This window comes from Nomascus leucogenys, chromosome 7b (genome assembly GCF_006542625.1).
Source record: "Nomascus leucogenys isolate Asia chromosome 7b, Asia_NLE_v1, whole genome shotgun sequence".
In the NCBI taxonomy this organism is placed as follows: Eukaryota; Metazoa; Chordata; class Mammalia; order Primates; family Hylobatidae; genus Nomascus; species Nomascus leucogenys.
In genome coordinates, this window is record NC_044387.1 from 107,467,130 (window position 1) to 107,611,308 (window position 144,179).

At 40.1% G+C, this 144,179-nt stretch overlaps 2 long non-coding RNA genes across 5 annotated transcripts; both read left to right on the top strand.

Annotated features, from left to right (window-relative positions):
* Positions 1 to 29,206: 29,206 nt before the first annotated feature.
* LOC115836099 lies at positions 29,207 to 71,663 on the top strand. The gene is made up of 7 exons (XR_004031097.1): positions 29,207 to 29,481; positions 54,649 to 54,824; positions 57,108 to 57,215; positions 58,162 to 58,201; positions 59,169 to 59,220; positions 60,519 to 60,703; positions 70,246 to 71,663. It is a non-coding gene; the product is annotated as an uncharacterized LOC115836099 (long non-coding RNA).
* Positions 71,664 to 71,712: 49 nt separating this feature from the next.
* Positions 71,713 to 102,363, top strand: LOC115836100. Of its 4 annotated transcripts, XR_004031101.1 has the most exons (5): positions 88,161 to 88,348; positions 93,658 to 93,791; positions 96,805 to 96,898; positions 97,147 to 97,723; positions 101,801 to 102,363. It is a non-coding gene; the product is annotated as an uncharacterized LOC115836100 (long non-coding RNA). The 4 variants fall into 4 exon arrangements; XR_004031099.1 differs by lacking the exons at positions 88,161 to 88,348; positions 101,801 to 102,363 and adding an exon at positions 71,713 to 71,750 and having other exon boundaries at positions 97,147 to 97,801; XR_004031098.1 differs by lacking the exon at positions 101,801 to 102,363 and having other exon boundaries at positions 97,147 to 97,801.
* Positions 102,364 to 144,179: the final 41,816 nt, after the last annotated feature.

A 144,179-nucleotide genomic window follows, 5' to 3' on the forward strand; every position in this document is an offset into this window, starting at 1 on the left:
AAAACAACAACAACAAACATGATCATGTGGTTTCACATACTATTTATTTACAATTCCAAAAGCATCATAAATACATCCTATATTTCATGGTTCAGTGGAGTTCAGGAAAAGCAAGTATTTGTCTGAGAAAGCAACTTGAATCAAAGAAGCTGGTGGGTAGTTCTGAAGAAAGGGAAATTAACATCTCCCCCAAATGCAAATGCTTTCCATGCACCTGTACTACGGAACTGTGGTGTGGAGATATGGAATATGCAAAGTCATTCTACACAACGCGATGATGGGGCCATTCTTCATTTATTCACTCATCTGGAAGACTTTGAGAAATAGGGCTACACTTAAGCATCTTAGACATATTTCTAGAATTTTGGAGTTTGCTAAAAACCTAGAAATATTAGGCACCGGATTGGTTTGACTTGCTGTGACGTACAAGGCACTTAGGTTTGTTATGTTTGATACAAGAAAGGCTTTATGAGACTGTTCAACAGAAAATCTTGAATTTTTTACTGAATACCCATTAAGTTGCATAAGACAAATACAGATTGACAAACACAAAGCACATATGTGATATTTATTTTTCTGAATATAATGGAAGAAAACATGGTTTTTAGTCTAGTTATCATGAGACTTTTGTTACAGAAAATAAACAAATTCACCCAGCTCTTTGTGCATTTATGGCACTGTTGCTTCTCAGACACCAAATGAAAATTTAACTTCCTGTGTCCTTCTTTTTAGATTAAATTCAGCTGTGTTTTCTTTTGGAAATGGGATGGAAGTGAAAACAAAATGTTGTTCCACCATATATCAAGATGAGGGCTGATAGTCTGTCCAGAGTTTAAGTAAGTAGAATTGATTTGCTGAAATGCTGAAATGGTTGCAACTTTACACATTTTTGAAATTTTCTTTCTGTGAGATGGAGGCAGAGATCTAGACTATGCTTGCTCTCTGGGGCTTCTGTGTATCACCGGGTGAAAATGGTCTTTCCTCATCTGGAATTCCCCTTCCCTTCCCACCATTATGTAACCAGCCCCAGCATCTCCACATGGCAAACCCTTCTCAATGCCCCTGCACACAGAATTTGTCCTTTGCTCCTTGGTCTCTGTGTGTGCCCCATGCTTCTGCTGTGGCCTGTGCCACACTGTACTTTGTAACATGTCCATCTTGATAATGTGCTCTAGGTTCATCTGCGGGACTGAACCTTGTCTTTGATCATTAGCGCACCTTGTGGAAACTAATTTGCAGGCAACAATGTTGAACTATTCGTCTCTATTCTAATTCTCATTCCTTTGTGGAGAGAATAGAACGGAATAACTTTTTCTGTGGTTGTGAAAACCTGAGAATTCAACTGGAATCGAGTTCTCTTGTAAAATGTGAGTTTGAGGGAAGAAACGGTGTGCAGCTTGTATGTGATGATATCCCCAGACAACCGTGCGTCCATTATGTATCATGTGCTAGTCTGTTTTGCATTGCTATAAAGGAATACCTGAGCCTGGGCAATTTACAAAGAAAAGAGGTGTGTTTGGCTCAAGGTCTTGCAGGTTATACAAGAAGCATGGTGCCAGCATCTGCTCAGCTTCTGGTGAGGCCTCAGGAAGCTTTAACTCATGGTGGAAGGTGAAGGGGAGCAAGAGAGAGAACCAGAGGGATGAGGAGGTGCCAGCCTCTTTTAAACAACCAGATCTTGTCAGAACTAATGGAGTGAGAACTCACGCCCCCATGACCCAAACACCTCCCACCAGGCCCCACCTCCAACACCCGGAATCACAGTTCAACCTGAGATTTGGAGGGGACAAACATCCAAACTATATCACATCAGTAAGTATTTATTAACTAATTTAAGAAAAAAAAAACAAACCAAACAAAAGATTGATATCTTTATCATATATCTTGCATCACCCTGTAAAAGCCACCAAATTTGCCATTTAAAAAACCCACAATTTTTAGCCATTTTCTGATTTATACTTTCTTTTAAGCTTGTGAACATGGCCCCAAGAACGAGTTCACCTTTCTTTCAATGTCTTTCCCTTTTTGTATTGGAAAGAAAAGGAAAGCAAAATGTATGCATGTGCATGTACGTGTGTGTGTGTGTGTGTGTGTGTGTGTGTGTAAGAGAGTATAGTTTATCAGAAAGGAAAAGCTCACCTTCCTTGATTACCCTGAGTTTGCTGCAAGCTGCTGATGGCAGCTAAACTGACATTTGTCTCATTGAAGCAGAAGAGCCGATGTGTTGCACTGGAGTCCTCTTGCAGGTCTTCGTTCAGAAGGCTGCACTCTGCGTCACAGTGTCCTAGGCTTGCTGCAGCCCTTCCAGCTGGTGAGCTGCTTTGTTTCTTCCTGTTTAAATACTTCCTTGGTGCAGCCTGAGGGTTGGAAGCCTGGGAGTGGGAGAGAGTTTGTTCTTGAATTTATGAGCTGTGAGTGCGGGGAACTTAAGTGCAGCAGCTCTCCAGTCGACATTACAGATATGGGTAAAATAGTAATCCTTCCTATCATCCCACAGCCCATAAAACGAATACCTTTTAATGGTGTGGGCATAATTATCGGACGTATTAAGTTAATTGGACAGACACTGATGCAAGGTCTTAGTAGTATTTGACTGGCTTGGTACATTTCCTTAACATTCATAGATTGTATTTCAGATGACTGTTGCTGAGAGAACTCCCAAATATATTCTTGGTAAATGTGATTTCTTTCTTTATTTCTTTCTTTTTTAAAAGCTCATCATCTCCACTGAGCCTTAACAATTTACATTAAAAATGCCATTTGGAGCCTCCCCGTCATTTTCCCTTTAGCCTTACTGAAAAATGCTTGCTTTTTTACAAGGTTGCAACACTTAGAATCAGGACCAAGGGTTATGGCTACTAAATTCCAAGTTTCTTTTATGTACTTGCTTCAAAGCAGGCTTATATTTTCTTGGTATCTTTTACTAGCATATCAGTCACCAATAAAATGAAAGAGAATAATCCTGACTAAATTCATAGCCATTTTTTACAGCATATCTGATCATGCCCTTTATAGACAGAGAGTAATATGCATTAAAATAATCTCTTGAAAGTCTTTTTTCAAAAAAAATTTGTTTTGGTCTTTATCTTTCCTTTCTAAGTGTCTGGACCATGTATAATAGGAAGCATAAATTCCCTTTCCAGTGACTGTTATGTTCATGCTGCTCATTTTATTTTATTCATTCTGTTTTATGGATTTTGCAAAGCTGACTTTTGGTTAACCTTACGCCCCCGAGGCTAAACTTTTGATTTAAAATTATTTGAAGCTCTCGGCTCCCTGGGTTGTGGAGTGCATATAGATCCATCTATGGCTTTAGGTGACTCAGAGCTAGGAAGAACGGTTAACAGAGTCAATGCCAGCAACCAACTGTTGGCCTCACAGGTGCAAAGGAGGCAGCACTAGGTGACTGGGGGTTACAGTCGCCCCTGGAGCTCAGTGAGGGTGCCAGAGGATTCCTCCTCCAACGTCAACGATGATACAGATGTGGATGCAATAGCATGGAGCCCATTTCAAACACCTTAGCATTTGGCTAAGCCATTCAACAAAGGCTTCACATCAAGCCAAGCCTTTCTCTGTCCTCCCCACACTGGTCTGGGCAGCAGCTTCATGCACTAGGGCAGTACACCCCTGTAAACTCTTCATTCTCTCACCCTTCTCGGTGCTTGTTGCTTTCATTTCCCTCTATCCATGAGGCTTCTTTGTGCTTGCCTTCCAGACTTTGCAACCTTAGTTGGACATTTATTGCAACTGTCACCAACATTATAGACTTCCTTATCTCTTAACCTTTGACGGTGATCATCATGCCACTTCAGGAAGAATACCCCACTTCGCTTCCCCATCCATCTTCTCTGCTACTGCACCAAGCTTAAGAGACTTGAAAAAGTTCTAGACCTAGGATGCCTTGGACCTGTCTCTTTTCTCTTCCTCAGTAATACACAATCCTGCTTCATTGCAAAGACTGACATTAGCTCTGAAAACTCAGTTCTCCCAACTTGCCCTGAAATGTGTATCTCTAGGCTTTAGCTTTGTTCTGATCGCTATCCCCTTTACTAAATAAATTGATGCTCTTTTTATCAATGTGTACATTCATGTCCACCCTCCCTTTTGTGTATAGGTAGAAGGAGCCCACTATTTGATGTCAGAACGTTTGATTTGGGACCTGGCTCAATTTCCTGCCAATTGTGTGACATAAATTATTGAAAGGCAAATAATATTATCGGTATTACATGTGTTCTCATAATATTTTTGTAAGTTTTTTCTACCTTTTTATTCTCCCTACCAGTGCTCTAGGTCAAGTTTATTCATGGAAATACCAGCCATGTCTTCTTAAAATCCTGCTTTGATAAATCGCTCTCCCCAAATTAAACTCCTAGGTGTAATGTTTCAAGTAATAACAAACTACTTAGGGAATTTATACTTCCTATTATACACGATCCAGACACTTAGAAAGGAAAGATACAAACAGCTTAAAGAAAAGATACAGTTTAATTACAAACAGCTTACAGTTACTTATTCAAATATGTATTTTCAGATCTTCACTTTTCCTCTAAATTCTCTGCTCCCTTCAGACCAAATATCTTCTGAAGCCACCAAAAAACTGTCAAAACTTCCCACTCCCACCACCAACCACCTTCTCCTTGCTTCTTTTATTCCAATATATTATTCACAGCCCATGATTTCTAACTAGGTAATATTGACCACCAATTTCATTTAACATCTACTTGACACAATCATACTACTTAGCGTATTGCCTCATTCCTGGTCTAGAAGTCTGAATTGTCTTATTATTATGTTGATTACTTTGTAACCCCCTAGTTACTGCTTAAAAATGCATGCCTAAGGAAGCCTTCATTCTCTTTGCCTTGGTTTGCTGATACATAAAATGAAGAATGGCGTGTTTTTCTACTCATAGGTCTTCATGGGATTTTACAGGTTAATTAAAGCATTCTGAAAGCTTCTTGAATAAAGATTAATAAAGACACATATTTAAATATTTGGTGGCCAGTTTCATTTTTCTCATTGTTACTCTTATTCATATTAAGCTATTCTTATATTTTCTCAGCTTTATAAAACAATTCTAGCCAGGCGCGGTGGCTCACGCCAGTAATCCAAGCTCTTAGTGAAGCCGAGGTGGGCAGATCACTAGGTCAGGAGATCGAGACCATCCTGGCTAACACGGTGAAACCCCGTCTCTACTAAAAATACAAAAAATTAGCCGGGCGTGGTGGCGGGCGCCTGTAGTCCCAGCTACTCGGGAGGCTGAGGCAGGAGAATGGGGTGAACCCGGGAGGCGGAGCTTGCAGTGAGCCGAGATCGAGCCACTGCACTCCAGCCTGGGTGACAGAGCGAGACTCCGTCTCAAAAAAAAAAATAAAAAATTCTTAAATGACAGGTCGAATTGTGACAAGTGGCCATTGTAGTACAGATGGAGTAAAAGAAACCCATGCATGATACGTGATTCTTTCCTACACGACTGTTTACGTGCGTTTCTTCAATATAGGACGGAAGCAAGGAAAAAGAAAAGGAGAAAAGGAAGCAAAGGAAAGAAATTCTACAAAGCAAATGTTTAAGAATCTGCTAACACATTTTAATGGAGCTCATTAACTCAAACGTTGACTCAACGTAGAAGATTTCACAATAGGACCGTATATGCCTCCAGAAATATATATTTTTTTAATTTAGAGATCTAATTGTACCTTTAATACTGGAAGTGAGTGGAAATAGTGTTGCCAGTCGTTTTAAAGTGGCCTGGAGAGGACAAGTAACTTGCAGCCAAGTTACAACATCCAGTTTTTAAAATTTAAGTTTTTTTCATACAAGGTGAAGATCTTTTTTTTTATTATTATACTTTAAGTTCTAGGGTACATGTGCACAATGTGCAGGTTTGTTACATATGTATACATGTGCCATGTTGGTGTGCTGCACCCATTAAATCGTCATTTACATTAGGTATATCTCCTAATGCTGTCCCTCTCCCCGTCCCCACCCCACAACAGGCCCCGGTGTGTGATGTTCCCCTTTCTGTGTCCAAGTGTTCTCATTGTTCAATTCCCACCTATGAGTGAGAACATGCGGTGTTTAGTTTTTTGTCCCTGTGATAGTTTGCCGAGAATGATGGTTTCCAGCTTCATCCATGTCCCTACAAAGGACGTGAACTCATCAGTTTTTATGGCTGCATAGTACTCCATGGCATATATGTGCCACATTTTCTTAATCCAGTCTATCATTGTTGGACATTTGGGTTGGTTCCAAGTCTTTGCTATTGTGAATAGTGCTGCAATAAACATACGTGTGCATGTGTCTTTATAGCAGCATGATTTATATTCCTTTGGGTATATACCCAGTAATGGGATGGCTGGGTCAAATGGTATTTCTAGTTCTAGATCCTTGAGGAATCACCACACTGTCTTCCACAATGGTTGAACTAGTTTACAGTTCCACCAACAGTGTAAAAGTGTTCCTATTTCTCCACAGCCTCTCCAGCCCCTGTTGTTTCTTGACTTTTTAATGATCACCATCCTAACTGGTGTGAGATGGTATCTCATTGTGGTTTTGATTTGCATTTCTCTGATGGCCAGTGATGTTGAACATTTTTTCAAGTGTCTGTTGGCTGCATAAATGTCTTCTTTTGAGAAGTGTGTGTTCATATCCTTTGCCCACTTTTTGATGGAGTTGTTTCATTTCTTCTTGTAAATTAGTTTAAGTTCTTTACAGATTCTGGATATTAGCCCTTTGTCAGATGGGTAGATTGCCAAAATTTTCTCCCATTCTGTAGGTTGCCTGTTCACTCTGATGATAGTTGCAGAAGCTCTTTAATTTAATTAGATCCCATTTGTCTATTTTGGCTTTTGTTGCCATTGCTTTTGGTGTTTTAGTCATGAAGTCCTTTCCTATGCCTAGGTCCTGAATGGTATTGCCTAGGTTTTCTTCTGGGGCTTTTATGGTTTTAAGTCTAACATGTAAGTCTTTAATCCATCTTGAATTAATTTTTGTATAAGGTGTAAGGAAGGGATCCAGTTTCAGCTTTCTACATATGGCTAGCCAGTTTTCCCAGCACCACTTATTAAATAGGGAATCCTTTCCCCATTTCTGTTTTTGTCAGGTTTGTCAAAGATCAGATGGTTGTAGACGTGTGGTATTATTTCTGAGGGCTCTGTTCTGCTACTTTGGTCTGTATCTCTGTTTTGGTACCAGTACCATGCTGTTTTGGTTACTGTAGTCTTGTAGTGTAGTTTGAAGTGAGGTAGCATAATGCCTCCAGCTTTGTTCTTTTGGCTTAGGACTGATTTGGCAATGCGGGCTCTTTTTTGGTTCCATATGAACTTTAAAGTAGTTTTTTCCAATTCTGTGAAGAAAGTCATTGGTAGCTTGTTGGGGATGGCATTGAATCTATCAGTTAACAAGGTGAAGATCTTTTCTGTGTCTGCCAATAAGTTTTCTTCATCTAGTGACTGTAAAGGAGTTTGACAGTTCTCATAAATTGAAAAGTTATTGGGAGATACAAAGTTACAAATAAATTTCAAATTGAAAGCCCATCAATAGGATTATGTTTGTTTAAATACAAACAGCTTCAGCTTTCCAAGACTCTCTACTCTAGCTCTTGTGTTAACTGTGCTAATGGCTGGTAGTCTGTGACTTCTTCATCTCTTTGGTCCTCTGGTTCCTTCTGGAGGTAAAGTTCTATGATTCTATTCATAGCAGTTCTTAGCCTGATTAGGTTACCAACATGGATAAGAATCTGATAAAAGTTATAAACTGTATTTTCAGTGAAAAGCACAATTTCCTAAAACATATGTGTGTGTACGATATGATTTGGCTGTGTCCGCACCCAAATCTCCTCTTTAATTGCAACTCCTACAATTTCCATGTGTCCCTGGGAGGAACCTGATGGGAAGTAATTGAATCATGGGGGTGGATCTTTTCTTTGCTGTTCTTGTGATAGTGAATAAATCTCATGAGATCTGATGGCTTTAAAAATGAGAGTTTGCCTGCACAAGCTCTCTCTTTGCCTGCCACCATTCACATAAGATGTGACTTGCTCCTCCTTGCTTTCCACTATGGTTGTGAGGCATCCCCAGCCATGTGGAACTGTTAAGTCCAATAAACCTCTTTCATTTGTAAATTTCCCAGTCTTGGCTATGTCTTTATTAGCAGTGTGAAAACAGACTAATACAGTAAATTGGTACCAGTAGAGTAGGCGTTGCTGAAAAGATACCCGAAAATGTGGAAGCAACTTTGGAATTAGGTAACAGGCAGAGGTTGGAACAGTTTGGAGGGCTCAGAAGAAGACAGGAAAATGTGGAAGAGTTTGGAACTCCCTAGAGACTTGTTGAATGGCTTTGACCAGGATGCTGATAATAATATGGACAATGAAATCTAGGCTGGGGAGGTCTCAGATGGAGATGAGGAACTTTTTGGGAACTGGAGCAAAGGTGACACTTGTTATATTTTAGCAAAGAGACTGGCAGCATTTTGCCCTAGCCCTAGAGATTTGTGGAACTTTGAACTTGAGAGTATCTGGCAGAAGGAATTTCTAAGCAGCAAAGCATGTAAGAGATGACTTGGGTGCTGTTAAAAGCATTCAGTTTTATAAGGGAAGCAGAGCATAAAAGTTTGGAAAATTTGCAGCTTGACAATGCGATAGAAAAGAAAATTCCATTCTCTGAGGAGAAATTCAAGCCATCTGCAGAAATTTGGGTAAGTAACCAGGAGCCAAATGTTAATCACCAAGACAATGGGGAAAATGTCTCCAGGGTATGTCAGAGGTCTTCATGGCAGCCCCTTCCATCACACCCTTGAAGACCTAGGAGGAAAAAGTGGTTTCCTGGGCCAGGACCAAGGTCTCGATGCTGTGTGCAGCCTAGGGACTTGGTGCCCTGCATCCCAGCCACTCCAGCCATGGCTGAGAGGGGCCAACGTAGAGCTTGTGCTGTGACTTCAGAGGGTGGAAGCCCCAAGCCTTGGCAGTTTCCACATGGTGTTGAGCCTGCAAGTGCACAGAAGTTAAGAATTGGGGTTTGGAAACCTCTGCCTAGATTTCAGAAGATGTATGGAAATGCCTGGATGTCTAGGCAGACGTTTGCTGCAGGGGCAGGGCCCTCGTGGAGAACCTCTGCTAGGACAATGCAGAAGGGAAATGTGGGGTTGGAGCCCCACATAGAGTCCCTACTGGGGCACCACCTAGTGGAGCTGTGAGAAGACGGCCACCATCCTCTGGACCCCAGAATGGTAGATCCACTGACAGCTTGCACTGTGCACCCGGAAAGGCTGCAGACTTTCAATGCCAGCCCATGAAAGCAGCCAGGAGGGAGGCTATCCCCTGCAAAGCCACGGGGTGGAGCTTCCCAAGACTACATGAACCCACCTCTTGCATCAGCGTGACCTGGGTGTGAGACATAGAGTCAAAGGAAATCATTTTGGAGCTTTCTGATTTGACTGCCCTGCTGGATTTTTGACTTGCAGGGGCCTGTAGCTCCATTGTTTTGGCCAATTTCTCCCATTTGGAATGGCTGTTATTTACCCAATGCCTGTACCCCCATTGTATCTAGGAAGTAACTAACTTGCTTTTGATTTTACAGGCTCATAGGTGAAACGGACTTGCCTTCGCTCAGATGAGACTTTGGACTGTGGACTATTGAGTTAATGCTGAAATGAGTTATGACTTTGGGGGACTATTGGGAAGGCATGATGGGTTTTGAAATGTGAGGACATGAGATTTGGGAGGGGTTGGGCGGAATGATATGATTTGTCTGTGTCCCCACCCAAATCTCATCTTGAATTGGAACTCCCACAATTCCCATGTGTCGTGGGAGGAACCCGGTGGGAGGTGATTGAATCATGGGGGCTGGTCTTTCCTGTGCTGTTCTCATGATAGTGAATAAGTCTCACGAGATCTGATGACTTTAAAAATGGGAGTTTGCCTGCACAAGCTCTCTCTTTGCCTGCTGCCATCCATGTATGATGTGGTTTGCCTTCTGCCATGATTGTGAGGCATCCCCAGCCACGTGGAACTGTGAGTCCAATAAACCTCTTTTGTTTGTAAATTACCCAGTTGCAGATATTCTTTATCAGCAGCATGAAAACAGACTAATGCAACTAATAATATATAATATATTATATATAATTATATTTACATTATTATATTATATAAAATTATATTTTCCATAATTTTATTTCATTATGTACATTACATATATATTTACATTGTATATCTATTTTCTTTTAAGCTGCCCAGTGTCAAACTCATTGCATGAGTTTTTGGGACAATCAATCCTCAGCACCAGCATGGAATGCAGAATCTGCAGAGGCCCATTTGCAGTCTGTGACCTGCACAGATAGAATGCTGGCATGTGGCCTCATCCTGCTTAGTCCCAGGTCTTGAAACCAGAGTTAGTGTTGCAAAGAAGTTGGCACAGCTTAGCATTTATTCTGCAGGCATGAGCTGGAACAGCATTCAAGGCTCCAGGCCAGCAACAGCTGTTTCCAGAGGTGAAATGCTGTGTCCGCTAGTAGAGGAGTCTTAACCAGGTTTGCCTGCAGTGTCATTTTCATTATTGTTTTGAATCATTGGCCTCCCTTGGTTTTATAACTGATTTCTGGGATATATGATATATTTCCAGTAAACTCAGTGAACTATCCAATGTATTATTAAATTCCTTTCTCACATGAATTCACCAGAATTAGTTTTTGCTGTTTGCAAATAAGAACTCTAACACACATAAAGTTAAGAAAAAAATTCCGCCTATAACTTCAGTGTTTCAGTGTTTTGATGAGCCCCTTAAGCCTGCCACAGATTCTGTTTCCCTCTCTCAATCTGATGGGGTTGGTGGTTTTCCGGGCTGTGAGGGTGAGAGAGTATCTGCAAGGCCCGGGTAAGGACACCTACTCTAAAAAGGCGTGAACCCGTTGGGCACGGTGGCTCACACCTGTAATCCCAGCAATTTGGGAGGCCAAGGTGGGCAGATCACTTGAGGTCAGGAGTTTGAGACCAGCCTGGCCAACATGGTGAAACCCTGTCTCTACTAAAAATACAAAAATTAGCTGAGTGCAGTGGCGGGCACCTGTAATCCCAGCTACTTGGGAGGCTGAGGCAGGAGAATCGCTTGAACTCAGGAGGTGGATCTTGCAGTGAGCCAAAATCACGCCACTGCACTCCAGCCTGGGTGACAGAGAGAGAGACTCTGTTTCAAAAAAAAAAAAAGGTGTTAACCTAATTAGTTGTTTAAAATCTAGGAGTGCAAAGCCTCGATTTTCTCGTTGTATTAATACAAGGTAAAAGTCATGAGCTGGTGCATATCAATTCTAGAAAGTGAAATTAAAAAGGATAAATTTTTAATCTCAATTATTTTTTCAAATTTATTTGTTTCTGTTTTTTTTTAAATTATTATTTTTAAGATGGGGGTCTCACTCTCTATCACCCAGCTGGAGTGCAGAGGCGTTATCTCGGCTTACTGCAGCCTCGACCTCCTGGGCTCAAGCCATTCTTCCACCCTAGCCTCCCAGGTAGCCGGGACTGCAGGTGCACACCACCATAGCTGGTTAATTTTTGTATTTTTAATAGAGCTGGGGTTTCACCATGTTGCCTAGGCTGGTCTCAAACTTCTGAGCTCAAGCAGTCTGCCTGCCTCAGCCTCCCAAAATGCTGGGATGACAAGCAGGGGCCACTGCACTCAGCCCAATTATTTACTTTAAAATTTGCTCTTTTCCTCTCATTTTTCAACTAATGAACAGGGCAAATCTGTCTCCACTACAAAGCTAGTCTAGCAGGGTCCCTGAGAAACTCCCCTTCTGTCGTCTGCAAGGGCTTGCATATGAGCTTTCAATTCATCTGAAATAGCAATTCCCCTCCTGTGAGTGTTTTCATAAAGACTTTCAGAGCAGAAATACAGAGTGCTTTACCATGTTAGTGTTTCCACCTAGTATCTGCCACAAAGACAAGTTATAAAAATCAGCTTCAGAATGTTTATGAAGTAACAGAGGGCCTCCAGTTGAGTGTCTACATTAGCAAATAACACACCTCCTACATATATGAATGGCCAGTTACACGCCGACATTGAATAGATTTTGTTAAAATATCAATGACTGACCCTTAGGCTAAGACGATGAATGGCCAACCAGTGAAATAGTGTATGTGTATATGTGCGTGCATGTGTGTGTGTGTGTGCGTGTGTGTGCGTGTGTGCGCGTGTGTGTGCGTGTGTGCACGTGTGTGCACGTGTGTGTGCGCGCGTGTGTGTGCACGTGTGTGTGTGCGCGTGTGTGTGCGTGTGTGCGTGTGTGTGAGAGAGAAAACTTTTTTCCTCCAAGGTCAAGGTCTTTTTTCAAGGTCACAAAGTTCTAGTAGAACTTATAACACCCTTCAGAGGCAATCATTATTACTAAAATTTTAAACAGAAAGAAACTACAAGCAATGGGAACAAGAAGAAGTGAGAAGGGCAGGTTACATGCTTTCAGAAAATGCAGATAAAGGGAAGACAAATCCCAGTTTTCTTGAAGCTCATTTTTATTTTTTTATTTTTTTGACAAAGGGTCTTTCCCGGTTGCCCAGGCTGGATTGAGATGGCATCTCTCCCTGTTGCCCAGGCTGGAGAGCAGTGGCACAATCTTGACTTACTGCAACATCTGCCTCCCAGGCTCAGGTGATCCTCCGACCTCAGCCTCTCAAGTAGCTGGGATTACAGGCATGCACCACCACACCTGGCTAATTTTTGCATTTTTCTGTAGAAGCAGAGTCTTCCTGTGTTGCCCAAGCCGTTGAACTCCTTTTATGCTTTCTCTTCTTTTGATTATGTAATCTCTATAGACAGTTCAAATAAAGTTCGAAAGTAGGTTTTTCTTTTCTTCTTTAGAAGCCAATTTCCTTTGAAACATGGAGACAAAATGCTATGTTGTTTATTTATTAAGATCTATTGTTTTCCCTCATCTTTTGTAGTAGCTAACCACAGTATCACCTCTCCCGTATTTACTGTACTCTTTGCGTGTAGCCAGCAAAGTAACATCAGCAGAGGCAGTGAGAGGATGCTTCTTATGTGAGCCTTAGAATTATTTATTCTGGATAGAATTTGTTTTTAACGTTTATGGAAGTCTCCAAAGTAGAATCTATTCCCCAGGTAGGCATTAGGTACAGCAGAAAAGACACTTCCACTCAGGCGGGTGCTGAAAGATAATCTCCGTGACAAAGTGATTCTCCATGAGAATTGAGTCTTTAGTTTCTCTGCTGTCAGGGGAGTTGTTGATGGCCATTTACACTTTTTGTATAATGAGGACACCTGTTTGCTAATAATTGAACTGAGGATATCACAACACAGGGTGTTTAAAAATAAGATGGGAATACAATTGCTGATTACATATACACATGAATAGGTGTTTGCTGTTGGTAGCTTAATGGGCCATGGCTACCTATTTCCTAAGTAGCTAAATCGAGTTACAGATTTTGAGTATTTGTTGCATTTCATTTTAATAAGCAGTTATTATAGTTGAATAATTACTTCATCGCAGGTGTAATAGGTATCACAGGGGTGACATCAGTGAAAGTGCTTTATCACTGCTTTTCCTGTGCCACGGGGTAATAATCAAAGACAGAGCTTAAAAGAAATAAAAAGTTCTCTTAGTGAAGCAAATTGAGATTTCACTTTCAGTGCGACCCAGTATGCTTGATTGCTACATGAATAAACTGGTGTAAGCTGGAAACCATACCTCTATGGAAGTGAATTGTGTTGAACGAGGGACTAAAGGGAAGAACATCACCTGAATCTGGGGACTCTGTCGCTCCTGGAGGAGTGCAGCATTGGGATATGTTTTTCCTCTAGCTGGTTGGCATACCGTATAGAGAGGCTGGCATATACCATACAGAGAGGCTGGCATACCATATAGAGAGGTTGGAATATACCATATAGAGAGGCTGGCATACCATATAGAGAGGCTGGCATATACCATATAGAAAGGCTGGCATACTGTATAGAGAGGCTGGCATACCATATAGAGAGGTTGGCATATACTGCATAGAGAGGTTGGCATACTGTATAGAGAGGCTGGCATACCGTATAGAGAGGTTGGCATATACCATATGGAGAGGCTGGCATACTGTATAGAGAGGCTGGCATACCATATAGAGAGGTTGGCATACCATATAGAGAGGTTGGCATATACTGCATAGAGAGGTTGGCATACTGTATAGAGAGGTTGGCATACCATATAGAGAGGTTGGCATATACCATATAGAGAGGTTGGCATACCATATAGAGAGGTTGGCATACCGTATAGAGAGGTTGGCATATACCATATAGAGAGGTTGGCATACCGTATAGAGAGGCTGGCATACCATATAGAGAGGTTGGCATATACCGTATAGAGAGGTTGGCATATACCATATAGAGAGGTTGGTATATACCATATAGAGAGGTTGGCATATACCGTATAGAGAGGTTGGCATACCGTATAGAGAGGTTGGCTTATCGTGTAGAGAGGTTGGCATATACTGTATAGAGAGGTTGGCATATACTGTATAGAGAGTTTGGCATACTGTATAGACAGATGGGCATACCATATAGAGAGGTTGGCATATACTGCATAGAGAGGTTGGCATACTGTATACAGAGGTTGGCATAACATATAGAGAGGTTGGCATATATTGTATAGAGAGGTTGGCATACCATATAGAGAGGTTGGCATATACTGTATAGAGAGGTTGGCATACCATATAGAGAGGTTGGCATATACTGCATAGAGAGGTTGGCATACTGTATAGAGAGGTTGGCATACCGTATAGAGAGGTTGGCATACTGTATAGAGAAGGCAAATGCTTTGTTCCACCTGAATTTGTGACTGTGGTGCAGAGGATTTCATGGCTAAAAATAGAAAACTTCTCCCATTACTACAGGTCTAAATGGAGGTAATATTTTAAAGACTAAAATCGATGTTGATAATTATAGCAGTTTATGTTATATCAAAACATCAAAACTAAAAGTAACCAAATAATCGAAGGACCTAACACCCAAATTACCAACCGCCTTTGATCTATATATATTATATATAATATATGATCTATATATAAAATATATATTATATTTTTTCTTAGAAGCAATTGGCAGAATCATGGAATATTACAAACATTAAAACTTATAGAGGGCTTTAAGAATCACTTTATTTATCCTCCTATTTTTGTAATTAAAAAATAAGGCCAGAGTGTTGTATTGACTTGCCCAGTTTCCATAGTTAATACTGAGGGATAACACTTCCTTAAAGTATAATAGTGATATTTGCACATAACAATCTTTCTACTTCTCTCCTTAAAACTTTCTATTTAACTTCAGTTCACTCTGAAAAAAATGAATTTCGGCTTGCTCTCAATTTTACCTCTTTATTTACCAAAATATAGGGTATCTGTATCACTATGTCAGGTAAAAATCTAAATTTTTGAAATTCATCTACCACTAGTGTATATATTCTGACCTTCATTACTTGCAGGTAAAAATGTGATCGTGCTAACACCGACAACCAAATCTACTTATCTCCAAATCTCCAGGCAGTAACTCAGGGCAGATCCTTTCCCAGGTAATCTTAGGAATCCCCAAAGTGGCAATGACTTCCTCAGGAATACAGCTCTTAATTTTCTTTCTTTCCCTCAAATTCTTCTTGGAGGTCTGCTGCCCCTAAGCCCTAAGCTGCTGCTTTAAGCTGCTCTTGTTGTATCAGATGGTGAAGTAGAGAGGCTACCTGTGGCTTCTCCCTGTGGTTACTTGGGTCCCAGCACAGTGCTTCTTAAGCTCAGAGTCTCAAAGCATTTTCATGAGCTTTTACTGAATCCTTGAGATGCAGTATGTCAGATACCATCTAATACCTCCCATTTTTCTACTCAACCTTTTACCCCTTCCTAGTCCCCAAAAGCCTCTTCGTTTTTCAAAAAATAATAAAAGGCAGATGGATAGTTGCAGAGGAGGGGTGTTGTTCATTTGCCACTTTGGAAAAAGCATTCATGTTCCATCTTTGCCCAGCCAAGATAACCTTTTAGGAATATTTTGACATGCATTTTACTTTCTGGGAACTGGCACCAAAGATCGGTCATCATTACTCTAATTAATGGCTTCTATTCGTAAGGGTGATGAGGATTTGTATGGATTGGCCAAAATAGTTAGTCACTGTTAAGAAATGCTTTGTCTGTTCAGCTAAAACCCTATGTCTGAAGCCACACAGGAACGGATAGTCTGTGGTTCTAATGCCTCATTTTCTATGAATTCCAAATGGACCTCAAGCCTTTTTCTGGGCCAGTGACACGGAAAATGATAGTTGGCAGTCGATGGTCATTAAAAAACATTCTTGGAATGCTGTTACAGCAGTGTGCAGCCGTTACTGTCATGTTGAGAGTGAAAAAGGTAGAATCATGGGATTTCAAAAATCGAAGGGAACTTAGAAATAATTTTGTTCAACTCCCTTGTCTTATAGATAAAAGTAGTCATGTAACTATCTGTCATTTTATACCCAATTTAAAAGCTTGTGATATCCTTCTACAAAATGAAAACATACAATCAAACCAGGCACTCTTGCTTGCCAAGGTTCTGCATTTGGGCCTCACATGCCATTTTACCATTGCACTGGCGAATGCAGCAGTAATTCCTAGCCACGATGGACAAAAATCCCAGGTGCATTTTTGACTCTAGTCATGAAATCATTGACACAACCTCAAAAATAATTAACATTTTCGTAGACAATTCCACAAAATACTTTCACCATAGGGAATATTTTTCAGTAAAAGATGACAGTTAGGTAGATATAGCAGCTTCCCAAATAGTGGGATTCTTAGAGCATGGATAAAATCAGTTGAAGGCTGAAAAAATATCTTGAATGGGCAAGGAAGAGGGAATCCAATGTAGGAAAGTTTACTTTATATTTCCATGGATAAATGCAATAACACTTACGTTTCTGAAAATTCTATCAGCATGCCAACTTCATTTCCAGTCCAAAGGATTGCCTTATTGCCCTGAATCATGTTCAGCCAGTCTTGGATCCTCATGGTTCCCAGTGGATCTCCAGCTCCTTACTGTTCCTGAGAGCCATCTGTTGTGTGTAGGTTTCCACTGGACCTGGCATATATATTACATGTGAGTTCATCTTGAGGCGGGATTATGCCTAATAAACCCCTGGAATTCTGTACCACCCCACGCATGGTTACTAATTTTATCTTTCTCTGGTATGTTTAGCTGAAGCTGGCATATTGTTCTTTTTTTTTTTTTCTAATCAATTAAAATTTTAAAAATGGTGATCAAAGCACTGGTAGTCAGTGAAAGCCTAGAAAGTAAGAGCTCCTTCCTCAGGGGTTGAAAAATCTCCATCTAAACAAATAAAGTGGTCATATGGTTTGAAAATATTTATAGAGGGGCCGGGCATGGTGGCTCACGCCTGTAATCCCAGAACTTCGGGAGGCCAAGGCTGGCAGATTGCTTGAGGCCAGGAGTTCGAGACCAGCCTGGCCAAAATGGTGAACCCCCATCTTTACTAAAAATACAAAAATTAGCCAAGTGTGGTGGCACATGCTTGTAGTCTCAGCTACTCTGGAGGCTGAGGCACTAGTATAGCTTGAACTCGGGAGATGGTGGTTGCAGTGAGCCGAGGTTGCCCCTGCACTCCAGCCTGGGTGACAGAGCAAGACTCTGTCTCAAAAAAAATGTGTATATATATATATATTATTATATTTTTTTTTATATATATATATATATATATATATATATTGCTGGGCATGGTGACTCACGCCTGTAATGCCAGCACTTTGGGAGGCCAAGGTGGGTGGTTCACTTGAGGTCAGGATTTGGAGACCAGCCTGACCAATATGGTGAAACCCATCTCCACTAAAAAATACAAAATTAGCTGGGCGTGGTGGTGCATGCCTGTAATCCCAGCTACTCTGGAGGCTGAGGCAGGAGAATTGCTTGAACTTGGGAGGTGGTGAACTGAGTGAACTGAGATTATGCCATTGCACTCCAGCCTGGGCAACAAGAGCAAAACTCTGTCTCAAAAAAAAAAAGAAATTATGTAATACCTTTCCCATGAGTCAAATTCAAATGATGGCAATCCACTGGCGTGATTGTAATGACACAGTTTAATCAAAGGCCATCAGAGTACAATTGGCTAGAACCAAACTGATCATAGTTCACTGAAGAATGTTGTGGTGCCTGTGTTCATTGTCTTCTGAAGTTGACTTTTGAAATCAAAACAGTGTTCTCCTGGACATATTTAATAATGCATTCAAGCAGGCATTTTGCCAAATCCCTTTGAGACCATATTAAATGGAAATATATTTTAAGCATTCATTTTGATGAATGGAGCATAGGTAATGACCTTGTTCAATCCACAGGGTCTAGTATACAATGAAAACATTGACCAACAGATAATTTATTACAGTGCAGTGGAATTAATTTTTGGTACATTGAATATTTATTTTCCTCAGTGTGTTTTAAATTTCAATTTTAGAAAATTTTTGTCTGATTGTGAAATTCATACATGTTCAGTGTAGAAAATTAGGAGAATATACAAGAAAAGATAAGGGAAAAATCGAAAGAAAATCCAATTCTCAAAAATACCCACTATTTTTATTTTGGTATAAATATGCATACAATTAATATTTTATCACTCTTGTCAATCATTTCAAAGATGTTATTGAAAGATATTTCTACAATGTTATTTGTAGTTGAATAATCTAAATGACCATCAACAGGACTTTGATGTACTGCCATGAAAAGAGGTTGACAAGAATCTGTCAACGGAAAAAGGCAAGAACTAGAAAACTGTTATAATAAAGCCTCATTTTTTTGTATCAAAAATTTTAGAAGTCATATAGAAAAGTGTTTATGTATTAACAGTGTTTACCTCTGAAGAAGCTGATAAACAGAGCAGGTTTTTTTTTATAACCAGTATTCATTTTGTAATAAATAAGTAAACAACTCTAGCTTATGCTTGCTTTGTTAGAACACAGCAATCCATGGCATATGCAGATTGGGTCCTGGTCCTGTGACTATTAAGAATTATTTACAGATTTAATTTTCCCATTTAAAGATAATTGTGAATCAATGCAAAGATTCCAAGAGAAAAAAAGATGCAGCTAAATTATTAACAGGTAAAACACTGTATCTGAGTGGAAAGGTAAAGGAGTGTAGATTATTTGTTGAAAGTAGGACATTTGGGAACAATCTAACAACAAATATGTATTGATTGGCTACTCTGTATAATGCCCCACTTGGATGGTACTGAACAGAAATCCTAGATCCACAGAAAATTGGAAAAGGTGCCTATAATTAGGTGTCAGGATTTGCCGCTGATCTGGAAGGCCGACCTCTGAATATATACAGAGAAGAGTAACTGGTCTATATGTGAGCTGAGGTGATATTTAAAACATGGAACGCCCTGGACAGCACAGGTGTGGACCAATCAGAAGGGATACTGGCTGTGGTCCTGGGGTAGAATCCTGGAGGGTCTATTTATACCAGGCTTAACTTTTTGGTTGCTACACAGGGGTGAGCAGGGGGTCACAGGGCAAAGGCCTGGGTTGGGGGCAGCTCAGTGCGCTATACTCTAAATCCTGATAAGAATTCTAGGAGGTAGGTGCAACTCTTCAGGATGAGTGTTTGTAGTACTTGTTGCTACTATTATTTACATCTTCTAGAACACAGGTCCCCAACCCCCGGGCCATGAACCAGTGTAGGAACCAGGCAGCACGCAGGAAGTGATTGGCAGACGAGCAAGCAAAGCTTCATCTGTATAACAGCCGCTCCCCATCCTTCGCATTGTGCCTGGGCTCTGCCTCTCATCAGAGCAGCAGCAGCATCAGATTCTCAGAGGAGCACAAAACCTATTGTGAACTGCGTATGTGAGGGATCTAAGTTGCATGCTCCTTATGAGAATCTAATGCCTGATGATCTGTCACTGTCTCCCCGCAACACCCGTCCATGGAAACATTGTGTTCCATGAAACTGATTCCTGGTGCCAAAAAGGTTGTGGATTGCTGTTCTAGAAAATATCATGAGAGTTTACTTACGAAACGTGTTAAATTAAAAGACTATATATTAAATGAAAACATTTGTAGATTTCAGTCATTTAAATTGCTGTTTTCTCCTTAGGCTTTTTGCCCCTCTCTATCTCCCGGTCATGTCAGTACCTTTGTACCTGTTCTTTCACATCAAATGGAATGGCTGAGTTAGATATCTTTCATTTCAGCCCTCTTGACACCATAACGATGTCCTTTTTTCTGAAGCTACTATTATTTCCAGAAGTTGGTATTTCCTTAGATGATAAAATAGCAATAGTAACTTCAACGACATGGTAAATTTAGAGTTGTCCTCTGGGGCTAGAGATGAATTTTGTTATTGTAACTTTTAACTTTAAGAACACCTGAACAGTTTTAGTTAATTTAAACCACCAAAAATTCAATTAACAATAGATATTTTTTAAGTAAGTTATAGACCATGGTGGGCCCTTCCTAGTAACATCTTACTTTATATGTAACAATTCACTTGAGATGCAGCATTTCATCTACTTATTGCAACAATCTTTTGAAGAACGCGACATCATTCAAATTTTGTAAAGAAGGAAATAGAGGGTTAGAGAAATCAAACTGCTTGTCTTAAAGTACACAGCTATAAGCAGCATCATCAGAGCCAAAATTCTGTGATTTTTTTTGGCCATAAATCTAATGTTTTTTCTGCTACTTTCCATTGCCCTGTTTTTGTTTTCTTATGTTTTAGTGTTGACTGCAAATAACAGTTATAGCTAGTTTGGTTTTAAGGGACACAATGTTTGAAAGGCCTTTATCAATTTTTAAAATACTTTGTCTTTCAGAATGTAATAAAAAAACTCCCAATTACATAAATGTTGATTAGCTAGGTTCTAAAACATTGAATCATAGTCTCGAATGGCAAAAATGAATTAACACAGTTTAATTCCCCTATTTTACATCTCATTTTCATCAAGAAACTTGAAATGTGTGATGTGGTTCAAATTCCTTGATGCATTTAACAGCCCACTGGGTTTTGTGTATCCAGCAACTGCCACCACCCTCAACCTACAGAAGCAGATGCCTTATGAATTATAAATCTGTGCATAATGGAAGTCAATGGCCACATGTTCATTTGGATTTTGATAATTCAGGGCTAATCTGCTACAGGTAGAGTGGGATAGATCCCCCTTACATGGCAAAATAGGAAAAAAAGTAGACAAACAGAATTAATAATGAAGGGTTGAATTAGCATCTACTAATGTCATTAATGCTTTGTCATTCTTACCTGGATTTCCTTTAGGTAAAGGCAAGGATTTATCCATTTTATTTCTACTAACAGTAAGATATAGTCTCTTTTGCAGTATCATGTGTATCTAAAGAATCTAAAATGTCGATTATAACATAAAATGTTTTGGACTGTAGATGTCCTTACTTGATGTTTGTGCTGGGCTAGATAATACACCTCCAAAGATGGCCACGTTCTAACCCCAGAAACTTGTGAACCTTACCCTATGTGTCAAAAGAGACCTTGCTGATATCTCACTATGGGAAGATGACCTGATAGTCCTGGTGGGCTCTAAGCGTCATCGCAAGACCCTTGTGAGAGGGAGGCGGGAGGAGAAGTGACCACAGAAGAGGGCGACGTGGTGACAGAGAGACAGGCTACGCCGCCGGCTTTGAAGACGGAGAAGGGGACACCTGCCAAAGAGTACAGCAGCTTCTACAGGTGGGAGAAGGCAGGAAAACAGTTCTCCAGAGCCTCGGAAGGAACCCGTCCTGCTGACACTTTGCCTTCAGCCTTTTGAGACTGATTTTGGATTTCTGACCTCCAGAACATTAAGACAGTAAATTAGCACTGTTTTAAGCAATGGAATTTGTGGCAATTTACTACAGCAGCAATAGGAAACGAACACAAGCAGTGGTGAAGCCCGTTCTGGACTTAGCTCTCCTTTCCCCTGATAAAACCTCTATGCTGTGTGCCTCTTTGAGATTTCCCCATGGTGTCTTTGTTTCTGGACATTGCAGTCCCATAATTCTGAGAGGTAATCATAGGAAGGCTTGTGAATAAGAACCAGGCTTTGGTCCTGGGCCTTGATGAAAATCTTTCTCAATTATAACAACATCGAGATACTACCATACACCCATCAGAATGATGAAAGTCCAGAGCATTGATGCCACCAATTGCTGGCAAAGGTGTGAAGCAACAGGAACTGTCATTCGTTGCTGGTGGGAATGCAGAATGGAACAGCCGCTTTGGAAGACAGTTTGGCAGCCTCTTCTAAAGCAAAACATGCTTTTACCATAAGGGCCAGAAATCGCTTTCCTTGGTATTCACCCAAATGAGTTGAAAATACACGTCCACACAAAAATCTGCACGTACATGCTTATAGCAGCTTTATTGATAATTGCCCAAACTTGGAAGCAACAAAGATGTCCAGTAGGTGAATGCATCAATAAACTGTGGTACATCCAGACAATGGAATATTTTAAAAGTGCTAAAAAGAAATGAGCCATCAAACCATGAGAAGACACAGAAGAACCTTAAATGCATATTACTAAGTAAATAAAAGAATCCAATCTGAAAAGGGTACATACTGTACAACTGAACTCTATGACACTCTGGAAAAGACACAACTTGGGGACAATGAAAAGATAATGGTTGCCAGGGTTTGTGGGGAGGGAGGGAGGAATGAGCAGAAAACAGGATTTTTAGGACAGTGTAACTATTTCGTAGGATAGTACAGTGGTGCACGTGTTGTTATATATTTGTCAAAACCCTTAGAATGTGCAACACTGAGAGAAAACCCTAATGGAACATGTGAAATCTGGGTGATGGTGATATGACATTGCAGGTGCATCAGTTGTAACAAATGTCCCACTCGAATGATGGATGTTGAGAGTGGGGTGGCTGTGTGTGCAAGGGCGGGTGGGGGCTTCTGGGAAATCTCTGTATGTTCTGCTCAATTTTGCTGTGAGCTTAAAACTTCTCTTTATAAAGAAGAGTGTATTTACCAGTAAACATATATATATGAGATATATATATCTATATATATTTAACTTAGAGCCTCTGGTAGGGGACAGCAACCAAGGATCCATGTGTCTGGTTGGCTCTAGGAGGCCTGACCTTCAGAGTTAGACTTGGGGGTTCCCCTGGGAATACACAGTGGGCAGCCACCTTTCCAAAGATGGGATGACCAGGCCAGGTTTTGGTACCTCTTCTCTCCCCCTCACCCTGCTTCACAGGATGAGGGAATGGACAGATGAACAGATAAACCAAGAAGAGACACCACATTCTCTGGCGGAGGAGCCCTACAAAATGCAGTAAATTACTGGGATCATATGAATGATGAAGCCCAGAAATTGCCCAGGGAAGGAAGTTAGAAGACTTAAGAGTCCTTTGGCCCAATTTTAACAGACAAGGTAAAAAGAATAGTTGGTGTAACATCTGAAGTTTGGAAACACATGCTTTGTTTACACCCTGCAGCATCCTCAGGCCTATCAAAATGAGAGGATGCCCACTGCGAACCAGCCGCTCTCTTGGCAAGCCGGCTGGCCACAAAGAGGCTCAGTCGTAATCGGGTGGAAACATACACTCTCCCCTTTTTATTGGTGGCTTGAGACTTGGTGAGTTGGTCTATAAATCTAAACTGCAAGCACAGAGCCTATGTTTGGGATCATGATCTGTTTGCCACAGGCACACTGGTCCTCGCTCGATTTACCAGCTGCTCTGCCTCCGCCCTTTGAATCATAACCTATTTGAAGGGTTCTGGGGGTGACTTTGCTGTGCCTCAATGATTTATAGAAATTTCAAGATTCAAGGTTTTCACCTTTGATGCACAGTTCTCCTTTTCCTTGGAAAATGGACTGGGAACAAACTAAACTGACATAGTATCCAAGCATTATTCATTTTTGAACCTTTTAAACATGTGCCCAGTCAGTTCATCATGCTTTAGGATGCGTTCTTTCTTAATAGGCTCCTTGGCTCTTTGTTCAAATCAACCTTGGAGAGGCTTTCTCCTCAGTTCCGTGCATCTTCCTTCATTGAAACAAAGTGTTTACATCCTACCTGGTTGAATTTTTTTTCAGGACGACCCTCAGCCCAATGGCTATAGACTTCTCTTGGGCTCTGACATCAGTTTACCAGGTTTGACTAGAAATACACATGTTCCAGCCATGGGCACAGAGAGGACATAATTTATGATCAAGTTAGAGTTTTATTGCATATATAAGAAAGACAAATGCACAAAAAGGACTGGAAGCAGCGGCTCCTGCCATGAGCGCTGAATTTGATTTATAATTAACGCAGCTCAAGGGCATGGGGTGCTGTGGGATCCTGAGAAGAAGGGCTCTGAAGTGCAAGGGGGACTCTTCTATGTAATCTGTACTCACGCTGTTTTTTCACTCAGTGCCCTGCTTCTTAGCACTGGCTGAATCTCCATCTCCTATCACACATCTCCTGCTCCTTGGTGGAGAGAGGGGGTGAGCAGGTGAGAGAAAGCGCAGGAGAAGGGGAATGAAGGTGGAAGGACAAGACTGACATCTCGGGAAAGTCCCTTTTATAATATCAAGTGCAGGCAATTCAGCTTGTACCCACAGTACAGATACCAGGAACCCAAGTGGATATGCCAGGGATACCCTCTCTGTGGATCTTTGGGTCCTGGGGTTTTGGAATTATTGCCAGTGATTATCAGTCAATATGTGCCATGAACTTTGTTATCATTTATAGATTGAATAAATGATATATGTCATTTATTTGTGCTACGGCTTTTAACATATAACAAAATAGAAATTTATTTTTAAATGCTAATAAGTTCATGTGAATGTATTATTCTTCTGTTTTTTCATCTGTCCTTAATATACCATAATAAAAGTAATAATAGTACCATCATGTGAACATCTGGAAGAAAAGAAGATTTTTTGTTTCTCAAATTTCGTAAAAATAGGAGTAGATAAATTCTGACATCTTAGAAGGACCAAATGTTTTGTTGGATAAGTGGTACTATAACTTTCCCAAATACAATAGATATTTTATCCACACAATATACACTTTCATTGGATGGATTTGGTTTATTCACAAACATGTGCAACTAGGAATTAGCCTATTTTATTTCTTTGAAAGTTAGTTGTCAATCATGTTAAAAATTAAAACATAAACATGCCTTTCCTTTTAGAAAAACAGTATATATGTATAGTATACAATATAGTATACAAGTAAATTATCTACATATACATAAATATATATGTATATGCAAAAGAGAGAGATAAATTTCACAATTCTACCACTCAAGATAATTGCTATCAATATCTAGGTGTGTATCCTTCTAGAACTTTTAAAATAGACACGTTTATAAATATTATTTACAAAACCCACTATCTCATTTTAGGCTGTGTTTATAACCTGTTGTCTTTTCCATTTACCAACTTACGATTATTGTCTTTCCATGGGAAGACGTGTTGTTGAAGCTTGGAATTCCCTACTAACTCATTTTCAAAGGAATCTGTGATTGAGGTAAATCCAGTTTTCTAGAGAGAAAGAGGAGATGTCTTTCAAAGTCATGCCTGAGAAGTATGATCAGCGAATGTTACTGCACAGATTTTTTTCCATCACAGCTTCCTCCCATCTAAATAATTATGATTTCTTCCCTTATGCCACTTGTTCTTCCATGCTTTTTATTCATTGTCTGTGATTAAAGCCTCTTTAATTAGGAGCTAGAGAATTCACTCTCTAATTGAGGACTCATTTAAAATTCATGGGCCTGGACTTATGATTCTGGTCTTTCACTGCTTGGGTCCATGTACTAGGGTGCCTATAGCAATACACGGCTTCCTATTTCTAAGGTTCTTTCAATTCTATTTTAAAAAGACCCTAAGGAGTACATAGACATCAAATAGCACTCTAGTATTTGGGAGATTTTAGTTTAAATGAGATAGAAGCATGCAAACTAAATTTTTGTTAATAAAAACATAAGCTTGCAAATTATATATTCTGTAATATTTCCTTGGGCTATATAACCACGGGAAGGGCAAACTATATCTTTATAGAATAAATTGTAGACTGGAAGAGTAATGAAAAAAACTGAGAGGAGTGTAACAAAATAATTAAAGGCTTAGAAAATAATATCCATGGAGCAACTAACAGAATCGTATTCATCGCCTTTGGTGAAATGGCTGTCAGTGATTACAAACCATGATTACAATGGAAGACATGTTCTATACTGGGGAGTGACAAGCTGTTAACCGAAGCAGACAAATCACAAAACAAGACCTAAAAGCCTTAAAAGAAATACTTATCTAATATCCCTAAATGGGGATTTCCTTTTTTTCTTTTCTTTTTTTGAGACGGAGTCTTGCTCTGTCACCCAGGCTGGAGTGCAGTGGCACGATCTCGGCTCACTGCAAGCTCCGCCTCCCAGGTTCATGCCATTCTCCTGCCTCAGCCTCCCAAGTGTCTGGGATTACAGGTGCACAGCACCACACCCGGCTAATTTTTTGTATTTTTAGTAGAGACAGGGTTTCACCATGTTAGCCAGGATGGTCTCGATCTCCTGACCTCGTGATCCGCCCACCTCGGCCTCCCAAAGTGCTGGGATTACAGGCGTGAGCCACCGCACCAGGCCTAAATGGGGATTTTCAAAAAGCCAAAGTCATTTATGAGAAAGGCAGTGAATCTGAATGAAAAATACATTGGAAGTCAGAAGGTCTGAGTTCTCTGTGGACACTGCCACTGCCTCACTTGTGATCCTTCATGCATCCTGTTGCCTCCGTGGATGAGCATTTACTCATCTTTATAGTGAAATAGCGGACTAAGAGATCACCACTACTCCATCAGCATGACATGCATCGTCATGGTGAGATGCTTCCTACCCAGTATGGCAGGGTCTCTGCCAGTTGCTTTCTCCAGCGTATTTCTTTCTATTCCTTCTTAGAAACAAGTCCTGATACTTTCAGCTGGGCATTTATCCTGGAATAAAAGACAACACTTCTGAGCTTTCTTGTGGCATAGTGTGGTCATGTAGCTATGGTCTGGTAAGTGAGATGGAAGCAGACAAGTTGCATAGGACTCTTCGGAAGGTGACTTAAAGGGAGCTTACTCAGCTTCAGGGGTGCCTTTTTGTCTTACTTTTTCTCTGTTAGGCCCAAAAGTCAGGTGTCCTGGCTTAAGCTGCTGAAGCCACCTTGGACCATGAGTGACCTTGAGAATGGACGCTACTGTCTAGATGTTGGGACAAAGACAATGGCCTGGGTCTCCCTGATGACACCGCAGAGTCACTGTATGTGTCCTGGAGTACCTGCTGTCTGCTTCTTTTTCATGAGAGATAAGTACATTTTTATCTTCTTTAGGCCACTGGTATTTTTTTTTCCTGTTAAACACAGCTATATCCAATCCTAACTGGTTCAACCTATAAAATGTGATTATTTCTTGTTTTAAGATAACTATAGCTACCAATTATTTTGCACATAGTAGCTGCCAGACACTGTACTAAGTGTTTTATGGGTGTCATCTTATCTAATTTGCACAACAAGAATACTTACAAGGTAGGTATTATTATCTATAATTTACAAATGAGAAAATGGAGGCTTAGAAAGCTTACATAGTATCCACAGGGTCAGACTGAAAAAAGCAGGGTTCTAAACCAGGTTGGGTTGACCCCAAAACTTGTTCTAATCTTAATCACTGTTATCAGTGTAATGCAGTTATTATCCTCTGTGGGTAAAAGATGCTATTCCTGATTCACTCATGGCAATATGAAATATACAAGGAGCACAGCGTTGGCTAATATTTCTAGAGACTCTTACAGAATTGTCAAGATGTAGACAACTTTATGTCCAATGTGCTCCCTGAACAAGACTGATAACAAAGACCCGGCTTGCCTTCTGTATCACAGATGGTAACTATCCCCACACCTTACCTAGGTTGAGTAAGCTGGTAAGAGATTTATAAGACATGAGAGATTTATAAGAGATTTGCAAACAAAAACAACACTAATTGCAAAACTGATGGTGGGGATTAAATAGGAGGATATATGTAAAATGCATAGAAGAAAATCAGGTACACAGTAAATGCTTAATAAATGGTACCTGATGGCACTATTTAAGGGATCCACAGTGAGATTGTGAAAATTTTCAGGAGTCAGAAATATTAGGTTCAACCACAACCTCTGCAACTTGCTAGTTATGTGAACATTGTTCAGTCATTTAACTTTTTGGCTTCTAATTTTCTGAGGAATACATTATGTATATAACAGAATTGTAATTGGAGATAAGGCCTTTCCAGTCCCTATCCCAGTGCCTGACGCATTTTAGAATCCCAGCCCATGAAATTCTTGTCACTATTATTCTCACAGAATTCTAATGAACATACTACCAACAGTGATTTTCTCCTTGGCCCATTAACCACACGGAAGGGAGTATTCACTGTGGGGTGCCTCTGCAGCTGAGGGCCCCTGGCGCGTGGTTTCATCAGAGGCACACAGCTGCGTGAGTCACTGCGGTGGGCAGTGTGCTGGGCTGCCCTGCGGGTTCTGCCAGAGTGCTGTGGAATTCCAGTTTGTCTTCTCCAGTTTTAGTCTCTGCACATGTGTTGGTCTCCTTTCTGCCCCTACAGTGTGGCCAAGGCCATTCCAGCCTCAGGAGGGCAAGAGGAGGCCTATTGGATGCGTCCTGAAAACACATGCCATCACTGTGGGCGAGATCTACCAGGACAGATGCCATTCTGCAAAGGGGGTACTTCCCACGAGAATCCATCCACGTTTTTCTCTTATTCTTTCTCTTGGAAGATTTTCACTCTTTTCACAACCTTGTTTCATAGAAATCGAACAATAAAACAGCACAGAAGGAAAACAAGGGTCTTCTTATATAAATACCATTTATTTAATTCTGGCACTCATGATTTATTTATATCAGAAAGTCATCTTAAATTTTTAGGAGTTCACAACATTCAAAGCCTCACGCAAAGTTCTAAACTAGTAGAGACGTCTCTGCATCTCCCACTACTTTCTTCTCCATGTCAAGTTTCACTTTAGGTTAGAACAGTCATATATACGGGTTGATGGGTGCAGCAAACCACCATGGCACATGTATAACTATATAACAAACCTGCACATTCTGCACATGTATCCCAGAACTTAAAGTAAAATAAAAATAAAAAAAAATCACAACATTGGAAAGCAAAAAAAAAAAAAAAGCCATATATAAACTTTTTCATCTTAAAATCCCCCATTTTACTCCTAACTGTCAAGGAAAAACATGGTTCTAAACTCCTCCTTCTAGGCTCCTAGTGGTAAAGCAATTTGCAGGGTAACCGTGGAAGAAAGGTGCCCACCCTCTCTAAGCTGACATGGCCCCGCTCCCTCCCTCAGTCTGTGGCCTCAGGAGGGGACTGCTTTGCCTGTGAGTGGGAGGGAGCTACCGTGTGAGTAGATCCCAACAGACCATCTGCAGTCATTTTCCCAGGTGGCAGGAGAAACACAGAGCCAGACGTTACACTGCTTTTCAAAGAGGTAAGCCCTTTCTTTTTTTTTAACTGCTATTTAAAACTCCAAACAGAAATGAAGCTGTGGATGCATGCAAGAAAGAAGTCTAAGCAAAAATAACTCTTCAAAAAGGAAGCAGGTTTTTTGGAGAGGGTGTGTGTGTGTGTGGCGGGGCGGGGGTGAGTCCCTAAACTGTGGTTTTGAAATTAAGGTCCATGTTCTGTGATAATAAGCTATGTATCAATGAGAAAGGCTGAGATTATGACAACAGAAAAAGGAGTAAAGGATTTGGCAGTTTAATCGCCTTTCTATTCTTTTTTATATCTGCGTCTTCTTTGAAGGCAAATATCAAGTTCTGTTTGGCTTTTGTGGAAAGTCATTTCTGAAGGCCTGCCTTACTTGACTGTTTCTCCCTCTGTGGCTCTTCTGTTACCAACGTCCTAGATTTGTCTCTGCTGCCCTGGCGAGGATGGCAGCACAAACAGCGGTGGTGTCAGCAGTGACTGAGGCAGCGCCAAGACTCCAGGGCCCTTCAGGTTCAAGCTGTGCCCCTCACGAAGTTCAGCACCTGCCAGCACTTCCAAGTGTGTGATTGTCACGCTTCTCTGATTACTCCTTTGGGCTCCCATAGCAATTTGTACATTACTGTGGAATTGATCAAATTGCTTTATAACTAGCTGTTTATGTGTCTTTAATCTGTGCCATTTTGGATGGCAGGAGATGCTCTTTCGGTAATTTTTTTGTCTGCACTGACTGGAATACTGCTTGGTACATAGTAGGTATTCAACAGTTTTTAATCGGAGGAATGAAAGCTCTAAACCACGGCAATCATTTGTAGACAAAGACTCTTAGAGTGTAATCTGATTTAACATCTGATTTTTGGAAAATAGTTACTGAGAGCATTCCGACAATAATAGAGTGCAATACCCTGCCTTTAATAAGGGATATTTTACTCCTTTAGTGTGACATATAGGTGTTTGTTAGGCCCAGAGATTAACTTCCTTTATGACATGGCTGAGCTGGCCCAGCGGTCCATGTCAGGATGTGGTGTCCTGGTTTACTCTAGATTCATAGCAAATCATTTTTCCGCTATGAAACCTCTTTCAGATGATCTTTGGAGCCTGTATCATATGTGCAGGGTCAAAAAACGGGCTGGATACAGTGTTCCACTTCCAGGGAGCATCTCTAGTTTGAGCCCAGACCACCAACCCCCAGCAAAGCCCTAATCCATACAGTTAAATCCTTGGTAGTGACTTTCTCAGTTTCCACCTCTGGATCTTTAAGGAAGCAGCACTTCCTGAATGTGGCATTGCTTTGTGAAGACAGTGACTGAGTACGTTAGGGGTGCTCCTTGCTACTGCTGGTGAGCCGGGCACCCAGAGAGAGTCTACCACTTGCTGCATGAGCCCGGCCTGTGCTTTGTCCACCAAGCTGGTCTAAGCGGACTCACAGAAGGCATAGGTGTTGTGGAAGCTCTGATGGCTGCCCCATCTCTCCTTTAGGACAGAAGCACTTACTCCACCAGCTTCTTGGAATGTTGGCAGCTGAAGGGGTGGCAAGCCTTTGCTGTAATTACGCCACAATTCAACTCCTTTGTCTACCCAATCCCACTTCCTTCAGTTCTCCATGGGTATTGATCTGGAGAGAAACTCTCAAACTTTCTTCTTGCAAATTTAACCTCAGCTCCGTTTCTTGGAGAACCCCACCTAAGACAGGTGGCAACTCTAACCCTCCTGCATACCTAAACTTACTGATAGATTTAGGGAATAAAAAAGGGAGACAGAGAATGAAGCTGATATCATCTAGAGTCATGACAACTAGTTCTGCAGACTCATGTTCATCCGGGGCACTGACTCTCCCAGTTAGCAGGAGGACTCTAACACCAGCTTTTGCCCAAATCCTAGCCTCTTATAAGCTACAATCATTTAGTCACGACCACAGCGAACTTCCCGGACTGAGGTCTATAAAGCATTCATAAAAATTCAGATCTTCAGGAATCACAACAGGATAGTAAAAAGGCAAAACTTTTACCTTTAAGGAAACTCAGATTTAAATTCTTGCTCTTGCAATTATGAGATAATAACACCAGGTTGCTTATTTTGTCATCCCAATGTTCAGTGTCGTCTGTGAATGATAACAAAAGTCACCTCAAATAACTCTTTTGAGGTTTAAAATTATGCAAAACTTAAAATACAATCCGTGATATATAAGAACACACTGGATTTTTTAAATTAAGAGATTCTAAGGTGGGGTGCTGTGGCTCACGCCTGTAATCCCAGCACTTTGGGAGGCCAAGGCGGGTGGATCACCTGAGGTGAGGAGTTTAAGACCAGCCTGGCCAACATGGAGAAACCCCATCTCTACTAAAAACACACAAATTAGCCAGGCACAGTGGCATGTGCCTATAATCCCAGCTACACGGGAGGCTGAGGCAGGAGAATAGCTTGAATCCGGGAGGCAGAGGTTGCAGTGAGCTGAGATCACACCACTGCACTCCAGCCTGGGCGACAGAGCCAGACTCTGTCTCAGAAAAAAAAAAAAAAAAGAGATTCGAACTCCTGGTTTACTACTTAGCCCTTGTTTGAAGACTGTGCAACAGACTTAATAACCCCCATTTCAAATTATTTAATTTTCAGAATTTTTTATGGTAGAAAACTCTTCATTCTAGCTTACCAAATGCCTTCCGTAATAGCTTCTGCTCCTTTCTGCTTCATGGCTATCCACGCTTTCTATGATGTTCTACTAACTCACTGAATATTTTTTTAAATTTAGAGTTATGAAGACTTATTCCAATCCTTGGTGAATTAACCAAACTCTGAAGAGACTATTTTCATCTCTGTTCAATGGGTTCTGTCTGATCTAGGAAAAAAAAAAAAAAGTTTTCTGATGGAACTCATCAAGACTAGCCTTTATCCCCGGCTTCCCTGGCTCCGAATGTTGTGTTGCTTTTAAAGCAGTCAAACACACGAAAGCCAGACTTTTCTCAGAGCTCTAGAACTTCCTTCGTGGTTCTCAGGGCCGTCCCGGGGCTTCCTTCGTGGTTCTCAAGACCGTCCTGGGCACACGGTTTCTGTGTTCGGACACCCAGTGCCTGAACTCAGCATCTGACGCAGTTCCTGGGTTTCCAAGTGAGCAAATGCTTTCTCTTTGCTCTTGGGCAGGAGTCGGTTGAGGTCACAGCCTTCTCCGCTCCCGTCAGGACCGCATTCCCAGGTTTTCTCCATTTCTCTTTAAAGGAAAGTCGTCCAAGCTGCTTCCTGACCCGGAGTGTTAAGCAGCGGCAGACACTGGCCCTCTCTGGGGTCGCCGTGCGGAACGGCGTCTTCCTCCCCTGCACGATGACAGCGCAGACTTGCTTGCCCCCATTCCCAGCAGGCACCTTTTCGCTTTTAAAGGTCCCACAGAGATGACTTATAAGGCATTGGAAGAGTAATATGTGTGCCAGGACCTTTCAGGTGAAGTGGCAAATATGAGGGCGACCTTCGGCAGAACTCTGCAGTTTTTATTTGTTTACATAAACGAATACAATATCTATATTAGCTCCTGCATAGCGCGGGGAAAGGTGAGGGAAGAGGAGGCGAGAGGTGGCGGCTATGGAAACGGAGCGAGAGCTTCCTGGGAGGCTGCAGGCGGGCGGGCTGCCACGCACGGCTCAGGCCTCTCGGCCGTTCTCTGTTCTTGCACTTAGCTGTGCATGGAGTACGCATCTTTTCTCACTGCCAGTGGGCATGTAGAAAGCTGGCTTAGTCTCCATCCTAGGACCCCATCTCAATTTGTGTGTGTGTGTGTGTGTGTGTCACAAACTAAAGTGGGGAAAACATTTGTTGGAGTTCGTTTTTCTCACAAGGTCAGTGTGTACCCATTACCCACGGGGAGAAGGACAATTTGAGCACACGATCACATTGAATGAGAAGACGAAAGACGTGGCTGGGCGCGATGGCTCATGCCTGTAATCCCAGCACTTTGGGAGGCTGAGGCAGGAGGATCACAAGGTCAAGAGATGGAGACCATCCTGGCCAACATGATGAAACCCCGTCTCTACTAAAAGCACAAAAATTATCTGGGTATGGTGGCGCGAGCCTGTAGTCCCAGCTACTGGGGAGGCTGAGGTAGGAGAATCACTTGAACCTGGAAGGCGGAGGGTGCCGTGAGCCAAGATAGCTCCACTGCACTCCAGCCTGGGCTACAGAGCCAGACTCCATTTCTGGAAAAAAAAAAAAAAAAAAAAAAAAAAGAAAAACGAAAACAAAAGACATAATGTCATAATGATGATGGACCATTCCAGTAATTAAAATTATTTTAGAAAAGCATTTATTTCTTTTAAATTAAAATATGCCCAGAAGCTTATATTTTATATGTATATTCAAATAACTTTTTGGTTATTCAGTCTTCTTTATTTTAAAACACTTGTGAGCTGACTTTTCTATTTATACTGGAGGATGTTCTATATCCCAGAACAATAATTGCGAATGCCATATAAATACTTTAAAATTACAAGAGTATCTCTCACTAGCTAACCTGCAGTTCCTTTAGTGCAATAGCTGGGGAAAAGAGGAGGATTCTAGGGAAAACAGTTCTTGGTTTTAACTTCTTTATGTTCTGCAGCTTTATTATCATTGAAATTCTCCAAATTAAAATGCAAAAGCTCCGCTCCTCGGCTGGGCTGCTTACTTAACCTTAATAAAATACAAGGGCCTGTTGCATTCATCAGAAGCACACCAGACACAGCGCATAAATTTTATCTTCCACTTCGTCCTTTGTATTTCAGAATGATAATAATAATAAAAAAAATCTTGGGTTTGGCAGGACAATCATGTTCTCTTTGTTTCTATCATGTTTCTGTGTAAAATAGATTTCTCAGACAGACTAAATGCCTTAAGGGGTAAAAATTCCTATGATCCTGTTCTCTGGAAATCTTTAAAAATAGAATAAACTTTCCTTTGTCTGGGTGTGGTTTAAGCACAGGCCATGTTTGGCAGAAGGATTGTTTAACTGACCTGCTGATGTTGCTTTAAGCTGCATGATCACTTAGATGAATTTTCCCTTAATCCTTGCCAGATTTAATTTATCACAACAATACTTGTTTCATAGATGTAGTGAAACAAAAGTCGGGTGCAATCTTCTTTTTCTTTGTAAAGTAATACAACAGTTTATTTCTCAGATTGGAGAAAGTAAAATTAAATCCGGAACACGTATGATGTGTTTTCCTTCCTCAGATGTCTCCTGAAGGGTAGTGAAATGTGATAAATAGCATACCGTTTAAGACAGTATCTTTTCAGACAACTGGACCAAATCAGCAAAACAGAACCATGTGTTCCATCAGGACCGCCTTCACGTTGTGCCTGTGCATCTGAGGCTGGGCGTCTGGACAGAGGGAGGAGACTGACCACGCGGAAGTGTGCTGGTGGGCGCTGGTGGGACAGCCAGTGGGATGGGGTGGAGAAGTGGTTTCACAGGTGTGCTTACCCCGTGTCAGTACGGCCCCCATCGTGCATGCGTCATTCTATCCTCTTCCCAGACATGCCGTCCAGTCCCCCTGCCTGGAGTGATGTGTTATGAAAGTCTTCACTTTCCTAAGAAGCCCCAAAGAAAAGCATAAGGTTGTCATTCAGCACATCAGTCACTAGAACGCACACACCCATGCACACACAGAGAGAAGGCGTAACAATGGGTCAGGTTTTTAAAACCAGATTTCATGTATAGTTAAATTCAAAATCGTATTTTCAGGCATTCACCAATTCTTTTTTCTCTTAAGAGAGACTCCAAAGTTTCTTTTTAACAGTTAAGCTTTATTGGGGTATTGTTCATTTACCTGAAAATACACTCGTTATTGGCGTCTAAATCAATGCTTTTTAGTGAATTTATAGAATTATATAACCATCACTACCATCCAATTTTATAATGTTTCCATCACTCCAGGAAGTTCCCTGGGCCCATTTGCAGTCAATTTCCTCTCCTATCCTCAGTCCCAGGCAAGCACTAACTGCTTTCTGCTCTATACTTTCTCTAAACATTTTACATAAAAATCAAATCATACAGTATAAGGTGTTTGTGAATGTATTGTTTCCTTAGCATAATGGTTTGAGGTTCATCTGTGTTGAAGCGTGTGTCAGTGGTTTGTGCCTTTTTATTGCCTAGTAGTATTCCAATATATGAGTATATAGTTTTTTTCCCAAAATAATTTTCTGGTTGATAGACATTTGGCTTGTTTCTACTTTTGGCTATTATGTATATGCTATTTGTGAATACACACATACAGGTCTTTGAGTAAACATAGGTTCTCATTTCTTTTGGGTAGCTAGGTACTCAAGAATGGAATTCCTGTGTCATATGCTGTTTGTGTTTAACTTCTTTTTAAGAAACAGATATTGTTTTCCAAAACAACTGTATCACTTGACATATCAGCAATGTATGAGAGTTTCAGTTTCTCCACATCCTTGATAACATTTGTTATTGTCTGAAATTTTTTTTCTTTCTTTTTTTTTTTTTTTTTTTTGAGACACAGTTTCACTCTGTTGCCCAGGCCAGAGTGCAGTGGCTCAGTCTTGGCTCACTGCAACCTCTGCCTCCCGGGTTCAAGCAATTCTCCTGCCTCAGCCTCCTGAGTAGCTGGGATTACAGGCGCCCGCCACCACACCTGGCTAACTTTTGTATTTTTAGCAGAGATGGGGTTTCACCATGTTGGCCAGACTGGTCTCAAACTCCTGACCTCAAGTGATCTGCCCACCTCGGGCTTTCAAACTGCTGAGGTTACAGGTGTGAGCCACGGCGCCCGGCCCATTGTCTGAATTTTTATTATCATCATCCTAGAGGGAATTAAGTGGATGTAATTGGATTTACAATCACGCAATGATTTTTCATGTTGAGCATCTTTTCTTTCTTTTTTTTTTTTTTTTTTTGAGGTGGAGTCTCGCTCCGTCACTCAGGCTGGAGTGGAGTGCAGTGGCTAGATCTTGGCTCACTGTGACCTCTGCCTCCTGGGTTCAAGCGATTCTCCTGCCTCAGCCTCCTAAGTAGCTGGGACTGCAGGCATGCACCACCATGCCAGGCTAATTTTTGTGTCTTTAGTAGAGATGGGGTTTCGCCATGTTGGCCAGGATGGTCTTGAACTCCTGACCTCAAGTGATCCACCCATCTCGGCCTCCCAAAGTGCTGGGGTTACAGGCGCGAGCCACCCGCCTGGCCATTGGGCATCTTTTCATGTACTAATTGTGCATTTGGGTATCATCTTTGGATAAATGTCTATTCAAATTATTTGCCTATTTTAATTTTTATTCTTTTTTATTTTAAAATTGATACATAACAGATGTACATATTTTGGGGGATACATATAATATTTTGATACATCTAAATAAACCATAGAAAGATCAAGCCATATAACATATAAAGATCAAGTCAGCGTTCTTTACCTATTTTTAATTTTTTAAAACATTATTGAGTTGTAGAAGTTCTTAATATATCCTGGATACAATTTTTTTATGAGATACATATTTTAAAATATTTTCCATTAGTCCGTGGCTTGTCTTTTAATTTTAATGATGTCTCTTGAAAAGCAAAAGTTTTAAAATTTTCATGAAGCCCAATTTATCAGTTTTTCCTTTATAGATTATGATTTTAGGGTCACATCTAAGAAATCTTTGCCTGACCCAATGTCACAGATATTTTCTCTTATCTTGCCACAAGAATTTTTATAGTTTCAGCTCTCATATTTGGGACATGGATCCATTTTGAGTTGATTTCTAGTGTGAGATGGTATAAGATAAGGATGTAAGATTGTTACTATTTTTGCATATGAATATCCAATTGTTCTAGAACTATTTTTTGAAAAAATTATCATTTGTCCACTGAATTATTTTGTCTCTGTGTCAAAAATCAATTGAACTTAACTATAAGGGTTTGATTCTGGACTTTCTATTCAGCTCCACTGATCTATGTGTCTATCTTTGGGCCAGTCGTTTTTGCCTTGATTACTGTAGCTTGATAGCAAGTTTTGAGACTGAGAAGTGAAAGTTCTCCTACTTTGTTGTTCTTTTGTGAGTGAAGCCAAATCATTATATTAGTACTATTCCTCTCACTATAAGCAATGGTTTAATTTCCACTCCTGGAAAAAAAAATTATGAGAAAGGGTATCATCTGCAAAAGTGTTTGGGTCTTTTTATTGCCGCCTGTATAAGTTAGCTGTTGCTATGTAAAAAATCACCTCAAAACTAGTGGCTTAAAAGAACAACCATTGATTTAGATCCCAACTCCGTGGGTCAGCAATTTGGGATGTGCTTAGCCAAGCAATTCTCTCCGCCTCAGTCACGTGGCTGAGGTCCGTGCCCAGTCACCCTGGCAGCCCTGCTCCTGGGGTTGACTGGATGTCAGCCGGGCCACGGGGTCGCTGGGCCATGTGTTTCACATTGCCGTCAGACGAGCCTGAGCTTGTTTCCGTGGCAGCAGGGTGCCAAGAACAGCAAGAGGGAAGACTTTCCCCGTCTCTGTGTCTCTTCTGCTAAGGTCCTTTTGGTGAAAGCAAGTGATGAGGCCAAGACCAGGGTCAACTTGGGAGGGCCTTCCAAAGGCGAATACAGGAACACATGAACTCACTGAAGGCATCGCTGGGATCCATCTACCACTGCTTTTAGCAACTTGCAGGAGCTGCTTTGAGAGAACCAGGTTTCTGGGCATGAGCCAAACCAAAGTTTAAACCAAAGTTTAACAAACCCACCACTTCAAAGTGGTACTCAGTTTTGGTGGTTGGTACTTAGTTCGGCGCAGATTGCCCATACATAAATCCCTGCGTCTCTACTGATGGCTAGCCCTAGCCGTCAAGGACATGGGAAAATAAAATGGTTTCTTACCATTTTCCTGAGGATCACAAAACTTAAAGGAAACCAGAAGCCCCAAAAATATATCCTCAATAAAACCAGTCTGGGACCCCCAACTCCATCCTATCCTCAATAAAACCAATCTGGGACCCCCAACTCCATCCCTTCCTAACATGATTCGCCTTTAGAATGAGACAATCTTAGGGATTTTAGGAGTTCATGGAGGCTCAATATGGCCGCTGTACCTTCGAGCTACATGGAAGGGGCGGTGCCCTCACCATGGCTATGACTAGGCAGCAGGACATTCCTGGCATGAAGAAGCACTGCTCATCTGTAAATAACTCAACCACACAAACTAGGTTTTTCCTGGAAAAAAAAAATACAAGCAGGTGCTAGGTTTTTAATGAGAGACAAAGCTTTATTTCCAAATTCGCAATCTTCATACTTACTTCATTATTGCCTTTTCGCCATGTGATGTGGGTCACACACAATGAACAATTGGCAATTGTTCATACTTTTGTATGTTCTAGCAATGAGTGCCAGAAATATTCCTTTCTTTTAGTAGATCTTTTTAATAAAAAATCTATAGTAAGTAATGCTTTATTTTGAACTAAATCATTTCAATAGGCAAGGTGACAGAATTGTGGTTGAAATCTGTACCATCAAATTGACAATCAAATGTCTATTTTTTTGTTGTGAGCTTTGTCTCACATCATTGTGTCATGTGCTGCCACTGCTGTAATGAAAATACCTGGACTATTTAAGCAGATGAGTGGGTGTGGAAGTAGAAGAGAGGAAGGAAGCAGAGCTGTCTGGGCACTGCCCTGTAAGTACAGTTGACCTGGTCTGGAGGGCAGCGCTGTGGTGAGCAGTCCTAGTTCCTTAGCCCAGAACTTAGGGATTAAAAAGACTCTGGGCCAGCCGGGAACGCCAACCACCATTTACATATAAATTGGGAAAAATCACTGAGCAAATAGTTTTACAAACACAATTCATTTGTAAATTGGGGTTAATCTGACATGTTTATTTCAGAATATATAGATAAGAGCTGGATTTATATGAAAACTGACAGACTTTTTAGCTAAACTAAGCAATTAATTCAATTCCATACAGAGAGTACAATAGGCTTCTTGTTTTTTTCTTTGATCTGACAAGTGTGTTAGTTGAGATGATTATTTTGCAGCATTATGTTGGGATCATTGATAAGGAATTGGACCGGAAGAATTTAAGTTATTGCAAGTCCAAATTACTTCAGGCACCAAGCGAGAGACTAGTTTCTCTTTCTTTTCTTTTCTTTTCTTTTCTTTTCTTTCTTTCTTTCTTTTCTTTCTTTCTTTCTCTTTCTTTCTTTCTTTCTTTCTTTTCTTTCTTTCTTTTTCTTTTTTCTTTCCTTCCTTCCTTCCTCTCCTCCTCTCCTCTCTTTCTTTTCTCTTTCCTTTCTTTCTCTTTCTTTCTTTTTCTTTCTTTTCTTTCTCTTTCTTCTCTTTCTTCCTTTCTCTCTTCCTTCCTTCCTTCCTCTCCTCCTCTCTTTCTTTCCTTCCTCTCCTCCTCTCTTTCTTTCCTTCCTCTCCTCCTCTCTTTCTTTCCTTCCTCTCCTCCTCTCTTTCTTTCCTTCCTCTCCTCCTACCTACCTACCTACTTCCCTTCCTTCCTTCCTTCCTTCATTCCTTCTTCTTGTATAAATTTAAGGTGTACAAGTGCAGTTTTGTTCCATGGATATATTACACAGTAGTAAAGTCTTGGCTTTTAACATAACCATCACCTGAATAGTAGACATTGTAGCCATTAAGTGATTTCTCATCTTTTTGGGGTGGGGGGCAAGGTCTCCCTCTGTCTCCCAGGCTGGAGTGCAGTGGTATTATCATAGCTCACTGCAGCCTTGAACTCCTGAGCTCAAGCGACCCTCCCACCTCAGGCTTCCGAATAGCTAGGACTATAGGTGTGTGCCACTGCACCCGGCTAATTTTTATTATTTATTTGTTTATTTTTTTGATAGAGGCTGGGTCTCTCTATATTGCCCCAGGCTGATCTTGAACTCCTGGGATCAGGTGATCCTCCCACATCAGCCTTCCAAAGTGTTGAGATCATAGGCGTGAGCCACTGTGCCTGGTCTTTGCAGCTGCCATTATATAAAGGAGCTTCTGAGAAATGTGGTGGTGTCCTTGGTCAGAGACAGGCGTAGCAGCGGCCTTCTGGAATGTTGTTTTAAGTGAGGCACCTGCGGGCTTCAGGTTCTGTTTCAATTTGTGAATGAAGCAAGAAAGCTGCTGCCTGACAAGGATGAGTTGCTTCGTTAATTAAATTAGCAGTGGAAATTTTACTGGCTTTAATTAGTGTAAAATAAGCCGCAGAAATAAAGATAGTGACTAAAGCATGCTAATCTGATTAGAATCACAGTAGGCAAATGGTTATAGGCTGCTTGATATTAGAGAATCATAGACTAAGGCCAGGAAGAGGCAGAGTCCCGTTTTAAAGAAGAGGATGGTTGCAGATGGCACAAAAACTCGGAGCTGCTGCGGGATTGCTAAATTGCTTGGGGAGGATTATGTGTGATAAACGCCATGAAAATCACGGGGCATTGTTGAAAGAGCCCTGTTCCTAGGAGGAAGGGCTTTCTGACCATCCACAGTGAAAGGAGCTGAATCCAACTTCATTGCTTTTCCCCAGCAGAGGAAGACTTTACCAGCCGAGTTTCAGCCTCTCAAAATTTCAAACATATGGAAAATCGACAGATTAGAAAGATTCTAAGATGTTTGTACTTTCTCTATCCTGACCCGTACAATGAAAGCAGTGTTCATTTAAGACAGTGAGACAGAGGATATTCAAGTGTCTGCTGTATGAGAGAAATGCTGTCTTATTGAATTCAATGCAGTACAAATCACATCTTTAAATTATTGCATAAATCCTTTCCAATGCTCAGTTCCTTGGTCTAAGCTAGCATAGAACTAATTTTAGCTTCTGAGTGTAGTTACATGGAAACTGTCTATTTTACTTCCACCAGTTCCCAGTCTTCTCTCATTTCCCGGTTTGTAAAATTTCCATTTGCCCCGAAGTCTGAATGTTAAAACAGGTAGTCTGTCTTTGTCATTTTCTGTGTGTATATGCAGTGTATTATTTATGAGACTGTTATAATACTTAGGTATTCATAAACCAATAGAAACATAACAAAGTTTGCTATTAAAACGAAAACCAAAGTTTTCAGAAGACACAAATTCTGAATTAAATAAAAACAGTAGCTTATATTGACTTAGGTTTCTAGCGTTTGGCATTGACTATTTTAAATTTTTATTTCTTCAGTATGGGTTTATTGTAAGAATAGATTTTCCTTCAGTTTTGCAAATGATGAGATGTAAGGAGACATTCACTTTGGGGCCAGTATTATAACAGAAGGTTATGGCTGTTTCAAATCAAATTAGTCAGAAAATAGACATTTTATTGTCAATTTGATGGTATAGATTTCAGCCACAATTCTGTCACCTTGCCTATTGAAATGATTTAGTTCAAAATAAGGCATTACTTACTATAGATTTTTTATTGTAAAGATCTACTAAGAGAAAAGAACTTTTTGGCACTCATTGCTAGAATATAAAAAAGTGTGAACGATTGCCAAAATAAAGCTGGATAGAATTTATTCATTCAGTTGCATATATGGATCTAAAACATTAATTATAAATCACAATACAGTTTATGTCCCTCACAAGATACTATGTGAAGTTCAATTTCAGTAGAAGTGCCACGTATGTGGTAACAGAAATAGACTTTTTCAGCCAACAAGTAGTTGTTGAGTAGCCCAGAAGATGCATTATTTGTCCTGTGTGTTTGTTTTTTATAGGAATATATATGATCCTGTAAATAGACTATTTGTCTTAGATTTTTAAGAGACATGTTAATAATGCTGCTTGAAGATATAGACACTAACTAGGTAGAACATGAAGTCTGTCTTTAAGTTCAGACTCTTTCTCTTCCTCCCTCTGTCCTCAACCTGAAAGCCACTAGGTGGGCTGAGCCAGGCATCTGCGAGGTGGGACCAGTGGCACAGTGTGGGTGCAGCTGCCTGAACAGACCCAGATGGCCTCTGTGCAGGCTGTGGGGCTGTTGAAGCCCTGAGGGCAAGCAGGGTTTTTGCACAGAGAGAGGCCGGCAGGATGCCCATGGATGTTCCATGGATGGGTGTTGAGTTGGAGCAGGTGAAGGGCCCTCCTTGCAGGAGGCAGGGGCTTGGGGTACAGTGATGGGCATGGAAGGCTGACTGGAAGAGGGCAAGTCCGTAGGTTGGGGAGGGATGACTGTGACCTGGCCTGGAAAGGGGTACTGGAACCTAAGAGAGAGGACAAGGTTGTTTGAGTGAGGGTGTTGGTGGAGTGACCCTCCATGGGGTATGAACCTGAGAATTGGGTGAGGAGGGCATCTTGGGTGGAACAAAGATGATGGCATGGCAGCCTTGCATGGACATTGGAGTGCAAGCAATGGGACGAGGCACCGGCACTGGGAGCACAGTGGACAGGCCAGAAAGGGTGAAGAGAGCATCCTAGTGAAGACAGGGGGTGGGGATGAATTACACACTTGGGCAGTGAAGATAAAGAGAGCCAGGTTTCTCACTGTTGGAAATAGGAAAAGGGAGAAAACTAGAGTGAGCCCTGTGGTATTAGATGGGAATTGCAGGTGTTGGTTTAAACTCATGGTTTTCAGTATAGAACTATAGATAGATACCTATGGAAATAACTATTGCTGAAGATGCATGTGTGGGTACGTATATATGTGGAGTGTGTGCATGCATTTACATGCAGAGATTCACCAGCTCTGTCCGATGAGAGGGTCTGAGAGTGGTGACATAGGCACTCACACTTAGTCCATTTAGCATCCACATATTGGTATCCAAAATCCAGGCACCAGTCTAAGAACCAAGACCCCTAGGAGAAATGGTTATTCTAGGGATGGATCAGGGACCTTACAAAAGAAACACGAGGTATCTCATTGTGCTAAAAATAAGGAAGTACTCAAAGAATGATGAGGACATTTTGAAAGGATGTAGAAACCAAGTAGCCAAATTGGGGACAATTTTAGCGTCAAAACAAATGAGAAGAAACCTTTTCCTTACTGTAGAAGACTAGCTGACTAATGTATAAGGAAGGAGAAAATCATTTGTCAGCCATCACAATAATAATCAGGCAAGAAACATCAATGAATGCTAAAACTAGTGGCAGGAAGTTTGATGAGGAATGGGATACTGTCTCAAAGTATCTCCACGAAGGGATAAAGAGTAACTTTACATCTAAGAAACCTGACAGACATTAACTTAATCAAGTGGTCAAGGTGAAAATTACCAAATAGGACAAATCAAAAGTATATAACACCTGTTTGGGTACCATGAAAACACAGCATCATATTTGTAATATTTCTGCCTCAAATGCATAACCTGAATGCAATCATGAGGAAACATTAGACAAGCCAGAGTGAAGGCAATTCTTTAAAGTAACTGGCCTGTAATTCTCCAAAGTGTCAATGTCATGGAAGCCAAGGAAACCAGCAATGTTAAGGAGGCATTGTTGGAGATGGAAGATTAAAGAGACAGAGTCACCCAGTAGAGTCCTGGAGTGCACCCTTTGCTGAAATGCATATTCTTGACCCATTGGTGAAACGCAAGTGGTGTAAGTGAATCAGAGGGTAGTAATACATTAATACTAAGTTCTCTAGTTTGATTATTGTACTGGGGCTTTAGAGGAAAAAAATGTGTTTTTTTTTGTAGGAGATGCCTTCTAAAATATTTATGGGTAATGTTGCAATGGAACAGCAAAACTGTTAGTGAAAGTTAGAAACCATTTCAAGAGAGAAAAGAAAAAACATCAGGAATCCAAAACATCTGTTTTCTAGAGCTGGCTCTGCTGTGAGCTGGCTATTTGAAGTAGGACAAATCACTTCATCTCTTTATGCCTCCATTTCTTCATCTCTTAATGAGGGATTTGGACTAAATTTCCTTAAATCCCCCTGTAGATCCAATACCATTGTTTTTCAGATATCAAAACACTGGACAAGAATAGGATAAGTGGTAAAAAGCTTTCTGGAAGATGAAATCTTGTGGTTGCATTTTATGAGAACTGAGATTCCTTGTGGTGCCAGGCAGAGGATAAGAAGGTACAGGAAACAAAAATACTCCAACCAAAGAATCTGGGGAAAGCAATGCAGTGGGAGGAGACCAAAGGGTTGGATTCCATCGGGAGAGTTCTTGGTTCATCAGTCCACCCCTTTCCTCCCTCCTTCTCTTTCTTCTGTCCTTCCCCTTTCTCTTCCTTTCTCCTTTCTTACCATCTTCCCTTCCTCCCTTTCTTCTTTCCTTTCCCTCTCCCTCCCTTCTTCCTCTTTTCTTTCCATCCTTCTTTTCTTTCTTTCTCCTTCCCTCTTTCCCTCCCTTCTTTCTCCTTTCCTGCCATCCTCCTTTTTCCCTCCCTCTTTTCCTTCCTCCCTTTTTCCTTCCTTCCTTCCTTCCTTCCTTCCTTCCTTCCTTCCTTCCTCCCTCCTTCCCTTCCTTCCTCCCTTCCTCCTTTCCTTTCTTCTTCCCTTTTTCTTTCTTTCTCCCTCCCTCCAACTCTCACTTCTTTCCTTCCTCTCTCTCTCCCTCTCTCCTTTTCTTTTTTCTTTCTTTCTCCTTCCCTCCTTCCCTCCCTCCTTCGTCCTTTCCTACCATTGTCCCTTTTTCTCTATATTTTTCTCTCTCTCCCTTCTCCTTCTTCCTTTCCTTCCATCCTTCTTTTCTCTCTTTCTTCTTCCTTTTTCCCTCCCTCCTTCCTCCTTTTTTGTTTCCGATGGTCCTCCCTTTCTTTCTTCCTTCTTTGATCCCTTCCTTTTCTCTTTCTTTCTCCTTCCTTCTTTCCCTCCCTCCTTCCTCCTTTCCTACCGTCCACTCTTTTTCTCTTCCTCCCTCATTTCCTTCCTACCTTTATCTAGCAAATGTTCCTTGAGCATTTCCCACATTTATGGCACTTGGTGAAACCCTGGGGAGTACAGGCAAAAACAAACAAACAAAAAACCCTATATCTTCTACCCTCAAATTGCCAACATTCTAGTAAAAGGAGAAAGGCACATAGACAAGAACAACAAATGGTTAAACACTAGTGCGCTTCAACGGTTTTGTAGCTATGTCTGTTGTTCTCATCGCCACTTTGATTAACCTCTTTGTCCACACACCCCCAACACATTCCTTCCCCTCATCTGATTATTTTATAGACTACATGACATATTCCCTTTTTTCCACTGATAGCTATACATTTTATCAAGGGAAGAAAATGTTTCAGTAGAGCGGGCAGTCCTCTAGAGGCTATCTGCCTGATGACTCCAGAAACAAAGAGGACTTTATCTCTTTGATTTTTCACTCCCAAAGTAACCCCACTCTTCCTCTCCTGTCACAGGGAAAATTGCAGTTTGACAATTTTTTTATAGATGGATAATTTTACTAGGGTAAAATTATGAATTACAATATGAATTGAGTTCTTAAGGATGTAAACTATATTTTCAAGTTGGTGAAATGATAACACATATTGATTGATATAATATTGTTATACTAATGCCAATGAATTTATATGTATGCAAGAGAATATCACCAAGGAAGTTAATCTTTAAAATCCATATTATTTTCTTTATGGGTAGTTTTGGAAGACACATGGAAAATTATATTGCTTGAATAAAATCTTTTTTTGTTTTTTGTTTTTTTTTCACATTTTTATTTTTTATTTTTATTGTACTTTTAGGGTACATATGCACAACGTGCAGGTTAGTTACATATGTATACATGTGCCATGATGGTGTGCTGCACCCATTAACTCATCATTTAACATTAGGTATCTCTCCTAATGCTATCCCTCCCCCCTCCCCCCACCCCACAACAGGCCCGGGTGTGTGGTGTTCCCCTTCCTGTGTCCACGTGTTCTCATTGTTCAGTTCCCACCTATGAGTGAGAACATGTGGTGTTTGGTTTTTTGTCTTTGTGATAGTTTGCTGAGAATGATGGTTTCCAGCTTTATCCATGTCCCTACAAAGGACATGAACTCATCATTTTTTATGGCTGCATAGTATTCCATGGTGTGTATGTGCCACATTTTCTTAATCCAGTCTATCATTGTCAGACATTTGGGTTGGTTCCAAGTCTTTGCTATTGTGAATAGTGCCACAATAAACATACGTGTGCATGTGTCTTTATAGCAGCATGATTTATAATCCTTCGGGTATATACCCAGTAATGGAATGGCTGGGCCAAATGGTATTTCTAGTTCTAGATCCCTGAGGAATCGCCACACTGACTTCCACAATTGTTGAACTAGTTTACAGTCCCACTAGCAGTGTAAAAGTGTTCCTATTTCTCCACATCCTCTCCAGCACCTGTTGTTTCCTGACTTTTTAATGATGGCCATTCTAACTGGTGTGAGACGGTATCTCATTGTGGTTTTGATTTGCATTTCTCTGATGGCCAATGATGATGAGCATTTTTTCAAGTGTCTTTTGGCTGCATAAATGTCTTCTTTTGAGAAGTGTCTGTTCATATACTTTGCCCACTTTTTGATGGGGTTGTTTGATAGGCATGGGCAAGGACTTCATGTCTAAAACACCAAAAGCAATGGCAACAAAAGCCAAAATTGACAAATGAGATATAATTAAACTAAAGAGCTTCTGCACAGCAAAAGAAACTACCATCAGAGTGAACAGGCAACCTACAGAATGGGAGAACATTTTTGCAATCTACTCATTTGACAAAGGGCTAATATCCAGAATCTACAATGAACTCAAACAAATTTACAAGAAAGAATAAAATATGTTTTTAAATTAATTTCCAAATAAATTTTCCCCAATGTCCATCCTCATGCATTAAGCCTACATGAAGAGGACTAAAGCAGCCATTAAGTAGTGGTTCAATGGGTCTCTGTTTAAAGTGTGTGCTACTGTTCCAACTAATAATGTGTCTATTGTCTTGGAAAATGCTAATTGTTAAATTGATTGTGATATTCCTGTTCCAGCACTCCAGTTAAACACTGCACAATGTGCCATGTGATGAGGGAAAATAGATTGTTGTTTGATGCACTGTGATAGCCGATCCACATCTATCTCAATTACGAAAGCCTGTTTCAGTGCCATGATTGTTTTGTTTTTCTAAATGTGAATAGCTCAGACCAGAGAAGGACCCTGCAAGATTTTAAATTAAGCCTATTCTTTAGTGAAGTTGCCTAAATTAGTAGAGGCTAAGGGAGGAAACTACCCTTTACACGTGTACTGTGGATTCTGAGGGGTTTTTTTACATGTGTATTGTGGATTCTGAGGGGCTGGGAAAGCTAGTGCAGTGCGTGGAAGGGCATGACGTGCTAAGGGAGGAAACTACACTTTACATGTGTATTGTGGACTCTGAGGGGCTAGGAAAGCTGGTGCAGTGCGTGGAAGGGCATGACGCGCTGGGCATTGGGTGCTGGGTTCTGCTCCTGCTCTGGTGCTCCCTGCCTTTATGATATTGGCAAGTTACTCTTTGGGATGTCATCTAAGAAGGAAGGATTTGGACAAAACAAAAAAGCTTCTCAGTCTCTTCTTTTTTTTTTTTTTTTTTGAGACGGAGTCTCACTCTGTCGCCCAGGCTGGAGTGCAGTGGCGCGATCTCGGCTCACTGCAAGCTCCACCTCCCGGGTTCACACCATTCTCCTGCCTCAGCCTCTCCGAGTAGCTGGGACTACAGGCGTCCGCCACCACGCCTGGCTAATTTTTTGTATTTTTAGTAGAGACGGGGTTTCACCGTGTTAGCCAGGATGGTCTCGATCTCCTGACCTCGTGATCCACCCACCTCAACCTCCCAAAGTGCTGGGATTACAGGCTTGAGCCACCGCGCCCGGCCTGCTTCTCAGTCTCTTCTATCTATTAAGAATATGAAATACCACTTTGTTGAATTTCACGGTTGGTACTTAAGAATGGGGCAAGCTGACCAGTAGCCTCCAATCAGTCTTATATCCAATGGTTACCAAGACCCTTTAACGTGCCAAGAACTGCGCCTACACCAACAGTATGGAGGTTAGTTAACTAATTAATACCACATGTGTCATCAGGTGTTTATAATCTAGCCTAATCTTGGGAGACTAAGATAAAATACCAAAGCAAGGTTAACATAAGTGCCATAATACAACTCAATGTAATTCAAGATCCTAGATTTGATGCTGAATCAGAGAAAATATTGCTATAAAGAACATGATTGGGGCTGGGCACGGTGGCTCACGCCTGTAATCCAGGACTTTGGGAGGCTGAGGCAGGTGGATCACCTGAGGCCAAAAGTTCAAGACTGATCTGAACAACATGACGAAACCCTGTCTCTACTAAAAACACAAAATTGGCCGGGCTTGGTGGTGCATGCCTGTAATCCAGCTACTCAGGAGGCTGAGGAAGGAGAATCCGTTGAACCTGGGAGGCGGAGTTTGCAGTGAGCTGAGATCTCACTATTGCACTGCAGCCTGGGCAACCAGAGCAAAACACTGTCTCAGAAATTAAAAAAAAAAAAAAAAGAACATGGTTGGAAAAACTGTATTGTATTCATGCCAAACTTACCAAATATGATCATTGTATTGTGCTTATTTAGGAGAATATTCTTCTCTTAGAAAAACATGCTAAAATATTTGGGGTCATGGTATCTGAGGCTTACTCTCAAATGACTCAGCCCATATGTATATATACATATATATATATCAAATGTAAAAAAAGTTAACAATTAGTGGAAGTAGTATATGGGTATTTTATGATTTTTACAGTTTCTCTGAAGGTTTGAAACTTTTCAAATTAAAATAGAAAATATAGTAAGTAGGATAGTAGTGTATATACAGTGCCACAAGAATGTAAGGTAATTATATTCAAGATAATTTATCTAATTTTATATGTCTGAGGCCCCACATATAAGCTGTATTGGTGTCAAGCGCCCACAGATTCTGAAAAGCAGCACTGGCCACACACCTCCACAGGAGAGATAAGAGGTGGCCCAGACCAGATTCAGTTCATTAGCTCCTTGCAACCCATGGGAGACAAGAGGGAAGATTATTCTGAGGCACAGAATGGTTAGGTAACTTGTCCAGAGTCACATAGCCAGTAACAGAGCCAAGGAGTGGAAAATCACACTTTGCCCAGTGCACTTTCTCTGTTTAACTGCTCCTCTATGCGTCCTGAATAATGATGTGTTGAACTCAGTTTGAATGTTTATGTTAGATTGTTTTGATTTTTTTCTACTTTTTAAAGTTACATTTGGAATAAAAATGTCCATAGAAACTCAAATATATTTGGATAATTAGTAGTGAAATAGCCAAATTGAAACTTTGCTGATCTGATTACTTCTGCTGCCATAATTATTGTGATTTGTCCTTCGTAATGATTATAAATGCTTTGTCTGGTCAATGATTTTGAAGACTCTCAGAGCAATCAGATCTATTATGCTGCAACTTGGATGGCTAAACAAATTTTAAGTTTTAGAACACATAAAACACACATCTTAAAAGAAACAAAACCCACTCATGCATGATGAGTAGGTCTGAGGTTAAAAAATGAAAAAAATGATGTTGAACAAACCTTCTCCAAGTCCTCCTCCAGGTGGCTTTTCTCATGGGAGCAACGTCACAAGAAAGACAGCAGATCCACCTGAGGCATGACGAGACAGTTCCTTTTGAGATTAGGGCAATATATGTGTTTTAGAAGATATTCAAAATAAAATCATAAATATTATCTTTCTAAGAAAGATAAGGGACAGTCACTGAGTTAGACAAAAATATTTTGGGAAGAAAATTGTGAAAACTGAAGTATCTTTATAAAAATTTTGTAAAATGTGAGTGTTTTGTTATTAGAAGAAAGAGGAAACTGCATAGGTGGAGAGAAGCTGGGCTCTCCACGTGAAGTAATGGTGCTCTTCTGGATTCTGCAGTTTCGGGTAAACCAGTCTTGGGTTTTTCCTCTCATATTTACTTCTTTTCACTGTGAAGATTCAGCCTTCACAGCAGAACCTGACAGGTTGTGCTGTTTATCTGTTCTTCTGGGAGGCTGCCTGCAGTTGAATAATAGCAACGACTCTGTGAGCTCAGGCTGCCCTCTGCTCTCATTCATCTCAGGCAAATGGCAGCAGAGAATGCATGTGAGCCATTCAGAACATTTCACAAATAACTTACACTCCGAGTCTTGAATAATGCTACTTTTTTTAAAGTTTTATTATGTTCATCATGAAGCTTAAAAAAGTCTTTTGCATTTGAGAGGAAAAATTATAATGTGAAAAATGTCCAGTTCTGCATCTCAATTATTTAAATGGTAATCCAAAGAAGCTCCTTCTCAGAAGCAATATTATTTTACACATGCCCTGTCAGAGGCCATTGTGCATTGTCCCAATCAAAAATCTTGAAGGGATTAGTGTAGCGAAGAGTTGTGCAATTAACTTTCTATTTGATATATTCATTTTGATATTTATAATGTTTGCTTCACTTTCTAATTGTGTGTGTGAGTGTGTGTGTGTGTGTGTGTGTGTGTGTGTGTGTTTTAAGACGGAGTTTTTGTTCTTGTTGCCCAGGCTGGGTTGCAATGGCATGCTCTCGGCTCATTGCAACCTCTGCCTCCCAGGTTCAAGTGATTCTCCTGCCTCAGCCTCCCAAGTAGCTGGGATTACAAGCACCTGCCACCATGCCCGGCTAATGTTTTTGTATTTTTAGTAGAGACGGCGTTTCACCATGTTGCCCAGGCTGGTCTTGAACTCCTGACCTCAGGTGTCTACATGCCTCGGCCTCCCAAAGTGCTGGAATTACAGACATGAGCTACTGCGCCCGGCCTCACTTTCTAATCGTTACTTCTCAGTTGTGAGGCGTGTTAGGACCTCCACAGAGACGTAGAGGAAAAACGGGTACAGACGGAATCGGGGCTAATGGGATTCTCCTTGTGGAGTGCCATCTGTACCTGGGGAAGGCTGATGTTTTGTACAACAGTGTCCGGGAGTGGTGGAAACCTTGGAGACAACTGTGGTAGTGTTGCTGTCCCAGAGGTTAACCTGTTGAGTAGGACATGGAAGCAGAAAGTCACTAGACAGACACGAAGATGTGGTTAGAGAATGTTACCTTCTTAATTTCGGGCAGATCTGCCATGAAGTGAGGCCCCATCTGGCCGTGGGAGGGTGGAGGGAATATATCCAGCCCTTGAGGCTGGAGGTTTGTAAATGCTTACTGGATGTGGGGTCAAGATAAACAGGCTACATTTCAGGGTAAAATTCCAGTCCCAGTGGCAGAAATAGGTTCTCTTGGGAGTACAAGGAAAAGGCTAGTCCTCAGGACAAAAAGGGTGTGACCAGGCATTACTTTAAGCATAAGCGGACACTGGATTATAGATACTGGGTTCAGGAGAGGAAATAAATCCCCTTGTCCTCCGCGGTCGTCCTGGGATGCACTGTCAGCTGGGACTCAATCAGGGGTTTGGTTAGACTAGATTTTCAGGTCGAGGATGCTGGGTACCGGCAGGCAGGAGCTGATACATCTTAAGATTTCAAGGGTCAATGAACTACCTATTTCTGTCTCAGCCCCCAGAGCCTCACACAGCATTAGCACAAAGTGGATGCTCCAAATGGGTACTGAGTTGACATCAGTGAATCGTACAGCATGTTTTCCTAAGTATACCTAAGGAAATAGTGCAAATCCATGTCTAGAATGCCCATATTGCCTGTTTAGGATGGTTATAGGATCTACTCAAACTCAAGACCTTATTTCTTCTCCTAGTTTTGAGAATGGTCTTTGAAAATATTTTCTTTTAGTGTTCCACTGAATGCACTCAAATAATAACATTAATTTACTTTAAAATTGAATTAAACCCCATACACATTTCTCTACACCTGTAGATTGGTTATCAAGAATAAAATTGTGGTGAAGTTTGCCACACTGAAATATTAGCATTACAGAAACAATATCCGCCACGTTCAGAGTTAGACACTGCTCTTATTATTGAAATGAGATATTTTTCATGTATACAAATGATGTTACTGAAAACGATTGGAAGACGTGCTCCTTGAACATTAATAGGAAGATTTGTCCCATGGAACACATGTTCCCTCAACTCCTCTGCCTTGTGAGTGCTGCCTGTGCTTACAGATAGTGATGAATTGTGTCATTAAGGGATAGTATGTTTCTTTCCACTTGCCCACATACAATGATTCACAATTCATTATAACCAAGAATATGTATCTTCCATGGCATTCCATGTTTTTTCTTGCATAAGGGCTCTGTTAACTAGGATTTCATTTGTAAAATTTGCACTTTCTAAAAATTTCTTAGTAATTATGAAGTTTAACCCACTCTTATCGCATATTTGAAAACCAAAATTCAGTGAACTGGAGTAACTTTGCCTGAGGTCAAACAGTTGCTATTGTGTGGGTCCTGAGATTCTATTTTTCAAACCAATTTTTTTCACCTTTTATATCATCTACCTCCGATTTGCAAACCATGGATAAAATATTTTTTGACAACATATAAATTACTCTTTATAAGTATAATTTAAGATAAATATAATAACTTAAGTATAATTTATATTAGAAATATTAGAAATATAAATACATAAAATAAATATTACTCTACAGGTGTAGAGTAATTTATAAACCCTAAGGCAATATAATTTATAAAACCCTAAGGCAATATAATTCCTTGAGGCATCATTAGTGATATAAACTTGAATTCAATTCACATGACAATGATGACCATTATAACATACCTTTCGAAGAGATGCCTGAACAGGGCCAATTGCTGGCTGTGTTGTCGCACAAAATATGGCTTTAAATAAAGCTAACCTGAGCTTTCAGAATATTTGAGTATGCTAATATAATGTCTCCAAAGGAAAACTATATATATTTGACAAAATATATTTTTTCTATAAAATGTATTATAGATAATATGTATATCCGAAACAAATAGATGTGCACGATCCCTACCACGTACTTTTCCCCTTTTTGACTGTTTAGTTATCTAAGTCCACTGTTGATTTATATAACAGCACCCAACTATCTGAAATACTCTGCAACAAGATAAGTCTCAATGAAATTAAATACTGAAACGAAATATTTTTAAAAAGTAGCCAAATAGCCAGATGTCTTCTTAATTTCCACATTTGTGGCATTCTGTGGAGAAATTCTCCAGATAAATGCTTACAATGTTTAATCCTCACATGAAGGTAACTTTGATGTAGACACTTCTGTATTAGTCCATATAAGAAACTGAAAGATTTAATGCCACCACTCCAGAAATACTGATTTAATCAACATTTCTATTAAATAAAATTGAGTAAAACTGGTCTTCTTTCTCATGACCTCATCTCGTACGATGTAACTGCATTAACATGTATAGGGGCATAGTGTTCGCAGTGCTGTCTTCAGATCAATATCGTCAATTACTTACTGACCATTAAGCTCACTATTAATTTAATACCAACAAATAGAAGAGATATAATTATCAAGCATTATCAATATGTACCTAGGGCCACAGAGTCATCAATTAATAGATCTCTGTTTCTCTGTCATTTTCCTTTGGAGACATTATATTAACATACTCAAATATTCTGAAAACTCAGGTTACCTTTATTTAAAACTACATTTTGTGTGACAACACAGTCAGCAATTGGCCCTGTTCAGTCATCTCTTTGAAGGTATGTTAAAATGGTCATAATTGTCATGTGAATTGAATTCAAGTTTATGTCCTTAATAATGCCTCAAGGAATTATATTGCCTTAGGGTTTTATAAATTACTCTTATAAAGATAAGAAGAAATTAGCTGAAAATAATTGAGCCTATACTATGGCATACTAAACAATATCTAGCTTATCAGATGGTTAATTTGTGCATATAAAATGAATATAGAATTATGTATGAGGTTAATTCAACTATCTGTGTCTGTAGCCATAATCTACATACACTCTTGTTCACATATCCAGTACATATTTATTGAGCATCTACTTGACTCCAGGCACATTGCTGGGACAGGGAATATGACATGAATGAGGCAGACGAGGCGTCTGCCCTCAAAGGTCCTGTTCAGCGAGAGGGGTGTTGCTGACTCCAGTTCCTGCTCCCTTGGCAGGCGTCATTCATCAATGGAGACATTCTTGCCCCAGAGCTTGGGTCTCCTCAACTTTTGTGCTCTTTGACGGGTCCAAGAATGAATCAAAACTGGCCTGGGAATTAAAATAATTTGCCATCCCTGGGTGTATATTTATGTGTATATGTAGTGGCTAATAAATTGGATGTTTCAACCTAGACACCCAGGCACAATTGATAACAATAATCAAAGTAAAGTTTGACACAGACTACAAAGAGAAGATTATTACAAATCTGAACTTTTAACTTCAAAACTGGTTGCATGACTTTTGGGTCTCTTTGCAGGATTCCTTCACCAATGATCAAAATGCAAAAGGTGGAGGAAGACTGGAAAGGAAGTTGTGAGGAATGCAGAGAGGATGTGGAGAGGAATGAAGGGTGATGTTCTGCTTAGGGGGTCATAGCACCTCCACCCGAGGCCACTGCGGGGGGCTTTCAAGGATGCCTTGGCAAATTTGCAGGTAAAGGGCCACAGGGCACTGATGCCGCAATCATGCCTGAGGAAACCGCAGGGGCTTATGCAGAAGAGAGCAGTGTACCCATGCAGGTTAACAGGAGGGTGACTACTCAGGTCAGAGATCATCATACTGGTTCCACTTAAAAATGAATTGTGGCCAAGTACAGTGGCCCATGCCTCGAATCCCAACACTTTGGGAGGCACAAGCAGGATGACTGCTTGAGGCCAGGAGTTTAAGACCAGCCTGGACAACATAGCAAGACTCCACTTCTTGAAAAAATATAAAAATAAGCCCAGCATGGTGGTGTGCACCTGTAGTCTCAACTACTTGGGAGGCCGAGGCAGGAGGATCACTGGAGCCCGGGAGAGCAAGGCTACGGTGAGCCACAATCATGCCTCTGCACTCCAGCCTGGATGACAGAGTGAGACTGTATCTCTAAAAAGTAACTAAATCAAGCTAGTAAAAACGAATCTTGCCTAAGGGGTTTTGCTTCCAGGGTAAGGGAAGCCCTGTGGTCACAGGCTGGCAGGATCATCATGAACAGAAGCTGGAATTGGATTGGAAGCTTCAGGCTCAAGGAAAGGCACTGCCCATGGCACAGGAGTTGCAATTGTGAGGCTTAGTAGAGGCGCCTTTAAATAACTCACAAAGCGTCTGTGCAAGAAAGTCAGCTCGTAAACCTCTGCAAGGTCTGGAAAGCAGGGTATCTACTTGTGACCGTCAGGATCGTGTAAGAAGCACAAACGGTCGTCCGGCCACTTTGATATCCAACCTTTCCCAACCCAGCTGATGGAAGCAGGAAGGACACTTCCCCCTACTCCTCCAAAGTACAGGCTGAGGGCAAGGACTAAGATTTAACTTCAAATCAAGTTAGCGCTTTCTAATATCATCTGGAAAAGGAAATTTTACATTACTGGAGATCGTATTTGCTACTTGAAGTTTTCATGGGCCTTTCTATTATCTAAGAGCGATCCAAAAAGTAGTGGAAATTGTCTGCATTGGCACTCAAGGGCAGGGACTGGACTGCAAGTATTGAAGGGGTTTCATGGGACAGTGGGAAGCAAAAATAGAAGTGCTTATATCATTCATTCATTCATATTAGCGTGCACTTATTGAAGACTCACTATGTGCTGGGCCCTGTTCTAGGTTCTGGATATTTGCCTATGGGAAAAAAAATATGTAGAAACATCCCCAGATTCACAGAATGTTATAGCAGGGAGTGTGTGTTCAACGTCCTGAAGATAACGTTCACACACAAATGGATAGATGGTAGATGACGGAGTGAGTAACTCACACTCTATTCATTTCTGTATCACCTCTAAAGTTTTGATGGAAGCCTAGGCTGGTGGAACTATGGGAAATGTGATTCTGGTTCTCTCTGTAGATTATAAGTGAGGTTGTCCTCTTATCTATGTCCTATGCTGGTCTTCACTTAAATTGTCAGATTCTTGTATCATGATTTCTAAGTAAATTGCAGAACTTTCACAAAGTTCCACTTTAAAAATACTGCTCTTCCAGCACAATTTGCAATTGCAAAAATATGGAACCAACCTAAATGTCCACCAACCAACAAGTGGATAAAGCAAATGTAGCATTTATACATCATGGAATACTACTTAGCCATAAAAAGAAATGAAATAATGGCATTCGCAGCAACTTAGATGGGGCTGGAGGCCATTATTCTAAGTGAAGTAACTCAGGAATAGAAAACCAAATATAGTGTGTTCTCACTTATAAGTGGGAGCTAAGCTGTGAGGACGCAAAGGCATAAGAATGATGTAATGGGCTTCAGGGACTTGGAGGGAAGGGTGGGAGTGGGCTAGAAATAAGAGACTAAACATTGTGCAAGGTGTACACACTGCTTGGGTGATGGGTACACCAAATCTCAGAAATCACCACTAAAGAACTTTGCCATATAACCAAACACCACCTCTCCTCCAAACACTATTGAAATAAAAATTCTAAAAACAGAAAAACACCCTAAAAATGTTTCAAAATCCTTTCTCTTTACTGTGCACTAATTGGCATAGTAACTGGCACTCGCTATCCAAACACTAGGTCAAACTCTGAAAGTTAGTTTTGTCACTTTTCTATAGATACATACTTCTTAAATAAAAATGTAATTTATAAAATAAAATAAAATACTGCTTTTCTTCAATTATGTGTATAACCAAACTGTAGTTTTCCTAATTTACTTTTGAATATGTTTTGCTACAAGTTTCTGCTTAAAATTGTTTCTGCAGGGTTTATTACATAAACATGTGCCATTTTCTTGCTCTTTCATAGACAAGACCATTGAGAAGATATTTGGACCCTGGTGGCAGTTTTTTATGTGTTTCTCAGCAGGGATGAATTAGCACAATTTGTGTTACATGCAATACAAGCAGGTTCTGGGTGGGTAATTTGCTTTGATCACTTTCTTTCCCCCGCCTCTCCTGCAAATACTCATACACAGCCTGCCTTGCAGGTCCTATTAGCACAGAAATGGAAAAAAGAGCTCTGACTTGTGGGAAAATGTTCATGTGGAATGCTCTACGACCACATGAAAGCTCTGAACTCTAGTGTATAGCTGTCTGTCTGAAAAATTTGCCATAAAATTACTTTATCTTCATTTATGTGTGGCAGAACAAATGCAAAACTAAAGGAATCCAAATTTTAAAGTGGGAAAATTTAGTAGAAGGAAAGTGAAAGCATTTTTTGATTAAACATTAAAATAATGACTGATTGACAGTTAAAATGATACATTTATAAAATATAGAAAACTTAAAATTCTGCTGCTAGGTATTTGCTTCTTAAAAACTTTAAAAGGATCATGTCTGTTTTATACTCATAATATTGTTGCTGTCACTCAGTTTCAATTCCATGAGCTTCATTCGGCTGATGTTCTTTACACTGATATTTGAAATGCGTGTTGTTTTAGCTCTTACGTGTAAGATAAGAGTCCTTCAATGTTTTAGTTTATGCAATTGAGCCATTATTAAAAAACAATTTGGTTGAACAGTGTTTATTACATATTCAACCACTTTTACTTCAGAATATTGATAGCTAACCTCTGACTATCAATTTAAGCCAGTTCATCAAAATGCTATTGCTTTCTTACGACAGACCAGATACAGCACTAGTTTTTGTATTAGCTAAAAAATAGTACTGCCTCTGAGGAGCTTGTCATCCAACATGTTGTGAGGAAAAAGAGATGTAAATTTTTAATTTACACTTTTATAATGCATAGTGTATACATTTGTAACTTCAGTAAAATGTGTAAGGTCTGTGGCAAACATGGACAGATTGTTACTTATCTCTTCCTAGTTTCTAATCTATATCCAATTTCTATTAATCACAGAGAGAGCACTTGGACATGAGACAAGAGGCTATGATAAAAGGTATGCATAAAAATGATGGTGGGGTATTAGAAGGATTGTAAATGCTGATGGTACATGTGTGGACTGTGAAGTGAAGATGTGAATCTTCAGGAAATATGCAGTAATAAACAACATGTATTAAAATACTTATTAAAATCATCTGATTAATCCAACAGTAAATGCTCTAGAGGCATTAAATTAAAACTCTCAAAGAATTATTATCTTCTTGAATCTTGTTAATTTCTTAAACACTTCAAATATATTATTTACTACTTGTTTGTTTTTAAAATCACAAGAGTAATGTTATTTGCATATATATATATACATCTAAAGCCAAACTAATAAAATAATAAATCTTTTCTTCTTCCAACAATCTGTCCTCTCTTCCGGACCTTACTTGATTGTTAACAATGATGCAGAAGTAATTCTCAGGAGAGACGGCCATAGCACAGTGCCTGGTTTCAAAGTGCGTGTTCAGAAAAAATTCCCTTCGCTCACCACTTGGAGCTAGGATTCTGAGAATCACACACATCCAACACATGTTTCAGGAAAAGAGAGTATGTCAGCCACGATAGAAGATACGTACGTAGTGAAGGGAGTCCACGCTCTCAAAGCCAAAGCACTCAGGAAAATAGAAACTCATCTGTTCTGAGGCCAGGAAATTTAAAAACATAAAATATCCACAGAACTTGGCTTCATGTAAGCATCAACATTATATAAAAGACAATAATACATGTCATGAGTTTCGGGAGTAAAATTAAGAGAGTTTTGATTGGATGAGCCCACAACGACTGAAATTAACTGACCATAGGCTTTTGAAGGCCGGAAGGATTTCCTGTCCACAGAGCATAAGTAAATCGGAAATTTGCAGTTGTGTATGTGAGCTAGCATTTCAATAGAAATAATATTAAATTAGGCATGGCTACTCTACTACATATTGCCACATCTTTGTCTCACCTTCCGTTTTCTATTTCTTTCTTCCCTCCAGGTAAACAAGATAGAATCGGGGAATCTTAAGAGACGTGTGTGTGTGCGTGGAGGTGAGGTCACAGGCAGAGAAGGCGGTGGAGTGTCAGACTGGGTGTGAGAGTCCCGGTGAGAGTCCGAGGAGCCCATAGAGACGATGGGAAGGTGGAATTACACTCCTTTTACACATCACATTTCACACTCGTTTTCGAGTTCCAATTTTTAGGAGCTCCATGGCATCTTTTGTGTATGATTATAATTTGCTGCTCAGAACCATTAAGATAAATATTTTGAGGCATGTTCTACGTGTAGCTTTTTTTGTGAATTTTCATTCTTATGCAGAGATTTCTACAATTGCCAGCTGGTTGGCTATCTGTGCATCTCTCGGTTTTTGTTGTCACTTTCCCAATGACAGGAAAATCTGATGCTATGTGACAGCCTGTTATTCTGATCTTCCTTCATCCTTTCTTTACAAGATATTCCTAATATAATTAATCTAAAGTTGAACACACTCTATGGAACAGTTCCTAATGGTTTTAGACAAGGTGTATCATATCGATTCCATACCTCTTCTTATCTGAACCTAAAATATTTTCTTTAAGCCTCCTGTCAGCAGTTCCTTATTTTAGATAATATTTGGGTTAAAATCTATAAGAATGAAATGTGGAAATCATTATAGAGGTTAAGGCCTTTACTGTAGGCCATAGTGGGTTGGGGGTTTGGGAATTCCAGGATAATTCTACAGGTAGAATTCTGTTAGATGGCATCAAATATGTTGCAAATAAAACACTACCCTTAGAGATACGCCAGCTTTATATAGAAAAGTGGCTAATTTATGTGGAGATCCAGTTCTGTCTCTAGTTTCAGTAAATTTAGACAGCGAATCTGTAGTGTATACACGCAAATAAGCTTGCTGTTGGAACACTGTTCTAATGGTGAGACTATCTGGAAATATCTTTGGAACATATAAACATTAATTCCTTCTAGAGAAAATGTTCATTTTCCATGTCTATTTAATTCCTTTTTTAAAAAAAAATTTTAGGCCTTCTGAATATGTGAGATGTTAGCTAAAAATTTAAATTATGTTCTAGGGTATTTGGAAGTTACTTGCCTTTAAAACACCATAACCACTTCAAAAGAGGTATTTGTCTCATTTGTAAATCTGTGATGTAAATTCTGAAGTTTCACAAATTGACAATGATGGTTATTACAGTATTAACATCGCCATACATCTCTTTGGTTAATTTACAAGCTTGATTAATCATGCTTCATTTTCTTTTGGGCTCTCATAGCAGCTTCTCTTATTTTTGAATGAAATGACTTCTGAAAGAGAACATCCTCTGAGGACACACTAATTCTCCCACCTTTACAGAAATTCCTTCTCAAGAAAAGGCAGATTTGCTCAGCACTGAAGCCACACCCCAGAAGCCTGGGGCTCCGTGTGGAGGGTGAATGCTGCTGACCAGAGCCTGGGGACTGCAGCTTTTAAAGCCTGTTTCTGCTGCTCGCTGCGGGGCCTGCAGGGCTGAGCTTCATCTTTCTGTGCTTCATTTCACTGTCAGTAGAAAGAGCATTATATTTTTATCCCCAGTGTCTTGTAAGTCATTTATTTTTCAATTTCTATAAGGAACTCTTTGTTCATGTTGAAGCAAACCTATATTATTAATAAATGATCCCGTCACAATGAAACACTCCTCTGGCTCTGCAGAGAGCCGAGGGACAGTTCTGTCCCGTCACCAGCGCTCCCCTTTCTTCACTGGATGAGCCTTACTTACACTGTCCCTGAAAAGTCAGTATGCAGAGGATTTGCTGACTCAGTCTGAAAGGACAAAGTCCCAGAGTTTCGATCTACCCGTTTGAAACAGTCATTCTCTAGTCCTTAGTAGAAATAACGCCTGGGAGCGTTTAGGGAAGAATAAAATCTTCATCTTGCTGAGAGCCAGAAGTGTTATCCATAATACCTGTCTTATTATTCAATAAGCCATCCGGAGCCACAGGAGACTGGAAGTAACTCACTGGCTCCCAGATGTTCTCACAGCCATAGTCTTCACTGCCTGCGAACAACTCCGGAAATGAGGCTTTCTCCTGTTGCTGTTTGTTCATACAGAACAAGATGAGACACAAGCCTCCTGCTTAATTAGAGTATGAATTTTTGAAAATGTCTGGTCACTTTGTTCTTTCTCTTGTTTCCATCTAGTGTTGCCACTCTAATTAGGGAATGGCAGTGCTAAAAATACAGATGTTAACACCAAATCAGTCCATCCTAATTATCACTCACAGACCAAACATTTTTTAGGCAGGCAAAAACTGTCATGAGAACTAAAATTTGATTTGGAGACTATTTCACTTATACAGTTTCTTCACATGATGACCAGCCTTCTTTCTTGAGTAATAGTTATTACTATGGCCATTGCTGTTAATTCTGTGACTTATCACTTCCCATATAGACCCAAGCACTGAGCTAAGTATTTCACAGGCATTATCTCATGGAAGGCACTCAACAACGCTATCAGCTGGCCGTTGTTATCATCCTCATTTTATAGGTGAGGGGTTAAAGAACACTTCCAAGATCTCATCGCTGGTCATTGGTAGCAACAGGGTTTAAAACCAGGTTTGTCCAACTTCAGAACTGTGATCTCATTTGCAACCGTGTCTGCTAAGTAACATGATACAGAATTGGTTAAATACTTTCCATATGAATGTCTGCAGGTTTAGGATTTAAATCATTCTATAAAATGGATTTTCGATATAATAAAAATGACCAATGTATTCTGTAAATTGCATTGCCTAAGTGTGGGAAGAAGGGCTGGAAGCAACGCAGTCATCGATTCCGTGGGAAAGGACGGACGTGAGAGATGCAGCCGGTCAACATAGTCTGTTATTAATTTCGAATACCCAAGTATTAGTCAGATATTATTTGTGTTTCTCAAAAGTGTCATCTAATTTTTATTATTTTTTAAGTAATTTTTAAATTTTCATTTAAGTAATGCATACATATAGTAAATACTTCAACACTAAAAAACAAAGGACATAAAATGGGAAATGCCTGCCTTCCCTCTGTCCTGCCTCCCCCTACTCTCTGGTTTTCTGTCCAAAGTCAAACACATTCAATTCCTTCAGCTCACTTCACCAGGAGTAAGCCTCCATACTGCTAAATAATATGCTCATTAGTCTATTGTCTGACTTTTTAATTGCTGACATTATTTTTATCTTTATTTTAAAGTATAATATGAATATAATTATCTCATAGTTTTGACAACGTCAACATAATACAATATAGTTCATAGTATTCTAGAAAGTTAGGCACATACTCTTGTAGTTTTTAAATATGTAAATTTCTTCTCTCTTCTGTCTCTGCAAGGCCTATCTCTAATTTCTCTAGTGGTGAGGTTTGTTCTCACTCAGTGTGGAGACCTGGGTCTCTTTTTTTTGGGGGGATGGAGTCTCACTCTGTCTCCCAGGCTAGAGTGCAATGGCGTGATCTCGGCTCACTACAACCTCCGCTTGTGGGTTCAGGTGATTCTCCTGCCTCAGCCTCCCGAGTAGCTGGGATTACAGGTGCCCACCCCAACACCCAGCTAATTTTTATATTTTTAGTAGGATGGGGTTTCGCCATGTTGGTCAGGCTGGTCTTGAACTCCTGACCTCAAGTGGTCCACCCACCTCAGCCTTCAAATTTCTGGGATTACAGGCGTGAGCCACTGCACCCAGGCAAGATCTGTGTCTCTTACTATATGCTTAATTGTGTTCTGTTTTGCTTTTGCGTCTCTTTCTGCATTCCAGGTTTTCTTTCAATGACTCACACTTTCACTATAAACTTCCTTTCAAGAACAAGGCAGGCGACACCGCGGAGGAGCTCGACTTGTGAGGAGCACCCTTGTTATTTGGTGGAGTTGCGACAGCACAATTGGGTTTAATTGAGCTTTTCCACTGGGCACCTCCAAATGTCAGTGGTCTCAACAAGAGAAAGTTGAGGATCTCACAGTTCTGTTTCTGTACTTCACTGAATCCCCCATTTCCTACCTATTGCTCACCCCAGCTCTCCACTATGTGCTGTGTGCCCAAGTCTACAGCATCTGGTCATCCACAAAACAGCTTCCAGCATCCTGAGGTGGTGGGGGGTGTGGTTGAGGAGAAGGTCATCGGTTTTGCTGGTGAGGGGCAGGAGTTGAGCACTCTAATCACAGGCATCCAAGCGAGTCCTGTGGAGGAAGTCCCACACTTCAAGCCTGCCTCCTGCCACATCCAGCACCTCCAGCTCCAGAGCATCTTGGGGTTCTAGGGCACCTCCAGCTCTGGAGCATCTTGGGGTTCCAGGGGCACCTCCAGCTCTGGAGCATCTTGGGGTTCCAGGGCACCTCCAGCTCCAGAGCATCTTGGGGTTCTAGGGCACCTCCAGCTCTGGAGCATCTTGGGGTTCCAGGGGCACCTCCAGCTCCAGAGCATCTTGGGGTTCTAGGGCACCTCCAGCTCTGGAGCATCTTGGGGTTCCAGGGGCACCTCCAGCTCCAGAGCATCTTGGGGTTCCAGGGCACCTCCAGCTCCAGAGCATCTTGGGGTTCTAGGGCACCTCCAGCTCTGGAGCATCTTGGGGTTCCAGGGCACCTCCAGCTCCGGAACATCTTGGGGTTCCAGGGGCACCTCCAGCTCCGGAGCATCTTGGGGTTCCAGGGCACCTCCAGCTCTGGAGCATCTTGGGGTTCCAGGGGCACCTCCAGTTCAAGAGCATCTTGGGGTTCCAGGGCACCTCCAGCTCTGGAGCATCTTGGGGTTCCAGAGCACCTCCAGCTCTGGAGCATCTTGGGGTTCCAGGGCACCTCCAGCTCTGGAGCATCTTGGGGTTCCAGGGGCACCTCCAGCTCCAGAGCATCTTGGGGTTCCAGGGCACCTCCAGCTCCAGAGCATCTTGGGGTTCTAGGGCACCTCCAGCTCTGGAGCATCTTGGGGTTCCAGGGCACCTCCAGCTCCGGAACATCTTGGGGTTCCAGGGGCACCTCCAGCTCCGGAGCATCTTGGGGTTCCAGGGCACCTCCAGCTCTGGAGCATCTTGGGGTTCCAGGGGCACCTCCAGTTCAAGAGCATCTTGGGGTTCCAGGGCACCTCCAGCTCTGGAGCATCTTGGGGTTCCAGAGCACCTCCAGCTCTGGAGCATCTTGGGGTTCCAGGGCACCTCCAGCTCTGGAGCATCTTGGGGTTCCAGGGGCACCTCCAGCTCCAGAGCATCTTGGGGTTCCAGGGCACCTCCAGCTCCAGAGCATCTTGGGGTTCTAGGGCACCTCCAGCTCTGGAGCATCTTGGGGTTCCAGGGCACCTCCAGCTCCGGAACATCTTGGGGTTCCAGGGGCACCTCCAGCTCCGGAGCATCTTGGGGTTCCAGGGCACCTCCAGCTCTGGAGCATCTTGGGGTTCCAGGGGCACCTCCAGTTCAAGAGCATCTTGGGGTTCCAGGGCACCTCCAGCTCTGGAGCATCTTGGGGTTCCAGAGCACCTCCAGCTCCGGAGCATCTTGGGGTTCCAGGGCACCTCCAGCTCTGGAGCATCTTGGGGTTCCAGGGCACCTCCAGCTCTGGAGCATCTTGGGGTTCCAGGGCACCTCCAGCTCCAGAGCATCTTGGGGTTCCAGGGCACCTCCAGCTCTGGAGCATCTTGGGGTTCCAGGGGCACCCAGCTCCTGCTTCACTGGATTTGCCAATTCAGGTCATGGGGTGTAACTGACCCTGCTCTGCTTCAGCTGCTCTTTGTCCTCCAAATATTTGGGTTTTCTATCTGCACTTTTCTCTTTTCTCGTTGTCTTTGCTCTAGGCGTTAACAACTTTTACATTTTATTATTTTCATTTAAAAACTTTTGAAGATAGAAGAGATTTGTGTGAGAGAGTAGACTTTGTTTTTTAACAAGAAGCAAATTTATCCATTATTTATTTATTTATTTGGTTAGGAGACTTTAATACACATTTTAACTCATTACAGATCATCACTTAGGATGTGAAAAGTTTTGTGGGACTTACAGGGAATTTTTATGCTCCATTAACTGAACAATTCAAATATATAACATCAAGCCCTATAAATCGCATGGCTTTTCAAGTAACCATAAGATATTTATATAATGTTTCCATACTCTGGAACACAGAAAAAACTTCCATAATGTATTCCGAAACAGAAATAGCATACACTGCTCCTCTAAACATGATGAAAACAAATACAATCTACAACCAAAAGAAAAAAATTACCTAAATTCTTATTATTGGTATGAACGACAATGAAAGAAGTAGTAAGAAACATAGAGAAAATAAAATAATTATTGGAGTATCTTTGGGTGAACTAATGCAAATGTAAAAGTGGATAAAATGGATGATTTTCATGAAAAACATAAATTAGAATAATAGAATAAATATATTCAATTTTGACCAAATTCAAACACTACAAATAAAAGCTCTTTTCCACTAAAATCAAGTCCAATTTCCCTCTTCTTAATAATAAAATGACTAATTTAATGTTTTCTTCAATGATTTATAGACTATATGTAATATTTAATTCCCAATATTTTTATAATAAATTGTGGTTCATGTGTCTTTAGTGGGATGGCTGCCGGTTGTAGAGCCCTGCTGAGCAGGCTCAGCGTCATATGGGAAGTTGTTAGAAATAAATTCGTGGGCTCTACCCATGACCTACTACTGAATCAGAAACTCTGGGACAGGGGGTCAGAAATCTGATGCACTTTTGCCCGGTCACGGTGGACAACCCCTGTAATCCCAGCACGTTGGAGGCTGAGGAGGGCGGGTCACTTGAGGTCAGGAATTCGAGACCAGCCTGGTCAGCATGGTGAAACCCCATCTCTACTAAAGAGACGGGGCTATTTCTTAAGCTGTGTGCCACTGGGAAAATAACTTGTGCTCTCTGGTCCTCAATTTTCTTATCAGCAAAACAGGGATTAGAGTGTGTGATCAGCTGGCCCCCTAGGCTTCTGAACATTAGTGATGAAATGCAGAAACAAGTTAGAGTACAGTGATGCCTCCAGAAATTGGTTCTACCAAGTGATAGAAATGCCAGAGCCTGCAACGTTCTCCCTCCTGTCTTCCTTTGGATGACCTCAAGGCAACAAAGACTAGCCCTGTCTTTTCCTCCCTGTTCTACCGTCTCTGTCAGTCACTGCTCTTGGGCTGCGTTTCATCAGACCTTGTCAAGAAAATGGAGACCAGGGAAGCCGTCCTACTGGGTGGAGCTTCTCTGTTGGAGGAGTGACCCGATCCTAGGATGGCTGTGTTGTGGTGCCCTATTAGGAAGAAGGGATGTGTCTGAAAGCACTAGTCCGGACAAAACAATAGCCTCTCTCTTCCAGCCAATTCTCAGCATCCTCTGCAGGGCGAGCTTGTCTCCCAGCTGCGCCATGATGGCTAAAAGTATGGGGGGCAGACAACACAGCCTCAGGCACAACCACCTGGCACCAATTTGAAAACCCCAGGGTTGTCTGGGGGAAATGCTGTGATATTTCCCATTAGGCGACAGGCAGCTTAACATTCACAATTTGATTGAGAAAAATGGAGCTATTTTATAGTCCAATAGGCTCCAAATTGTTATTCTACTCAGATCTTTATTGCTTGGCCTTTCTTAATTTAATAAGCAATCTGTATCTCTCGTACTGAAGACAAATAGATTCTATAAGTGAAGATCTAAAATCTGAAGTGTTAATAACAGAACTAAAAATATAGTTTTGTTTGTTTTTCTCCATGTCAGATTCTGTTTTCTGTGCAAACAAACCAATATGTTCTTGCTCTGAGGGACATACTTGAAATGACAGAATCATGGGGTCTCCATTCATGGCACTGCCATAGTAACAGATTGGGACCACGATGATTTAACATTACCAGGAGTTACTGTTGGAACAGGTCAACACAACGTGACACCTCTGCTGCACATCCCACACACACTTGGTCCCAAGACGTTGCTTCTACTTTGGAAAAATCACTTTTCCAAAATAACATTTAATTTAAAAAATCTGTCCCAGTAAACAACTTTACATTGAACAATATCTGCATTAATAAGAGTGAAGGCCCTGAAGACAACTCTTTGGCATTCTTTTCTTTGACAAGGTCTCTGGGAACCATGCCAGGAAAATATAATAAAATTTACTAGCCCAAAAGTTGTGTCCTTTCTTCCCTTCTCTGTGTATCCATCATCTATGCCATGCTTCTTTTTCATCTTTATTTTCTTACTAGAAATTTGAGAGCCTTGCTTCAGTTTATTTGAAAACAGCCTTATATTTGCAGTGTTCTGCTTCTGTTTCAATGATAGGAGACCATAATCTCTTTGTACAAGCATCATCTTCTCTTTCAAGTTGATTCCACACATTTTCATTGATCTGTATTTCCCAGGTGCTGATGCAAACCCTTCATCAATACACTTCACAGCGCTCTTGTCCATACTCTGGTTTGCATGGTCTCTTCCTCTGTCTGAATCATAAGTTACGAGGACGCAGGGCCATTTCCAAAATCAATTCCTGGCAGAAGAGAAAGTGCCTCCATGCATCAGGAAACCATTTCAAAGGTTAATGGTTGATCCAAGGGCATTAATTAAACTTCTTTCATAAATAAAGACTCACTGCTGTCAAACGGTGGAGTGCATGAAGAGACAATTCCAAGGCTATACCTTCCCTCACAAAAAAGAAATGCAGCTCTTTGCAGACAAAGCCTATTAAGCATATTCGCTTTCAGATTGTTAGACAGAACAAATGAGAGGGAGAGGCAGAGGCAGTGGAGGAGCCCCTCATTCAAGGAACAAAGAACGCCTTCTGTACTCTTTGCCATTGTGATCTTGTCTCAGGAAAATTCAAAGAGGCTGAAGATGGGGATAATTAAGCAAATGATTGATACCAAATCAAAGATGACTTTTTAGGTTCATTTGATATCAATTTCCTTTAGGGAGAGTATCTGTTTATTCCTTTTAGCGCGTCTCCCCACGTAAGAATTAAAAATGACAGAACCTTTGTGAAACAGTTTAAAAGAATTAGAGAATTTTCTTTCCTAGGCTTTGACTGAAGAGATTCTTTGCCAATTAATAAAAGAGGAAAAGTGGAAAAATTATAGAATGAGCTCTCACAGTCACTTTAGTAATGGAATTTTCCTATTTGGGTTGGCTGTCAGGTCTTAACAAAATATTGTCAAGGGAAAGAAAACCAACAGCCTGACTTTTGTTGTCACACGGGTACTAAGCCATATTGAGAGGAAGTGCAGGCTGTAGAAAACCGTAAGGGAATGTCAGGCAAACAGAGACTCACAGCCGTTTACCCACTTCCGAGACATATTTCTAAGATGTTAAGTGAGAACCATGTCATAGATGACGTAGAATGTGCATGATGCAGAAAAATACAGAAGCTTAAAATATATGTAATACAAATGGAAAAGATGTTTCATTTAAGTGATATATATTTTTGTCTTGAAATTATTCAATCTAATTTTAGGTGCAGATCTGAGAGCTGTTGAATTTTCCAAAGCATAATTGACAGTCAGGATAAAGCGCAGTCAATCCCCAAGCTTCAGACGTTCCGTCTTCATTTGGAAACTCTTCCCAGGCATCCATTTCCAGTGTCTGTCCGTTTTCCACATTCTCCCTGGACCTGTCTTCTCCCTCTCTCAGTGGCTCATACCCCTTGAAGAGACAACTGGTTTGGAGAGCAAAACAGAAGCAGCAAGCGTAAGGGTTAGTTTCAAGGCGGATGGTGCCGGGGCCACCAGGCCTGAATGTGAGCTAAGGGAGGACAGGGAAGGGGACGAACCCTGGTCAGGTGGGTGATGGCATCTCACAGAATTCGGGCTCAGAGGCAGGGCTAGGGGCTGAGGTGCAGAGGAGTCAGGAGGAGACAGGATGCAGCATCTGGGACTCAGCAACTTGCTTTTTTTTCCCACCCTGAGTATATGTTTTCTGATTGAGATGAGATTGGTTTAAAGGGCCAGAACTAGGGTGGACTGAACGTTTTGCTATGTTTAATCACACACCATCCAATTCTTCTCCTCAGTACAAGAGGACATTAGGAGTATATGCAGGGCACGATACTACAGTAGTGGGAAGCAGCTCTTTGGAGACTAATAAGGGAAATCAAAACTCAGGGAGAAAGTGAGGCTGCGGGCTGCGCAGGTTGCCAGGGTTCCCGAGCCAGAGCGAGGCTGGGACTCACCAAACAAAAGCAACGTGTTGTAGAGACTCAGAGGTCAGATGAGGGGTCTGAGGATCCAGAGCTGGAATACACAAAAATAAAAGTCTCAGAAAATAGATGAATCCTGATGATTGTGATCAAGAGAAGAAGGAAGACACGAATACATAATATTGTGAATGAAAAGGGGCCCACACTACACACAGAAGTAAAAAAGATGATGAAAACTATACCAAGAACTATGTTATTGAAATAAAGAAATTGTAGGGAAAATATTGCTTGTAGAAATGATTAAAAGAGAAATAAAAAGCTCAAATTGTTCTATAACTATTAAAGAAATTAAATTAGTTCTTCAAATCTTCCTTCAAATAAAACAGCAGAAACAGATGGCTATATAGATGAGTTCTCTCAAGTGTTCAAAATAAAGACTATTCTTTTTTTGCTTTTTACAAACTCTTTTAATGGTTAGAGCAGAGAGAGTGTCTGGCCTGTTCTACAAGAGAAGCAGAAACCCTGATATAAAAAAGCCAAAGAAGGCACATCAAAGAAAAAAAAATTGCAGGTCAATTTCACTCATGCAAAAATCCTTGAAGAAAATCAAATGCGATGTGTGTTAAAACAAGAGAATACACCAAGACAAAGTTGGATTTATCTTAGGTATGCAAAGATGATTTGATATTAAAAAATAAATGTAGTTCATACTAATAAATATTTAGACAGTGAATAAAATTCACATTGAAAATAGCGTAGTAGAATCTCAGAGAAAGCTTGCAATACAAAGCCTATTTAAACCTGCTCATCTTGGATTTTTCCAAGACTTACTTGAATACTGAACTCATTAAAACTTATCCTAAGAATAACTTAAAAACATATTTGCTCTTAAGTATTTAAAAGGGGCAACAAACAATGTATGAGTCTCTCAAGATTGATTCTACATATTGAATTTCTCTTTTAGAATAGTGTGCTGCAGTATACTGGAAGTGACCCTGAGACAGGGTCCATGAGCTATGATTTGTAGCCTTCATGCTGCCACTAATAAGCTAAGTGACCTTTCTACTTATCTGTATTCTAGCTTTCTAAAATTCAAAATGAAGAAATGTGGTCATACAATCTGTATAATTGCTTTTCCCTCCTCAGAGTTTTGAGTTTTTCTAGGTTAGAGATATACAATTTTTTACACTTACAATTTATGCATGGTTTTGTGTTTTTGTACTTTAATAAATCTGCCAAATAAGAGATCTTCTACCATTTTGATAAATTTGTGTGGCATCACTTGTCTAACAAAATATAGTTTCAACACTTTTAAGCCTCTACCAGCCGTGATCCGGAGTCCAAGAGGACCTGGAAGGCAGTCCATTCTGAGCATGCGACACTCTGGCAAGGTCATTCTGCTGTGTCTACCTTCACACGCAGGTTTTGACACTAGGGTCATTAGGACAGTGCTTTTTTGATGCAGTACACATTTTGAAATGCACACTAATTTCATGATAAAACATAACACACCATCAGCCCTTTCATTCATAATTATCACCGATTTCTGTGTGTAACATACAGCCTCCTTTGAACCTGCATCCTGAGCTCTAAACTCTTCTGAGCCATGCTCTATCTCTCAGGATCAAAATGTGTTACAGCTAGAAAACTTCCTAACAAAGAGTGGACACTGAATAAGTGATTCTTAAAGGATTGAGGGGATGTCATTAGAATTTTACATTCTATACTGACTTCCCACCCTCACTTTTGAGGAAAGAACTCTTTTTATGATTTTTTCAATTGTGGTGTCCCTAGGGCTCAAAACAGAATGAATTAATAAAGTATTAATGCAGCCAATAAGTGAATAACAAAGGCTGTTCAATCTAACACAAAGGACATTTATTAAACACATACCATGTGTTACCATATGATGTATATATGCATTTTAGATAAAATCATGAACATAGGGATAATGCAAAGGATAAAAATAATTGAGGACATAGGAAAATAGGAAGTATTTATAAGGAAATAAAACAGACAGCTTCTAAAGTGGCTTCAATGATTTTACCTCTTGGTATTCATGCCATTGTGAAATTTCCTCCCCTTGTACATAAGCTGAACCAATGGACTTTCTTCTAAAGAATAGAATAAGTAAATCAATAAATGGGATTCACCGCATAAACAGAATTAAAAACAAAAGCCATATGATCATCTCAATAGATGTAGAAAAAAGAATTTGATAAAATGCAACACCCTTTCATGATAAAAAGCCTTAAACTAAGCATTAAAGAAACAGAACTCAAAATAATAAGGACCATCTATGATGAACCCACAGCGAACATCATACTGAATGGACAAAAGCTGGAAGCATTCCCCTGGAGAACCAGAACAAGACAGGGATGCGCCCTCTCACCACTCCATTCAACACAGTACTGGAAGAGCTAGCCAGAGCAATCAGGCAAGAGAAAGAAATAAAAGGCATCCAAACAGGTAAAAAGAAAGTTAAATTATCTCTTTTTGCTGATGATATGTGTCTATATTTAGAAAACCCTAAAGATTATACCCAAAGACGCCTTGACCTGAAAAATGACTTCAGTAAAGTTTCAAGACACAAAATCAATGTACAAAAATAGTAGCATTTCTTTTTTTTATGTCTTTTTTTTTGTCTTCAGCTTTATTTTAAGTTCCAGGGCACATATGCAGGATGTTCAGGTTTGTTACAAAGCTAAATGTGTGCCACAGTGTTTCCTAGACAGATCAATCCATCACCTAGGTATTAAGCCAAGTATCCATTAGCTATTCTTCCTGATGCTCTCCCTCCCCGCATGCATCAACAGGCCCCAGAGTGTGGACACATGTTCCCCCGATGTGTCCATGTGTTCTCATTGTGCAGCTCCCACTTATAAGAGAGAACATGTGGCATTTGTTTTTCTGTTCCTGCGATAGTTTGCTGAGGATAATGGCTCCTAATTCCATCCATGTCTCTGCAAAGGACATGATCTCATTCCTTTTTATGACTGCATAGTATTCCATGGTGTATATGTACCACATTTTCTTTATTTAGTATATCATTGAAGGGCATCTGGGTTGATTCCATGTCTTTGCTATTGTGAATAGTGCTGCAATGAACATGCATGTGCATGTATCTTTATAATAGAATGATTTATAGTCCTTTGGCTATATACCCAGTAATGGGATTGCTGGGTCAAATGGTATTTCTGCTTCCAGATCTTTGAGGAATCGCCACACTGTCTTCCACAATGGTTGAACTAATTTACATTTCAACCAACAGTGTAAAAGCATTCCTATTTCTCTGCAACCTCACCAGCATCTGTTGTTTCTTGACTTTTTAATAATCGCCATTCTGACCGGCACAAGTAGCATTTCCATACACCAAAAATGTTCAAGCTGAGAACCAAATGCTGAAAGATATTGTAGATGACACAAACAAAGGGAAAAATATTCCGTGCTCATGGATTGGAAGAATCATTGTTGTTAAAATGTCCAAACTGACTAAAGCAATCTACAGATTCAATGCAATTCTTATCAAATACCAACATCATTCTTTGCATAATTAGAAAAAAAATGATTCTAAAATGTATATGGAACCAAAAAAGAGCCCAAATAAACAAAGGAATTTTAAGCAAAAAGAACAAAGCCAGAGGCATCACATTGCTGGACTTCAAACTATACTACAAGGCTATACTAACCCAAACAGCATGGTACTGGTACAGAAATAGATACATAAATCAATGCAACAGAATAGAGAACCTAGAAATAAGGTAACACACCTACAACTAAAGGATCTTTGACAAAGTAGACAAAAATGAACCGTGGAAAAAGGACACCCTATTCAATAAATGGTGCTGGGAAAACTGGCCAGCCATATGCTGAAGAAGGAAACCGTACTCCCACCTCTCAGCACATACAAAAATTAACTCAAAATGAAATAAAGACTTAAATGTAAGACCTCAAACTATAAAAATCCTGGGAGGAAACCTAGCAAATATTCTTCTGGACACTGATCTAGGCAAAGAATTTATGACTAAACCCTCAAAAGCAAACACAACATAAAAAGTAATTTACAAGTGAGACCTAATTAAACTAAAGAGATTCGGCATAGCAAAAGAATCCATGCACAGAGTAAATATACAATCTACAGTGTGAGAAAACATTTGTAAACTATGCATCTGACAAATGACTAGTACGCAGAATCTATAAGGAACTTACAGATTTGTTAACAAATTAACAAGAAAAAACAAACAACCTCATTAAAAAGTGGGCAAAGGACATGAACTGAAATTTCTCAAAAGAAGATATAAAAGTGGCCAACATATATTTGAAAAAATGCTCAACATCACTAATCATCAAAGAAATGCAAACCAAAACACAATGAGGTATCTCATGCCAGTCAGAATGGCTATTACTAATAGGCCAAAAAATAACAGATGTTGGTGAGGTTGCAAAGAAAAAGGAAGGCTTATACATTGTTGGTGGGAATGTAAACTAGTTCAGCCTCTGTGGAAAGCAGTTTGGAGGTTTCTCAAAGACAAAATATCGAATTACCATTGACCCAGCAATCCCATTACTGGGTATATACCCCGCCCCCCGCTGCCCCCCACCAAAACAAATCATTCAACCAAAAAGACACGTGTACTCCTATGTTTATCTCAGTACTATTCACAATAACAAAGAGATAAAATCAACCTAGATGCCTGTCAAAAGTAAATTGGGGACTGGATGTCCATGGCTCACGCCTGTAATCCCAGCACTTTGGGAGGCTGAGGCGGGTGGATCACTTGAGGTCAGGAGTTTGAGACCAGCCTGGCCAACATAGTAAAACCTTGTCTCTACTAAAAGTACAAAAATTAGCCGAGTGTGGTGGCACATGTCTGTAATCCCAGCTACTTGGGAGGCTGAGGCAGGAGAATCGCTTGAACCCAGGAAGCAGAGGTTACAGTGAGTTGAGATCGCGCCACTCTACTCCAGCCTGGGTGACGCAGAGAGACTGTCTCAAAAAAAAACAATTAATTAAAATAAATTGGATAAATAGATGCAGTACATATACACCATGGAATACTACAGGGCCATAAAAAAGAACAAAATTATGTCCTTTGCAACAATATGGATGCAACTGGAGGCCATTATCCTGTGTTAATTAATGCAGAAACAGAGAACCCAATACCACATGTTCTCTTTTATAAGTGGGAGCTAAATGAACTCTTGGTACAAACGGACACAAGACAAGAACAATAAACACTGGAGGTTCCACAAAGCGGCAGAGAGACAGAGGGACAAGGGTGGAAAAACTACCCCTTGGGTCCTGTGTTCACTATTTGGGTGACAGGCTCAGTTGAAGCCTGAACCTCAGTATCAAGCACTGTATCCACATTAAAAACCTACACATGTACCCGCTGAATCTGAAAAAAAGGAAGACTCCTTTTTAGTGGTGGGATGGGATGTTGGAATGTCAAGCCAAGATGAGGATGCACAAAGGCAGCGATTTGCACCCAGCCTACTCCGCAGTGCTTTTCACTCGCGTGTTCAGTCTGCCATGTTGACAGCTGCCCCAGGGAAAGGCCCATTAGGCAAGGACCTGAGGGAGACGCTTGCCCAAAAATCAGAAACTTGACACCCCAGTCCAATAGCTTGAGAAACACTGAATCCTGACAATGACCCCATGAATGAGCTTGGAAATGAATCCTCCCTATGTCAAGGCTACAGATGAGAACACGGACCTGATCGAAATCTGACTGTGATCTTGTGACATACCTTGGGCAGAGGCCCCGGGCTAAGCTGCACCCACAGAAACTGTGAGATAATAAATGGTGGTTACTTTGAAGCCGTCATGTTTTGAGTAATTTGTTATGCTGCAATAGATAATGAATACTGTCAGGAATAAAATAAGCACATCAAAACTTATATTGGTATTGTGTGGTGGGTACACAATTGCTAGAAGCAAATCCAAATCTCACCTCTAGGTCTGGCTTTCTCTAAAGAGCTAAAGCAAAGAGAGACACTGCCATGCCCAAGAAACACTGTCCATAAGATAGATGCAACTGAACCGTTGAGGAGAATCAGGGCTTTTCTTCGTTTTGGAGCTGGAAGAGATGTTTCCCATTAGTTTTCTTAAAGTGATCCCGGGTGATGGATTAGGTGATGTCTTTAACACCATCACAAGAATAAATAAATGCATATCCAGGACTCACACGCAATGGATAACATCTCTCAGTATTAGTCATTGCCAGAATAAAGCTTGAGTGTTTTACAATAGGCTACAAAAACTATAAACATACATCATTCTAATGGTCAAGCTTGACTTTAAGGTAAAATTTAGAAGAGCAGAGAGGCATATGGATGAATTCTAACCCTATTCTTAATAAGAATTGGTGAGTTTAAGCTTCAAGGCTGTAACCGAAGGCAAAACTCAGAAGTAAAGATATTTTGTGTCGCAATTTGAAAAGAGCTCCATACATTTTAAAATCAAAATCATTTTATTAAATTAAGTACAATATTCGACGCTCAGTTCGCACACCAATCTAGACAAGATGCCACAACAGGAAGTAATTTTAGAAAGTGGGGAAGAGGTGAGCATCACCATTCTCCAGCCCAGGGCTCCAACCAGCATCAACAACTAGTGATGTCCTGTCTGTCACTGAACTACAGGCAGGCCCACAGACCTCTAGCGAAGGTGTGGAGTCTGTGGTTTCAGTTGTAGTGAGTTCTCTCCTTGTGACTGCTCATCGTATCCCAAAACTGGGAAATGACTATAAGATGTTCAGAAATGAACAGTATTAGGTTATTTTTTTTTTACCTACCTGAAGCATATGTGCCCTCAGGACAATTTTTACTTCTTCCAACCCAAATGACCTTGAAACAGGAATATTTATTTCACGTGCTACTAATGACACGGTCATAACTATTCAATTAAAAATAGTGTTATGAAATCTCTTTTTTCCTTTTAAATCCCTTTAATTTTCTGCAAATGTGATTTTTTTTTTTTCTGTCATACCTGTCTCATTGACATAGCTGATCTCCTGGAGTAGTTCAGAAACAAACTTTCTGTTTACACAGCCTATCAGGAGCACAAAACCTCATTTTCTGCCCTGACTTTTCCTTGATATGACCAAAGGGAACACGAAATTGTGGGGATCTGTGGAGAGCGATTTGTCAGCCTTTTCTTATTTACTTGGACTGTGAGATACAAATTGAATTTGGGGCTCTCTCTTCAAGAATAAGTTATTTGTTATCAAATAAGATAACATTAGTGGATCGGACATGGGTAAGTTGTTTCTCTTATAACCTCGTTAGGTGTGTGAGGGTGCTCTGAGTTCTAGAATAATGGTTTGCTTTTCTGTGTACACTTGGCTTTCATTTCTGACTATCTCATTTGAACACCCTTGGTCTGCTGGACAATGAATGTCTTTCCACCTAAAATGGAACAGACGGAAGACAGCAGAACTACTTATTACAGCCATTTTAACAGACACGGCAGGTTTTCACCATGGTTGCCTCAGCTATTGGGATTATTACTGATTGAACATACAGTCTATGAAAACTGATTAACAATGTCACGGCTGCTAGATTGCTTGGTGAACTCACTTGACCTTAGTGGTAACTGTGGCACGATGGTGCTTGAGAAATCATCAAAACTTAGAAGAAAAATGAGAAGATAATAGTTAAAATATGAATTGGCAAATGCTACTATAAATCAGCTGCTATTCAAATTCCTTAGTTGACTTGTTCCGTATTTAGGTAGTGACTCCGTCAGATATGGAAATGTTGAGGCATCCGACATTACCTCCAATGTGGAAAAGCATCCACACATATGGAACAAAGAATTGCCCCAAATAACAAAAATGCAGCTGCAATTACAGAACAAACACGTTGCCTCCTATATCTCAGCACAGTTGTTCCTGTTTTATGGTACTTATTTATGTAGTGACTAATCTGGGATATTCAGTAATTTGCAGTGGGGCCCTTCATCATTAGTGCGAGTTAACAAAATGGTTCTGTTGTCCTTAGTAATTAATTTGGTAGGAAATGAGGAAGATACAACACATTCTGAGGGCTGCTGAATACCTTTATCTTCCTTTACTGTCTGTTAGCTAAATATGGAATTTTAATTTCCTCCCTAATTATCGAAGAGTCTTGTGCTAAATGGGCATGTCCCTGAGGCCCAGTTGCTTACGTTTACTCTCTAGATTTTCACCTCACTTTTTGGAAATGTATTATTATGAACTTGCAAGTCGTTCACAAACATTTCTGCGGTAAGAAGTTAAACACTAACCAACATGAAACAGCTCCAGAGTGTGTTGAGCCTGCTGCTGGCCCCTTCACTGATGTCATTTCGTTTGTTCCTCCGGGTAACCCTTCAAGGGTGGCAATGAAGGGATGTGGTTTGCAAGAAGAAAACTGGCTTTTTGAAGCTTCTTCCTCAACATCCTGTTATCTAGGTGGATAAACTGAGATTCAAACCTAGTTTGGTTCTGAAGCCCACAGTCTGGTTGGTCTGGCTCTAGAGCCCACAGTCACTGTGAAAAGGTAACGTCACTGTACTTATCCTGAATTGGTTTAGCTTTGGCATCTCATCAGTGCTGCTTCTCAGTTACTGCTTGTCATATGGTGCCTAACAGTTTTCTGATTTTTACCTTGGCAGGAAAGATTGGAGATATGCAAACTTGCATGCCTTTATTTCCTCTAGACTTTGCCGATTCTATGGAAACCAAAACTATTTTTTATATCAAAGTCAATTAGCATTTTTCAGAACAAGTAGAACACCTGAAATTTAAGTTAAAACTGTAGCTACCATTTGTGTCTGCATTCACATCATTCTAACAATCTAGATGATGACTTGCCATAGTTAAATATCTACATTGCCAACATGATAATGATGATGACAGTAACAACAGCAGCTGCACTTTACTCATTGAGAAATACATTCTAGGCTGGGTAGTTAATGATTATCGAAGTTTTTCAAATGAGAAAAATATGGTTTAGCACAGTTAAGAAATTTGCTCAGGGTCTTACAGCTAGTAAGTGGCAGTGTTAAACCAGTATTTTAAAATTTGCCCATAATTGGTTAACATTTTTCTGTTTTCTTGGTATTAGTAATATGTATAGATTGAATATCCTTTGAAATGTTTGGAATCAGAAGTGTTTTGGATTTTTTTATTTTGGAACATTTTGCATATACATAATAAGATATCTAGGGGATGGGATCCAAGTCCAAACATGATATTGATTTAAGTTTTAAATACACCTTGAAAACACAGACTGAAAGTAATTTTAAACAATATTTTAAATAATGTTGTGCATGAAACAAAGTTGGTGTACACTGAGCCATCAGAAAGCAAAAATGCCACGACCTGAGCCACCCATGTGGATAATCTGTGGTTGTTCGGCATGACCATCATTCATGACTGAATTTATATGCTACCTATAAGCAATTTTGTGTATGCTTATTCACACGTAAGTACTTCACAGTCACAAATATGACATACCGTTAATATAGTGAAAAAACAATGTGTGCAGGCTAGCTAAGCAGCACAAGAGCATCACCAGATACCTGTATCAGCTGCTAACCAACAGCAACAACAAACAATGGCAGGTGTCTGTTTTTCAGCTACAATGCTGTGCTTGATTAAGCACCCCGTACAGTAACCCCCTTGGGAACTGTGAATAAATGTTGTGTTGTGCACCTGTGTTTTGACTGCTACCCATCACATGAGGTCAGGTGTGAAATTCCCGCTTGTGGTGTGATGTTGGCATGAATTTTGGAGTATTCTGAATTTTAGATTTTCTGATTAGGAATGCTTAATCTGTAGTATTCTGTTCTAATGTTGGCCTTTGGTGTTGCAATTATTGGGTTAAGATTTTGTTTGGTCTATCAAAAATTGTAATGAAGACTACTGAAATGATTTTGAAATCAGTAGTTATTCTTTGTAAAAAGAGGATTTTGAAGATCCAATATCTTTTATCAAACATCTCACCAATAAGTTAAGAAGATCTAAATCTTGCCCCCCCCACCCCCCCTCCCCCCGACACACATGCCCTTATGCTTTAAAATCTATCTTTCCCAATGTGGTTCCCACTGCACATCTTGAGGGGATCTTCTCTGGATTTCCATGTAAGCATTGTTCAGGAAATGCTTTTCAGGTAGAGCTTTGTCCTCCAGAAATTCCATAGACTAGCAGGTTGTAGGTACCATTCACGTGGATAACCAGCTCTGAGGGCAATGATATGAATTTAGATGAAAAACAAATGAAAATACCATCTGTTTTGTGGTTAGGCTATTAATCTCACTATAATGGTAGATCATCTATAGTAACCTATGTTTGGCTTTGGAAGGGTAAACCTGATCAACCCAAGTATTAAATAATGACAAGCCCCTAAATAGCGAAAGCTTAATCCAAATTGCCAATTACCGTTCCAAAATTTTGAAAAGAGAACTTTATAGAAAAGCTTATTTAATATGGCTAAAAAGAATGTTTTTGGTACAGAAGGTGTTCTTATCCAGTAGTTTTCAAGAACTTCAAGTACATATTTCAATTTATACATTTCATTCATGCATTATACAAATACAGAAAGTAAAAATTGTAAAGTGAAATCTATTCTTCCAGCATTCCTCATGAATTCTTCTGTGATACCGCCTTCCTGGATTTTCACATTCCCACACAGAGACCATTGGTTCATCCAAACTTTTGCCTTGGCTTAAATCTAAGAACATAATTTGTTTTTGTTTTTTTTTTTTAGTTCTAATCTTAGCATGTTAGGGAAACTGTGGGGTTTCTCTAGAAAAGTTACAAATAAGAGATAAGCCTCTTATTTTCCAAATTCCTCAAGGTGTGATACAAACTTGATCGGAGCAAACACTTCCCTATCAATGCAGTGGATTCCCTGTCAATGCAGTGGATTCCCTGTCAATGCAGTGGATTCCCTGTCAATGCAGTGGATTCCCCATATAACTCCTGTGGACTGTGTGTGAGGCCCTTGTCGAGAGATGATCCAGTCAGAAGTCAGAAAAAAGAAAGGCATGTGAATGGTATTTCTTTGCCAATTCGTATTCACCGCCTCTAAACCATGTATTCTTATTTTCCGCTGGAAGAATGAAAGGGGAGGGAATAAATGTAGGAAGAAAGGAGACTGCGAAAATGGGGAGGAAAAGAACAGAGAAGAGGAGAGAGTGGAATGGAAACAGAAACAGGACATTTCTGAAGGTTTTATCCACTCTCGGCTAAAGTGAAGTAGAAGCTAATTAGGCTATGGGGAGACCCAGAGCGCCCCCTTTTCTTTTAGCAAACCCCCATGAGCTTATGGCTTTTCTCCAGCTGGGCAGGTTTTCTGATCTGCCCGAAGTGCTCTTGAAATGTGTCTCTTGGAGGACTCTGGAGCGCGTCTCTATCTGAAAAGCCTCATAACTGTGATGGTGACAAACATCCCTTGCAGGACCCTGAGACATGGTAGAAAATTTAGAGTTTTGTGATTCACATACTGCAGAATAGATACCTATTGATCTTTTTTTTTCCTTCTAAGAAAATGTTCCTTTGATACACTCTGGCTGAAGAATTGGAAAATATGGGTTTTATTTTGTTTCGATTTGATTTGGTTTTTCCAAAGGAGAGCTAATCGGTGAATTCCACTGGAGATGGGTGGTTGTTTAGCCAAGTGTAATGTTCCATAAATTATCTGGGCCTTGAACTATTGCCATGTATGATACATGAGTGATACATACAACCCAAAAATGATTTATTCTTTATTTTCCCACCCAGTTTCAGAGGGAGAAAATAACCAGGAGCCAGGAAATAGTAATAATAAACTTCACTATACCTTAAAAACCAATGTTATTCTCATTTTCATTAAAGGACATTAAAGCTTATGAAAATAATCCACGTATTGATGCTATTCATCATCTTCCTCATCACAAATTAAAAATGATGCTAATTAAAAAGATATTCATACATGTAAAGCTGTTATTTTTGGTCTTTTTAAAAGAGCTCTTACCATATATATGTACATATGTTTGTTCAGCTTTATTGAGGCATAATTGCCAAACATTGTATGTATTTAATGTATACAACATGATATTTTGATATATGTACAGATTGTGAAATAGTTACACAATCAAGCCAACTAACATACTCATCACCTCACATAGTTGCCCTTTTTTGGTGTAGTGAGAACACTTGAGAGCTACTTTCTTAGCAATGTAAGTGTACAATACATTATTACTAACTCTAGTGACCATGCTATACAGTAGATCTCCAGAATTATTTATGTGATAACTCAAAGTACGTATCTTTATCTTAGCCTTTTTTTTTAGTGGTTGAAAAGAAATAATCAAAAGTTAGTTTTTTCCTGCCTTTTAAAATTTACTGTTTTTAATGCAGCACAAATACAATATTTGATGTTACTTTTATATATGTGATTTCTGGCATGTGAAAATAATCTCTTGTTAGCTGTTTTTAAATGTCTTTTTTCTTGATGCTAGCTGAGATTTAAAGGAGAATTTAAATGTAAAAAAATCTAGAACAGTTATTTCAAGAAGTGTCTCCAGCCTCTTAAGCCATTATTTACTGAGGAATTGCCAGCAGCAGCAGTTATTGAATGTGAAGCAAGAGGCTGCTCTATGTTTATGTTTTATAATCCCCCTTTGACACCTGTCTAATTCCTAGTGTGAAAATAATGTTTGGCTCTTTATTAGCTAATTTGAATCTACTTTGTGGTTTATATAAAATAAATTCTCCTAGGAGTTTATAATCCAGGAAATGTTCTTGATACTTTGAAACTCTTTTGGGGAGGCATATGGTTACTTCATTGAGGACTGCACTTCTTCAAAGGAGAATGTTACCAAATTCGCTGCTCTACAGTGCTAGGGAGAGCATGGAGGCACACTCAGTGAAATGACAGGAAATATACAATACCTGTGGGATTTTACTTTAATCCCAGATTTTCCTAAAACAGTTGTTATAAGCACCTTGAAAATACATTGTTTAACATTCTTTCCCTTATTCATGAAGTAGGGTACAATATCATCTAATTTATAGCACAAGAATTTTGTGAGACCTGGCAAAATTGATAATATGAATTAGGAAGAAAATAAAAACTCTGGCTTATGTCTTAGACCTTCAAAAGTTAGAATTTGTGGAAAATTAAGTAGCAAATTAATTTGTAGCTTGTTTTATTTCTTTGTTTTTATTACATGGGGATTTGTGTTTACAAAATAATTATAAACTTTTAGAACTGGAAATATCTTCGAAATAATCTATTTTACAGATGAGGAAATTAAAATAAAAATACGTGCAATGACGTGCCCACATCTGCACAGCTATGGAAAGTTGTCTTCCTGCTGAATGTATCCTTTCTTAGCTTTCAGGGAAGATCTAAAATCATAATTATGCACCCTGCCTCCTCTGGGCAAATCCCACTCCCACCTTACTTATGACTTGGAGTTTGGCAAAAACTTCCATGTTCCAATAGGACCTTGCCTCTCTGGCAGTAGTAGATTGACTAGGGATATTGATGGCGCAGTAATTCCAGGGATGATCAAGGGAGCCAACACTACTGAGTGCTTCCCATAAGCCATAGTCTTTGGAGTCCTTAATACGTGTGAGTTTGTTTAACCCTCACGACGATGTGCTTTGGGATAGATACCACTATCATCTCTATTTTCCAAATGAAGAGCCTGAATTAGAAGTAAGTACTTTACTGAAGACGACACATCTGGTAGGGGCAGGGCTGTAATTCAGTGTGGCTCCAGAATCTGTGCACTACATAGTAGGCGTACAGTTAGGACAATCTGAGGACAATTATTGGCCCAGAGTTGGGCACAGGACATAAGCCAGGCCAACAGGAGCTATTTCCTGGAATTTTTCAAACAGAATCTAGAGAATAAGGTGAAGCATGTTCTGATGGGCAGGGTGAGAGATGTCGACCACAATTCTGTCAGGCCATGTTTCCTGCTGGGCTGAGGAAGCTCGTCAGACAGGATGAAGCTAACACATGTGAGGAGTAGAGACTGATGAAGGCGAGAGTGTCGTGGGATGGGCACTTGGCTGCACACCTGCTGTTCCCTGCAAAGCTTTTAGTCGATTAAGTTTTTCTCCCTTTTCTTTTTTATATGTAAATCAAAGGAGATTGTCTAATTTAAAAAATTATTGATAAGAGCGAATCCCTGCTTTGCTCTTACTATGAGTCAGGCACGGTTATAAGTGCTTTTTATTTTATTTATATCACTTAATCCTTAAGATAATCTAATGCAATAGGTTCTACTTTGAATTCCCATTTTATAAAGGAGAAAACAGGGGCATAGAGAAGTCACTTGCCCAAAGGTATATGGTTAATACCATGACTACCTGCTGTAGTCAAACTAGAATACCGGTCTGTTTGACTCCGAACTTGGTTCTTAGCCCCATGCCCCATATTTCCCACATGACCTAGGACCCACGTCATGGAGATCTCCATTAACAGTGAAAAACAAAAAATCATTCCCAAGTGATTCAAAAATACTACCAGAGACAGTTTTTATATCTCCTCTATGGGGCTGATAAGATCTAGGAGTGACAGTTTGCTGATGATATTACCACAGTAAATACTTGTAATATCAATAGTGATCACATATATTTTAAACGTTAGCCATTTATTAATAATAATGATGGTGACTATTTTTTCTAAAGTGCAATGCACTTTAAAAAATTTAAGAAAATAAATGATTCTGATTCATTTTCCTCAAATTATGTAAGAACATGTTTATGGATAAGAAAATGATAACTTAGAAACAATTAAAACTAGAAATAATTATTAAATAAATTGGACATGGGTTTCACTGAAATAACAGTTCTGGAAGTTCAACCTAGGCTTTTAACTCTCAGTCACACGTGCTTTCTCACAAGCCACTGGAAAAGTGTCATGCAAATACAAATTAGTCTCATCCTAAAAGGCAAAGTAAACAGCAAAACATGTACCCAGTGAACGTAATGAGCAGTCACACTTAAGCTCAGGCTTAAGCTACGGGAAAACTCTTTTTATCCTTTAGCAATAAATCCTGTTTTGACTGAATTATAGTGTTTGGATAATTGATCTAATTCTCTTCACATGCGCATTTATTATTAGTGTTCTATATGGTCTAGCTAAACCCCAGTGATTCATGAAGAGCAATCATAACCACAGAAATAAGTCTCCAAGATGTACTTCCAAAGCACAGGCCGAGCATTTGAATAAGCTGCAGCCTGCCTGTACCATTAATCCTGCATGCTGCTTTGCAAGTGTGTTCTATTGGATTATATTCAAGGCCATTTCTCCATGTGTTCAACTAGACAGCAAACTCTTTAAAAGATGGAACTCAAAGGAGTATCATGAAGGAAAACACGCAACGTTGCAAAGTGCTTAGCTCTTTATAACTCTTCTCTTGCTTTTATTCATTCAACAAGTATTCACTGACCACCTCCTTGGTGCCAGGCCTGAGGCTCTGGAGATATAAGCAGTGAGCAAGAAGTGGACATGGGCCCCATCCCAACAGAGCTTACATTCTCAGGGAGGGAAGCAGCCCATAAGCACACTAGCAAGCAAGCAAGTAAGTAAGTATGCAACCGTAATTAGTGCTCGGAGGGAAACTGTGGCATGCAGTGCCCGAGATCCGTCCTTGGAGAGGAGATGTGGAGGCGGAAGCTTGAATGGTGAGACAAGCTGGCCTTATGAGGATCTGGGCAGGAGTGTTCCGGGTCCCAGAGCAGTTGGGGCAAAAGCACTGTGGTTGATAAGCACTTGCTCCATTTAAGAAGCAGAAAGGATGTCCATGTGGCTGTGGAACCGCGAGTGAGCTTGAAGAAGAGTGGGAAAAATGGGAATGGAAAGGTAGAAGGGTTTTAGAAAGGGGCCACGTGGTTTATGTCCTAAATCAGAGGTAGACACACTTTCTCTCTAAAGAGCCAGAGAGTAGATGTTTTGGACTTGGTGGACTGCGTGGTCGCCATGGTGACTACTCAGTTCTGCAGCTGTGATGCAAAAGCAGCCACAGGCGACGTGGGAATGAACGGGCATGGTGGCTGCGAACACAGCCTTATTTATTGGAACAATAAACTGGGAATTTTATTTTTAAATTTTATTATTAAATCTCTTTAAAAGATAACCCGGCCTTTATGGAAATACGATGATGATATGATAACCGCGAAGAGTCCACGTGCCCTGTGCAGTTCAGGCAGAGTTCTCAGTGCGGGGTCAAGTTCAAAGAAACGCCAACCCCACACCACGATGTCCTTGTCAAGTTGTTGTAAATCTGCGTGGAGCTACCTCAAAAAAATACCAAGAAAGGCTCCCGTTCATAATAAGCAAGACTTCCTGAAAGTTAATTGCTTTCAAACACCCAAACCTCCCTTGCCACTTTCTCAATGTCATTTTCACCAGCAAAATACCTAACTTGGTCAAACCCAACTGTCTGTGTATTAATCGTGGCTGGAGAACAATGGACGCCCTGGCTGGCTGCATTCTGTCTGAAACCATCCATAAGTATCCAGTGGCAGTTTACACAACCCTACAATCCAGGCATCTTTGCCTATACTGTTTAACTTGCTCACTTTTTGAAACAATTTTCTGCCCTTTTTATTCAGATATTTCCAATGGTTTAAAATTTCAGCGAATTATCTTGTCACATATGTAATTGAGAGAATAGAAGTTCTCAGAATGAAACTTTCTCTTTGTTCACCATCAAATCTGTCTAAATACTTCTATTTCTACCCACACACTTTGTCTTCTTTTCTGTGATGGTGGATGAAGATCCCTGGCTCTGATCAAAGGCAGTTCCTCACTGGTGCTCTGTATTTTGCCCTTCTCCACTTCTAGGGACTTTTACCCAGCAAATAATGCTCCATTTTCTGCATCTCGGTTTCCCATCCTCTTCTGAATTATTATCGTCAGCTTATTCTATACATTCCTGGCTTAAGAAAACTCTCCCTTGAGCACACTGACCCATGTCTTCCTATAGCTACTGGCCCATTTCTCCAATTCTTTACTTCGCAGTTTCTTTACAACCCACAGTGTCTGAGCTTCCATTACCACCACTCCACTGAAACTGTTCTTGTCCAGGTCACCAATGGTACCAAAGATGCCAAAGGCCCCTGTGGTGTTGGTCAATCCAAGGATCATTTCTCTCTCCTGGTCGTACTTTGCCTCTCAGATGCATTTGACATCAGTTCTATTCCAAAGATTCTTTTCCACCACATTGCAATTCTATGCTTTTCTTTTCTGTACTTCACTGATCACTGTATTCTTCTAAGTCAAATTATTGTCTCCTCTTTTTGTGCTGAGCACCTAAATATTTGGGTCTCAGAGTTTAGTTCTAGGTCCTGTAGTCTTCAGTATCCAAACCCTCTCCCTAGGATAGCTCATCCAATATGGAGCTCTTAATACTATGTATATGCTAATGATGTTAATATTTATACCCTCAGCCTAACCCATTCAAACTCATGTGGCTGCCTGCCTATTTGACACTGTTGTTTAGATGTCTAATAGACAGCTCAGTTAACTTGCGCAAAAGGAAACTCTTGTCGATTTTTTTAAATCCCTAAATTGATTACTCCTCCTATCTTTCTATCCACCCAGTTATTAAACACTAAAATCTAGAAACCATCCTTGATCTCTTTTACCCTCAGATTCCACATCTAACCCAACGTTGAGTCTTGCTAATTCTATCACCAAGATGTATCTGATATTGGTCTACTTTTCATCTCTATGGCAACCTCCATACACCATGTCATCATCATCACCACATGGAATGCAAAAGCTTCCTAATCAGTGCCTTGTTTCCACTGTGGCTCCTATTAATCTGTTTTATCTTCTATTTTGTTTTTACAAGCTAACATAATGCTTTTAAATAGCCTGAAGCAGATCACATTATGTTATTTCTCTGCTCAAAATCTTTCAACGGCTTCTAGTGCCTTTTGATTCAAAGAAATGAAATTGAAATCCTTCATCAGAGCATACAGGACCCTGTTTTCTCTCCATCTTTGTCTTTACTATTGACAGTCTTGGTCACTGCAATCCAACTAGTAGGTACTAGTTGACTTGGATCATTTCCGTATCACCTTCCTGCCAAGGCATCCACAGACCACGCGATTTAAAGTAATTCAATCCTAGTCAAGTTTTAATATTATTATTCTGAATTATTTTAATATTATTAGTAAGACTTCTGTATTATCTTAATATTATTTTTCTGTATTATAGACTTCTAGTCTTTAGTCGTATCTGAAATTATTTTGTTTACACAAGTACACAAGACCTCATCTGTTTAGGTCCTCTGTGGTATTCCAGCACCTAGAACTATGTCTAGAACAGGATAGAGACTCAGTAAATGTTAGATCAATGTATGATCCCTTTTACTTTCCTAGATTCTCCAACTCTGCATCTCTTACCTTTACATTTAACTTGCACATTAAAGGCCCAAGAACTGGTTGAGCAGAGACAGACTTCTCCTCTGCACACAGAAGGTAAAACATTGGTCATGATTGTATTAATATTTTACTCTAGTAATTAATAAAGCCATCATTTATGGAGGTTTTTCATGTGCTTTTATCCACTCTCTAATTTACCCTGTCAACCACCTTCGAATGTGTATTACTGGAAATCTAGTTTTTGCTGTATGTTTTCCCCTTCGTAAGGGGGCCACCCTTTCCTGATTCTGTGCAGCTCTCTGGCACCTCCAGGTCTGGTGGAATTGATCTTGCTTCCCAGGACCAAAGGCTGGACCCACGAGCTGGACAGTCAGGGTCCGCCTTCTCCCTGGAAACCATTAGTTGGTTCAGGGATGGTCACATGATCCAAATATCACTAATTGTTTCTCTTTGGAAAGCTTGTTGGAAAGAGCAGGGAAGTTGCAATCTTTTTTTCTGACAGGTTCAGATTTAAATAGGACCTCACATATTACGGCCTCTGCCTGGAAATGAAGCTCATCCCGGGAAAAGAGGCAAGAGTGATGGAGAGCGGGCGTGAGCAATGGAGAGCGGGCATGAGTGATGGAGAGCACCCTCGTCTGAGCTCACGGACACTGCCTGAGTGAACGCATGCTTGCTATCTTCAGCACTTTTCATGAAGCTGTGGTAATAAGCCTTTTTGTACCTAAACTAATTTGAATTGCATTCCACAAACCCTTGACTAATTCAATTACTATTCTTATTTTATAATTGGGGAAAATGAAAAGTGTCTTAAAGTTAAGACACTTGCTAGGAAGGAAATATTTGAGCAAGCCTTTCTTTGGTAAATAGGATAGGTCTAATATGGACTAGCATTTTAATTATTTTGATGATATTTAAATTTTTTCCACTTTAAAAACATTTTATTAGATTTTTTTCTCTTAGTATATATACAAAATTCATGCAGGAAAAAACCATATTACATTAAGATAATTCTTTGGATTATATATATTTTTTCTCAAAGCTCATTATTTAGTCACTGGAATGAAGTTCATTAAATTAAGAATTGACAGAAATTGGGAATTATGTAAAATTATACAGGTGTCAAGAGAAGGATTAATGAAATTTAGTAGTTGATGCTCACAATTAAAGTAAATGTGCAAAATTTGTTACTTTACCATGAGAGAGTATTATCTTTCAGGAAAGTAAAACGGAAATGTATCTCCTCTGTATTGGCTGCATTCTAAATTACAAAGATTGAACATGAAAGACAAATGGACTTATGGGTTAATAAAAAAGAAAAGTACTCCCATTCTCACTTTACACTATTGGTAAATATTCGAGTGTACAAATAAGCAAAAGGAACATTAGTTAATTCAGAAATGAGAGCGAACAAACTGAAATATTCTGTGATTGATGGGAGAGGCTGATAGAATTCACAGATTATTGGAATACTAATTGCACCACATTGGCAGCCTTGTCAAATACCATTTTGCTTTTTATAGATGATTATACTGTTCACTCACTCACTCAAATCAGAAAACTTGGTCATCTCAGATTCCCCACTCCTTTTGTTCACCTTCCCTGTCGTTACCGTTTCAAATGGGCTCTCTTGTCTTAGAGTCTATGTCTCTAAAGCCACCTTGGCTGCACGCTGCCCTGGCGCAGTGTCTCTTGCTTGTCCAATCTCAGGGTCTCATCTTTGTGCATCAGGCTCTGCCTATTACAGTCCAGCCTCCATAGAGCCGCGAAGGGTTATTTAAAATAACACACTGAATTGCACCACATTTATGCTTAATACTCTTGAAATCTCTGTTACCTGAAGAATAAAGTTCAAAAATAGGGTCCTTAGAGAAGTGTTTATTTGTTAGGCACTATAGGTGGAGATGAGGGTACAAGGAGAAATGAGATATGGGCCTTCCTGTAAGGAATTTGCATAAGGCTGTGTGATTGGGAGGGTGGGGTGATATCCAAAAGCAGTCATCTTCATAGAACATGGAAAGCTGCTTACAGATAAGGACCAGGACAATGAAGCTCAAAGGGACAGAACTGAGCATCGCCTCTGTTTTCGGAAAGGCCTCCTGGAGGAAAGATGCCAAGTTGAGGCTCAAAAAGTCATCTAGGCTCAGAAGAAAAAGAAGCGTAGATTATTATCCAGGCAGTTATAAAAGCAGGAGAAAAGGTACCTAAAATTTCTCAATAACGGCAAACAGTTCAGTATTATGAAAACATAAACAATGATGTAGGAAGCTGAAGCTCAGAGGGATGGAGAAGGAAGTAGGAGTGAAGGGTTCATGAAGCCCTTTAACCTCTGCTGATCAAGTACTCTGCTGAGGATCCAGAATAAACCAGAAAAGAAGCTCACCCAGCTTCTCCGGAGTTAGCAATCTATAGCTTAAGAGCCAAATACATAAAAGTAGTGCAAGTTCTGATAAATACTATGAAGGAAAATGTAAGTTATTGGTATACAAAGTGAGAGGATAGATCTACTTTAAATGTGATGGCCAGGGATGGGCTCTCTGGGCGGGTCTCATTTGAAAATGAGAAGAAACTAGCACATGCAAAAATTGGAGAAGGTTCTATTGCAAGGGTCCTATGCTAAGAAAGAGCGTGACTTCTTGAAGAACCAAAGGAAGACCATTGTGCCTATAAAAGCAAGTGGGGGTGGGGGAAGCAGCTAGAAATGAGATTGATGAGCTAATGAAGGACCATCCTCGCAAGGCCCTGGAGATCGTGGTAAATTATATGGATTTCGTTTCAAGTTCAGTGAGAAACCTTTCAATGATCTTAAACAAGCAAGCATACACCATGGTATGGAGTTTGTATATCTTGAGTAATGAGGAATCAATAATAGGTTTTAATCAGGGAAGTTCATAATCACATCTAATTTGATTCACTGTAGAGGTTGGATGAAGAGTGTTATAAATGTGAAATAAGAGTGGGGTAAAATGTATTGATTGGGAGGACATTGTAGTTATGCAGGCAACAGATGTTGAGCTGGTATTTGTACAGAGAAAAGGATACAATTAAAAAACATTTTAGGCTGGGTGCAGTGGCTCATGCCTGTAATCCCAGCACTTTGGGAGGCTGAGGCGGGCAGATCACCTGAGGTCGAGAGTTTGAGACCAGCCTGACCAACATGGAGAAACCTGTTTCTACTAAAAAAGTACTAAATTGCCCGGGCATGGTGGCACATGCCTGTAATTCCAGCTACTCAGGAGGCTGAAGCAGGAGAATCATTTGAACCTGGGAGGTGGAGGTTGCAGTGAGCCTAGATTGCACCATTGCACTCCAGCCTGGGCAGCAAAGGTGAAACTCCATCTCAAAAAAAAAAAAAAGAAAAGCAAAAAAAAATGTTAGACATAAAATCACCAAATGTTGTGATTAGTTATCTGAAAGAGTGAATCTAATAAAAGAGAGAAAGTAGTTTAGAATGAGTTGTTTTTTATGACATGGTGAATAATAATACCATGAGCTGGTATTAGATAATACAAGAAAAGGGCAGATTTGGAGGAGATCATTACACCATCCCTTGAATTTTGAGAGTTTGAGATATTGTGGAATAGGCAAGTGGTTATGGATAGATGGAAGTTGGATATAGAAATCTAAAATTCAGAGAAGAGCAAGCTAGAGAGACAGATGTCAAAGACATCATCATATATATATTTGGCAGATCAAACCATGAGTGAGTATGAAATTACTCATGAAAAGAATATAGAAAGAGAAGAAAAGTAGAACAAGAGCTGAATTTTGAAGGACATCAACATTAAATGGCAGATAGAGGAGGGCCTGCGTTCTGAGACAGAGAATGAGTGGTAAACGAGGGAAGTGAACGCATGTGAAGCCAGGGAAGTGGAAAGGACCCAGAAGGAGAACATGCATGACACGCAAATGCAACAGGAGATCCACTGAGATAAGGATGCAAAAGGGTCCCAGAGAATTGGCAATAACAGGGTCAGTAATGTTTGTCAGAGCAGGGAGAATATAATGGTGGGACAGAATCGGGATTGCAGTGGGATTAGGCAGGAGGAAGGGAGATGAAGTAATTCTAGGAACATGGATCAGTCTTCATGAAGGGAAGGGTAGAAAAGAAAGAGCATGGTGGCTGGTGAGGGGCACCCATGTGTTTAGTTCTTTTAATTATGAAAGACATTTCAAGCTTTTTTTAGACTAAAGGGAAAACACGAGAAAAAAGGAGAGACTAATGATAAAGGAGATAATTCATTAAGTATGATCCCAGAGAACAAGCAAAGAGCTTGGAATCAGGGTCCCTGAGGAGAGTAGCAGAGAACACCAATCTGGAAGTAGGGTCAACCTTGAGGGACTGACAGGTCAGCTCTTCAGCACAGAGCCAGGAGTACTCACACTCTGCCCCAGTCTGTCTTAAAGCCTCTTCCCACCACTCTCTTCTCCATGGATTCTCAGTCCTTTCCACACCTACACGTTCTGCTTTAACCACCAGAGAGCCAAGTCTCCAAGGAACACCATACACTTTCATCCTTGTGTTATGCCATGGTCTCCATCTTCTTCCCTTTTAACTCCCCTCCTCAAATCTACTCTCTTGCCATAATTCTTAGTCCCTTTGGGCTGCATAGCAAGATATCTGAGACTGGGTAATTAATGAAGAACATAGATTTATTGTCTATAGCTCTGGTGGCTGGGAAATCCAAGATCAAAACACCAGCAGATACAGTGTCTGATGTGGGCCTGTTCCTCAGAAATGGCATCATCTTGCAGTGTCCTTCCAGGGTGGAAGAGGTAAGGATGCCCCCACCAAGGAGGGAACTAATCTCATTTGTGAGGTTGGGGCCTTCATGACTTAATCTCTTCCAAATGGCACACCTCTTAATACCATCGTATCAAGTATTAGGTTACAACATATGGACTTTGGGGGCCACCAGCATTCGGACCATACCACCTAACTTTGGCCTAACATACATCCCTCCACCCAAAGTTAACATGGGGAAATATTTTCATTATACTTCAGATCTTACAAAAATGTTTTCTCCTACTAGTCGTCTAGATGCACATAAAAAAACAGTACTTCCTTTCCCACGTTCCCACGGATGTATTTGAAACCTAGCTAGAATGGGACCTCTGTGAGGCCAGGAGTCGTGCTCTATTTCTCTCTCAATCTTTGGTGTCTGGTGCAATGCCTGGCACATGCCCGATCAGGACGCATATCTACAGCCTTCATGTTAAAGATGGAAGCCTTGATATCTCCCCTTAAAATTATTCCTCTAATAACTTACATACCTTCTGTAGCTCAGAAACTTAAAAAGCATGCTTAGTAATATGCAGAACCCCTTGTAACTCTACTTGATGGATTCTCTCCTCTTTTGTGTCTTCCTATTACCTCATAACATGAAGCTGAATAACAGCCGTGTGTGTGTAATTAATAAAATATGCAAATATTTTGTATCATTATCTTCAGCTTACAAATCAGAATGAAAAATTGTTATATTTAATGTGTTTGGTTGTGCAGCTTTCTTCAAATGCCTCTCCTCTCCATGACCCTTACTGTGAAAATCAATTGGGTATCTCCTCTGACTGCTCCATTCATTCATCAAACATTTATTGCCAGGCACACAGATAACAGTAAGAACAGATCTTCCTTCCAAGGAATGCACAGTCTAATAGACAGCAGCAGGAAATAATGACAAAATTGTTTTCTTTTAGTAGAATTTTTATCTACAGAGCAAAGAATTACAACTCTAGATCATTGCCCTGGAATTTCTTTGTTGGAGATCATCCCCAGATGGTTGGGACTCTGTCTGAAGGTTTCCTGATTCTACCTTTGGTTGCTGTGTACAAGGCATGTGAGGTGGTCTTAGGTGAACTATCCTGGATGGGAGCTGATGCCTTCCTCTGCTTCCACAGAGTATTCTAGGTGCAGGGTGAGAGAATAGGCCCGCATTTTCCAGCACTCAACAATCCTGCAAGGGATGAAGTGAGGTTCCTGCTCCTGTACCTACTACTTTCCTTGTTTTTCTCAGAGTGAATGGAACACTAATCTAATTGGCTCAGAAGAAGAAGACTGCAGCAGAAGACTGGCTACATTTACTTACTAAATAAGTAAGTCTCATTGGCTTCCTACTTCACGGGGCAGGCTTGGAAAGAAAGCCAGCAGGTATCGGTCTTTGCTTTCTTCTTTTCTTTAGATGTGAATGCTGGCTGCTTTCATTTTATGGTCATCTTGTGGTAAGATTCGTTCTTGGGAGAAGGTTTAGATTATTAGGTCTAGTCTAAGCAACCTCTTCCAGTTTGATTTACAAATAGCTAGAATTTGGGGTCTAGCCCAATTAATAATGAACTGATATTTGGATTTACCTTTCATCTGTATCCCTTAGGCATTCCATTAGAGAAGGGTGGCTGTGCCAAGACAAGATTCGGGTGTCCCTTAGAATTCTGCACAAAACAACATCTTACTGCTTTTGAAGCCACTCTTTAAAGCCTTAAATGCTTTCCTATCAATGGGGCCAACAACAAAAATATACATTGGTTATAGTTCTGTATACATTGATGTAATTATAATTGATGCATAATTGATATAATTATAGAACCAAAAATACTAGACTGACACACAATTCATTAAATTTTTCATGTGTCAAATTATTTCATGTTACATGTGACTGATTTAATGATGATTAGTAATTTTTATGGGATTCTTTCTCCTACCCCATTGCAAGAGACTAACAAGCATGACCCAACTGAATGGAGTCTCTGCTTGGAGACCAGGTCATGATTTCAGACTACCCTCACACTTACAAGAATAAACACTTAATTGAAAGACTTTTAAGTCATTCAGAGAATGGAAATCAATTATTTCTCTTCTGGGAGAAACTGGTAAAAATTGGACATTAAAAAAATTACATATAATAGGAACTCTTGAATAGAGCTATTGTTAGACTTTAGGGGTAATTTTCAAGGAAAATGCTAAGCTTCTTTCATTAAAGACTGGTAAAAACTATCATGGTTAGAATAGAGTTTTTCCTGAAATAAAGAGAATAACTTTTATAAATTTTGTGTTTCTTTCCAACACCATAATACTATGCCTTATTAATATTTCTATGACTGCATTTGGTACCATCTTTACTATGAAAAAATATAGTTTAAAAAACCTTTTTTATCAAATATATGCGGTAATGAAAGTTTGTAGTCTAGTTTTCCTTCCCTGGTACAGTTAATGATGGTTTCATTACCCAAAATACTCAATAAACCAACTGTTTCATTAAGCTGACAAACAACTTGATCAATAAAACTGCTAACTTCACAAAATGCAAAGGTTTCTAAGTGAGGGGAGAGAAAATGTGATTCTACATATTTGAATCTTTCCATATCAATTAAGAAAAATCCTTACAGCCCCATGCATGTCTCCAGGAAAAATTATGTGTGTGTGTGTCTGTGTGCATGTTTGTGTGTGTGTGTGAGTGTGTTTGTTTGAGGAGCTAAAGGATAAGGGTCATTAACTTCCATAAATCACTCATACTATATAGAAAATAAGACATCAATATGATTCTATACAATACAAATACATACAACTATCTTTATTTTCTTGGAGAAGAACTTACTTATTTCTTTAATCTTTGAAATGCTTCTTTTCAAATAGTTAATCACATTTTATGATTGTATGATGGTTGGCAAATTTGCAGGTAGCTGTTACAAATTGTACATTTTATTTCAACTCTCAACCTAAAATAATATATAATTTATTGGATGATTATTGTTCTGCAATTTAACATTTTCTAAAGATCGGCTGTTTTACAACTGTATCGATACTTAATACAGTGATAAAAAGTTCTCAATATGTTAGATAACAATACAAATAGGAATAACACAACCTTTTGGCCTCTGACCCTCAGTTGATTTTATGAAGTCCTTCTATGTTCATGAACAAAACACTGTTGTCCCTACCCTTCGATAGGCCATACCCACGGCCTCTCCAGCTTTACTCCTGAGTGCTGAGCGAATCTTACTGATCTCACTGGCACTCAACTTTGTGCCAGACCTGGGGGTAGTAACAAGGTTGTTAGTGTCTTGAGGAGCTTTTCTAAGTCATGATCATGAACAAGTTCTAAAGCTTGGGTCTCCAAAAATCCAAGAGCAAGACGACACACCTTCCGAAGAGAAAACTTGCTTTCTGTGCTGCAGAGTTGCTGCCAATAGACGCTTTTGAATGACTACATGAGGCTGCACATTTGGATTAAAATAAGAGATATTCATTGAATCACCCATTCCAGATGTTTGCATTTCTGCTGTCACGTAGGCTGCTCTAAAAGTGAGGTTTTCATAAGGAAGAGTTTTTAGACAGCACTCCCCTTTTTCTCCATGACTTTTCTCTATACACCTGACCCTTGAATAACGCAGGTTTGAACCGCAGAGGTGCCCTTATATGCAAATTTTCTTCTTCCTCTGCCACCCCTGAGACGGCAAGACCAACCCCTCCCCTTCCTCCTCCTCAGCCTACTCAGCGTGAAGATGACAAGGATGAAAACCTTTATGATGACCCACTTCCACTTAATGAACAGTGAATACATTTTCTCTTCCTTATGATTTTTAAAATAACATTTTCTTTTCTCTAACTTGCTTTATTATAATAATACCGTATATAACACATATAACATACAAAATATGTGTTAATCGACGGTTTATATCATTGATAAGGCTTCCAGTCAACAGTGGGCTATGAGTGACTAAGGTTTTAAGGAGTTAAAAGTCATATGCGGACTTTCTACCACACAGGGGGCTGGTGCTCCTACCCGGGCACCTCCCCACCATTGTTCAAGAGTCAACTATACATGGAAGTTTAGTGGATTTGTGGCTAAAGAACTACAGAGAGCGCTACAAAGATTCTGACTGTGGTAGCATTTAATAATATATATCAACTGTCAAATACTCTTTTACTTGGATTGAAAAATCTCAGCCTAACATCCTGTGGTCTCTGCCTTTCCTCATTTCCTTCTACCTCCTACTCTCCCCCAGCCTGGAGACCTTCCCACGGTAGAATTACTCCACCTGACATTAAGGATTTTATTTGGTTTCAAGAATGCTTCTCTTTTTTTCCTTCCTCCTTCCCTTGTCACTCCCTCTGTTTCTCTTTTTCCTCTCTTCCTTTTTATGTGTCTTTATTTCAATATTCACAGGAGCAGGAAGCAAGTTCTTCTAGCGGCACGTGGAATGCAAATGTCCAAATCTTGCACGTGGGAAATAAATCGAATTTCTGAGGGTTAAATGAAGGTCAGTTTGAACGTTTAAAATGTCTGAAAATAAAACGCACCAATCAATTCTATTCGGATGTGTGTGTGTTAAACGTCATTTTGGCATCCCATCTAAGCCTATTTGCTTGGTTTTTCTGCTTTGTTTTTTCTTGCACATCAGGGTGATGGCTTCAATAGCTCCTTTGCACCAATTAGTAACAGGCCACAGTAGCAGAATCAACCTTTTGTCTGCCTCATCTGACTCTTTGCCCCATTGTCTCCCCTCAGATCCCGTCAGTATGGGGAAGGAGGCCCGGCCAATGCTGGTGAAAACAGAGAGAATCATTCCTGCAACAGAGAGGGTCGTCCGGGCACTCAGGGTGTCCCTGGGACTTCTGGCTTCTCTGGACCCACGGTAGCATTTGCTGGCGGTAGAAAAGCGGTTCTTGCTGGGTTATTCTCACTGGTGCCTGCAGAGCTATGAAAACAGGGAGGACAGCGCCGTCCGCCTCCTGGACATTGAAGCCTCGGCTGGAAGTAGCTGTCCCCGAGAGCCTGCGCTCCACAGCTTGTTTTGGCCTTCAGAAAAAACGCTTTCTTTCTGTAGCTTAACTGCTTGGCCCTCGGGGCAGCCAGCTGTCGGACGCTGCTTGAGCAGAGGTCGTGGAGGGGTGAGTGAGCACAGGGAAACCTTTTAATACATATTTTATACACTTCACATCACTAATGGGAGCTACACAAACAGATCCATTTGAATATCCACCCCCTGGGGCTATATTTCTGTTACGAGTTTTCTGGTAACAGCAAGGATCAAAAACTAAGATGATTCTTTTAAACACACCTGACTGACCAAAAATATGCATAAGTATTCTGCACTACTGCTGTATATTTTATTATTCTTATTGTTTCCTTTTTGAATTCTTTTTTAAGCTTTATTGAGGTATAATTGATAAATAAAAATGTATTTAAGGTGTGCAACGTGATATTTTGATATAGGTATACATTGTAAAATAATCACCACAATCAAGCTAATTAGCATTAAATTGATTTTACATATTTTTGATTCTGTATATTTTAAATTAGAAAAAAATTAGCCTTGGTTTTGATAAAAGAAAAACTTCAGCTGGATCACATTTAAAGGCGTCTAATTGAGTAATGAACAATTTGTGAATGGGGCGGCCTTCTCAGCCAGGGTAGGCTCAGAGACCCCAGCGCAGCCATGCGGGGGAAGAAGATTTATGGAAAAAGGAACGTGAGGAACAGAAAACAGAAGTGAGGTACAGAAACAGCTGGATGGGTGGCAGCTCGGCGTTTGCCTTGTGTGAACACGGTTTGAACGTCTGGCTACATTTGGCCGAAACTCAGTGACCGGCACAGGTGTAGGCTACAGTCGGTTACGCCTCCACCTGTTATCATTCACGAGGTGCAGAAAAACCTTTAGGCCGAACTTAAATGTGAAAGGAGGCAGCTTAGGGCTAACCTTGATTTAACAGTTTCACATATGTCAACAAAAGTGTAAACAATGTAATTTAAGCAATAGAGAAGAGAGGTCATCTAAGAAGAGAAATGGCATTTATAAGAACCAGTTGGCATTAACTGTATTTTTGTAGAAGATGGCTTTTCTTATGGTATTATTTTAAAAATGTTCAAATGATATCAAAGCTGCCATTGTTAAAATTAAAAAAATCCTAATGTGGATACTTACAAATGTCTAATATCCCAATACTTCAATAATATCCCAATACTTTAGTACGTACCCCAAATGTTACGTGGCATTTTATAAAATTGTTATATCATCTTGCTGGGGTATTCTTGTCACTCACCATTACGGAAGGGAAAGCTGATTCGGAAAGGAGTGGGTATTTGTTCTTCTTCACAGCATTGATAACTAGTAGATCCAGGACCAAGAGAGCTTTTTATATCCCTGAAATGTTTTGTGTGTTTAAAATGTATTGATGATTAAAAATGTTCTTCCTCTCTGATGAAGTAGAGCCATAGTGACCACAAAAGAAACTGATTTAGAACAGTTTCTTCTAATGCTTTCCCCTTGGACTTGACCATGGGTATGTCTGAATGTTTCTGAGCTGGCTCCACGCCAAGCCTGAATGAGCCCAAGCAGGTCACGAAATTGAAAGGATTATAAAGCCCTGTATCAGAAAAGGAGGAGAAACCCGAGGAGTATCTGTTAGTGGCGGCATACTCCAATACGCACCAGTCCACGCTTTTCCGAGCCTGCCAGCATCCGCAGCCTCTCCCGCTCACAGAGGTTGTTAGACACCCCAGGCTTGGCTCAGTCCTGCTGCCCAGTTGGAATCAAATCTCAAGAGAGAGACAAACACTGTAAGGAGTATGACCTTCTACAGCAAGACAGCAAAGGTGCAAAGGAGAGAAGGATGCTACATAGCACGTGTATTTTAAAGGAATGCAAATATTAAACGAGAAAAAAGGAGTATTAGTTTTTTTAAAAATGGGAGTGTACAGGTATGCAACGACATGAGAAAACAACACAACACAAAACAACTTTGCTGGTTCTTCAATTAAAATGTACACAGTGGCTCCAATAGAAATGAATGCCATATTGAATTGCTCATGGAGTTGAAATTTAAACTCATGACTAGTGTTTGATGCATTTTGCTTAAATCACCAAATACAAGCAACCCTTTGAATTGAACTGTTTTATCCCTTCTACTATAAATTCCTAAATTATACGAATTCCTTCATTTCCTTCTTTCCTTCTTCCTTCTCTTCCTTTCTCTTTTCCTTCTTTCCTTCTTCCCTCCCTCCCTCCCTCTCTCTCTCTTTCCTTCCTTCCTTCTTTCCTTCCTTCCTTCCTTCCTTCCTTCCTTCCTTCCTTCCTTCCTTCCTTCCTTCGTCTCTCTCTCTCTCTCTCTCTCTCTCTCTTTCCACTTAGCCATGCTATAAAAGAAATAAAAACAAAAATAATTACAGGCCCAAATGTATTATTATCTTCAAAGGAAATGACAAAGAGAAGAAACAAGAGGGATTTCCCTCCATCGTGTTTCTATACATGCACGATATTCTAACTAAAGTATGTTACAAGTGATCTATGTTATTTTTACAAACAAAGTGAGTGGTTTAAAGAAAATGGAAAGATGTGTCCTCTAAGGAAACCACAGTCAGGTGAGTGGTAAACGGAAACAGCGAGACTCTTACCTTCTAAGCTATGGGGTCTGTTAGCTCTGTATCCTGTATCTCAGTGATTCAGGGCAGGTCACTAAGCCTCCTTGAGAGCCTTGTTTTCAGTATTCTTGGAAAAGGAGGGAAGTGACCCAGGCGAGGGTGTTGACTGCGAGGCACATTGCTTATGTGCGGTTCTATTATTCCTGGTATTAGAAATCTGAACTCTCATGTTTGAGTAACCGGAAAATCTTCAGAAAAGACATACCTGGCGCCATGGTTGTCAACGTGCTCAAACACCTCGTTATAGCATTCTTGCCCCTTACTGGTGCAACTTCTTGCTACTTTCCTGTAGTTCAGTGACAGAAGTTGGGGGTTATTCCTGGTACCTTCTTGCAGGTAATTCCCAAAAGTCACTGGTGCTCTAAGGGACCCGCTGGTCCTCACCCAATAACCCTTCACCAGGAAGCAGCAAATGCTAACAACTCTCTATACTTGCACTCACTCTCACGATCTACCCCTGCTGGGCCTGTGGTCACCAGAGAGGGCTTTGCTCCAAGGCCCTCGGAGGGCCCTGCTACATGACTCACTAACTTCCCCGCCTGGCACAATCTGAGTCTTGGTGCAGATCCTTTTCCACAATCCAGACTCTGGACAGCAGACATTTCCCAGAGCCCATCCTACTTGGTTCCCTTGCCATGTGTCTTCCTTAAAGAAAAATCATTTCAGTGCAAATATGAGACACTTTTTGATGTGTGTGTGTGTGTGTGTGACATAAGAAATGTAAAAAGTGAATGGTCATATTTTTAAAAAGCAATGAAAATGGGCCGGGCGCGGTGGTTCACACCTGTAATCCTAGCACTTTGGGGGGCCGAGGCGGATGGATCACGAGGTCAGGAGATCGAGACCATCCTGGCCAAGATAGTGAAACCCCGTCTCTACTAAAAATACAAAAGTTAGCTGGGGATGGTGGCGTGTCCCTGTAATCCCAGCTACTCAGGAGGTTGAGGCAGGAGAATCACTTGAACCAGGAAGTTGGAGGTTGCAGTGAGCTGAGATTGTGCCACTGCACTGCAGCCTGGGCGACAGAGTGAGACTCCATCTGAAAAAAAAAAAAGCAACAAAAATGAAGAGAGTATATTAAGATCTGGTTAGATGTATTAATTAGACCTACGGAGGAAATTCCTAAAGGGCCGCGCAGGCCCGTTCTTGGAGCCGTGGAAATGCACGCATTTCTTGATGCCTCTGAGGATGCCTCTCTCACTCTCTGATTCTACTTGACCTGGCAGCTGCTAACTCCGTCCTACCCCGGTCGGTTACACAGGGTTAGAGGAATGTTAATTATCCGAGGATGCTGTGTCATCCGCACAGTATCCGGGAGAAAATAACAAGGACAACTCCCTTCATCTGAGAAATACAGACATTTAGCTATGTAAGTGCCACGCTCAAAGGTACTGGTGTTGTGTGGGCACATATTTGGGCAGGAATGTAGATCCTCTTATCCTACCCACTATATAGGCATCTGATACACAGATGCACCCAGCCAGAGAGTGCCAACCTTGTGCCCTACTGCAGGAGGGGTCTCAGCAAGCATCTGTTCTTGTCACAGGTAAGGACTCTGAGACCTGGAAAGGGCTACATCATTTATGTAGTTTAACACACACAGTAAAAGTTTAATTGGGGAGCAAAAAAAAAAAAAAATTCTAAATTTTTACTTTATGGAGCATTGTTCCTTAAAAAATTTGGATTTTTATGCTTTCTTTTAACATTAAAATACATTCACCACTTTTTCTTATTTTCTCAGAATCTGCAACATGGAAAAAATTCTATCTCTGCATCTTACAGGTATTAAAATCCAGCTCCCTGCATGCATGCCCCAGTTTAAGCAGATGGCTGATTCTATCCTCGTCATCCTGAACTTTGTAGCTTTCTTTAAGAGATGATAAATTAGGGAACAAAAGGATCTTCCTTTCCATGACAGCAGCACTTTTGGGAGGCTGAGCATGTACCTCTGACTCAAGGCTGAGTTATTATAAGAAAAACAGAAAAGGAAGGAAGAAGGTTTTAATTTCCCACTGTTGAAGACAGTTTGTCAGGATGAGAGACAGACAGACGGAGCGAGCACAGACCTGCGCTTCTCTTCGGGGATGAATAGGGCAAGTGTTTCATTCATGACGTCTTCAAAGCGTTGCCCGGAATGCAAAGTGACATGGTTTTTCTGGAATACTAGTCTGTTTGAAAGGCCAAGGAAAGGTGATACATTTTGAATGCACATTTGGGTGACTTCAAGGTCTCCTTCTATAACCAGAATGGAGATGTCCCTGAAAGGCTGTCTACAGAGAAAAAGAAATCTGGTTAAAATTCCATTATTCCAGTTTTTTTTTTTTTTTTTGGCCTGCATTGTATAATTAAAGATGTCTTCCAAGTAGAAACAGACCCTTGTTTCATGTGGAAAAAAAATACATAGACTAATAGACTACAGAGAAATAGAGGTAAAAAGAAGATTGCTGCCACTTCCCAGTTAAGGAATGCGTTGCTTTCACCCACAGTGGTCCCTGCTGCCTGTGACTCCATCACAAGAATCAATCCATCTGTCTTTCGGCCACCACAGACATCTCCCTAAATTGATCTCATCTTGTTTCTATTCTTAAAATCCTTTGGACTGCTTCTTGTTAATAGATAATTGAAGTTCAGTAGTACAGTTTTTCCATCTCCCTTTCCTTCCTGATTGTCAAATCACTTTAATCCAATAAATCTCACTTAATTTTTTTAATTATATGGGAATTTAAAAATGGCACATGTTTTATCATGTGCCTGGGCTGCTCTACCCATCTTTTCAAAGTTCTTTCCATCCTTCAAAGTCTAGCTCAGCACCTACATCTTCAAACGGTAAAACTTCTCTAATTGTTTTGCATGAAATAAATGTGCCCATCCAATCAGGACGAGCCACTCAGATGTGTGACTGATGTCACACAGGGCCTCCAGCTCAGAAGGGCCCACTCGCTGCACGGTTTAATTATCTGCTGTTGTCATCTTGAAATTTGAAGAAGGGGCCCAGCATTTTCATTCTGCATTGGACTCACAAGCTATATAGCCAGTCCTGCCTCCAGTACTCCTAAAGTTAACAATGTCATATCTCTGCTCCAATAATTCTCATCCACATTGTTTTGAAGTTACCTTTGTAACCCCCACTAGATTGGGAACTCTAGGAAGCCACAGATCCTATTTGTTGAGTTTCTACAAGTGTGGGGAAGAGTAGTGTGCACAGATTAAAGCTGCTGATGAGAAGGTAAGAATACTGTCAGAGTTCATCAGAACAGAGCTGAACACAGCCACCATCTCCTGAGAATAACAGTACTATGTTCTGAGTGTTTGTGTCCCCCCAAAATTCATATGCTGAAATCTCATTCCCAATGTGTTGGTATTAAGAGGTGGGGAATTTGAGAGGTGAGTAGGTCATGAGGGTGGAGCCCTCGTGGGTAGGATTAGTGTCCTTATGAAAGAGGCCTGGCAGAGCTTATGCCCTTTTACCACATAGAAGGTGCCATCTATGAAGAACTAGCTCTCAATAGACACCAAATATTCTGGCACCTTGATCTTGGACTTCCCAGCCTCCAGAACTGTGAGCAATAAGTTTCTGTTGTATATAAATTACCCAGTCAAAGGTGTTTTGTTATAGCAGCCAGAATGGATTAAGACAAACGGTAAAAAGAACAAAGAAGTTTTGCACACATAGTATGCACCAAGCACTGTGCTTTGCACTGTGCAAGAAAATCCCACCTGGTTCTCACAACATGAAGCATAGGTACTATATTATGGCTTCAGTTTCCAGAGGAAGAAACTAAGGCTTAGAGAGGGAAGGTGTCCAAGGTCACACAGTAAGCAGCAGTAGCAGGAGTCGTTGTCAGTTCTGGCTCCTAGAAAATGATTGAGTCTGTATTCATAACTTATAGAAAATTGTGATATTTTCATGCAATAAAAAACCTAAGAATGTTCTCTTATATATATATATTTTTATTATACTTTGAGTTCTAGGGTACATGTGCACAACATGCAGGTTTGTTACATATGTATACATAACATTAGGTATCTCTCCTAATGCTATCCGTCCCCCCTCTCCCCACCCCACAACAGGCCCCAGTGTGTGATGTTCCCCTTCCTGTGTCCATGTGTTCTCATTGTTCAATTCCCACCTATGAGTGAGAACATGCGGTGTTTGTTTTTTTGTCCTTGCGATAGTTTGCTGAGAATGATGGTTTCCAGCTTCATCCATGTCCTTACAAAGGACATGAACTTATCATTTTTTATGGCTGCATAGTACTCCATGGTATATATATGCCACATTTTCTTAATCCAGTCTATCATTGTTGGACATTTGGGTTGGTTCCAAGTCTTTGCTATTGTGAGTAGTGTTGCAATAAACATACGTGTGCATGTGTCTTTATAGCAGCATGATTTATAATCCTTTGGGTATATACCCAGTAATGGGATGGCTGGGTCAAATGGTATTTCTAGTTCTAGATCCCTGAGGAATCGCCACACGGTCTGCCACAATGGTTGAACTAGTTTACAGTCCCACCAACAGTGTAAAAGTGTTCTCATTTCTCCACATCCTCTCCAGCACCTGTTGTTTCCTGACTTTTTAATGATGGCCATTCTAACTGGTGTGAGATGGTATCTCATTGTGGTTTTGATTTGCATTTCTCTGATGGCCAGTGATGATGAGCATTTTTTCATGTGTCTTTTTGCTGCATAAATGTCTTCTTTTGAGAAGTGTCTGTTCATATCCTTTGCCCACTTGTTGATGGGGTTGTTTTTTTCTTGTTAGTTTGTTTGAGTTCTTTGTAGATTCTGGATATTAGCCCTTTGTCAGATGATGGAAGAACATTCCATGCTCATGGACAGGAAAAAAACCTAAGAATGTTGTTACTGTAACCAAGCCCAAGGGAGCAAAATTCTTTTCTCTTGCAGTCCCAACCCTGAGTTTACAAAATCTGTCCACACACACCCAGACTTTTGAGTTGTCAAACAAGTTTCTAATAAGAAAACATTATTTTAGTTTATGCCAACATTTTACTAAGCCCACCTGCAGCTCCCTAAGCCACTCCTTTAACAAAAATACTATCTTTTTACTTTCTAGATTTTTAAGCAAAACATTTTATATATGTGGAGAAAAGTGTTTCATAGACAAGCCAGAAAATCTAGGGAGAAAGAGATATTACAGAATCTGCTGAGCAAGAGGATTGGGTGGAAGTCAAACCCATGTCAGCACTCCATATGGGAGCTCCCGTATAGTCATGAAGAAGGCCACCATTTCCCATTAGCTTCTGAGCACTCGTAAGGCATCAAATTCAAGGAGATGACTACCAGGGATTTACATCAAAGGACATTTTACTGAGTTGAGTTCATCAGCAGTTTCTACTTATTAATTTATTGTTAAAATTATATGCTTCATTTCTGTTGCAGGCTTTCTTTTTTTACTGCTTAATCCAAATATGTACCATGGGCAAGAGACATACAGTGCTTTGAATACGTTACTATAAGAATTTGCATTCCAAATCAACATGTCATTCCAAATCATTCCCATCAGGATATTGCCAAAAGCATCACACATAGGCTATAGCCCTCAATGTATATTATTGTCTTTCATACAGAGAGACTGTTTAATAAAAAACCTCATTGTGTCTGTCCATCATGATTTTAAGCTAATTAAGTGTTCCAAAGCTTAGGTCTTTTACAATTGTGAATAAGGATTGTTATTCACCTCAGTAGTTTTCAGGAAAAGATAATGCTTCTGTTCTCTCTTTCTCAGGGACCACTATTACCACATCCCGAGTTTCCTGGAGCTTTGAGGTTTTTTTCAACATTGTTTTCTTAAATCTTTAAATGAATTGCATTTCTCTCTCCTCTAATGAGCAAAATATGAAGAAATGAATGATTGGATATTCTATTTGGACACAATAAAGGACCGATACAGCATCTGTTCACTTCTGCAAGGTTGCTCCAGCCTACCTACATGTATACCTATTTTCCACCCATGAGAATCAAAGTTCCCTTCAGATAGAAATTTTTCTCTCTTTCTTTCTCTTTCTTTCTTTCCTTTCTTTCTTTCTCTTTCTTTTCTCTTTCTTTCTTTCTTTCTTTCTTTCTTTCTTTCTTTCTTTCTTTCTTTCTTTCTTTCTTTCTCTTTCTTCTCAACTCCCTCCCGCCTGCCTGCCTGCCTGCCTTCTTTCCTTCCTTCCTTCCTTCCTTCTTTCCTTCCTTCCTTCCTTCCTTCCTTCCTTCCTTCCTTCCTTCCTTCCTTCCTTCTTTGCAGAATTTTGCTGCCAGCCAGGCTGGAGTGCAGTGGCACGATCTTGGCTCACTGCAACCTCTGCCTCCCAGGTTTAAGCAATTCTCATGGCTCAGCCTCCTGAGTAGCTGGGATTACAGACGTGCGTCACAATGCCTGGCTGATTTTTTTGTGTTTTAGTAGACATGGGCTTTCATCATGTTGATCAAGCTGGTCTCGAACTCCTGAGCTCAGGCAATCTGCCTGCCTTGGCCTCCCAAAGTGCTGGGATTACAGGCGTTGAGCCACCGCACCCTGTCCAGTTAGGGATTTCTAAGTAATGCTAATGACAAGCTGCTCTAGGGTCTGATGTTCCCATGTGGTCCCTGTCGGGTACATTTTTTTGGAAACTTAACACCAGGCATATGATGACTGAGAATGGCTGCAACTTATCAAGGCACAATTCTTACATCACATATATGCGATGCAGTAGGAAAATGTATAGGAAGTGTCAAATCTCATTCGTTCCACAATCTTGTGTTAGGTAATTTATGGTTTTTATGACTAACCAATTATTCTGGACATAAAGACTTTTAAAATTATAATAATGAAATTTACTTGGACTTCTAGTTGAGGTAATTAGAGGTCATGAGGCACCCAGTAAAAGCTGCCATATTAAGGAACAGTTATAATTGCTGTAAATGATTCTGTTAGTGCGGAACCAGTTGTAATCCGATTACATTCACGTTTGAAAATTACAAGAAAACGTTGAGAGACGTATTTCCCAACCAGATCATTCACCTGTCACCTTGTCAGTGTATCATTTGAAGGAAATCTTTTGTAGCAAATAAGAATATACCTGGCCCCCTTTAGATCCAGAATTGAAAAAATTAGAACTAAACAACAATAAAACCATCAGTTATTTTTTACGAACTGTATAGGAAAAGAGAGAGGAGAATTCTCATTTTAGTCAACCTTCACCTAGTACTGTTCTAGGTGTCATAGGTATTAACCAATTTAACCTTCACAGAACTAAATGGCAGGGATTCTTATTTCTTTTTGCAGTTAGAGAAACTGAGGCTGAAATTAAGTTACTTGCCCAAGATAAGGCAGTAAATCTGGTTTACCTAATTCCAAAGCTTAACTTATTACCATACCATGGCAAGAATCATTTTGATCTTAAAATTACTTCAGATGTCTTAGTATGTTGATGTTTACCCTTATTAGTAAATGAGAAGTAGGAGATTCTATATGTGTTCATACCTAAATGACAAATAATGAAAGGTATTTATTTACATATACATTATTTAATGAAAAAAGTTGCATTAATAATTTGGACATAATGTGGAATATTTATGTAAATGAGAAGTAGGAGATTCTACATGTGTTCATACCTAAATGACAAATAATGAAAGGTATTTATTTACATATACATTATTTAATAAAAAAAGTTGCATTAATAATTTGGACATAATGTGGAATATTTCCTCACAAAAATTCAGACAACAATTTTTCTTCCACTTTTATACTCTTTATCTATAGCTATATTTAAATTAAAGTTACCAGCTGATCATACTGGGAATCAGTTTGTGCCACAAGGCAAAATAAATTGACAATATTAGAAGAAAGGTTAATAGTCCCTTTGCTAACCCCAACTTTTGCACAAGGTTTATTATCACCCTTGAAATAGAACCTGCACGATCAATTTCAAATATCAAAGCATAACACACACTCTACAGGGAACCCATAAAAGAAAGCAGAGGAGGCAATAGCTCTACAGTTACGAAAAACCACGGTTTTGATTGTGCGTGGAAAACATCAAATTAAACTTGGTACTTGCTATTGACTCAGCATCCCGCTTCTCCCAGCATTCCAGCTGAAGTCTAATCTGCTAGCTCCCCGGAGTGAGACCTTTACTCCTGTGGCATTACTTGCTGGCAATACAGAATTGAACAGGTTCTGGCCTTGGGGGAAGCTTATGATTATTTTCTTCAATGTGCAAAGTAATGCTTAAAGGAAATAGTCTCTTAAGCAGCTCAAAATGTGAAAAAACCAAGACAAATAAGGTTTGCAAAATTTCTTCTTTTCCTACTAATTTATTTCTGGTTCAGTGAAAAATTCATTTTAGAAGGGTTTTATTCCTCCTATGTCCCAAGCTTGGTCTTCAGTCCCCAGTTACAGTGTTGTTCACATCCTCTTCTTCATCCCTTTGATTTCTGCACAAATCCGTATTAGTCATGCCCAATCCCCACAGGCCACCTGAGTGCTCTACAGCACATTACTCTCACTACACCCAGGCTAAGGGCATGAGAGATTTCTCTCTGCATGTAGAAACACTGGAGGCATGACAGCAACTAACGCTGACTAATTAATGCTGAAAGGGTCAAAGTTGTCAAGTTCCCAAGCTATTTACCATTGACACACCCCAGATTTGCTCTGGGATGCCAGGAGATAGTGTCTTTGCACAGGTGTGAAGAAATAGGGCATTCTGACCACAAGGATAGGCCAGAAATTTGGGGATCATTATTTCGTCATGTACTTAGTGCCAGGAATTTGTATTTTAGGTGGATAAGGTTGCCATTGTTCCACAGCATCTGAGGACAGCAGACTTGTTGAATGAATGAATGAATGAATGAGAAAGCTCTGTCAGCTCCATAGAGAAATGCCAACTTCTACAGATTACTTGGAGATAATCTTTTAGTAAAATGACAAAAGCTCAACAAACCTGAGCAACTAAGAGGAGCTAACATTTCCTGACTGCCTACGACACCATGCCAGGTGCTTCACGTCCACTATTCGTTTAAGTGCAGACAACCTCCTACTGAGTGTCTATGGTAGACAGCCTCAAAGGTGGCGCCCAGGGATCTCCACCCCCTGCTATTCGTGCCTTGACATGGTTGCCTCTCACAGTGAATAGGGCTGACCTCTCTCACCTGTAGGATATTGTAGAAATGATGGCACGTGGCCTCCAATGCCAGGTCATAAAAGCCATCGTGGCTTTTGCCTTGCTTTCCCTTGGATAACTCTCAGAGGAAGGCCAGGTGCCATGTCACTAGGGCCCACAAGCAGTTCTGTAAAGAAGACCACACATTGAGGAATCAAGGCTTCCTGTCCACCACCTGCACTAACGTGCCCAGCAGTGAGGGAGCCACCCAGAAGCAAATCCTCCAGCCCCAGGCAAGCCTTAATGTGACTTCAGCTTTACCACTTTCCTCAAGGCAATGTCAAAGAGAGACCCTGACAAGTAGATCCTGGAACCATCCAGCTAAGCCGCTCCCAGATTCCAGACCCGTAGAAATAATGCGAAATAATAAGTTTTTTTTTAATCACTGAAGCCTCTATATTTTGGAGGCATTTGTTACATGGCAGTAGATTGCTAATAAAAACCATTATTACTCTCATTTTACGGATGAAGATATAAATGCCATGAGAGCCACGGGTACAAAATGCTAATAGCTTCCCTTCATTGATCACCTTCTAAAGAAGACTTGGACCACCGAGGATGGCTGAAGCCAAGAAGAAGAGCAGCCAGTAGTGGGTGAAGAGAGAGGCACCTACTCATTTCTTCAACAAATAACTCAAGAGCGTCTGCGGTGTGCCAGTCACTGTTTTAGGACATGAATTTGCATCAGTGGCCACTATAGATCAATTACCTGTGTTTTTAAAGCTTACAGGTTAGTGTGGTGATTGATAATGAGCAAACACATGAAAAGATCAATTATGAAGTGCAATAGAAGGCAAGGGAGAAACAGGTTCAGGGAAGAGCGAGACTGCGAAAGGGCAGCCTGCCACCTCTTTCTTCCTGCACGGAGCATCTGCAGGGCACAGCCCTTCATCCAAGGCTGCCTGAGTGTGTTGCTCTGTCCTGAAACATGAAACTTATTAGACAGGGGCCATTCTTCTCTTTTGTACACTCACATACATCCCAGGTGCCTAGAGCTAAGCCTGGTACATAATTTGTGTTTAGTACATATTTATGGCAGTGACTTAAATTCTCAGAAGGATACAATTTTTAGTGGATTTACCTGTCTAAGGAGTTTGACATTTTTCAGCTGTTTTAAGGTGAGCACGTTATTTCAGACAGAGTAAATTCTGCCGGTGTAACTCCTTTTGTATTACCAAAAGAACAAAACTCATTGTGTAATAAATATGATTTTCTTCCCAATAGCCATGCTGGAAATTCATTTATGTAAGCAAGATATTAAGCCCCAAAACCAATGTGCTAAAAATGCAATAAGTGCTCCAGAATTCTCTAAGAATCAAAATCTGAGATACTGTTATGAGATCCCCAAAGAAATGTTCATGATCCAAAGAAGAAATCGGTCTCGTCACTTGCACATAAATAAATCCAGGTTTCTTCAGTCTGTTTAGTTCCGCCATGCATCTGTGCCGCTGCGAGAGCACCAGGCGGACCAGCGGCTTCTCACTTCACGATCACAGCCACTGCAGCCTCTTTGGGGGAACATGAGAATCTCTTTTAAAGCCTTGTAGTCTCAAAAAATAAGTTGTAAGTTTATGAAAGGCAGCAATTAGGTAGTTATTACTTGCTGATCAAAGCGGTTTATTATATTATAAAATGTTAGTACTAAAGGGAACTTCAGATATTAGGGGGCTCAATCCTCCTGGTCCCAGAGAGAAGCTCAAAGAGGTGACATGGTGAAATGATCGTCCTGGGAGGCAAGCGCAGGAGGAGGTGCTCATCCCAGCCTTTTTAAAAATTCCTCCCAAACCCATTGTGTTTCTTTGAATAATCCAGATACTGTCACCGATTATGACTCACAGAAGTTTGGCTGATTATTTCCAATAAGACTGTAATTAAGATGGCACTGGAGGCAGTGTTGCATAGCAATTTTAGAATCTGGGTTCTGAAATCTGAGATCAGGCCTCAAATACTATCTCCATCATTTTTTAGCTGGGCAAATTAATCTCTCTAATTCTGTTTTTTCACCTTTAATATAGAGATAAACACAGCACATATCTCGTGGAGTTTTGTGAGGATTGGACAAGATACCAGGGGTCAGTGTTAGGAATACTTCTTAGCGCATGTAGAACTGCTTGTGTATTCTAAACTGCCGCTATTGTTGTTGTAATCATGATTTCATTATCATCAGAATGTCTTGAAGTCTGAGAGTTAAGATCCGGTGAGAGTTAAGATCATGGTGGACCAAAAAGACTAAAAAGAGTTTAGGCTATTTCTTGGTGCCTAGGACTTATGATGGTGGAAGAAGGCAGAGACAGTGAAGGGCAGAGGGCTGCTAAGGACCCCGGCCTCTTTCCCAAGCCACTGCAGATTATCTACATGACAACCACGTGCTTGTCAGTGCAGCATCAAAGCAGGTCACTAAGCCCCTTTTCGTATCACCTTGTCATTTCCAAGCTTCTCTAAAGTAGAAATTCTAACCGGTCTTCAGCAGGAAGGTCAGGGGAAGTGATGGAATATTTAGCTACTGACATTTTACAGTTCAAACCAGGCATTCACAATAGGGAATTGTATTCATGGGGAATAGAACCCTCATTCTGGAGCTGCTTAGTTTTAGAAGCGAATGAATCTTGTGCCCAGGAAGAAGAGGGGACAAGACTTCAACCATCAGAGCCCATCAGATCTCACTACGCAGAGGCTGATGGGACATGAGAGTCTCAGAATGCAAGCCAGCCATGAATGAGGATGCGTGGTGTGCACACATGTGGCAGGGAGGCAGAGTTCCTGGACTTTGAAATGATGGTATAGCCATAACCATCTTATCAGAATTGAAATGTGGATGTAGCCATAACTTTCTTATCAGAATTGTAATGTGAGTGTAGCCATAACCTTCTTATCAGAGTTGAAATTCAGGTCTAGCCATAACCTTCTTATCAAAATCAGGCATCACTGGGATTAGAAGGGCTTCAGCCCAGGAAACAACATGGAAGTGGATTCCGTGGCAGCAACTAAAAGCTAAATCCCTGGAAGTCAGGATGAAAAAGTGTCCTCTCCCTCAGACACAATGGACCAGAGACCTGATGAGGTGTGTAGATATGCATCTGTAAGTGAGTTTGTGTGTACACAGTCGGATGGTTTGCTTTTGCTTTTTGTAAGAGGGTTTGCTGGTCAGCCTCTCACATGGAGTAAGGCAGAAACCGGGGCAGTGAGCAGCAGAGTTGTGTATATAACACCTGACAGGTTTTATTAGCGCTCAATATCCCTTTGTATCTATTACAGAAAGTGATGCTCATTTGCATACTATAGGTGATACAGGTGCTCAAATACAGCAACAATCACTGATCTTTAAATACGTTCCATCTGTGGGTGAAAATAATTACCTTCTGAATCTCTGTTTTACAGGTGCATTCGAGTGGGGCGTATCTGTGCAAGATTGTGGTTGGCAGAACAATGGCCTCCCAAAAGTGTCCGTGTCCTAATCCCCACCACCTAGGAATTGAAGTAGCAGATGAAATTAAATTTGCTAATCTACTTACTTTAAACATGCAGATTATCCTGGATTATCTAGGTGGGCGAACTGTAATGGCAAATCTTTTAAATGAGGAAGAGGAAGGCATCAGAAGAAGAAGAGATAGACAGAAGAGTTAGCATCAGAAGAAGACGGTGTGAGAAGGACTGACAGCTGTTGCTGGCTTTGAAGGTGGAAGGGGTGGGTGAGCCAAGGAGGAAGAGCAGCCCTGGAGGCTGGAAAGGTAAGGAGATGGGCTGTGCCCTAAAGCCCCCGGAAAGAAGGAAAGCCTGCTGACGCCTCGATTTTCACCCTGTATGACCTGTTTCAGAGTTCTGATGCTGTGTTGTTTAAACCACTAATTTCATGCTAAGTTTTTACAGCAGCAATAGAAAACCAATATCATGGTATATGCATTTTTAAATTTTATAACACAAATAGTTTGAAAGAGTGAGAAATTCAGATGTTTGAGCTCATATTCTCAGAAGTTCCATCTGGAAGTCAGATCACAGGAGCAGTCCTTCTGACTCTGTTCCACGTCGTTATAAATAATACTTACGTTATCTCCCGTATACTCTGACGCCTTGCAAAGCTACACACCATGCCATAGATTTCCTAAACAGCAACGTTTAGAGCAATCGTTTCCATTTAAGTGGTACTTTCTACCACCATTTGTTTCTTTTTTCTTCCTTTAATGCATTTTAATTAAAGGTAAGAAGAGAATAAAAAAGAGTTGGAGGAACTACAGCAGCTGTGATGTGTGGGTATAGGAGAGCACAGTCTGCAGACTTATGCTCGGTTTGAAGGTAGAAAAACAGCGATTATAGATATATTGCTAAATGAGATTCTACATAAATCCAGGCTTTGAACATGAGACTTGATGTAAGTAAAAAAAGACACTGATTCCTCATGAATGCGTGCTGGTTTTTCTTGATGTTTAATTAATTCTAATGATGAAGTCTGAGTCATAAGTGCTCATTCAACAGAGAAACTGACCCTATTTTAAAAATATAAACCTTTACACCAATAATTATTGGCTAAATGCTTGCAGTTATCAATAGCAGTTCCAATTTTGAATGCAATATTTAGTGCACAGAATGGCTTGCCCTGGCCAAGCAGAAAGAAAAACTGCAAAATCAAAGAGTCAACACGAGAATTTAAAACTATATAAAAGAGAGTCAATTTTTTTATGAGGAGGTGATCATATCTGTGGTTTTTCTGGGGAAAAAAAATAATACTGGCTTCCTTCAGGGAGTCTCTCCTGTATTTAGATCGACTGGAATGTGCTCTAGGAAAGCACACTCATTTTGACATCAGCATAAGCAAAACAAATCGGCCTCAAAACATTCGACTGTAAAACATCTCCAACTCACCCACTGCTCTAGGGATGTGTTGGCATCTTCAGGAATCGTGGGTGATCATAACACCTGGGAGACACATCACTAGTGAATTGTGGAAGTCAATAACAAAGCTAGAATCAACAATATCTTGTTTCCTACATCATTAGGCTCAAGGAGAAGACTGTGGGAATTGTGGTAACTGCTGTTGTGTATTATTGTTATGCATTATTAATAGTAATAATTTTCTTGCCATATCACTGGTGGGTAGCCTTGTATTTTAAAATATAATAAGATGCACGGCTCCCTATCTACCTCATATACAAGTCTATGATTGTATGATGTTCCTTTATTCTTTCTACTATAAATTCTACTTACAGTTTTCAATATCATTATTGACATTAAGATCTTACCAAATAGAGTCGAGGGAGTTTCAAAAAATTTATACAATCAATTTGTACACATATGAAGGTGAAGCAAACATACCCATGTCAGTAAAATTATTGAATGGTCAAAAGGGGAAATAACCCATGAACTTCATATAAAGAGTGAAACTGTTTAGAGTGAAAGAAACTGGAATTTTCATCTTGCTCCACTCCTAACTAGTTATATGCTCCAGGACTACTTACTCGTCATGTTTAAACCTTATTTTGTTTTGAATATTTTCTTTCTCTAAAGGTTAAAATCCCCACTGAGCTTGTGGGTTTGCTGCGAGTACTGCATAAGTTAACCTAAGATCTTACCCTTCGTCCTCTCCTTTCCTGCCAGAACTCTGATTTACTCCAAGTGCTTTGATCTTAGGCTACGTGAGCCCAGCACCTGTTCCACAGGTATGTTCTATAGGTGGGCGTGGCCTTTGTTGGGCAATGAGATATAGAAGAAAGTCTTCTAGGGGCTGCTGGAAAGTTTTGCTTCCCTACTAAGAGGGAAGGAGCAAGAAGATACTTCTTCCATGCCTTTGCGTGCTTCATGCCTTTGAACTCTGTCTAGAGATGATGCTTTGGATTGCCTCACCAGTCTTGTGATGAGGAAGGCAACGGCTGGAGAAATACCAGCAACTGCTTATTTCCAGAATTACTGTTTTGTGGTGGGAAAATCCCTCTGGTTTTAAGACTGTTGACTGTTGGTAGGACTTTCTAGTATTTGAACCTTGACCTTACTAGGAATGCAGGGATTGTTAATGACTGTTTTTAATGTCGTTTTACTATATTATAAAGTGTATCACAAGCGGTACTGATAGGCCGGTTTGATAAGTTCCCAGATGAGAGAAAGAATTCCAATTGCAAAAATCATGGTAAACTTCACAGAGGAGGGATCCATCCCACTGGACTTGATGGGTTTTGGTCTTTGAGCATGGAGAGGCTGGAAAGGGTATGTGGGGGAATTCCGTTTTGAGCTAGCAGACCCTTCCCCAGGTACGAAAAATATTTCAAGCCTCAGTGTAATGAGGACAAAGAAGAAGCATGGAAATGGAGAGCTTCTCACTCAGAGCTGCAGGCCCACCTTCTCTTGCAAAGCTCTTCTAGTCTGTGTATTATCTTTGGGTTATCTGTGGACTTAGAGCAAGTGCAATATAGATTTAGTCTGGCTTCGTTTTGAGCACTATCTTGACTGACTCTAATAGTTTTAGAATAAATATAGCCTTACTTCTGCTTACATTATTTTTGGGATTTTTTTTAAAGAAAAAATACATTCCTTTAGTTTAAGAATTGGTCAAACATACATATTGACCAGGTTTTATTTTTCATCCAGCAAAGTATCACGATTTGTTGCAATGTGCACAGCCAGCTTAAAAAAAAAAGGAGCTATTCTTAGGGCTTATACTACCTAATTTCAACAGCACCACTAAGCAAAACAAGGTGTAGATATAACAGAAGGAGAATGGGGAAAACAAGCACAGAGAAGAAGTGGGTGCAGGCAGCCGCAGGCCTCTCTTTATTGCACAGGACAGGCAGGGCAGGGCCGCTCTCTGTGGCCAGACTTCAGCAACTCAGGCACCCCAGTGCCAGAATCAGCCCCACCACACAACACGTACAGGTTAGCTGAAAACTGTTTAGGACACGTAGAGTTTCTCCAAGTAGCAAGAAACATATCAAAGGACCATCAGACCCTGGAATAGAGTGAGGATGAGTGACAGCACATTTGTTCTTGATTCCCTTGTATTTCCTGGTTGGGCCAGAACAAAATAAGAAACAGAAAACGTGAGACTTGCTGAACGTCACATGGCATTTCATCATTATGTTACCTATTTTGGAACATTTCAACTCATTTGCAACCTTTTCCAAAATGTTTGTCTTTTCAGGTTTCTCCAGTCAACGTTTTTAGTATTGTCCCCACCATTTTTTGTGAAAGTCTATTTTTTAAACGCACATCTTTGGCTACCTTGAATAATTGGAAATAAAAACGATGTTGAAAAGAAGTCACAGAGTACCCAAAAATAGACAAGGACTGTGGCAGTTATTAAATGTTATTCCATTAGGAAGTATCATGGTTTTGTTAGGTAGGTGTTTTGAGACAATAATATTAGGTCTAATTATTTTGCAAGTGGGTAGTTTGCTCAGTTACATGTGATTAAGAGGGGAAGTTGGGGTGTAGCTTAGCTATGCCTTTTTCCAAGACGCTGCCCTGTCCTCAGTGTCTTGCAATTCTACTGTAGCTCAATGCCCATCACATTCGGTGGGGTATAGAGTGAATATAAACAGAAAAAGCAAAACAGACAAAAGAACAAAGGAATGTAGTTCAATTTCAATCAAATATCTGATTTTTATTTTTAATCAAAGGGGATCAAAAGTGGTCAATACAGAGGGGCCATTTGAGTCTTGTCAAAATAATTATGATTTTTGTTTTTCTTTGGACTGCATCTTAAACACTTAGTGAATAAGTTTGGTAGTACGCTGGCATGAAAACAGAAAATGTGCCCTTGTTAACCTATCCATCTTTAAACAAAACAACAACGACAGACTACAGCAATTATCGGTTGCATGTCCTATGAACCTAGTTCGTTGTGACATGTGAGGATAGACTGGGAACTTGCCTTGACTTGAGTATGTTACGTCCATACATTGTAAAGTATAATTTTTCACAGCATTTTGCAACAAGTGAAGTAGGTATTAATTTAAGAATAGAAAATATATATTTGGGATCAATTCTCACTTGGCAATACTGACAATTATGGTAGAAGATAATTAATGACTATAGAAGAATAACCAATGTTTAGTTTAAAAGGGTTTTCAAACAAAGACTATTTTAGTCTTTAAAATTACTGTTGTTTAAATTTTTAAAATTAAATGTATATGATATTTAAAACAGTATGAATTTCCTCTTAGTTTTTGGATTGCATTATTTTTGAATGGTCTCATTAACCAAAAATCTTAACTGATTTTAAATATTTGCCATAATTTCAAGAGCATTCAGTAAAATGGAAATCGTCTGTTTTTCATTGTACAGCTTTTGGGATGCACTGTACACCTAAACTGTATTCAATCATGATTTACTACATAAATTTGATTAACTTAAATGCGTGGTAAGCCCTTTCTTGTTAGTATAAATGGAACAAATTAGTGTTTTAAATAGAAGAGGAAAGAGAGGAAGCAACACAAATATTCCAGATTATTTGGGCTGTTTTTAAATGCTTTTTTTCTTCTCTTTACTTAGTTAAATCTCCTTTCTATAATTAAATTAAAATGATTGTGCCTGGATGATTAAATTTTTCCCAATATGTATGTTTCATTGGTAATATCTAAATGTTACAGTATAATACATATTGTCAAAGTTCCGTACGAAAGTCTATTAAAAGAAATAATTTCGTACATTTAATCTCTCTCCCGCACCCTATCGAATTTAGTTGTAACAATATGAAAATGTAATTTGAGCTTATTCTCATTTGTTTACACTATGCTTTTCTCGGTCCTGGAGGATGAGATTATATGATCTTTGTTTTCTGTATTTTGTACTCTCTGAACTTTTTAAACATCAAAATATACATATTATTTATAATCAGAAAGAAGAAAGCTGTCTTATTTTGAAAACCATCATTTTATTATTAAAAGCTTATCAGAACGAGGGAGAAGCCTTGCCCTGTTTACTGTTGTAGACACATTGTTCATTAAGGATGACTTGTTTGGAAAAATCCACTCCCAAGACCTCTGGACCTCTAGGGCTAAGCAGGGCAGAGCACTGGGTGGGTTGGGCATAAGATCATAAGACTCTGGCAAGGAAGTGCTTGAGTTCAGATCCCAGCTCTGTGGCTTATTACTGTTTGACCTTGGGCAAGTTACTTTGTGCCTTTTCTCTTTAGTTTATTCTCCCATAAGTGTTGATAAAAAAGTACTAGCTGCCTCACAAAGACTTAAGATGTTAATAAACACAAAGACTTTGGAACAATGCCTAGCACAGATGACCATTCTATAACTTGATGTTAGGTGTGGCTGTGAGCTGCATAGCATGAAACGCTTCCAAAAAATTAAGTTAAAAAAGAATTATATACAAATATTCAAAAATAATCTGGAACATCCAGTGGCATTTTCCCCAGGTCCTTTTCTCTGTGGGACTATACTGCTCCAGACAAGAGGGCAATTGAGCATTTGCCCAGTGAATTGAGGTAATAAAATGCCAGCAGATTCATGGGCACTGGACACAACAGATAATTCAGAGAAAACGAAATACAGATAGCCAATTAGCAATGAAAGGTTTTCAACCTCAATGCTAATCAAGAACTTGCAAATGAAGATAAGGGTAACATGTGGTTCACTTATCAAATTAGCAAAGATTATAAAATAAAGGCTAAAATCCAAGGCATGAAGGGTCGGACACACGTTCTTATACACTGCTGATGGGAGTAGAAATTAGTCAAACCCTTTGAAAGCAATTTAGCAATGTACAGAGAAAACATACAAATCCTCAAGAGCTTTGAGTTAGTAACTCTTTCTGGGGAGTTATCCTAAGGAAATAAAGACAAAGACATTCATGGCAGCAGTATTTATAACATTCAAAAACGAAAATAATCTAACTTTCTAACAATAGGCAATTAGTTCAATAAATGAGAGTACAACTAGATGCTAGATATTGTATAATATTGCAGTAATATTGATAAGTAGAGATATTAATGAGTTTTGACCTCAAAACTACTTATGACTGAAGGTTGGACCATGTAACCAGCACTGTTTCCTCTGGGTAGAGGGGAGTGCATAGGTGTGATCCCTGGCTATACTTTGCTCTGTCACCATGCTTCCCTGGTATGATGGGTAAATTTGGGATGGATAACTGGACATGATCTACTCTACCCTTTTTCTTTTAGAAATCTAGCTGCTTGTAGGGAGAATCTGTCCTCTTCTCCTGGGTGATAGAACCTTTCTTTAGAGGCATGCTTTTTCCTCCCATAACAGAAAGATTGTTCCATCTAGCATTGACCAAGAGAGGGGCTAATGCTGCCTACTTCTGAGATTCAACTGGGAGGATTATTTGGCTATCACACTAAGCCACATATTTCAGCATGGCCTTTATCAATAAAAGTGATACATTGATTTTCCATCTCCCAGCATTCTTTTATATGTATTTTTCAAAAACTTTGTGGGAAAGAAAAGCATTATATTTTAAAAGACTCCACAGGTACTTCAACATTAGAAACTGACCATTAATAAAAACTACATAACAACTTAGTCCCAAATGTCAGTTATTTGACATCAATACACATTTATTATCTCATAGTTTGTGAAGGTCAGGAATCCAGGCATGGCTTAGCTGAGTGCAGCTACCTCAAGGTCTCTCATAGGTTGCGATCAAGTTTGGGCTAGAGCTGTGGTCTCATCTGAAGGCTTGATAGAGGGAGAACTTGTTTCCAAGCTCACTCATGTTGTTGTGGCAGAATTGAGTTTCTTGCTGGCTATTGGCCTCTGGCCTTTCTCAGCCCCTTGCTATGTGGGTTGTCTCCTAGTGCAGCTCACAGCATGGCAACTGGCTTTCCTCAGAGCAGGTGGCTGAGAGTGCAAGGGAGCACGCACAAGGCAGAAGGCACTGTGGTTTTGTAACCACATCTCAGAAGTGACATTCCTATTACTTTTGCTATATTCTATTTCCTAGCAGAGAGTCACTAGGTCCAGCACACACTCAAAGGGAAGAGATTATATAAGAACATGAGTACCAGGAGGCTAGGATCACTGGGGACCATTTTAATGGCTACACACCTCCAAAACTAACATCCACCACAAGACAGGCTCATAGCTAATCTCATTTAAACTTAATAACAAGCCAAGGAGTCAGTTAATAAGATTATCTGATTTAAAAAATGAAGATGTGGAGGCTTGAAAATGTTAAGTGTCTGGTTTGAAAGCTCACAAAATGGTAAAGGGACTGATCAGGGATTGGAACCATGACAGTCCACTCGCAGATTGTGTCTCCTTAGCTACTTGCAAAATATTAAGGAAAAACTTGAATTGCAGATAGGCAAATACATTTTATGACCTTATTTTTGTTAAAAATATATTTAAAATAGGAAGAAGACATATTAAAATATTTTAGAAAAACTTTAAACCTTTCAGTGAAGGAATTACGGGTAGGTATGTTTTCCCCTATTCTTTACATGTTCATATATATTTTTCAAAATGCTGATTATGGGCTTTTTATTTATCTAATATGGGGCAAGCTATGAACACAACAGAAAAAGTCTGTTCTCATCGGCCTTACACCAGGCCACCAAGGGTGCGCGAGCCATCTTCCCTGAGTGCAAGCAGTCAGGTGCACTGTCTCCAAAAGGTGACATATAAATAGAGACCTAAATAAATTGAGTAAACACGTAATGTTTTTATAATCACAAAAATACAGAGAAAATTTAAAGCTTGGGTGTCACACTATAGCTTAAAATTTGAAAGTCTTAAAAATTTTCCCATTCATTCATTTTATATTCAGTCCTTTATTCACTCAGTTATGGATTTGTATTGAGGGCCTATTCGGTGCCAAGCACTGTGCTAAGTACTGGGAATTTAACAGCTAGTTAAACGTATCTCCCTTCTCAGATTCACTTTAGAATAGAGTGGAGAACACAGTTGTTCATCAACAAATGACTGAGATATATAATTGCAAACTGTGATCGGTATTATGCAGAAAATACACAGGCTATCAAGAGAGCAGAAACCAGCAGGGCAGGTCAATGAAGAGTCAGCCACAGAGGTCACTGGAATTGTAGTCACCAGTGACATCCACTTGGGAAAGGTTACATGTAAAAAGAGAATTGGGTAAGAAAAGAACCTTGAAAAACTCCCAAAGCTAATGGTCAAAGAAAGAGGATTTGCTGCAAGGAAAATTGAGAGGTAGGAGGAAAGTCCAATGGAAGCCAAGGGAAGAAAGCTCTCCTGGAGGACGAGAGTGGGCAGCCCTGCTGCATGAAGAAGGAGAGTGCTGAGAAGTGAGAAGCAGCTTCGGTGTTTAGTGATATGGTGTGAGTAAGCCTAGGGGCAGCCTTGGCAGATTAAAGTGGGTTGTAACTTGATGGGAGGAGAAGAAACAGGGACCATGTATATTAACAGCTTTTAACGCATGTTTGGCTGTAGAGAAGAAAAATATAGGTTTGTAGGTGATGGGAAAAGTGGAACCAAATAAGGGTTTTAGATTATCTTTTCTTTTTTAAATATAAGAGAAACTGTAATTACTGAAATAGTGAAGATTTTGATCTTATAGAGAGGACAGATGTTGGCTGAGGGTGGGGACCATTAGAAAAAAGGTGACTGGTTCCTGAGAAGGAGTTTGGGGGAAGAATCCAGAGAAGAATAGAAGAAAATGAATCTCCTTCACCGTCCTGTTGAACGTCCTATTCCTGTCATCTTTCTCTTTCTTTCAAGGAAGCAAAGGAATCTTTAAAATGTTTTCAAATGTAGATGCTTAGAATTTGGGAGCATAAATGCAAACATCACACCCAAAAATGTTTTCATTACTCATCTCACTTTTTAAAGCACTCTTCTATGATTTCATTATTTTTATTTCCAGGACAGCCTGGTGAGGTTGTTGGGATGGCTGCCAATCAGTTCATGTGACTTATCTATGGAAACACAATGTCAATCTTGCTATTTATAAAGTGTCAAGAGATCCAGATCACCTAACTGTCATGCCAATGCAATTTTATTTTTTTACCATACTATGCCTCCTTAGACTCTTAAATCCATTAAATATAATCGTAAACTTCATAGCTTGACAGTATAACTTGAAGACAAAGAAGAAAACACCACAGAGAAGGTTTGGCTCGTTTGTATCTTCACACCCTGGTAAATACTTTCTTTACTCTCATCTGAAGGAAATTAGATGGAAATAGGACACACGTGTAATATCTTCCACATGAATTGAAGTGCACAGTGGATAAATGTCTGGATTTGCACGCTTGACAAAGGTCGGTCTTAGTACCGTTTACTCAGCCGCTCTGGGGTGAACAGACACTCCTGGAGAGCCGATTCCATCGGGGCCTGGAGACACTCCGAGCCCCCGTGCTTCTTGTTTAATAACACGAGCAGCACAGGGTTCTCAGGCAGCCTTTGTGGTTTGATGAAATGGTATATATTTTCATTAGATTTTTGTGTCTGTGTGTGGGAATATTCCAAAACAACAAAGCTATATAGAGATAAGTAATTACATTAATAAAATAAAATAAACAATACTAACACTTATTGAGTACTTACTCTTTCCTATTTTCAACAGCTTTAAGTGGCCTCTCACTCTAGTATTTAATTATTCCATTTTAAATCCTGTCTTAGTCTGTGTTGCTATGAAGGTACATCTGAGGCTGGGAAATTTATAAAGAAAAGAGATTTATTTGGCTCACGGTTCTGCAGGCTGTACAAGAAGCATGACACCAGCACCTGCCTCTGGTGAGGCCACAGGGAACTTTCATTCATGATGGAAGGCAAGGGCAGCTGGCGTAACCCTTACAGATCACATGGCGAGAGAGGGAGCAAGAGAGCGGGCCGGAGGTGTTAGGCTGTTTTTAACACTCAGATCTCAGAACTAACAGAGTGAGAGCTCATTCCTTACCTGGAGGACAGCACCGAGACATTCATGAGGGATCTGCCCCCATAACCCAAACACCTCCCACCAGGCCTCACTTCCAACGTGGGGGGTCACATTTCCACACGAGATTTGAAGGGGAGAAACGTCCGAACTATATCGAGTTCTTAATCAAGGACAGAGCATTAATCCTGTTCTCAAACCAATACCATTGCTGTCCCACTGACATAGACTAGGATTTCCTTGGAAGCGCAAGTAATGGAGACCATAGCTAACTTTTTGGAGATAGGCTGCAGCTTCTCCCAACATGGAGCGAGAGGCCTGGAAAATAACCGATCTTGTTTCCAGCTTGTCCTTTTGCACTAAGGCATGTTCAGAAGCATGAGCGGTCCTTCTCCCTCTCCTCTAGCCATGCCAAACTGTGCTGTCTTTTAAATCCTGGCATTTATTTCTGAATCCTTGGAGCTTTCTGCTGCAAGGTCTGTTCTTCCCTGCTCTCATCCCATCTTGACCTCCATCAGTGTGGTCAATTTCAACAGACCCTCAGGTCTTTCTCCAGCAAGTCTCCACTGACCACTCCCCCCCACACCCCTACTATGGGTGGAGTAATTGCCAAACACCAATATTCTAAAACAATCATGTACAAAATGTTCTTGAAATATATTGAAATAAATGGATGTGTAATTCTTTTCAGTTACTTCCGACTGGGCAAGGAACAGAGCAGCAGAAATAATGAGATTCAGCGTTTTTCCTTCTTTTAATGCAGGTTGTAGGGCTGGGATTTTACTTCTGAATGCTACTGGTTTGTTTAATTTTCCAAAAAAAGTGTGAGAATATATGCTCAAATTTCTCAAAATACTTAAAAACGTATTTTACTTGACCTCAGGTTGTACAAGGAGTTCAGCCAAAGCTTGTGCATCTGATGACAGGTCACTGAAGTAGATATATTTGAATTCTGTCTTGAAACAATTTGGCTTCTAATCATCTTGCAATGATTTTCTAGTTATTCTTGAATTTTTCTGCTCCATTCTATGACTTGCATGGAATTTATTTTGTGACAGAAGGCCACATTCTGCCTATGAGGGCTGGTTATTCTGTTACAATTTCCTCCTGAAGGTTCATGTAATATTATTTTCTTTCTCTCATGATTCCTTCTTCTTTAATTATCTTATAAGAGAACACTTGGTAGTTCAAATCACATCTAATGTTTCCCTGATGACGAAAGTATTCGTGGTTTTGTTAATTCCACCAAACAACTCTAGTGTCTGAGTATATTTTTTACAATTCATCTAATTTAAGTGACTGGCCATGTTAATCAACACAGCAGCTTTTTTCATCAGTACATCCAGAGGAATAAATGAAATACAAGACTTGGAATCTGGGTTGTGTGTTCTGTTTCTCACACCTGCAATTAATTACTTTCAGATATAAGTGATGGGATAGGGGGAGAAAGCTGAGCTAAGGGACAGTTCAATTATAGTGGAAAGCCTATGTGAGGTGCAGTTTCAGGGCTGGTTCAGTTCAGCAGCTCATTCTTGTGTATAAGGAACAGGTTCTTTTTATCACTCTTCTCTGCCTTCCATGGGTTAGCTTGGTCCTAACACTGTCGGCCTACCTGACAGCAAAACACTGCAATTCCAGACTGGTCTGTACATGCACAGACCAGCAGAAGACAAAATATTTGTGTGTGTGTGGAGGGGTAAGCTCCAAAAGAGTGAGAGTTTATTTTCCAGAAATCATAGCAAAACTTCTCGTGTGTCTCATTGGCCCTGAAATAAGTGCTCATTTCTAGAACAAAGTCTGACCAGGGCATGGTCAAAACTGCTTGAGTAAGGCCTGGATAACAGGATTAACGTTAAGAACAAGAGGATGGCATTACCCAGATTGCTTTGACCAGTCAGCTTTCACCCCGGAAGGGGGGTTCGCCCCTGTTCTATGATAGTCACCTATGCTGTGTATCTATCGACCTAACTAGAATGTGGATTCACAGAAACAGGGTCTTGCACTCATTTCACTTTGCATTTCTCGGTCAGAACACATTTGCTCTCACATCATAAGCACTCAAAATATTTATTCAATGTGAATAAAGCAGCCAGTTTCCCATATGAGCTGCTATTAGGTTTGTTCCCTTTCACCGATTCCAAGATTACTCATTTAGCACCTATTTTATACTGGACTCAGGGGAGTAAAATGGTGATGAACAGCCCAGTCCTTGTTCTTAAGGAACTTACAGTTTCGTAAGAGAGAGAAAGATACATACATAAACAATTTTAATAAAATGTGATGATGTTACTGCCGAGCGCTGCAGGGCTGAGTTGGGGAACTTCCTGGGCTAACTGGAGGTGAGGAGGCCTCTCAGAGGAAGCAATATTTCCATGGAGGTCTGTCAGGCTTATGCAGCTTTGCCAAGAGAAGGGAGAGATGAATGGTTCACTGTGGAGAAGGATGATTCACTTTAGAGAGGGACATGACAAGACCCCGTTATGATACCCATCACTCACTTTACAAAGTCTCACTGGAGACAGTGTGATATTACCTATTGTTAGACTGGTGTGGTCAGTTGCTCTAACCAGGAGCATCAGGGGTATTCAGCCAGTACATAATGAGGAAGCTAATTCTGCAGAAGCAGCTTCTGCAAGTGTTTCAGCTTTTTTGCTCACTCGACACCAGAGAGGCCCACTACTTAGCATAATTTGTCTTAGAAATGTGTGTTTGGCCGGGTGCAGTGGTTCACGCCTGGAATCCCAGCACTTTGGGAGGCTGAGGCGGGCAGATCACGAGGTCAAGAGATTGAGACCATCCTGGCCAACATGGTGAAACCCTGTCTCTACTAAAAATACAAAAATTAGCTGGGCGTGGTGGCAGGCGCCTGTAGTCCCAGCTACTCGAGAGGCTGAGGCAGGAGAATCGCTTGAACCTGGCAGGTAGAGGTTGCAGTGAACGGAGATCGCGCCACTGCACTCCAGCATGGCGACAGAGCGAGACTCCGTCTCAAAAAAAAAAATGTTGTGTTCATCCACGTCTTAGCCCCTTCTGACTGACATAAGACACCACCACAAACTGGGTGGCTTATAAACAATGGCAGTTTATTTCTCACAGTTCTGGAAGCTGAGAAGTTTGAGATCAAGACGCTGGCAGGTTCAGTGTTTGATGAAGTTCCCCTTCCTGGTTCAGAGACATCGCCACCTCCTGTGTCCTCATGTGGTGTGAGGGGTCAGGTGGCCCTCTGGGGCCTCTCTTATAAAGATACTGATTCCGTTCATGAGGCTTTCCCATGTTTGCTGTATCAACTCCTCCATTAAGTATTATTATATTCCCTAGTTGTCAGATGAGGAGACTGAGGCAAAGAGCGGTTGAGGCACTTGTCTAAGGACACAGAGGTAGAAAGCAATAGACAGTAGGTGGCAATTCTGAATCAGGCTCCTGAGCTACCGTAGGAGAGCAGGGAAGGCCGTTTGTGGAGAGATGGCCTTCACAAAGGCCAGCTTGTCCTAAAGAGAGGAGGGTGGAATTGTGGGAGGGATACAGGGAGCCAAGGGACATTGTTTAAAATTAGAGATATTTCGGAATGTTTATAAGGTAATAACAATAAACTCGTCTATATACAGGCTAAAAAAGAGATTGACAGTTGAATAGAAGCCCCTCAGGAGGCAGAAGGGGGTGAAATTGAGGCAAAAAGGGACAACTTTGTAACAAGAAGGAAGAGTGAAAAATAAGAATGGAGGAATGGGAGGAACTGCCCTGTGGGGGGAGTGGCAGAATGCTGATGTATTGATTTTCCTTGTAAAGTGTGAGGAGAGTGAAGGAGGAGGAAGAATGAGAGCTTTGAGTCGAGTGATGTTTTGAAAAACAAGTGTCATAGAGAATGGAGAGAAAGGCGGATAATGAAACTAAGAAAGATCTCTTGGTAGTGACGAGAGCCTGGGTGGGTTTGGAGAACAGAAAATGATGGTGGCAAGCTAGTAAATCACATTTTTTTTTTTTTTTGGAAAAAAGTCAAATGCTCTGATTTGGAGGGTTTGCTAATTTTGTTGGTGCAAACACCAATTTTGTTGGTTCAAACATGGTTCATAACAAACCACTGGTGGTTTAAGAAGTGGCTCAAAAAATTTCTGCATATTTAACCACTGACTGTCAGGAAAAGCACGATCTTAGGCCAGTGCATCACTGACCCGTACCGGCTTGTGCGATTTCCTCCACAGCACAGTGAAGAAACAGAAGCAGAGTGCTTGGGTTGGCCCAAGGTTGTGGTTTCACCTGGTGAATGGTACAAAGGAAAAGGGACAGAAAGATAAGAATATAACTAAAGGAGTGATGTGATTACATGTAATCCAGATTGCACAGACATAGCAGAGGTGATGAGAAACTAGTATTGGTGACAGTGAAGAACAAATGTACTGGGAAAAATAGATATTTAGCGTCATTCTTATGGGGTGGTTTGTGTTGAGGAGAGAGGTTATAGAAGGAATGGAAGATCATGTGTAGGTGGTCAAGATCAAGTGAAAAATAAAACCTTTCAAGTCTTTTAGGGACCTGTTAAAAGCAACAGTACTGGTCGGATTATGAACTGGAGTAACAGATATCTGGATGCATCCCTGGAATGCACAAGATGACACTCTGTTTACTGTCCCTGAGACCTTACAGGTGGTCAGCTCCTTGGCTGCTCTGGAAGCCAATACCCATGAACCAGGACTCAAAGGGACTGTATAATTTCAAAATTCCATAGCTTTGTTTGAGAAAGCCCCAAACCTCTAGCAGAGAATAGGTGTTTCACAGTCTGAACCAATCTGGTTTTTGTGGCTAATTTCTCATTCTTTATTTTTTTTGTATCCATTCCACATACCTCTTTCACCCACACTCACAACTGTCAGACAAGATTATTCTGCACTGTTTAGTACCTCTCCGCTTTTACACATGCTCTCTCCTTCCTATTTATACATAGAATGCCTTTTCTCACCGCCCATCATCTTTGGCCACCTGGCAAATATTGACTTATTCTTTATGCCTTCTTTCTAAAGTTCTCCCTTTTATAGGAATTCCTTCCCCTTCCCTCTCCAAGATGGCTTGCCCTTCATTGTGATAGTGTAGTGTTCTGTGCAGTAAAAATGGAAATATTTCTCACATTGCATTCTCACTTTAAATTTATTTGTATCTCTCTAGCACTAGACTGCCACCTTCTTGAGGATAAGGATTATGTTTGATTCATACTGGTATCCCTATTACTTAGCAAAGCACCAGGTATATACATTCAAAGATTTTGTTTTGTTTTGTTTTGTTTAATGGATGAGGTCCATGCTGCCTGGAACCTACACTCAAAAGATCTAAATCATTCTGAAAAAATGACGTAAAGACAATATACATGTTTCCAATGCTACCTTCTCATTATGTTAGCAACAAGCCTAAGATGAGAATATGGAAGGAATTTTGAGAACAGGGTATACCAAAATGGTTAAAGGCAAGATGGCTAATATATGTAGTGATTTCCCACTCTATAACTGATACAGTTTGGCTGTGTCCTCACCCAAATCTCATCTTGAATTCCCACATGTTGTGGGAGGAACCTGGTGGGAGGTAATGGCAGCAGATCTTTCTCATGCTGTTCTCATGATAGTAAATAAGTATCACAAGATCTGACGGTTTTAATAATGGGAGTTTCCCTGCACAAGCTCTCTCTTTGCCTGCCACCATCCATGTAAGACGTGACTTGCTCCTCCTTGCCTTCCACCATGATTGTGAGGCTTCCCCAGCCACATGGAACAGTAAGTCCATTAAACATCTTTTTCTTCCCAGTCTCAGGTATGTTTTTATCAGCAGTGTGAAAATGGACTAATATAATAACACAAAGGAGAAATTGCTAACCCATAATGACACTTTCCCACTGAGCCAGGACAAAACCTTAAAATCCTTCTCAGCAAAGCCTTCCAAACTGTCACAACAAATAGTGTGGAGTTGGCATGTGGGAGGAACCTTGTGCACCATCCACAACAGAAAGTCTCTCTCCCTAGCAGCTGACTCTCAAAAGTGGTAAAGAATATTTTTCCTCTGCCTTTGGTTCACTGAAACTGTTCTAAATAATATGCTCCATTTCACTAATAAGTAAAAAGCAACAGATTGAGTTTGTTCCCAAGCCTTAATTATAAATCATTTTATCTTCCACTAAAGAGTATATTTTGATGTTTTGAAAATATTGAAACCATTCCATGTCTTAATGAACAACATAGAAAAGAGTTCTACATCTTGCATAAATTCATTTTGCTTAAATATTTCCATGGTCCACTGTATAACACAGTCTATCTCTAGTTCAAGAAAATTCTTTTATAAAACAAACACTGTGTTTTATGCCCTGTTATCACATCATGATTCTTTATTTCTAGCTGATCAATAATTAGATGAAGATACTTTTTTAAAAAATCAAAAGGTGAATTTAAAAAAATGTGCTGGGGAATCAGTTTTCTCTTTCAGTCAAAATATTTAGGTATTTCTTTAGTTCTTGGACATTTTTTAATATCCTTTTTTTTTTTTTTTTTGAGACAGTGTCTTGGAAGTTTGCTCAGGCAGGCCTTAACTCTTGGGCTCAAGCAGTCCTCCTGCCTCAGCCTCCCAAATAGGTAGGATTACAGGTGAACACCACTGAACCCAGCTATTTCCTTTATCATTTATTTGATAATTTCATGTCTTTAAATTTCTTGTCATCTTTTATATTTTCCAATCTCATTAACCTTTATCTTTTTGTTTTAGATTTCCTCACGGTTGTTTCTAAATCTTTGCATGGAGTCATTTATTTCAGATATTGTATTTCATTATTTGAGAGATTCTTTGTTCTCTAATATTTTCTATAATATCTTGTTTGTGTTTCATGGATTTACCATATTTTAAAATTTGTGGAAGCATAGTAATTGAACTTTTTAGTTATTTTTTTCAATGATTGTCTCTTCTCTAAATTCTCTTTTTTCTCCAGGTATTCTTCCATATTGATATTTTGAAATTTGTTTTTTATTTGCTGAGTTTCTCTTATATACGTGCCTAATGAGTCGCACTTCATTCAAGAAGAGAAACAACTCTGGGTATGTCTTTGCAGGAGGTAATTGAACCAAGGAAACGGGAAACTACAAAACCATGGGGAGCGCGGTGTTGCGTCGGGGCCCAGCAGGTCTCCTGCGGTGCAGGGATGGCGCAGGGCGCATGCGCAGGACCGGCAGCAGCTCTTCCGCGGTCCAGCGCTTGTGCAGGTGCCTCCCGCGGAATCAGTCTAGGAAACGTTTCCAGGCGCCTAGTCTTTGCAATCAAAAGAATCGGAAATGTTGCTGAGGCCCTAAGAGACAGTTCTGCACACCTGCTCAAAACAGAATCGGAGGATGGATGCTGGCGGATTGGGTGTGCGGCTCTTTGCTGGCTAGGTCTCCTACCAGACTTTTAAAAAGTAGCACGTGAAGGTGTATGGAAGTCAGCACACAGCGCTGCTTAGGACTCTGCCTTCACAGGAAGTGGGGAAGGAGCTAGCTGTGAGATGCAAGTCCCTCAAATAGTCACAACAACAACAACAACAACAAATATTTAATTTGGAATGCCACCTTCCAGGTTAGGGGCACCAGCTTTCCCCAACACTCCCTTCAGTTTCTTGGAGGAGAACCTCTGGGGTTTGGCACTGGGGAAATATCAGCTGTTATTTGCTTTCCATTTTGGATAAGGATTGAGGGATGGAAGTGCTGATTCAGTCACTGTTTCTCTCTTCAGCAACACGCCTGCCTCAACCTCAGCCCTCGGCAATGCCTTCTGACTCCCAGCCCAGGGCCCTTCCGGACCTCGTGGCTGGGCGGCTCTGGCCGCCTTCTCTGCAGCTCCTCGATGGTGTGGCAGCGCTGCGCAGGCCCTCCTGGCTGAGCTTCAGAAATCTGCTGAAATCTTAAAATCAGAAAACAGGGAAGCTTGCTGCATCGATTGACTCTTCTTTTCACGAAAGATTTCTCTGCAGCGTGCAATGCTATGCACTGGAGAAAAGAAAGAAAGAAAGAAAGAAATCTGTTGAAATCACTCGTTCGTTGCTGTTGACCCTCTCTACCCCGTTGTCTTTGAGAACCTGGATTGTACTTACAGGCTTTATTTCATGGAGGCTTAGGGCAAACAGGTGGCAAGGGCATATCTCTAATCTGCCATTTAACTCGGAGAGTTTTGCCTGCTTTTGAAGGTATCTTTGAGTACTTAATATGGACCTTTATCTGATCTTTGCACCCTGACTTTTCATAACGGTACAGTGCACATGCAAAATTCTGATCAGTCAAGCCTCAACTGCCTTCTGAACTCAGATGCTCATTTTTGATTCAGTTTTTTTGTAGCCCTAGGAGGACCATTCTTCGTCCTTTCTTCCCCTATGTATTTGAATAATTCATCAAGGCCAAATTAATTCCATTTCCTTCATCAAGGTGAATTCAGCTAATTGTAGCATTCTCCCTTCTCTGAACTATAATTGAACCATTATTACGTGATAAATACATGTCTATACTAGACAACCTGGCACTACATATACTTTTTGTTATATAATTATTCATGTGTTCTAATTAGTTAAGTAACACTCTACTAGATTTTAGAAGTTATTTAAGGCACGTCATATATATACTCACTGCAGTTACATTTACCTTGCTGAAACCAATGTCTCTTAGGGCATAGCATGATACTGGAGATACGGTAAAATATTAATACACAAATGTACAATTTATTCGTTACAAAAAATTTACACTGCAATCAACCACATACACATACGTTCTTTTTTAAAAATTCTTTAAATTATACAAGTTCTAGGATACATATGCAGAACGTGCAGCTTTGTTACATAGGTATACACGTGCCATGGTGGTTTGCTGCACCCATCAACCTGTCATCTACATTAGGTGTTTCACCTAATGCTATCCCTCCCCTAAACCCCCACGTCCTGACACGCCCTGGTGTGTAATGTTCCCCTCCCTGTGTCCATGTGTTCTCATTGTTCAACTCCCACTTATGAGTGAGAACATGTGGTGTTTGACATATACTTTCTTTCTACTTATCTTGCTAATTTTTCTTTTCCTATCCTGAGTTTTCCAGACAAAATAGCTAAAGAAGTCAAGAAAACCAAAGGATATTAAAAAGAAAGTGGCAACAGACAATAAAAGGTATTAGTAATTGACACACATTGAATCCTTCTTCTTTTCCTTATTATTTTTATCAGTTGTGCTTATCTTTACTTGTGCCACAGTGAACACTAGAATTCTTCCATGGTAGGCTGGTGTGTAATAGTTAAATGAACACTGTTATAATATTTAGGCATTTCATAGTGTGTCATCTTAAATTAATGTAATTTTCATAATTTTTACAGTTTGAATATATTCTATGTGCTATTTTAATTTTTTCTGAGAAAGAACTGTCTGCTGAGAAATAGTGAAATGAAACTCTTCATTTTGATGACTGGAAAAAGAGATGGGAGTAGTGTCTCCACTGCCAGACAGACTGCATCTCTGCTGCCAGACGTCCTGGGATGTTGCTGTGGATTTTTGACAGGCTCCTTGCACTGTTGAAGTCAAATTCCTTCCTAGTAGCACACACCTTTCCAACACTAATCTATGTGAAAAATAAGAAAATCTTTCTTCCTGTTGTTGTCTGGGGCACCCCTGCATCTTTGAAACTATTATTTTGTTTGTTAGGCAGAAGCTCCCGGGCAGCTGCCAGCCTTCTGTGTGGTGTTTGAGCACTGACCCCTGAGCACTGTATGTGACATATTATTAAAGAATTATTAAAGACCAATGGCATGCTTTGGTCATTTTTCTTATCTAACAGTCATAGTAAAACTGAAAACTAGAAATTATGGGCCGGGCGCGGTGGCTCACGCCTGTAATCCCAGCACTTTGGGAGGCCAAGGTGGGCGGATCATGAGGTCAGGAGATCGAGACCATCCTGGCTAACATGGTGAAACCCTGTCTCTACTAAAAATACAAAAAATTAGCCGGGCGTGGTGGCGGGCACCTGTATTCCCAGCTACTCGGGAGGCTGAGGCAGGAGAATGGCGTGAACCCGGGAGGCGGAGCTTGCAGTGAGCGGAGATCACACCACTGCACTCCAGCCTGGGCGACAGAGCGAGACTCCGTCTCAAAAAAAAAAAGAAAAGAAAAGAAATTATGAATGACAAGAAGGGGAAATTTAAATTAGGCCCCCAATTTACTTCTTTTTACTATCAGTTTTAATAATTTATTTTTCATTAGCAGAGGTATTTTACATGAATTTTCTTAGTCTTCCTTTCCTTTCTCCAGAGTGCAGGTTCAAACTTTATCTAACAATTCATATACATTTTCAATTATCATACAATAATGGTAAAACATTAATTAAAAATTTATATGCATTTTAAAGTGTAATGTTACCATATAAATTATGTATATTTTATCCATATATCTGACACTTACCTATAACATGAATGAAAAGAGGTTATACATAAAATTCACATGCTATTATTTTATTTACCATGCAATTTAGAATTAAATCAGGATGTTGGCAGAAAGCCAGCTAAACCCCTAACTGACATGTACCCTCTCAGCAGTGTAACTAAGGATGATCGCACTCTGGCGCCCATGCTAGGTATGTGGTAGAAAGCACGCCAATTCTTGGGACAACATACAACAGAAGGAATTTGGTATAGGACATCTGGATATTTAGCACTTTATGCAAAAATACATAGATCCTTTATTTTTCCTTTTCTTTCGACATTTATCGTACGAAGTCTTAAAAATCTATTCTTTGGAATACATAAGTTGGCCATATTCATATGCTTCTTGAAAAAGCTATTTTTAAAAAACTTTTAGTTCTAGCGTTTAATGTTGGAGACCAGTACTACCCACTTGGACTTTGCGCAGTGATAGACACACTTTATATCTGCAAAATCTAATAGAGTGATGACTAGCTACGTGTGTCCATTTAACACTAGAAATGTACTTGGTGCAACTGAGGAGCTGAATTTTCATTTTTATTTAGTTTTAATTCATTTAAGTTTAGATAGCCACATGCGGTTGATGGCTACCATACTAGTAAAGCTATAGGCTATTAACAGTCTCAGTTTACCAGTGGTTAAGACTAGCTGAAGTGTAAGATATTTCTTAACTACGGAAGGAAAATTGTCTGATGAAATATTAAGGACCTTTCATTGTACATGCATTATAGTGATATTAAAGTAGTTTCAAAGTAGAATAGCATATTAATAAATATAGATGAATATATGTTCATGCACATATATATATTTTTATACATAAATATGTGTGTTTATTCAAACCAGAGAATTCATTAAATCTGATTATACAGTAGTAATATACAAAAACTGAAAAACTGCTATAAAATTTCATGGCTAGAAACATGTTGTTGTCAGTGAATCCATAAATATTGGTACATACATAGCAATAAAGCATAATAAACTTAATGGCAAAATAAGTCCCACCATATATGCCATACCAAAAAGCAAAAATGGTACTACATTTTCATGAATATTGGTGACTAAAAAGTAAAGCAATGTAAAATAGGTTTGATGAAATTTCTTTTAAGATAACCACAGTTTGCAAATAAAATTAATTTATCAAAAAGCAGCAGGAACTATACATCTAGATAGTAACGTTTAAGAGCATTCAATGTCATTCCCTGGAGCTCAGAAAAGTAAATTTCTGATTATTATTAGATAACTAGTAAAAAGTGAACAAGAGTATTTACTCTATGAATTTTAACCTGTGGGTTTAGTAGTTCTATATCTTAATCTAAAATTTTAATAAAATAGCCCAGATTTTATCTCTCATCAGCCTTGTAAAATCAGATTTTTTGTTTAATTAAGAATATAAAATGACAAGCTCTGAAATCCCTGTCTTTGATGTGATGGGGGTGGTGCTTCTCACCATCAGTAGGGGTAACATGCCCTCCCCACCTCTGATCTCTGGGGCTGAGCTTTCTGTTATTATTATTTGCACACTGGACACAGATCTCATAAAATAGATCTTAGTCACTGGAAAATATATTAATGTATGGATTTTTCATACATAGCTAATAGTCTGATCAAGGTGTCAACACTGATTAGGTTTATATGCGTACATGTGTGGGGGGGCATTTAGGGAAAGGGAGGTGGAAAATGCTTCACTTGTTAGAGTCATGAATTAAATGGTGCAAGTCTGAATCTCATTGCAAATATTATTATAGCAATGAACAATACGATAGTTATATTTTAAAAAACACTTTGGGAATCAAGCAAAAACAAAGCAAGCTGCATTTGCGACAGTGAGATGCTAGTTCCTGTAGCTTTCAATGTGCTTTGTGATTATGGCTAAATCTGTGACTATAGTTTGAAAAAATGATAAAGAATTACATATTTGCTTGTTTTTTCAACCATCAGTTCTAAATTCCTTTGCAAGAGAGTGCATTGAAAAAAAGCACAAGACAAATAGTCAAGAGATTGTGCTATTTTTCTGACTCTTCCCGTTACATCTCTGTGATCTACTACAAATATTGTCCTTAGATCTCAGTTTCCTTATCTATAAAATGAGAAAATTATATAGATGATTTCTTACTACATTCAATTTCAGAATTATTCTCTGGAATGGAAGAGACAAAGCACTATGCAACCAATAGCATTTCCAGAGAAGGCAACTGTATTAGTTTCCTAGGGCTGCCATGACAAATCATCACAAAGTAGGTGGCTTACAACAACTGAAATGTATTCTCTCACAGCTCTCGCGTCTGGAAGTCACAAGTCAAAATGAGGGCAGGGCCACGCTCCCTGTGTAAACACTGGGGAGGACCCTTCCCTGCTTCTCCTGGCCTTTGATGGTTGTCAGCAATCCTTGCTGTTCCTTGGCTTGCAGATACATTGCGCCAATCTCTGCTTCCGTGAGGTCTTCTTCCCTGTGTGTCTGTGTTCAAGTTTCCCTCTTCTTATTGAGACTCCAGTCAGATTAAGGCCACCCTCATCCAGTATGACCTTGTCTTGACTTGATTACATCTGCAAAGACCCTACTTGCAAATAAGGTCACGTTCACAAGGAGAGGAAGTTAACTTGAACATTTTTCTTTTTGACTGGGACAAAATCCAGCCCACAAGAAGACCTGAAGGTACAGTCTATTTCTTTCTTCTTTTTTTCTTTTGTTAAGTTATTTTAGTGATGTTCAATCTTTACATAAAATTAAAATCTTTTTTAAAAATAAGTGTCAGTGCCAGAACTGTAAATGAAAATAATCAAATAAAAGTTAGAATAATTCATTACTCATTGACTTTCCTTGCACTTAAAGCATCTATAACAACAATCTACCTCTGTACATTAATGTAGTCCTACTCATTTTAATGATATTTTACTTCTTTTCATTATGGATAAGATCATCTTTAAAAACTATTTTATAATACCTAAACATTGTTCCAAAGAGTTATTCTAAATAGTGAATATAAAACTGGGAAACGTGGTGCTTAGGAACCCTTGAAGTAATATTTCTAGTTGTCAGAACCAGATGTTGACATTAACCATGAAGCTAAATTGTCAAAGATTATCTTTGGTTGTTTTGTAAGTAGAGATGAAAGTCCTGCTGTAAGGCCTGCTGACAGTTCCTTTTGGGACTCTGTTGCTCTCCCTTGCCATTCTGCCCCAATCATAGCTTTTATTAGCAAACATACACTTGTGGGATATGGGACATGTCTCCATGGTTAGTTGTGTGTCATCCTGAGCCTGACTTTGAAATAGCCCAAGGAGAGCTTCTGAAGACTCTAGACTGACTTTCATTCAAAGCCTTACAGTACAGTTACATCTAACTAAGGTTCTTAATATCAGCAGGTGAGGCAAAAATCCTGGAGTGGAGATGACACTTGAAAATCCCATAAATTACATATGAATTGTCCACTCACCTGAATAGTGGACACCTGAATAATGCAGTACCTGTCAGTATCAGTGGGCAGGAAAATCCTCATTTAATTGTCCAATCCTGTGGGCTAAACATTGTTGTCCTTTTCCAGGTACTAAAACTTAAGTTCAAAACATTTTCGTCACATGCCCAAGATCATACTAGAAAGTCATACAAAACTATTTTCTGCAGTGAATACACCAAGAGTATTCATTCCCCACTATGTCCTCATTCAGAACATCATCTTTTCAGGCCTAGGCAGATCACAAAAACAGAGAGAAATTGTGGAATCCTTGCATTGTAACTTTTTAAAAAATTTTACTTTAGGTTCCGGGATACAAGTGCAGAAAGTGTAGGTTTGTTCCAGAGGTATACGTGGCGCAGTCTATTTCCCTGGGAGGAGTCACAAGCCTCAAAGAAAGTGGTGAGATAGTTCTATGATTCACACATAGAATAAAGAAAAATGGAAAAGCAATATGAATATAATTTGTATTTTTTGACACAAAGATGTGCAAACATACATAAAGATATACAGCATTCACTGTAATGCTAGAAATAGGAAATAAAACAAACATAAAAACCTATTTTAATTTTAAATAAAATCAACTCATTTGCTTGGAAAGGCATGAGAGAGTCTCAACAGGAGGAATCAGCTGGAAGAGCTGGGAGCCTCCACGAGATCCCTTTTTACGTGGATTCGCTGTAGGCCTAAGTCTGCCTTCAGCCTTCCGTGCTCAGAGGCTGGGATCTCAGTCTTGCTGAGAAGTTCAGCATTGCTGGGCCTCAGTTGTGCACCCAGATTAGTGCAGTTCAAAAGAAGTGAGCATAGCCACACAGCATTCCCGCTAAGTTCCAGTGAAATACCTTATGGCCACACTGGCCAGACGTCATAGTAGTTGTTCAGACAGCCTCATGCTATTGTAAGCTGCGTGCTAACCAGCCAAAGAACCAAAAGGATGTGTTGTGAATGCTTAAGGACATTGAGTTTTGCTAGTCAGGCGCATCTACCTCCACAATAAGTAGTATTTGTTAAATGGCCTAGAGACTTAATTTAACCTGACCTCTCTTTGGAAAATTCAGTGATTTGGACCAAACAATCAAGCAGAATATAACTTTAGAGTTAGAATACAAATCTTTTTACTCCATGCGTCCTGAAATGATGTCTATGGGTGAGAGAGAGAAAATTAGTTTGGGGAGGGCAGGTCCAAATAAATGATATCAAAGGCCCTGACAGGGGAGTCAGACTGAGCATGTCATCTTTATTCTTTATGGTTTCTGCACATTACGTTCTTCCTATCTCAATGGATGCCAGAAAGACAAAGATCCCTAAAACAAAGTAAAATGTCTCTCTCTGTGTGTGTGTGTGTGTGTGTGTGTGTGATATGTGTATATATGTAGAGTAGATTATCATTATTTGTGGATTTGATTTTTGTGAATTTGCCTACTTGCTAAGATGTATTTGTAACCCCTAAATGAATACTTGGAGTGCTTTTATGGTCATTTGCGGACATGTGCAGAGCAGCAAAACATTTGGGTTGATCAATGCACATGGTCCCAGCCGAAGTCAATCAAGGCAAATGTCATCATGTGGCACATGACTGTCGTTGGAGTACATCAAAACTAAAAACTTGTGTGCGTTCAAGAACACTAGCAAATAAAAGGCCACCCAGAGAGTGGAAGAAAATACTTGTAAATCATATATCTGATAAGGGGTTAATATCCTGACTATATACAGAACTCTTACAAATCCACAACAACAACAAAAAAACAAACAACCTGATTTAACAAATGGGCAAAGTTCTTGAATAAACATTTCTCTAAAGAAGATATATAAATGGCCACTAAGCACATTAAAAAGATGCTCAGCATCACTAATCATTAGAGAAATGTAGATCAAAATCACAATGAGATACCACGTCACACCCGTTAGGATGACTACTATTAAAAAAACAACAGCAACAATACAGAAAATAGGTTTTTGGTAAAGGATGTGGAGAATTTGAATACTTGTGAATTGTTGGCGGGAGTATAAAATGGTGTAGCTGCCGTGGAAAACAGCGTGGCAGTTCCATAAAATAGAACTGCCATGTGCTCTAGCAATTCCACTTCTTTGTATATACCTAAAAGAATTGAAAGCAAGGTCTTGAGATTTACACATCCGTGTTCACAGAAGCATTATTCATGATGCCAAAAGGTGGAAGCAACCCAAGTGTCCGTCGATGAATGAATGGATACACAAAATGTGCTATATAAATACCAGGTAATATTATTCAGCTTTAAAAAAGAAGGAAATTCTGTGATACGCTACAACGTGGGTGAACCCTGAGGACATTATGCTACGTGAAATAAGACAGTCAGAAAAGGATACATACAGCTTGATTCCAATGGTATGAAGCTCCTAGAGTAGGCAGATTCATGGATACAGAAAGTGCAATGGTGGTTCTCAAGGAAGGAGGGGAGGCTGGATGAGAGTTAGTGTTTAATGAATGTAGAGTTTCAGCTGGGGAAGATGAGAAAGTTCTGGAGATGAATGGTGAAGATTGGGTAGTATGTGAATGTACTTAATGCCACTGAATGTGCACTTCGAAATGTTTAAGATGGTAAATTTTATGTTTTGGGTATTTTGCCACAATTAGAAAATATACATGATTAAGACTGTGGAATTTAACATTGTAATGCATTCTTCTCCAGTCATTTTAACCATTAAAACCACCCAGTCAGTGTCAATGGCATGTAACTGATAAGACCTTGGAAAGGAAAATAGAAGAACCTATAAAATTGAATGATTCAAATAAATGTTTCTTTGGAAGCCAATAAAATCATTTTAAAGGGAAAAAGCTCTTATGAAGGAATGACACAGGTTACCCCATTCCTAACACACTGGGTACTGAGAATAAGGTTCCATATTTCAGGAAAGTTTATACATTTGAAAAGAAGTTAATTCCTGCTGTAATCTGCCTTTCGTAGAGAATTTTAAGAAAGGTAATACTCTACCTCCTTCAAAACACACACATGAAATATTCACACACACATTAAGAGAAGCTCTAAAATTCTTGGCGCTGAAGAGATGAAATGTGGGTGTCCTGACACCTTATTTGCACAGTCCATGCCTGTATAGTCTCAATTTGCATTTGCACCTGCAAATGGCTTTTTTCCTGAAAAACAATTTGTATGTTCAGCTATTTATTTTGCATATTTCAATTCATATTTGGCATGCATAGCAGCCTGTGTGACTGTTACTGAGGGACCAATATTTGCAAGTCTTATCTGTGAACATGAATGTCCCTTGGGCCACATTCAGTTCAGCCATGGAACCGTGTTAAAGGTGGATGGGTGGCCTCTGTGGGTGAGTTCAGAGGGCTTGGCTGTGGAGGCCTTATCGTCAGTCAGTTGCGCCAAAGTGCCTCTGGGAAGGCTTTTTCTGGGTTATCGGGTAAGCTTTAGTATTTCGGGCAGGATCTGAGGTGTGGAGGAAGAAAGCAAGCCACAGCCTCTGTGACTTTATGATAATGTACTCCTTCCTAGCTTCAGCCTTAGGCCCCAGAGGCAGTTTTTCAGGCAAGCATGGAGCAGTGGGAAGAACAGGTGTGGTGAGCTGGCAGCTCTGGGTTTGAATTCGGCTCCCTTGTTTAAGAGCTTTGTGATCTTAGTCCAGTTCACTGACCTTGCTGACCTTCAACCTCTCTATCTTTAAATTGGAAATAAGACTCCACTCACGAGGTTATGATGTGAATGCAGGGAGATCATGTAGGAGAAGCTGGTGAAGTGCCTGGCGTGCAGTATTTGCTCAACAAATGAGAGCTGACCCTGCCGTTCTCATTTTATTCCTATGGATTTGAGAAGGATCTGAGGAAAGGGGATACGCTCTTCTGAGTTCAAAAGAGACCCTCAACACCGAGGGATGAGAGGGTCGCAGAGGAAACACCGGTGCTTTGATTTGGCAGTGGTCAGCAGCCAGACAGGTTTGTCTGATTTGCAGCTTTTAATTATCACTCTGATAATTTTAGAATGTGCTGGAAACAAGGTGGTCACCTTCAGAGACCACCCTCTGAAACCAGGTTCATCTCTGACCCTGAATGAAAACTCCAGGGAGGCATCCTTCTGATGACTTCGCTGTGTTAAGAGGTGCCCTGCCCTTTTAATCGGACTGAAAGAGTCCCTGAGAAGCCTCAGGTTGAATTACTCACATCTTTGCTGCTAAAATTGCACAAAGATATAAACTTGCTGCTTTACATGAAATCTGCTGGAGAGATTTAAAATTTATCAATCCTCTTAGCTTTGCTGCTTTTAAGAACACCAAAAAATGGCCTGTCTCAGAGAAACCTTGCATATTACAATTCAGTTTTTAGACATGGCAGGAGCTCATTCACGGTGGAATTTATTTCACATTACATTTGGGGCATGCATGAGATTTAAAAGCAATGCTTTTCCTCTAAAGTACTCACTACAAAAGATATATCACACGTACTCGGGCTATTTAAGACTCAGCAAGGGGAATATCAACAGATTTTTCTCCAAGTGTGCTCTCTGATCAGCTGGGGAAATAAAATCTTTCTTGAAAAGCAACAAATTGAAACAATTCTGGTGCATTAAAGCCTAGGGGTACCTGTTCTGTTTGGTTGGAATTTTTGGCAGCTTTGAATATAGAAGTAGTATTTATATAGGTGTATGTGTATATGAATGTTATTTTTGCCCCTTGAATGGTTTTCTGACTTACATACCTTCAGTGTTTTATTAATAAAAATATTTATGGCTCACCATAATCCCAGCACTTTGGGAGGCTGAGGCGGACGGATCACTTGAGACCAGGAGTTCGAGACCAGCCTGACCAACATGGCAAAACCCTGTCCCTACTAAAACTACAAAAATTAGCTGGGCACAGTGGTGGACGCCTGTAATCCCAGCTACTTGGGAGGCTGAGGCAGGAAAATTGCTTGAACCCAGGAGGCGGAGGTTGTAGTGAGCCAAGATGGTGCCATTGCACTCCAGCCTGGATGACAGAGCAAGACTCCATGTCAAATAAATATATATATATATATATATATATGAAGAAATCAAATGCCATTAGCAATTTTTTTTGGCTTGAATTACTTATGTATCAGTCAAGAGTCCATCAACTGTTTGTAATAGAATCAATCTAGTATTATTTTTCTTAAAAAGAAAATCTATGGGCTCTTCAGTTGGGATATTCAGATATGATACGATCTGATTCAAAATTATCATCAAGATTACCATTTTCCCCTGACTCTTAATTTTGGGCTGAGAAACAGAATCAATAGGATAGACTGTGTGTGTGTGTGTGTGTGTGTGTGTGTGTGTATAGATGAATATATGTATATATGAATATATATGTATATATGAACATATATGTGTCTATATGAATGTATATATGAATATATATGTGTGTGTATATATATATGACAACAGAAAGACAGAGAGATTGAGAGGCGATTGAATTTCACAGGGCAGGATGGCAGGCGGGGAGCCCAGGAAGAGTCAATGTAGCTAGAGTCTGAAGGCAGTGTGGAGATGGAATGTCTTCTTCCTCAGGTGTAGGAGATCAGTCAGAGTGGTGGGAGGAAGCCTAACTGGACTTAGGTGATCTCAGTCTTTTTTTGAAGGCCTTTGATTGATTGCATGAGGTTCACCTACTTACAATATGGAGGGTCAGTACTTTACTCAAAGTCTACTGAGTTAAATGGTAATCACATCTAAAAAATGCCTTCACAGAAACATCTACATTGGTGTCTGACCAAAAACTGGGTGCCATGACCCAGCCAAGATGATAAAATGAACTTAACCATCACATCATCCTTCTCTGGAAGGTTATCCTGCATAATTGCATAGGCGGTGGCAGGGAGCTGTAGGCTTCCATTGTCCTTATGGTTTAGCAACCCCAGCAAGAGAAAGGGAGTGAGTGCCTCTCTTCTGATCGTCTCACCATAGTTCCTGGTCTGACCTGTTCATGTGTCTAACTCAAGAACTGGGGCAGGGGGCTGGGGTTTACTGACGGGGCAGGCTGCTGTCACTCCTCTATTGCCGCTAGACAGAAGTGGTCCATCAGCCCCAGCATAGGTCTGGGGAACACTTTCCTCATTGAAAAGGGCGCAGTCCCGGAGGAGGGATGTGGAGAACTCGCTGGGCAGGCAAAGGACCCCTCCTGTCATCTCTTCAGAGCAAACTGCCGCACATGAGGCAGGTCCAGCCCACTGCCTGTTTTTGTATGGCTCATGAACTAAGACTGGGTTTTCCATTTTTCAATCAGTGAAAGAAAATCAGAAGAATGATATTCCTTGACACACAGAAATTATCTGAAATATAAGTTCGGTGTCCAGAAATGAAATTTTATTGGAACATACTTGTGCCCACTTGTGACGCTTTCTCTAAATGGCCGATTTCACATCGCACAGCAGAGCTGAGGGCTTGTCAGACACAGCCTGGCCCGAAGAGCCTAAAATATTTACTATCTCGTCCTCCACAGAGAGGCATGGCTGGCCGTGTTATCGCATTGCAACCGCAACTGGAATTTGTAATACTAGGTATTTTCAATTCAATTTGGAAGCATCTGTTTAGACACATGCATATTTGTGTATTTATTCTAAAACTGGTTCCTCACGGAGAGTATCAACAATTTCAATCACGGAGAAGGTTATAAACTGAAATGCTAAATTTCTTTCCATTTCCATCTCCAAGTCCTTATTTCTAGATGCAATTCCTTTCACCTTTTATTAATTTTAATTTTTTTTGGTGGCTATAAGCCCTAATTCAATATTATGCTTTCATTTGTTTCCTGATTGACCAGCATTAAACCAGCTACATGCTATGACAAATGGGAAATTCAGTTCCTATTCTTTCCTCCTTACAGTTTCTTAGAAAACATTTTAAAAATTCAAGCTTATATATTAGCTATATTTATAACATCATACAATATATACTTAACTCTTTATTTTTGACCTATGGAATTCAGAAATATGCCTTGTCTTCTTGCTCAGTAAAGAAAGAAATTTTGGGCTCCCCTTCGTCTTCCAGCTTCTACTCTTGTGACTTTAAATTTTGACAATTAATGGCAGTTCTGTTCTGTTCTGTAAAATTAATCTCACACTCTTGATCTCTAAGTTGAATTAAATTTTCATCTTATTCAGTGATTGGAGAACCCATTTTATCTCAAGATGCCTATCTTTTTTACAGCCATTACTTTGATTATTGCTTCCCATCATTTTTGTTCTCTTTCTCTTTAATTCCTGTTGGATGTGTTTCTTGCAATGATATTCTAAACTCTCAAATT